We start from the raw sequence: 144179 nt of genomic DNA, 5'->3' as shown, positions 1-144179 counted from the left end.
GGAGAAAATGACTAGCACATACCATGAATCAGAGGGGCTCATTTAGGAATGAAGAAACTATTACTCATCCTGCTCTGGCATGAATGAGCATCTGGCAGCATATTCTGAAATTCTGTGAAGACAACAGGAGGCAAAAGAAAAAAAATCTAGCTCCAGTGCACCTCTTGTCAGCTCAGCAGGCAGCATATGAGGATTGGAAGGAGGTAGCACAAAGACAGATCTGCTGAGCTGAGCCTTTCTCCGCCTGCTTTCTGTTTCCACCCGTCTACTCTTTCCAGCTTCTTTTTAGTCCGAGCTGGGGAGCCCAACAGAATACAGGAAGACAAATTCACCCGGTTAACTCTGCACGGGGTCGGTCCTGGAAGTCGCGTTCCAGAAATCCGCAGACTGCGGCGGTTGGAGGAGACAACGCTCCTGGTTTGCGCTGTGGCCCCATCGCTCTGTAGCTGGTGGAGTCCTGAGATCAATCAGATTTGCTTATGAGTGTGCGTAGACCCCTTATGGTATAGAAAATGTACAGGAGAGTGAACGTGCTGTATTCCCAGGAGCAGACACGGAACAGTAAGCATCAGAATAATGAAGTGCTAATTAACATTTTTTTTTGAGGTGTAACCCATATCTAGGTCAGGAGCCGATGAAAAATCGAGCAAAGGGGGCTGTAAAGCATGGCGGAGGAAATAAAGACTCATTTTATCTTTTAACGTTTGCATCCCGTGGTTGTTTACAACTGCTGCCTCGTCTCCTCTGCTTCCTTATCTGCGTGCAGAGGCGAAACGCAGACTGAGCAAACCATTGCAGAGGGCACGCCACTGTCTCCTACGGATGAGTATCCAGAGTCGCCGTGAGCACTGGCGGAAGGCGAGGTTACCTGGGGGCCCAGGACACTGTCCCACCTTGCTGTCCCGCAGGGGCTCCGCCTTGCTCTCTGCAGCCCCCACCTTTACTGGAGCTCAGAAGGTGCCGCGTTGCTCCTCCGGGATTTTTCAGCTCACCCTAAAGTGCAGGGTTGGGGCCGTGTTAGCAGCGTATGTGTATTTTAGTTCTTTTGAAAGGCGGCAGAGCTGGAAGCGCGGTGCGCGGGGCGGGCGGGCGCTGGAATGTTCCCGGGCTGCAGGGACTTGTCCTCGCCGCAGGAATGCTCGCAAGACGCGGCACGCTGCCCTGGCCGCCGTCTGCATTCATTCGCCCTCCAGGTGTAGGCAGCTGCTGATGCCGCTCTCGAAGTTTAATGTGACATTTTTCTCATTATTATTATTTCTCGCTGGCCTTCTTTTCTCTCTGCTGTATTTTTTTTCTTTTTTTTTTTTCCGGCTACTTCCCTACAGCCGCTTGCCTATATCATAACTGCCAGGCTTCCTGCAACCGGCATTCCTACAGGCAAAAGCATTTTGTCAAAACAACCCTGTATTTGTATTTTTTCTTGTTTCCTCATTGTGGCAAACCCTTCTTTTACAAAGGAGTCCTTTTCTCCTGTTCTGTTCCCCTAGGTATTCTGTTGAATTGATTTCTCCTCTCATTTTACAGATGAGATATTCCAGGAACAATCGAACTAATATTAGTTCTGTCAAACTTAATCTAGGATACATTAATCTAGGATATAGGGGGGAATCGGCTCCAGAAAACCTTGACTTTCTTTTTTATTGGAGAGCTAATAAAGTAGAAGGATGAAGACTGGCTACTGGAATTTAAGCAGCCAAGAAGAGGAAAGATATTTTATTCAATAGTTGGGATAAAACTTAATTTCCCAGAGATTTCAAGGAGTACAATCAAAGAGGGGAGACAAAAGGAGACTAACTGATTTTCTTTTTATTTTTCAGAAGTAAATTAACAGGTTTGGGGATTTTTTTAGGCTGTCTCTGTACTTGCCACAGGCACATATATATTTCCTCTTCTAAACACGGGCATTAAGTCAGGAAAAGTCTGATCCCTCAAAACACACGAAGTTAAAGCCCTTCCCCGAGGTGGCCGCGGTGGCCCGGCAGCGCTGGGCAGCGCCGGCACTGCTTGTGCTCAGCCGAGACAGAGACGCTTCCGAAGGGCCCTCGGTGGGAGGGTTTCACGTGTCTACCTTAGGATGAGATGAGTCACACCTCGCAAGTGCTGGTTTCTCTCCCTTATCTCTCAAGGCAGCCTAAGGTGACTAGTTTAGATCCAGACGTTTAGACAGATGAATCACATCCTCAAGGCCATGGAGGACAAAATGAAAATTTGCAAGCCTAGGCCCAAATCTTTCTAGTCATCTTGAATAATTTTACTGTTTTACTAAATAGAATGATCAAATGTCTTTAAATAGCTTCATGCTTTGCTGGTAGAAAATGAAGATAAATAAATTATCTTCCAGAACAAAAACACCTTACGTTTTTTTTTTTTCCTGAGACAGCATAGGCAACGGTGCTCCTTTCAGTATGTGCTTTCTTTATTGGCCCCTTTCTTTTCCAAAGAAACGCATAATTTACCTGTGTGTGCAGCCTCCAGAGCTCCTCATGCCTTCCTCTGAGTAGAAATTTCAAAGAGATTACCAGATCAGGCTCACTTTTAAACCATCTGGTTTCTGTACTTCACGTCAAGGTTTCCAAACTGCGTTGATGTTTCCCAACCCTTCAGTGGGTTGTTTCAAGTTCTTCTGTCCTTTGAGGTGCATGTGTTCAAGTGTGAAGTTCGTGCCCAGAAAACTCTTCTCCCTGTATAAGTAGGTAATATAATGATGGTGGAAAGCTTCGTTCTTCGGGAGACCGGCTTAAGTGTGTTGTCCCATGGGAAGTAAAATGCACAGTGATAGACTGCTCCTTCCACATCCCTTCTTAAAAGTAATTCGTGGCGGTGACAGGTCATTTAGAAACAGGGTAAGGAGACTGGAAAATGAGGGTATGGAAAATGATACTTTGTGAACTGGGCAGGATTGATTTAGCGCTTATCATTTCCTCTTTGTTTATTTCTTTGCTTGATGCCTGTTACTGAATCACCCTGTAAACGCCGCGTGATCTCTCTGAGCAGGGACTATCCATTTTATTTTCGTGGGGCATTTTGCACAGAAAGGTCTTAGCTCTCTGACTGAGTGCTGCAAGGGCTGCCATAATAAGAAGTTAATATTACTAGAAGCAAGACGTATTTCTTGTGCATCCCCTTTGCAGAAAGGTATAAACCAAATATTGACTTCAAAGGATACATCTTAGTTCTAAATGTAATGCCCCAAAATGTTTTACAGTCAATTATTTGTAATTAGAATTAAAAGAGAAACCCCCTTCCCCAAGCAACCTATAATTACGACTGATCCTTTCATGAAGTATAAATCCAGTAATTAAGTAGTTTCAAAAGTTTTTGTTCACTGGGCAATTAAAAAGAAAAATGTTGGGTGTTGAGGCAGAGAACAATGCCACTGTGTATTTGGGGTCTTAAGTTATCAATGGAACTTTTAGCAGAAAGATTTTTCTATTGATCCTCCTGGTTTTAGGAGGTAATCCTTCAGTGTGCAATCATTACCAGTTCTTAACGACTTCTCTCATAAGCCACCACTGAAACGGCGATCAATAGGAGCAAACTGGCGGTCAGAGTTGTCCTGGCACCTCGCTGCCGAGCAGCCCCTGGCACTCTCCCTCCCCCAAACAGCCGCCTGTCACCAGCCCCCCACCCGCCTCCGGGGTGTCTCTTCAGCAGAGGACGGGGGAGTGAAACCTGTGTCGTCGCTGCAGGATTAAGTCTAAGGAAGTACACCAACACTTTCACTGATGGAAAGTTTAACTAAATTTGGTCGTGGTTACCAATGGCGTATTGGTGATTCCGTGGTTCGCAGTGCAGCTTATTCAGCAGACAAGACAGCTTGCTGAACCCGCGTCCTTGTTCTCATCTTCATGATATTTAAATAGTAATTGTTCAAAATACAGTCTGGGGTGGTTTCTGGTAGTCATGTTGGGCGTATTGGTGCTTCCTTCTTGTGTTGGTCTATAGAATCCCATTTTCGGTTCATTCATTACTGTCTTTGATATGTTGATCATTTGCACAAAGGGTATGGGAAGAAAGTATTGGTATGAGTCCCAGAAAAATAAATACTTTATTTTTTTTTTCAGAGAATTTTCTGTTTCTCAACTGCTTAATGGAATTTGAAAATATGGACAGAAAAATAGATATTTTTTTACAGACTTTTTAAGAAAATATGTAACTGTTCTCCAAGATATCTCTTGGCTGTACAACAATTTAGAACTCCAGTAAAATTATTATCTTGCTGTTTAATGCTGAAAAGGCAGAGCTTGTAATAGGATTTGTAGACCCCATCTCAGCTTCTCTTTGCATCCCACCGGGGAAAAAAACAAGCAGAGATTGTGAAAGCATCAGGATGAAGTAGGTTTAAATAGTCTGTGGCAACTTTTTGGTTGTGCTGTTATTGTCAGAGAGCAGCAAGGTGGCTGAAACAGTGGAGGAAGTAACAAAGAAAATTAATTTAAGATTGGTAAAGATAATACCAAATACACAGCTGTAAAACGTCAATAAGATCTTGGACAAGTTTATCTGGTTGTTGATAGCGATAGATGTCAACGTATCTGGCAGTTTAAAAACATGAAACATTAATTACTAATAATAACTTGCTGAGGAAAGAAGCTAAGGCATGGCGAGAGCGTAGGAATGTCTGTTATGTCTCTGGCCGAGACTGTTTAGCTACTGGAAAAGGTGGTTGCTAGACAGGGCTGTTACGAAGTCTAGCATTATATATGAAAAAAATTACAAACGGTTACCTTAAAAGTAAATTACTGGATGAATTCTAGGATAAGCAATAGAGAAATGATTTATGGGAATGATCTGATAGGGAATTGAGGGACATCAGTGGACAGCCACGTAAAATAAATATGTTGAAGCACTAAAACCTCAGATTAGCACAGAATTTATATTTTCAACAAGAAATGAGCTGGAATATAACTGAACTAGTGCATGTGCAATAAAATAAGAACTGGAAGTAGTTAATTATTATGGGAAAAATAGCGGGTGGGTGATATATTTTTGTGTTTTCCAATATGAAATTTTTAAATAGAAATATAATGGAAATAAAAGAAAAATAGGTAATTTGAGTTTGTAAATGATCTTTCTCTGTTGTTATTTAATGCCATGATTTATGTTTTCCCTTCAGGATGATTATGCTTTAGCGAGGGCTATGTGCTAAGCCAAGTTACTGAAGTAGGACGTTCCAAGCTTAATATATGCTGTATTTCCATTAGACAATTTCAGTCCCTCTCCTTGCCCTCTTTCCAGTAAGCACATAACAAAACCCAAGAGGTACCTGTAATCCAGACTCCCACAAGGTATTATATTCACGTTTGGACACATCGTTAGGATGGAGTCAGAATGGAAACCGTAGGTCTTAATCCTCTCTCCCAGCTTGTGAAGTTAGGAGGAGGAACAGAGTTATCAAAACGTATATATTTTGAAATTGGGACTTAAATTTATTGACTGCATTGCAGAAGGGAGGCCTGTTTCTTTCCAGATATTTATTGGTCTTTGGTAATACCTTATGTGTGAAATCCCTTGGCAGCTGCATTAAGAGAAGGTGTGAGGTGGATCCATAAGGTTCACAGATTTTTCCCATCTATGCTATAGGTATTTTTTGTTTGGCTTCATGGTTCGTAATGCCTTCTTGCCAATCTGCTGCTCTGTCGGTGCTGTACCCTGCATATGTTCATGGTGGTGCGGTGAGTGGAAGTGCCACTCACGAGGAACGAACCAGAGAAGGCTCAGCTGTGTTTCAGCATTGGGGTTGTAGAAATGTACCCAGAGAAGTGAAGGCAATTCCCACAGAAATGTTGAAAACCAAATGCCGTTTAACATCCAGTAGTAACCTGCTTCCACCGAGAGGCAGGGCACTGCCCCAACTGCAGAAGGAACCCAGCAGCTTCACAGTCCTTCTCAGGGTCCTTCTTCATCGGTGCCATTTTCAAAGATGGTGACAGATGCCACGTCCGAAAAAATGCACGAATGAAGTGAGGAAGAACAGAGCCGTGTGGTGTTTGCATTTTAACCGCCTGATGGAAACACCTAACTTTGACTTTTTACTTGGTTCAATCACAGATCAAGTCTGATAAGCCAAATTTAGGGATACGCAAGTGTGTGGCCATGGAGGAGGAGCTGTAATTTTTCTCCCCTGAGATCATGCTCGTGCACTTTTCTGCAGGCACAACAGTAAAAAAAAAAACAAACTGATTTTTTTTTCCCTTGCGGTTTCAGTGTCGTTCAAGGTGTTAGTTTTAGATGCCCCTTCAACCAGAAAGAGTCATACAGAGTTACCTCAACGGTAACTGTGTATTTTTTCCAGAACAGGGAATATCTGTGTGCCTCCAACAGGTACAGCACATTACCCTTCTCCAAGTGTGAGGACAGCATTAGGATCACTTGGAATCTTATTTTCAGGGGTACTGAACAGTCCGAGATTCCAACAGCTTCAAATGGAGTTGCACACTCTCAGCATATTTGAAAATTAGGACCTACTTGCTTTTCCTCCTGGTAGGCACACTGCTGTTCAAAATAAAGATGTCTGGTGCTTCCTGACCCTGTTCTTGCTAGAACTTTTCTGAAGGTGCTTGACTCTGAGTTGGAGGGAAGTCTTTGACACCTTTTGGAGCCCGAGAGAAGCTTTGTGCTGTTGAGTGTTGAGAACGCAGAGATCTTGTGTAAAATCTTAGTCTTTTCACCTTTTCCCTATTTGGTCATGCAGTCTTCTCATCTGGTTTTTGACTTTCCGCCCTCCCCCACTGCCTCTCCCCTTCCCTGGCGAAGGTAACCACACATTTTGATGGAGGTTTAATCTCCTTTCTTCCTTCCTTTGCAAACCCACCTCCTCCCTTGCCCAAGGCAATCTGTCAGCTCAAAAGCATCACAAATCAACTTGACAGTGGAGATCTCCCCTTGAGCAACAGCGCTGGGAGTTACACTCCTGCCGATTCTCAGATAGAGAGGGTGGGGTGCATTTTCCACATAAAACCCAGTCACAGCTAAATGGAAGTAAATTTCCATTCCCCGTTCCCTTTGTTTCAAACTTCTGCTTTCAACAAAGCGGATCCACAACCTCAGGAGGATACACGGGACAGTACGTAAAGGCAGCCGGGTTGGGAGAACTGCAGTGGCAGTCCTTGTGCCTGTTGACTGCCGTTGACATCTGCTTATGCGTTTGTCACTGCCTCCTCCAGTGCCGTTGACCTGAGGATCTCAGGCCACTTCAAAAAGTTGAACTGAACTGCACAAATCATCCATTACTAGAGCAGCTCTTGTGCTGATATGGAAGCTGAGGGTGAAAGAAAGTGAAAAAGATGTTCAAGATGAGCTGGAGAAGTCACACACGTACCGCTGAGTCCCATCAGTACCACAAACCAGCCAAACTCTCTCTGGTTGCCGTTGGACCTAAATCAGCTGGACTGACCTTAGGCAAAGAGCTTGTCCTTTTTTCAAGGAAAAAAACTATGTCCTTCATTTTATATGTATAATGTTACTACTGTTGCAAAGGGAAAAAGGGAGAAACTAGCCCTAGCTTGTGTTGCTTTTCCAGGGCTTCTTCAGGGTGGTGGGAGAGACTGCTCGTGCATTCTCATGAGAACAGACTAGATTACACCATGAAAATGTAAGCATCAGCTTCCTGTCCTTAAAAGGCTGACTTTTTATCTGTAAGTCGATTAGTGTCTTTGCAGACACATTAGCTACTTCGCTAAAGTCAGGAAAAACCTCTTATTTCGTATGAGGACATACACATGGTTGGTTTTTCAAAAATGTATCACCACCAGTGCACGGCTGCAGAAGAAGTTGCTCCCGTCTGTATCAACAGAATAACTCACTCGGAGCAAGAGAGAGAGTAAGAAAGGAAAAGAGGCCACTCTTGATCAGCTTCTCATGATAAACTGTTTTCTGTGAATCTTTGAACATCCAATAGTCTGACCAGACATTGCAAAATCTACTGCTGATTCAATGATTTTTGGAGGCAGAGTTATTTCAAGTGCGTAACCTCTCTGCGATTCGGGGAAGCGAAGCTGCACCTATTATCTAGATTTAGCCAGAAGTTGAGCACTTACCATGTTTGATTTATTAGTTTTATAAAATGCAAGGTCTTTAATGTTTAGTGCTTGGAGCACATTGTAATTTTAGCTGCCTTATTGCAGTTGTTGACCAATGCGTGAATTATCTTCAAAGGCTTTGAGTTCCTCTTAGCAAGCTTTCCCACTCCAACTACCAAGTCAAAGGAAGCCGGGAAGGTCTGTTCTTTCAAGGAAAGAAGCAAAATGTCATAGGTGGAATGTGTGTGAATGTTCTGGAAACACAATCAGCAGAAGCCCTGGAGAAAACGCCAGGATTATTTGCTAGCTCAGAAGCTATGGTCAGTGCTACTCACAATACACGATCTTAACGCCTGTTGAATAGCTTCTTATAGAAATGAGTTATTAGTCTCAAAATCCTGGACAAGAAGTTGCTGTAAGAGTACCGCCCAGCTAGCCTCTTTGCTAAATTCAGTGGACAGAGCAGGCTGAACGTGCATCTGAACGCCAGCGTCTCCCCGAGCCCCGTCTGAACCGGCAGCACGGCAGAAGGGTGTTTGCGCTCCCGTCCCTGCTTAGCCCCTGCTCTAACGCGCTTTGCCTTCAGGAACTGTCACAACGAAAACTATTCCCACCAGAATTAAATGCATTTAAACTCATTTTTGGAAGTTGTCTGGGCACAGCCTACTGTAGAAATGAGATGGCACAGAACTGATTAAATAATGTTTATGCAAATACAAATGTTGTCAGGGCGTTGTTTTCTTATTCTTCAAGATCCAGCTTGTCAGAGGCTTTTGACTAAGCGTCAGGTTTATTGAGCTCCGCTGAGCTAGTAGGAGCTTGATTTAGGGTGGGCAATTGCCAGTACCCTGCAGAAACTCTTCTCCGGTGCAGCTTCTTCCCATCTCCGACCTCAGCGATCTGTGGGGCCTCCGGACTCTCCACCCATATATCTGCTGCCGACTTCTCATCGGTGCTCTGCTGACATCCCCGACTAACCCTTCTCACCTCCTCTTGCTCCTTAAAAGTCCCATGTTGTTCAGACACGGTGTCGAATATATAGTAACAGCTGCCCTGCTTTGATTTTACAGCATTTTGGTCCATCCAGTGCTCAAGTAGGTAGTTTACGTGTTAGAGGAATATTGGCATTGTTAAAGCCGCGATATTAGGAAATTACTGACAGGTGCTAAGAAGGCAGATGTTTGCAACAGCCTTGGGATATACAGATTCCCGCAGAGGGGAATTCAGAGGCTTTTAGATAAACTGGGCGATATGAGGAATAGTTTCCAAAGATATTAAAGTGACTTCCTAATCAGGTGAAAGATCTTGGGTTGAATCTTAGTAGAAATACCGATAAATCCTACAAGAAGTCCTCTCTCAAACTACAGTGCCTTTTCCTGATCTGTGTTATTTTCCACACGGTACATTCTAGACTCCTGGGCAGATGACTCCCGAGTTCACAAATAGCATGAAAAGTCATTGGTGTCATTAGTCATCAGAGGAAATATTTGCGTAACTGCTCAGATTTGAGCATGTATTTGCCTGCGTTTTTATGATGCTTTGTCTGAATATTCTTTTAAACAACAGTTCATTTGTGCAAGTGCTCCAGGAGAGCGTACAAGAGACATTATGACTCGTGGGTGCTATTGAAACTAATTCCAAGCCTTCATTTGAACAAATGTTTGCGAATTCTTTTCTTCAGTATTTACACAGTTCTGACCTAAGCTTCATTAGCTCAGCAGATTCATTTCTCTGCTCCGGTACCTTGCTGGCCAGCTGGAACCACGGAGTATTTCCATGTGGCATTTTCAAGGGGAACCCTGGGGAAAATCAGCTACTCGCTGCTGAGAAATAGAGAGCGGTTAAGTACGTGGCTGGTGGTGGTGTCTCTGCTGATGAGCCCCATCTGAAAGGATGACTTCCCGTGGTACTGCTGCCAAGAGCAGTTTTGTTCCCTTTTAAAATGCAGTTTGAAGTTACAAAACTAAGGCAACTTTTGTAGGTATATATAGATTTTATTGCACATACAGTCTATTACCTGTAGCATAACAGTCTTGGAGTGACAGCAGTGTGATCAGACAGACACTGAAAATGTCAAAATGACAAATGTGTTTTTCTGTGCAACTTGGAAGGACAGAAAGCGGCTGTTGCACCTCAGCGGGTCATTAGTGCGCACCCTCCGGACCCAGCGAGTTTAGGTGAATTAAATAGAAATGAGTTCTTCACCCTTTGTTGTGTATGTATCAGATTTAGATATTCCCGATGCTAGCTGGAAAACACAAATAGGTAATCATCCATGGAGCTGCTTTTTGCCATTTTAAAATGGCTTTAGGTGCTCGCCGGGGATAGCCGCTTGTAACGCAGAATGGCCCGGGGCTTGAGGCTGGTCTCACCGCAGTGGCACTGGCGAAAGTCCATTGTCTTCTCCAGTGTTAATATTGGGTTTGGTTCTACCATGCTGTGAATGAGATCGGGATATATGCCTGATGCTGGACTAGATAATGATACGCAATGGAGACTGAACTGTCCTCAGGCTCGGATGGATGGGCTCAGCCGCCCAACTCCCAGCATGTTCCTTCGCTAAATTCCTTTACCCAAGTGGATCTTCTATAAGTCACTCTGGTGATGGAGAAGTGGGGTTGATCTGTTCAGTCTTTGAATGTTTTTACAGCTATGGGTAGTACTTCTGTGATGTCAGTAGAATGTTTTCACACAATTTTTCTATGAAATGAAAACATGTATTTCAGGTGAATATTTGAATTGGTCTAGAACTGGATAAATCAGAAAAGGGGAATGTTGTTTGTGGAATTTGTATTTGTCTTTTTCCTGAATACTTATATACAAATATATCCCAGCACGTTTCCTGTGTTATTTTGTCCAGTTTAAACTTCTCGGATTCAGCAGTATCTCAGCAGCGTGGCTTTCATTCTCATGTCTTCTCGTCCCACTAAATAGATGGTTCAGTTTTAAGCTTCAGGCTTTGGCCATTCTCTGCCTTCTAGAAGCACACTTTAATCTCCTGAAAAACATGAGCCTGATAGCTCCTGGGTGCTTTAATTAGGTGAAATGAAAGACGTTCATTTCCATAAATAGAAGAGTTTCCAAGAACAGCCCAGGGCTCCAGCCCAGCCGCCCCCCGGCGCACGGCGAGAACCACCTCAGCCCGATCGGTGCTCGCGGAGGGGAGCGGGGGGGGGCTTCAGCCTTGTCCCCAGAGAGACTGGAGCACCCTTTCAGTATGATAAAGACCAGGGAGGATGGAAAGCACTTCTTTCATCTACCCAGCTGCCGGGGATGGGAGAGCTTCCCCAGCCTCCCTTCGGCCAGGTCACGATTTTGAGTCACGACAGACACCTAGTGGCCAGGGAGCTGGAATTTCCCCAAGCTTTGTTCCTTGGGGAGATTCTCTCCTTGCACTATCTTCCTGTCCTTTTTCTGCATATTTATTTATTTGTTTATTTTAAGGAAGAAGAAAGCAAGATCTTAATGCTGATACTTATCTCTGTGCTGCATTTCCTTTGGTCCTGATTTGCCTCGAGCTGTTCTTCAGCTTTATCGTGGGAACACCACACTGACAATTCAAGGCTATTTTCATAGGAATATAGATTCCCTTCTGGAGACTTGACATATCTCAGCGTTGCCACTGAAATCAGTTTATGCACACTAACAATTTTATCTGTGCTGAGGAAGTGAGGTTAAAAATTGCTGAAACCAAAACTGCTAAAAGAGGGGGACCCCCAAAGATGAATGGGATAAGTTGTGAGACAGCACAAATGGTGAGATAATACTGGAGAGTGCTCATAAAGAATTGTCCCAGTAGCACCAGCATAAAGCAAGGCAGGAAGCTTCTTGCTCAGTTCGGTTGCATCTGGTTTTGTCCTATCCAGCACACCTACCCCCAAGAATGGGCACCAAAATGTACGTGTTCTCACAAGTGGAAAAATGTGATTTTCACATTGATTGCTGTAAGCTCTAAAGTCCTTATGTGGTGGTGGGATTTTATTTTGGCAGCCAGCACGGGATCCTTGGCTACTTTCAAGTAGCAAAATTGAACCGTGCCGTCTCTGCTACCTGTGCAACCATCCCGCTGTCTTTGGCAGCAGTGGAGGACACATTGGCTCTGCAGAATCCAGAATCCTTTGTTAATAGTGCTGAAGGCAACAACTGAATTTGGCAAAGGGTGCTCCATCATCAAAATGCAGATCAAAATCCCAAACACTTTTACCCCTGTGCCGTAGAATGTTCTTCTAAGCTGGCAGCCAATTTGAATTGTAAAAGCTCCCTGATTTGGCGGTACTCACGGAGGTTGTCTCAAGGAAAGGGAGAAGAGCATTAATAGGATGAATTGAGCCCAGTGATGTGAAATCAGGGCTACAATTAAAGCATTGTGGCAGCATGAACTTAACACAGTATCAAACCAGTTGGTAGAGCAATTCCAGAAAATTTATTTTGTGGCCAGTGGTTATTTCTTTGTGCTAATGAAATGGGCATCTTTCTTCAGTGAATTGAATCCCAACTAATTGAGTAGTCATCAGCACAGGCCCCAAGTTCAGATAAATGTTGCCTTCCTAATGCTTTGTAGAAATGCAGAATCCATTAACTATCTTCAAATGAGATTATTTTTTTTTAATTAGTGGGATCTTAGCAAACCATTACAGACAGCATTCGTGCTGTCGCACAGAACTTTCCTTTTTGCTTAACACTGGGAGGGGAAAATGATTTTAAATTAATTCAAGTGCTGATAGAGTTTACAGTTTGTTTTTGAATTCCAAAAATAAATATAATTTTCTGATAGGTGAGTGAGCCTGTATTTGTGCCATTCATAATTTTCTGTCTCGTGTCTTTGGAAGGCAACAAGTTACCCTGCCGCTGTCTATTGATTCATCTCAATGAGCTGTAAGTGCTGGGAAACTTTTTTATTGCAAATCTGCCTTTGCTTTCGCTTGCTGCCTTTACCTAAAAGCCGACATGGCACCATTCAGCAGTAATAAATTTCCTCCTGAAAAACACCCATTTTCCGCAATTCTTGAAGCTCCTGAGCTTGGTGATCCCCATTAGCGCTTCTTCCAGGTAACATCAAATTGCGGTGCTCGGAGTACTGCCAGCAAAGGGGCGTCAGCCCCTGCCCTCCCTCGGCACCCCGGCCTTTGCATCCCATCCCCCCCTCCGCGACCACCGGGAGAGATACTTGAATTTATCTCTATGGCAACCTAGGAGCGCTCACAAGGTAGCCAAAAAATAGGGGAGTGGGGAGGGGCAGGATGGAATCAGTGGATGAGAAATAAACAAAACAATGTGCTGATGCGTTGTAGAAGAATGGATTTATGGGTTATGACATTCCTAAAATATCTTTATTTAATAATGAAAACTTCATTATCCAGCCCTGTGCCGAAGTGTTGCCATGGGCCCGCTGCAACTCCCTGGAAAGATCTTTCATCTTGACAGAAGTTCTAAATTACAGCATTAGTGCTGTAACGGAGAGGAAGTTATGGCCTATTTTGTCTGTCCAGGGAAATGAGACACACATTACTATGGAGCGGGTTATTGAAATCTAATCACTGAGAATATTAAAAATGGGGTGGAAAAAAAAATTTCTGTGTGAGCACTGGGGATAAATTAAGTGATAAACCTTGAGTGTTTACCGGAGTTTCATTATTTTATTAAAAAGTAATTCATCTTTATTACAGTTGAGGCTATTATGTTTCACATCATTAAGAAAGCAATGCATGGAGACCCTGCAGCTAATTTTCAGTCCAACTATCCGAACACATCATGTTTTTATTTTTATCACAGGTATTGCAACATCCTCTGCGGCTGCATGTGCTGACCTCCAGAAACGTTTGATCCGTGATGTTTCAGAGACGACGAGGGAACACCAGCCTGTGCTCGCCGACTAATCCTCCGCCCTGCGTGCGCTCGGGCTCCTGGTTCGGCTTCAGTCCTGGCGTCCAGGTAAGAAGTCTGTTTTGTGGATTAGAGCCGTGACCCTGGGCCTGGGTGTGCGATCTCAGCAGAGCTGTCCTCTCTAACCGCTTTAACCCAGTGACTGACTGAGAAAAATCCCGCTGTGTTCATAAGCAGTGCGGACTCGGGCAGCGTGGCTGAGAAAGTCCATTTCTGTTCTGAGTTACTGTGGGTTTGTGTGTGTCCGTCTTCTGACACAGGCGGGGTTTTGCTTTGCGTTTTGGGTTAAGGCAGAGCCGAACCCATCAGTTCCATACTGGTCCCACGCGAACGTGTGCTCCTTTGTATTGAGCTGTACGAAAACTTCCCCAGATGTGTGTTTGTGGGTGTGCAGAACCTCCTGGAACCAGAGAAGCTTCGCCTGGCTTCCTCCAGCCAGGAGAGCTTCACTTGGTCCCTGTAGCTCGTGGGCAGTCATACTCGCAAAGGTTACTCCCCGTTGCAGAGTTGGATGAATACTTCTGTGAACGCTCATTTTAGCCTTTAAGCTGTTTGGCCGGGGCAGTGGCACTGTTCAAGTCCACGTGCCAAGAATATCACAGCAAAGGTGTGTTTACTGGCAAAAGCCTTTTCTAAAAGGGCAAATTTTAGCTAAACACTAGAACACGTTCATAGAAAATGAATCTGGAATTTATAATTGTAAATATTGCCACCAAAATCTCAGCATTTGAGTGATGCTCACGGGCTCTGGATACACATCACCGAGAAACCCGGGTTCAGTACACACGTCTGTACGTATACGCGGCGTAAGGGGCAGCGCATGAACCGCACACACTCAGAGCTCGTTGCTCAGCCCAGTAATTCAAAGTCATTTTCTGACACAGGCGCTACACAGGCTGATGAAAAGCATCTTTTTTTTGTCCAGCGCTTGTTTCTGAAGTGCATTTCCCTGCCCGGGGGCCACCTCTGCTGCCCAGCAGTTCCCACGGCCCCCCGGCCGCCTGCTCCGGACCCCGCTGCGGGCGCTGGACCCCGCTGCAGGCTCGGGGCTCCCTCGGTTTCGCTCTGCATTCCCCCAGGCGCTGAGAGCGAGGGAAGGTGTGAATCCAGGGAGGCGGCTGCCGCAGAGCGCAGGGGATAGGTGAGAGCGGAGCACCCTCTCTCGCACGGCGCTGGTAGGAGAGTGCCGAGGACTGTCTGACGGGACGACCCTGTCTCCAGCATCCCCCTCTCCCCACTGCCTCTGCCCAGGGGGATCAAGGAAACACCTTTAATTTGGTCTGTCAGATCAGCCTGTGGCCCTGCTATGACTTTTATTAATGTGCAGTAAGTCCTGAGCGCTCGTGCGATTTGCATTTCCAGCAGCTGGTGAAGGTCTTGGGGTTCAGATAGATTTCTGCTCCACCCGTGGAGGGTGGCTGTTGGGATGCCAACACACAAATACCATTGGCTTTATGAGAAAACAAAAAAATACTGCTATAATTCAGGAGGTCATGTAGCTACGGGATGTCAAAACTGAGAGGAAAAATGGCCATGTATCAATCCTCAGCGTCTGAAAGCGAAGCAGGCAAAAGTTTTCCTTGCCTGAGACACCAGTAAAAATAGTAACTTAAAGTTGCATGTATAGGAAGAGAGGACATACACTGTCCTTACATAGAGTGATAATGTAAAAGTAAACCCATTGGCTCTGGGGTTTGTGTACACTCATGTAAGCGAACTTCAGCCAATTTAGTTTAAACTTTCCAGGTAAAACTACTTGTGTAAATGGCTGATATTAATTTAACTTAAACATACTAATATAAATATTAATGCATTAAATATTGTAATATATTAACTTTACACCTAAGCAGACTCCTTCTTAACATAAAACAAATAATTTTAATCCACTTTGAGAATGCCCAAGCTGAGAACTTAAGCTCTATTACACCACAGTAGCGGGACGGAAGCAAATCCCCATATTGACAAAACCCCAGAATAATTCCATTGACTTTCTTCACTTCTAATAAGTTATCCCCATTCACGGCAGCCCTGCTTAGGAGAAAATTTAGGCTGATGTCATCTGGCCACGCAAAACCAGCGGCAGTGGCGGCGGTTTGCGAAACCTGTGGGTGGGGAGGAGGTTTGGTGAGCAGGGCTCCCCTGGGACCTCTGCCCGCACCCGACCCGCGTCCCGGACTGGGTGTCCCGGTTTGAGGACCACGACATCGGGCCCGGCGGTTGGTTTGCGAAGGGACGGGGTGGGATGCGCTGCCAGCGGGAGGAGCTGTGCCGGCAGCACGGGGAGAAATCGCGCAGAGGAGCATCGCCCGCAGGGATGCTCTCCTGGGGTTTCCATTGGGCTTATTCAACCTGCGCAAAAAAGAAAAGTCTCATTCCGAGGTAAATGCAAGAACCAAACGTATCCTGTAATTGGGTTTTCTGAAGGAAAGCACACCTGAGAGCGTGTGTGTGTGTGTGTCACAAAGAAATCCGGGTTCAGTGCCAGACCGGAGCCGCTCTCTGCTATCGCTTATGGGGGAACGTGGACATGGGGGACAGACCTCTGGGACAGGAGGAGGAGCGAACCCTGCGGCTCCTCGGGCCGACGGGCAGTTGCCTGTGTGAGCACCAGTGGCCCAAAGACCCGCGGGGGTCTCAGCGTGCAAAATGACTCTGTGTCCGGGCCCGTGTCAGTCCAACCCCGCGTGGCAGCGAAATTGTGCGGTGCGCCCTATAGAAACGGTCCGTATATAAGATGCGGAGTGGAGGCGGTCGTGTAGACACTCATGCGAGTGTGCGTGTGTTGTCCGAGCGCATTCCTGAGGACGGGATCTGCAGGTTAAGGTTGCTGCTGTTACCCTCAAGTAATACAAGTGGCACCAGGGGATCAGCCTGAGAATTATCTGCACATTTTATGCAGACCAAGAGGAAGTAATTGCTGGGAATGCCTCGCTCAGGATTTTGAAACAGATAACAGTATCACTACAATAAAATACAAACGCAGTAAAGAGACCAGACTGCTCCCGGGTCTGGTTAATCAATGGACTGTGAAGAGACTGAGGTGATAAACTGACTATGCTCAGGGCTAATTTTATGCAATATCATATGTTCATGGGATTAGTCTATTTAAAAATAATTTTAATCAAACTTTTTTAAATGCAAAGCCGTTCTGCACTACTCATTTTCGATGTATGCCTTAGAACAGATGAGGAAGGCAGAAACATATCCTTATTATACATGTATAATTTAAACAATATCATCAACTGAGTATTGATTGCTGACTAATGTGCTTATTAATTAATAGATGTCTTCATGTTAAATACATTTCTCAGAGCTGTTCTGGGACCATTTAATAAGATAAATGGGGAGTTGTAGTACAGTACTTTGTCATTAAATGTGTAAGTCACATCAGAAAGAATGTAAAGCCGTGCTGGAACGAGCCACGCAAGGGCTGCCAGAGCAGGGGGTGCTGCAGGGGGCGACCCCGTGTTTCAGACACCAACTTCTGCCTCTTGGTTCCGCTTATCAAAAAAAAAAAGCCCCCTCTAGTTTCTAAATCAGACCAAGACCAAGCAAGCCTCCCGGGGAGAAGGGAGCCGCCAAGGGCCCTGCTGCGCTGCTCTAGTTTGTTGAAACACTACACTTAGAAATGCCACTACAAAACCAGCACAAAGGAAGAGATGAAGTGAAGTCCTAGAAGAGATGTTTGCCATGGATCAGCGGTTTGTTCCTGCAGTCGCGAGGATGCAAAGGAACCAGCCATAACATCGGTGATCGTCGTGAGCCCGTCGTTCTTGACCCACAGCTCGTGTAAGCTGTGCAGCAGCCTGTGAATCTCCTCTCCCCTCGCTGCCCCTGCCCCTGCTCAGCCCGCAATTACCCTCTATTCTCCCTGCGGTCAGCCGCGCTCTGGTGTTACTGTCTTCCTGGGTTTGTTTGCTCCTTAAGGGCAGGTTACAGCCCTTTGGCTGGCGCCCAAATATCTGCAGTTCCCTTCTTGTGTAGATTATTTCCTGTCTTCCATTATTCCTACCAAAGTTGTTAAAACTTACTACTGCCATTTCCTGGCTTTGGCAGGGGGCGGAACCGCCACATCAGTTTTGAGCCAAACACCTGTTTGTTCAGCGCTTCACCATCCTGTGCGCGTCACGTTCACCAAAGTGCCGCGCGTTACATACGAAGCAGCGCTGAAGATTATGGATGATAGCTTCTACATCTCACATGTACGCCGTATCCAATTTTCTTTACTCCTTCTACTCTCCTGTGTGCTGAGCAGACTTTTTAACTGACTGTTTGATTGATGGATATTCAAAAGGCACCTTTATGAGCCCTATAAATAATCCCTTAAAGGTTTTTCTTTTCTTCTTCCCCCCAAAGGTGCCACTTAACCAGTTCCCCAAGCGCTGGTCCGTGCCGCCCCTTTCAGCTTGCTCGCTGTTTGGGCAGTGTCGGCCGTGCTCTGAACACTGCCGGCCCTCGGCCGTGGCTGCGGGGGCGGCTGCCGAACCGCCCTGCGGGATCGCTTTCTTTGCTGGCCATCGCTTTCTGGTTTGTTCCCAAAAGCCTAACTTGGCTTTTTTTCATCGGCGGTTGTTGGCACATAATGTAGGTACTTTGTGTGTGTGTGTGTGGGGGGGAGGTGAAGACAAATTTCCTACTCTGAAACTTGCTATAAATTATAATTGAAGTGAAAAGTGAATTGTGAGCAGCAGGTGGGCAGTCTGGTCAATGAGCTTTTTGTGTATGCAGAAAACCATCCAGAGACGTTTCCAACATCCGACGCCAGCCATGCCTCTGATCAAGGAAGTGCCACATTTTGCTAAACCAAAAGTGTTCTCATGTTGCAGTAAGTGATGCACCGCAAGAGCCCTCCCCAAACGCGAGGTCTCTCTGGGTTTTAGACAGCAGCAAAGTCAAGAGGAACCTGCAACAGCTTTTGTGCCTCCTTGCAGGCAGGGTGCGAGCCCGCCTTTTACAGCTCTGTGTGCTACATCCAGGGACAAACGTCTCGGCTCTGCCCGAGGCCACACGCAGGGAGCTGCAGGGAAGGGACCGGGGACGAGCGAGCCCCGGGGCTGTCCCCGCTCCTGCCCTGTGCCGCTCTGCGGCTCGGTGCAGCCGACACTCGCAATCACTCCAGTTTCCTTTTCGAACTCCAAGACTGTCATTCTAGCTGACACAGTGTGAAGCTTCATTTTGTTTCAATTATTGCATGATTTGCGGTGGGATCAGTTTAAGAGGCACTTCCCTCCCTGTGTTTTTATACCCACCGAATTCATTGTTTGCAAGAAAAACTGTCGGGACAACAGAAGAAGCGGAATGCTGTCCTCTGAGCATTGTATCCGGTCATGCGTTTTACAAGTATCTTACAACCTCTCTTCCATCATGGCTTTGATTAATATCTGGCTTTTAAAAAATACGGGCTCTTTTCATAAGAGCCACTTTGTATGTCTGTTATTTGCCAGCTGACAATGGGAACTGGATCAAACTGGGCAGGTGGGAAACGGCAAGATGAATAAGAGACAGAGCAGGTACACATTAAATGTGACATCAGATATAACTGCTGTTGGGTAATTGCGCGGAGCTACAGCCGCACTCCTGATAGTCATTTACATGGATGCTTCCTTACGCCGCCCGGCCGGCGCAAACAGGCCCTGGAAACCAGTGCCAGCGATTCCTGCGGCGGCGCTAAGGGTGGTGTAAAGGGACTTTGCACCAGTGAGAATCGGTCTGAACATATTTAAAATAAATAGACGTGCACATAAAAAAATAACCCCTATTATTACACAAGGATGCAGTGGGAGTACCAGGGGAATGGCTAAAGTAACAAAACTTGACACCAGCGATAATAAAAGAGGGAACTAAAGCAAAGAGATCCCCCCAGCCTGCTGGGTTTCGAGTGCTTAATCAAAACTGACTTCTGCTACTGCAGCTGCAAAAGAAATGTTTCGAGCCTCCCATTAATTTCCATACAATAACCCTCTAATGGGGGAGTTGCCGGGGAGAGGAGGGCGATCAATCTGCTGTAATGACACACTGGAGACTAAGGGAAAATGCAAACTTGGAGCAATTTCATGGCAGGTGCAACCTTGGAAAGTACGGCCATTTTTCTAAGTTAATTTGTTCCCCTGATATGTTTGAAATCCATATTTGTACTTTAAAGGTCTAAAATGCAAGATGATTAAAAAATATAACCAGATTTTTGTAAGCTTTTCAACTGTATCAGGTGATATATTAATGCCCCTCCTTGGCGCTAGGACAGCTGGATATCTTTTATCATTTGCTGCCAAAAAAAGGAATGGGATTGTTTATTCTAGCGTTCACTTTCTGTCTTTAGCCTTCCCGTTTACCTCCCCAGCCTGATGCTCATTTGTCTCCTGGCTGAACTGATCCCTAATACTGTAGGAAGTAATAATAGTAATAATAATGGTAACTAATAGCAGTAATAATTATTATTCTTGTTATTTTTAGTAATAACAGTACTATATAATGATAATGATTATTGCAGCTGAGAGTTTTAAAACGTGTAAATGAGTTAACTCAATTTCTGATACACTTTGGGTGTCTGCATCTTTTGGACGTTTCTGAAGATTCCAGCAATAAATTGTAACCGGATCAAACATCCTCACGCAGGAACAGCCTCTGAGGCACAGAACCCATTTCATTTCAGGTCTTGTCCTCAGTTACTCTTTTGGTAAAATCCATCTTGTTTGGAAGTGCCTTGCTCTTACGTAGTGGGGTGGAGGAGCTTTTGGGGTGAAGGAGAGCGTCAGCCGTTCGGGGTCGGGGTCGCCTTTGCCCGGCAGTGCCTGGTGGGAGCGTTGGGAGGACGGGGTTAGAGCGGAGCCCGTGCCAGCGCCGGAGTCACCCGCCAGGGAAGGGGTGGTGGTGGGGACTCGCTCCTCCAGCGCACGGTGAGTGATGAGCACCCTCCTGTGGGCTCCGTGCGCTCGGAATTCCCTGCTGCGCCTTTCCCACCTGTTTTTGACAGCTGCTGAGTTTGGGAAGAGGCACTCTCCCTTCTCCTCCTGCGTGTCCAGCGCAGAGGCAGCCGGGCTCTGGCACGGCGCAAAGGCAGCTCCCGGCGGGTGACACGGAGCTGCCGGGCTGTGCCCTGGGACCCGGCTCTGCCGCAGCCCCGCAGTCCGGTGGCAGCGTCGCAGGGTCAGCCTCCCGCACCGCTGCTCAAACCTGCAGCCCAGTCCTCTTGCCACCTCGGGGTCTGGGCTTCTGAGAGCCAACCTCATTTATGCTGATTGTCGCTTTTCCTTTCTCAGCACTTAGGAACTACAGCCAGAATCTTACAAGTATTGAATTTTCAAGCGCTGGAAAGTGCCGGGGCTTTGCATGAGAATTGGGTACCTGCTCTGCTCAGATGCTTTTGTACTTTCCACTAGGTACCTACCTCCATCTTTACATTTGTGCCTTTGTGATACGGCCCTTTGCAGCTAAAGTTAAGGTGTATGCTTTTTTGCATGAAAAGATGCTTATTATTCTACTGTAATGCTGCATTTATGTGATGCTTGTGGCATCTGGCGAAGCTTGCTGTGACTACTCTTATGTTCTGGTCTAGATACCATTTTAAATACATACTCTTCCCCACCTGCCCCAGATTAAAAATTCTGTTTCAGCTACGCCTACAAACTTCACACTGGCTGAAGCGCCTTGGTTTTTTCCTGCTACCCTACTTGGCTCCCATTAGCATGCTTAAGTAGATAAACAAAATAATTGATCGTGTAAACGATATTGTGGGATTTGGAAAGGTTCAATTGTGTCTTCCTAAGTTTGATCTCAAGTCAATGTAATGAAGTATCTGCCTAATTCTCAGTACATCATCAAAATCAATTTATTGGAATCAAATGCTACAAAGACGGTAGCCAGAATGATTTGGAGTATGAAAGAGCAGCTACAAGAGGACGGACTAAATACACTAGAGCTGAAATGTGGTGACAAACTCCTTTTCTGAGTTATTTCTCTGATGATTACGTATATAACACGAGGGCTATATGTTTTATTCCTAGGGCTTTTAAAAGCTTGGTTCTGACTTCCTTACTCTCATAGAGGAGTTCAGAAACAAGGCTGACTTCAACAGAGCCGTCATTTTTGGCTCAGTCTGGCTGTGCTTTCTCTTGAACATTGATGTCGAAATCTCTGATGCTGAAGAGCCCTTTGCTCCTCTGTCAGGTCCAAAAGGTAAAGTAAGAGTGAGACAGGCGGGTTTTAAAGCTCTGTTAATGCAATGAAAGCAGATGCTGTGAAACCTAATGTCTGAATAGTAAAAGTCAGAAAAAAATAACTTGGAAAGAAGACACACTGTTTAAATAAGGAGAACAGACCTCTGGAGTAAATTCCTAATGGAACAGAGCAGATTCACCATCACTTGCAACCTTTATATGCATGTCATTCGCCTTTCTAGGTAATTTAACTGTGGTTTGAGAGGGGGCATGGCATGGGATGTGTTGGTCTGTTATTCATGTGATCAAATTAGGACCTCAGCTCCTTACTGAAATAAGGCAGGATGTGGGTACCTAACTTGCTTGCCCCTTTTGAAAAACCTATTGGAGATTATAGGTTTTGAAACCCCTATTAAGTGATAAAGTTTGGTTGCTGTCCTTCTTACTTCGTCCAAAGTACCGGTTCCATCAAACTACATTGATTTTCTCCTGCAGAATACAGATATTTCCACATAAGACGTGTTCACTGTCAATATCTGACAGGCCAATGCAGGGAACAATTTGCATTACGAGCAGAGAGCTTGGGTTTGAACAGTACTGGAGGGTTATGCGACACTTCCAGATCAGCTCAAAATTTTTCCTTCCGCTGGTCCGTTTTCTCATGCTCTCTAGGGATTTAGGGTGCAGATTTTTGCTCCTTGCCGTTATGTATTTATGACTCTCTAGAGCTGGTGGTCTACAAAGGAAGGCACCTTCCTGCTGAAATCACAAAGTGTCTAAAACTTCTTGGACCTCTTCAGTGGAGACCAAATAAGTAAGAGCTGGCTCTGAAATCCAGACTCCCCGAGCTCATGGGGAGTACACACCACTCATGAGACAGCACAATATCTTCTCTTTTACTGGTAGGTTTTCATACTCATCTCCCATAAGATGACAAACCCTCTCACCGTCCATCCGAAGGTAGGGACGTGTAAAGGGCAACTCAGTTTCGCAGGCCATAAAGTTATACGTCCACTTCTTGCATTTCTTCCCTTTTTGTTTGTGATTTCAGAAAAATTTCTAAGCCTGCAATCTATATTTTGCCTCTGAACATCCATAATGCAAAGCTGGATTTTCTCCACTTGTTCACTGAGAAAAGCATCAGCAAAAGAGCCGGCCGGGTTTGCAGCGTGGCTTTCTGGAGGTGGGTGGCAGACGGGCAATTTGGGCTCTCTTCCCAGCGCTCTTCCCAGCAAGAGCCGCCTCGGGACTCCTCTTCCCATCCCTGCCATCAGTTCCGTACCACTGTTCAATAACTTCCTAAGTCATCTAGCAGCAATCATGTTACTGTTTTTAAAGCACTATTTTTGTACATAGGAAGTGGTGGCTTTGAGAAAATCCAGATACTTATTACTTCCTTTCTGCAGTCGGGTCTGTAGTTTTCCCTTTGAACGGCTCCCAGTTCCTCTTCTGAGAATGGCTCCGTGCATAAACCAGCTCTAGATTAAACACAGGAAAATACTGTGACATTTAGAAAAGATGTAAATAGAATAACTCATTTTGCATCTAGACAAGAATCTCAGGTCTAACATATACATGTGATTCTGTGGCTGGCTCGTATCATTACTCTTCACCTCTGCTCATAAACCTCCACCTAGAAAATAAAGTAATTTAATTAGGAATGTGGAATTAGCCTATTGCAGTCACACTCGGTTAAGCCGAATCAGTTTGTAAATTCCATTGTCATTGGGGCTGAAAAAAAATATACGTTACATTAGCAGCCTAATCTTACGCGCATATTAGGAGAGGGATTGCAGGTGAAGGCGTCGGTGGCCCCCAGTGCCCGGAGTGGCCGAGAGCGGCAGCGAGCTGCCCTGTCCTCCTGCCTGCGCGGAGCGTGCGTGGGGCGGTGGGGGGGACATCCCGGGGGGAGCAAACCCCCAGGAGGAGGACACAGCCCCTGATGCTGTGGGTTGGCATTCCTGACCGGCTGCCTCAGGAGGCAGGAGGGTGACAGAGAGGAAGATGAGGAGTCTCTGCACCAGTGGCCCCATGTCTCACGAGCTGGCTGTGATGGAGGGCGGAGAGTGGAGCGCCACGTACCCAGGCGCCGATAGGGTTTTGCACCAGAGGGACATCCATGTTGCAGGATGTTTGCACACCTTCTGCGGGCTCCTTCGGTCTATGCGGAGGTGGGACAGAGGATCCTGCTCTGACCAGTGTGCTTTCCATGTCAGAAACATGTGGCCAGTTGTGAGCTCCCACCATGAGGTTCTGCCGGAGGGATGTGAGCACCGCCTGCCTCTCTCTGAAAAGATAAGGTGATGGTAGTTACAATCCAGGCAATAACTTTAAGGAAAAACTGAAACACTTCCATTTTCTAGTCCTGCGGGGAGATGTCTATTAACACGTTTGTGATTATGCATACTTTCATGACTAATTAGACGTGTGCACACACATAGGAGTTTAGGAAAAGGAAAATTGTAGCACATCTGTACATTGCTGGTGAAAAGCTGATGTTGTTGTGATTCCTTACCACTCTCTCGCGATACTTGCAAAGGCAAAAGGCATCTGATGCTGCCTTCCAAACCAGACTGCCGCAGCGTGCAGGAAGGTTCTGCAATGTCTTCCTCGGAGCATGATGGGGAGGGATAACCTTTTTCTAAACACCATGAAAGCACAAGGATTGTAAAGATGGCAAGCTCAATGGGTCAAAAGTCTTATCTGAAATGACAGCCCCTCCCGATTTCTGTAGGCAACTTGTACGTGACTCCAATCATTTTAATCTCTTTTATTTCCTTCTGTACAGGCTCATAATAATTTCATTAATTTGTTTGAAAATACAGAGCAAGAAGGCAACATCATGGTCTGGGAAAAGTAAAGGAGAAGGGATATTCACAGCAATGGTTGGAATATCTCTTCTGTGTCTGTTGCCATCCAAGTGCAGGAGGGTACCGGGTTATCGGAAGAAAAAGCGCTTCCCCGTCTGTGCTGGTGACCATCACCATGAGCTCGCTGCGATTCCGGGGTGCATCAGACCCACCCGGACCGTGTATTACACCAAATATGGAACACAAATGTTAGTGTGTAGAGTTTGGCAGGACACTCCCTGCATCATCCACCATATCTTCCTCTTTATTTGCTCCTCTGCCACCCAGCCACTTCCATCCACATCCACCACAACCTTTTGGGTTTTCGTTTGGAGCCTTCCACATCTCCCTGCGCGTCCATAGGACCTCCCCTGTGGTGCGTCCGTTATGGCAGCTAGAGCACCGATGCTAAAGGACAACAGCCGGGTCATCCTTTCCCTTAACGTGTTTCTATATGATAAAGAAAGAAAAAGGAAAATCCTAAGGACACTTGTATCTTTACAAAACAATATCCAAATAAAGCCATCTTGGTTTGAAGTTCACAAATATTTTCGAAGGCAAATGGGATAGGAAGAGTTTAGCCTGCAAACACGTATTTGTCATGCAGTCTGACTAGTGCTTCTCAACATGCTTTGATCCTCTTCTTTTTTTTGGCCCAGGCATTAGATAATGCTTTAGAAGCCATTAGAAAAATTGTGACAATTGAAATGCTTTGAAAAATGACAGTTTGATAGTCTAATAATAGCCCCTACACTGATCCGGAGAAGGTTTTCTTTTCTTTTTTGTATTCATTATGTACAGTACATTTCAAAATGTCCTCTTCTCCCCAACAAATAATTTAACCCTTTCACGACCTGCAGTCCTGGAAATGGTGAACACGTAGATGCTAATATATGCATATATAACACATACATATATTTAAAGAGGTATGTACCCTGTAAAGAGCTGGTGAAAGGTGCTGTGATGTTGCGAGGGGAAGAAACGGAGAAGACAGTAACATCTTTGGTCGTGTTGTTCGAGCAGGCTGACCGTGCAGAGTGCTGCTGGTAATGAGGGTCACCATTACTGCGCGGTCTCCAGGAAGACCTTCTGCAGGGAGAAAATACATCTGGGAGGGTGAGGTGGATGGGAGCTCACATTTCATTGCAAGATCTTGTGTTTGCAAGATCTTATTTGGCAGCGATAAATGAGCAACTTTCGAGCCTCAGAAGTGATTAATTTCTCACTGGAGCTGTCTCCGAGGCTGTCACAGCCTGACAATCCTGACATAAGTGTCATTTATAATGTCACAAGTCTATTACACATACATGTCATTACACAATTACTCTGAGGATGAAGAAAGGTTCGCTGGGGGAAGAGCGTCTGATATTAAGTCAATTATATATCTTAATGTTATTGTTCGGTTGTCCCCCCTCATACAATTACATTGTGTCTCATTTGTTCATTTTGTGCAAATTAGCAATTATTTATTGCAGTGATACTACCAGGCAACCCAGGTAGGGTTGGTGTTATTAAAACTCTGGCACAACCTCGTGCGTGTTGCCGTGATTGATATCAGCGTGAGGATCGTGGTGCTTTGATAATTAGCCCTCTTGAAATGAGGGCTCCATACTCGGTCTCCCCTCCACTTTTTTTCTGCGTCTGTCTGAAAGGCACCAACATATGGGTGAGGCGATAAATCCTCCATGTGGTTTTGATAAAGATGGCTTGTTTTAATGAGGGTGACTTTTTGTGCTGCTTAACAAAAGAGGCTCTTTCTTGTTAGAAGGACAGAGGAGTTCAGCAAATTCCCCTGTGCTGCACCTCAATTATTCCTTAAAATTGGCATAAACGTAGCCTTCATTTAGTTCTAACGGGCTTTCATCCTCCTTGGCCCCGACACAAACAAGACTTACGCTGGGGCTCGGTGCCCTGACGGGAGGGGAATGCATTATGCATAAGAAGGTGCGGAGCCGGAGTGCCGGGCTGACTCGGAGGAGGAAGAGCTCTGTGGGGTAGAGCTGCGCCGCCCCCTCTCCCCGGGCACCTACGGCACCTGAGCTGTCGCTTTGATTAGAGGTCACCCGAATCCATCTCAGTTTCTTCAGCTGGAAGTGAACCTGCCCGTTAGGACATAGGCACAGCCGTGGTTCTGAGGGCACGGAGCGCTTTTGTGCCGGCCTCAGCAGAGTGGAACGCTCTTGTACCGCACTCTGAGCTGCCTTCCAGACGTGTAAATACAGCAAAAGGCCAGGAATTTCCATGATAATCCTCCAGATTTCTACCAAGACAACTGAGATGAGAATCAGGCCTTTTAAATTGCTCCCTTTGCCTGTTTGCTATTCTGGGAAGCTATTGTTCTCAAAGGGACATCTTTAAAGCAAAAGCTGGTAGAATAATTTATTTGCGAATAATTTATTCAGTGATTGATGGGAAAAGCTGCTGAATAAATAATTCACTGAATGCTAATGGAACATCAGAGATGGTCAAATAATGAAAATGTTTATTTGCAAATAATTTATTCAAAGAAGAATGCTGAAATGTATCAGCTCAATTATTCTTGGTGAACAATCCAGCCATTCCTACCCAGCCCACTGCGACATGTCCTACAGAGATGCTTTTTTCAACTGAATGAAAACTCCAGGTAGCTAACCCATGTCCGCTCCAAGTGAGGAACTCTCATCTTCTGCTCTCCAGCAAGAGCGGTCACGAGAAGTTTGGATAAGAAAGTCCTCAAACTTGAGCTCAAACTGAAGGTCGAGCCCTAACTCTAACTGGGATGGCAGTTTCATATCGTCAGCCTCTTTCTCCCCTTATTTATTGTTATTGTTAGCAGCAGCTTTATCGTCTGAAATCTTCTGTATAAGTCTAAGCTTTGCCCTTTTTTTTCTGAACGGTGAAGGCTGTGTCCCTCTGTCCGCTCTCTGGGACGAGCAGTGCCGTTGCTCCTGAGGAGCGTGGTACCCGTGCTGGGGCGGCTGTGGCAGAGGAGGTGACAGCCCTGGAGCACTGGGCAGCCCCAGGTTGTCCCTCTGAGAATTCAAATCATCAGAAGCTGCTATGGAAAGAATTGGAAGGAGGCGACGCATAGTTTATAACAATGTGGACTTGGGGAGAGAGTCCTGAGGTTTCACAGCACCGTGTGGGTGATAAGGAAATATGGCATCAGTGCCACCCGTTGCGCATCCTTCTCTAGTCTGCATCACTGGGCTCTTTGAGACCTCCCAAGACTTCCCAGTGATGAACTGGTCATGTAGCACAGACTTCACCTGCAGGAGACTGGGGAGATTTTTTAAAGATGTGCTCTGAAGACTTCAATTCTAACTCTGCACTGACTATAGCAAAAATAAACATATTAACCGAAGCCAAACTCCCCAGCAGAACTTCTGTCACTAATCTCTCCTGTTTGGCAGATGTTTAGAGCGCGCGAGCTCGGGGTCCCCAGGCGGAGGACCCCGCGTGGGGCAGGTACTGCAGGCGTCGGCGTCCTCAGCTGTTCCATTTGCCAGAGGAGATCGTTACTGCCCGTGTGCAGCTGCACAATGGGTCTCAGGTGCTCCTGCAAAATTGAAGTGATTTTGTGCTGATACTGGAGCTAATACCAGAAAAATCTAAATTACATTTAAAAAGGAATCTACCCTTTTATCTTTTAACCTTAGGCCTCTCCCTCTCATGCAGAAAAATCAATCTTGACTAATCTACTGACCTAGTAAAGGTAAAAAGAGGAACCCGTATAAACCCGTACTTTATCTTCTTTAAAATATTTTTATAGAGAAGCTTAACAAAACATCCAAAACTTCCTCACAGGGAGAAAACCGCATGGTCCTGAAAGGATCCGCCATTGCTCTTGAGGGAGAGTTTTGGGAAGACCCGGCAGGTAGATCCTCCGTGGGTGTTTAAGAAAACTCTGCAGCCACAGCTCCACCCAACAGCTCTCCCGACTCTCCTCTCCCAGAGCGGACCCCCGAAGTGGTGCTGAAGGCACAGCTGCCGCAGGTTACCAAATGGGCATCACCTGGGTCCTGGGCGGAGGAGAACCCAGCGGCCCAGGCTGCTCCTCTGCGTGCTGGAGGGGCTGGTGTTCGCTGCAGGAAAGGCTGTTACTGGCACTTTATTTTTTTTATGATTTATCTGTTTGAACTATAGATAAATAGTTCCTGCACTCATGGCAGGAAAAACTCGTGCAGTAGAAACTCTGTAATCAGCAGTGTGGGCTTCATCAGAGGCCGCGGGGATGCGGCTGCATCAGAAAAGATGACAAAGTCTGCAGAGCGGTGCAAAGGTGAGCTTTGCTGAGAGTCCTGTCTTCCAGAAATCCCCTGTTTTCCTGACGCGTTTTTTTGTATTTCTTCTATCTCTTTTCCTCTGGTTTTGTGAGCGTTAGGCAGGGTTTATAACCAGGAAAATTCACGACCCTTAAGTGTAACTCCTTGGCACTCTGCTCTCCTGCCCTTTCTGGATTTAGAGGGGAGGTCAGCAACAATTTGACTTTTTTGGCTTTGTTTTTTATTTTTAAAGCTTTTCTTAACTTCTAATCAGATGTAGAGTCAGGCCTTGGGCCAAGACGTGGCTTGGTGTGTCTCTTGCCCAAAGTGTTCTGCTTGTGCCTGGCTTCCGTAGCTCCGAACCGGCCCCTCGATTTACATTAACCGCACAGTGCTGCGATCTCAGGTGCAGATCAGGTCATCTCGCCCATCCCTCACTCCTTTATCATCTTGTTTTCTCCATTTCCTCCTGTGATATATTGAAGTAAGCGACATTTTCAAGAGCAGGGACACTAAATCATGTATGCTCTTTGTATGCATAATCTGGAGTATCTGGTCCAGAATGCTAACGAGGGTCTGCTGGCAAAAGGCAATTGCGAGAGAGACCTTGGAGTCTGCTGGGACATACTGAGCAAGAGGCAGGAGAAGTCCTGCCATTTTCTCTTAGTAATGGTAGTCCATTTGCTCCTCCAGATAACTTAATTCCCTCTCCACGCAGCCAGGTTAACCAGCTGGAGATCAGGGGTTCGCAGAGTTGAGGGGCTGCAAAACTCTTAGTGGAGATGAGTGAAGCTCTGAGTGGCTTCTGGGCAAAGTACGGTAGGGCAGGGAGTAATAAAAAATAAAATAAATTAAAAAAAAAAAAACACAACCAAACCAGAATGGTGTGGAGATGTTTAATTTGCATAAGGCTCTGATCAAAAATCCCAGTGGCTGAACTGTAGAGACTTTGGATCTCACGGCGCTCCTCTTGGAGCCGAACTGGCGAGTCCTCGCTGCCCGTCACAGCTCTCTCTGTGCCGCTGGGGAAGGGCTGTGTCTGCGCCTGGGCTCGACGGCTCCCCTGAGAACCTGTAGCAAACTTAATTTTGGGCCACATTTCCATCATCTTTGCGCTACCCTACCTAGATCTAAAAATAACGTAGCTGTGCTAAGAATCCGCTATTATATTTTCTTTGTGATTACACCCATCCGCATCAGAACCGGTTCAGGGTTGTTTTGTTCTCCAAATTTCTGGCTGTATTAGCTCTGTCGGAACCCCTGATGTATCACCTTGCGGGGAGCCTAAATGCTTGTCAGTGCCTTACTTTGCATTTTTGTTCTGGGTTCAAAGCTGAAAGCACAGCTGAACTGAAATCTTTTCTCTGGATGCTGATAGAAATGTGAGAGAAATCTCATTTTTAAAAAGTGTGAAAGGACCGTAAAAATAAGTCTTTCACTAAGCTGATCAACTCAGCCTCTTTATACCAAAAAGGTTTCAGAATGAGAAGCTGATAATACCGGCTTTGGTTTGCGGGAAATGAGTTAGAAAGATGGTATATGAAGGAACTATTTCATTTAGGTGTTTCACCGGTATATAACGAGCTACTATAGTGATATTGCAGCAAGCTAAAATATTATTTAAAAGTTAATTCATATTTTTAGCACATAATTTCTAATTAACTTGCTGTAGTTATCTTGTTAAACGTCAATTAAATCTCGGAGCATTTCTCAAAGGTTTCCTGTATTCATAAAATGTAATTATACAGCTATTGCTCGTGTAGCCCTTATTACTCGTATAATCTACAGCTAAATATATCTTTTACATACTAATTATACATCACTAAGCGCTATATTGATAATCAGTAATTGATTTAGCCCAATGAATTGTCATGTTACCTCTTCAAATGTCAACTCTAAGTGTTTTGAATTAAAAGTTCTGGCCGCAACTTTTGGTGTAGTCGGGGTTTGTTGCCGCGCTCGTAGGTGGGCAGTGGGGGTGTTCTGCCCGAGCTGCGGTTTGGGGGGGCAGTGCCCGCCTGCCCGTGCCCCCGATTGTCACCGGGGGGGTCCCCTCGAGGGAGGTCTCCGGTGCCGTGGGGTGCGGTGCGGTGCCGGCTCGGACGGCGCAGGGCGGCCGTGCAGGTGTGTCGGGCAAACGTTGCGTCCTGCGAAACGCGCGGTGTCTCGGGAAGTCTAGGATGGCTCTGCTGACAAGAAATGAGGACAAAATGGGCTGAAAAGTCATTTGTCACCAAAAAAAAAAAAAAGGAAAGAGGCACGAGAAGACTTTAATAATTTATCCCCAAACTTCCTAAAGGGGAAGATAGTCAAACTTCTTTTGAAAGAAAAACCTCCCAGAGAGTGCAGTGAAGGATTGCCATCCTTTTTTTGCACTGATACCAGAATGAAAGGCAAAGGTTGGAGTACCCGTTGCTGCGTACAGTTTCTCCTTCTCCCCAGTTCTGTTTTCATACCAGCTTGTGTCCGCAGGGCGGCGTGGAGCGGCGCTCCCTTGGGATTGGGAGGCACGGTGGGTCGCCTTGTCGCACCTTCCAAAGCACCATTGACCTCCCTCTTCTGAGGCAGGATTAATTACACCGAAACAATTAGCAGAAAATACCTGAAACCCCAATTAACTGTGATCTATAACTGTGATGGTCCAGATGGAAAAAGGGAGTGAAAAAAAGAGGGGAAAAAACCTAAACCAAAACAAAAAGAGAGAAGCTGGGAAGGCCTTAATTAGATTTGCACAGTTACTGCCCAGCAGTAACTTGGAGTAAACGTCATTCCCAGTCTCCCCAGCCTGTCCCCAGTCTCAGCTAGCCTCTGCTCCTCCTGCCCTCCCCCTCGCTGTCTGAATAATATTTCCTGGTACATCAATGTTTTTCAGAGTTTGGATGTTCCCTGTCCCTTGCCAGATTCACTTGTGTCTGTGTTGATATTGATGTTATTCAAACAATGATGGTCTCCGTCCCTTGTCGGTTTATATTGCATCTTTCATGAAGCACAGTCTTAGCAAACGAGCGTCATCCTCTGCTTTTTTTTCCCCTGTTTGTGCTTTTTTTTTTTTCCTTTTGCTAGAAGTGGTATTTAAATTCAACCATGCCTTGTTTTTTTTTTTTTTTTCTTCGCACTTGTGTTTCCTAAGGCAACAAAGTTTATGGATCTGGGAAATAGAATCAATATGAAGTTGGATTGTCCTTATGAGATCCTCTTAATATCTCAGGAGGGAAGGCTTTGTACATCAGGATTAAGAAAAGGGAAAATTACTGAGGGCAGGATTCTTCGGAGGGCTGTTTGTGTGCACATCATGGACAAATATTGAATTGTGGAAAACATAATCCCGGGAATCCAGGGGTTTGTGTAGCTTTAATTGAAACCGTTTGTGACCTTCATTCACTCTGATCTAAATTAATCTTTTTATCTTCCTTGGGTTCTACTGCACACTGAATTCATAAAATACACAAAAATTCAGTGTTCTTAGGAGGAAATTCGTATCTACTGCTGGGGGAGAGATGGCGATTCAAATAACGGCACTAGGTGATGTAAAAGTGAACCGATTATTCCGAACGCTAAAGCTTTCCAAAAAGCTGTATGGCCACTGCCAGGTCTTTTACATTCTGTATGAAGATACTCCAGAAGTAGATGAAAGACGTTCTTAATTCTGAGTAACTTTTTTTTATTGATATATTGAAGACACAATTTTCCAGCGTGCTCCCAGCCTTCCCCGTCCGGGGAACGCGCTTGCCTCAGACGGGCTCACGATTATTCCACGATGCTCTTGGTCTCGTAACTGAGCTCTCTTCATTAGAAATAAAACTTAATTGGATTAGGGCAGTTACCCGTGCAGGAGCAATTGGAAGTGGCAGAAATATTCTTTCCGAGAAGACAGTTTTGCTCGTTCTCCGGGAGGGAGGAGCTTTCCCTGCCCGGTGCTCGCCGCTGCCGCAGCCCGGCCGCTTTCTTCCTCTGATTTTTCTGTTGATTCTCCTCTGTTTCCTGCTCTCTCTGCATTCCGGTGGCCTCCTAGTTTTGAACTTGATGGTTGTTTTTCTTTCCCCCCTGGCAAACTGCTTCATCAACTGAATTGGTATTGCTTTTACGCTGTAATTTTCGTTGTGTCAGTGGGTGCCATCACCTCCCCTGTCAGTTTGTGTGGCATCAGTGGGGCAGACGGGCTCGCGGCAGCGGCGCCGCTCGCTTTCCTCATCAGTTTGTATCACTTCCTTATGAATATTGATCCATCGTGAGCAGCAGTTCCCCCATTTTCTGTCCAACTATTCCATAGCCTGATCCTTAATATTAAGTATTTACAGCATTTTCAGTGAAATTAGTTCCGATTCACGGCAGCCACGGCGAGCGCTGTTTGTGTGACGCAGGAACATCCTGAGTCAACGTAAGTCCTCATCTTTAGGATTAGCGTTCTGTAGAAGACGGTTCTCATCTCCTTTTGAAATACGCCGCTATTCCTGCAGAAGGCTTTTCACCAGGGCCCCGTTAGCTCCTTCGGTGCGGCAGAAATCGGCAGTACAGACGGGTGGAAGAAGAGACAAGGATGTTTGGGGGGACCTATGTAGATTGAGATGAAGTGATGGGGAATCTGGAGACAAGGAGTCGGAATAGGAAGAGCAGAAAGAAGGGACACTACTGAAGATGACAAAGATCAAGTATCTAAGATTAGAGCTCAAGGAGTTCTCTCTCTGTAGCATGTGGTTGAACTTTACCCAATTTGCAGTCTTGGCATTTTCCTTTTTTTTTTTTTTTATTTTTTATATGCTCATATATTTACAAAGCTCTAGGAAAAAAAAAGAGAATGGAAGTTATACAGATTCAGTGTGCATAACAAAAATGCGATACGGCGTATTCCCTCTGAGTATTTTCAGAATAAAAAGGCAGAGAGAAATCAGATAAATGCATCAATAGGATTCAGCTGTCTGCCAACGCATGTTTTAAATATCAAATTAGAATACAATGGTATGCATAGTTTCCATATCAAATTATGACATTATTGGCAGAGACTAGAAGGTGACACAACTCGGAGCTTTCCTACATCCCTGGGTAACAGATGAAAGAGTCTTAAATGGAATACAAAGCAATTTTGTAATCAAATGCAGGCTCATACGGACATTCATGTGGTTCAGGCAAGGGAAATCCAAATGGGGGGAAGTGAATGGGTTTTAGTATACTTTTTTATGCTGGGGAGAATTGCCAGACTGGGGGCTACGGGGATAGAAATCTGCTTACCCAAATAACATCGGTGGCAGTAACCAACCACTCCACCCCCCACCCCCCCACTGGCACTGTTGGCAAAATGGTTCTGCGGGAAGTGCTGTAGTTGGCTGGGAGAGACGAAACTGGGAATCGCAGAGAATTTCCAGCAGGCCAGGGAATTCTGCTCTCTGGAGTCACATCTCTGGGAAAAACGCGAGGTCGCTCTCCTCCCAGAGGTGTAAGGAGAACGTGAGCCATCGTGCAGCTGGCTGAGCTGTACGGTGTTCGGGAAGTATTTGAGGGGCACTGGAGTTCTCGGGTTCTAGAATAAAATTAACCGCTAATGAGGTATCACTAATGTGCTTTGGAGGCCTCTGGTGTTCCCCTGCAGCGTGCGGGAGCATCCCTGAGCGCTGAAGGAGTTGAGCTCTGCTGTAGGATATCGTCTCTGTTGATAGTCACTTTCCTGTCACTTGAAACTGGACAGAAGAGCAATATTTATAGCGGTAAATAAAAAATGTCAGCATCGACAGAGTGGTTCCTCCGGGTGGCGGTGGCCGGCTCAGATCCCCGTGGACCGGCCGGTAGAAGGAGGCGTTGCTGGGCGCGCTGGGCTGGCCCTGCCACTGCCGCTGCTGTACCTCCTGCGTGGGCGGAGGGAGGCAGTTCAGCCTCAGGATGTTGACTGGTTGCGTTCTGACAGCTCTTAAACCCAAATTTCATTTCAGTAATTGTGCAAAAAATAATGTACTTGTCTCTCATAGGATACTCCCACCAGACAACAGCGTGTAAATGAGTGTCAGGGTAGATTATGTATTTACTATATCACAAACTGTTGACTTTTTAAGTAATAAGGCAATAATGAAAGCAAGAACATCTGGAAGCGTGCTGTCAAACAGCTATTCTTTAAATATTGATGATCGGGTTTTGTAACCATCGCAGTGAAAACACGCAGATGGAGTTCGGAGGTTCAGCTGGGCTGCTTGGCTTAGGCAGTGGGGCAAAATCATAAGCAATGAGAGGAAAGAAAGAGACTGCGGTAATCCCAGTTGGATGCGCCTCTTCTCACGAGTGTGGTAACGTCTTCCCATTTCTCCTGGTAATGTTCTCTCATGGAAGACATGTAGCGGCTGGCACAGCGGTGTAATGGAGACCGCTGAGAGAAATCTCGCTGTGTTGCGCGCTGCGGGAGGTAAAGGTGGGCAGGTTGGACGGGGACTTCTGAGTGCGATGAGACCTCTTGTGGAGGAGGGGATTTCCGCGGTGTTCCCTGCACGCGGCAGTGCTTTGGGTACAGTTCAAGGTTGTGGCTCCCCCAGACACGAGGAGAAAGAGAAAGAAAGAGGATTTTTTATTTTTTTTTTCAAGCCTAAGATATATTGCTCTGATATTTCTTTTTGCTTTTGCTTCTATTCCCTCTTGGCAGTTCCATCTCTCCATATAGCTATAGGCTGTCTGTCAGTGGCTCTCTCACACACACACACACACACTATTTGTTAACTACAACTATTTGAGGAGAAACAGTGAGGTTCTGTGCTGAAGAAGAGTTTTTCAGATAACTGCCTGAGGCACCAGACACTTTAGAATCAAAATCTGGAAAGTAGAGTCATTATTTCTGTTGTTTTAGTGCCCACTTTTATTCTCTTTCTTATTGACAAATGTTCCTTAACCCATATTGCTGTGGGTGATGTTTTTCACATTTGCACTATACAGAGCTGTTTTTTAAAAAAAAAAAAAAAAAGACAAAAAAAAAAAAAAGACTTTATTCTTTGCAATGTCTCCTATGTCATACTTCTGGTTTATGGACATAGACTCTGAGGTCTGTAACTTTCCACATGAGATGTGAATGGAAAGTGTCTGGAACAAATGGGAGCAGAAGGGAGAAGTCCCCTTCAGCTCCCTGTGGTGACGTGCCAAACAAATCCCGGCGTTCCAAACTGCCTTGTTCGGGAAGGTACAGAGCCATCTTCCTCGCTGGCTTGTATGGCTGATGCGAGTTGTCCGAGTGACTGATGTGGCCTCTGCAACAGCTGAAACCGATGGCTCTTCCAGGAGATGAACGCTTCCCAGGACGGAAAGCAGATCTGGGTCTTTGTTATTCACATAAAGCCCCACTGGAAAAAATAAAAAACAACCAACAAAACACACCAGGGAGCTGAGAGTTTGGCTGAGGGACAACTCTAAATTGCAGATTTGGTGTCTGTGTCCTCGTGGTGAGCCGCAGACAACTGCTCGTGCTGGCACCATGATACTCAGGACCTCCTTCGGTGACTGGTTCCAGCGCAGCTTATCTTTAGACCTCATAATATGCTGTGACACAAAGATACCAACATTAATATTGTTCAGTGCCATGGAGACGCCCTGCAGGTTAGATCTAAGGCTGCTGAATGACAGCTACTAAGTGTGTGTGGTCGTACGGACCATCAGAAGAGATGACTAGCGCCGTCTGGACTTTGGGAGGTCAGTGACCAAGAACGTGCTCTGTCTCTGTCTTTGCTCCTAAGCTCTGTTTTGTTCCCTGCAAGGTCAACGTGATGGGGTATGAGTGCGGTGGAAGGTGCAGCACTCAAACCCCATTTCAGATGCAGAAATATCTGCTTCATTCCTGGTAATGGTGTGAGTTTAGTGCAGTCATGTCTCGGGGCTCAGGTCAGGACCTTGTAGGCTGTTAAAGCGAAGCACTAAACTTCTGGTGCTGAGAGGTTACGTTTTAGTATGTAGACAACAGGTAGCGAGTAAATAAAGTGTCATAAAAATAAGGAGAAAAGGTAGAGAGGAGAAGATGACAGAGCTGTGGTTGCACAAGTCATTTGTCCCAATGACCTCTGGGGGTCTGAGGTGTCTCCAAGACATTAATTCATTGGCATAATGGTAAAAAAAAAAAAAGAAAAAAGAAAAAAGATTGGATGTGAGATTCAGAGGAGTATAAAATATTTTTTCCAGCAGCAGAATAAGAGGAGAAATCATAACCTGATCCTCCCCTTCTCAGCAGCTTGAAGCCTTGATGCTTTTGTGAGCCTCACAAATCAAAAGGACAGTTTGTCTGAGTTCATGGTGAGGTTTTTGTGTGTGCTGTGATGAGGACAGTGATGGAGAACACTCTTGGGACCAGCTCTTCTCAGTTGAAGAGTCTCTGAGAAAGTCCTGAGGAAGGCAAGGTTTTCAGGGAGAGATGGCATTTTTTTATTAGCTGTACTAGAAACGCGCAGACGAGTTTTTTGGTTAGACAGCCCTCTTAAGGCATCTTTCACTAGTTGCAGGAGTGCCAGCTGTTATGTCTCTTGCTACTGTGGGCCAGAAAAAATGGGTCCTAAGTGTGAAGAGCAGTAGTCTGGGGTGGTTTCTTGTCGCTACTCCGTGAATTCAAGAGCTGACAGCACCGAGCCATTGCCCCGCTGTCCCCGCGCGTGGGGCCTCTGCCTCCTTTTGGGAATGTCTGGCCTGACATTAAGATGCGGGTGTTCAGCAACTGTTGTGAAGGACATGGAGTGCACAAGGACTGCAGCCCCCACCCCTGTGATGAGGAGTAGAGGTCTCTACTGCCGATGGTCGTTAGAGAAATTAGGGAGGCGGTGGTCTGAATCACTCGGGGGTGCAGCGAGCGAGGCGCTTCTTCGACCTGACCGGGTGGATACGGGAAACATCGCAGGGAAAAGGTCTTGTGGAGAGACCTCTTGGGAAGATCAGTGCTCTTCCCCTGGGAGACACAATTTCCCTCGTTATTTTTATCTTTTTTTATTTTTCATTTCATTCTTTATTGGTAGAATTGATAGATAATTGATAAGTTGGAGTCATACCCACTTGTTTCCTCAGTAAGTCCTTAAACCTGGGTTATGTTCTGTTGCAGGTATGCTATGGCTCAAAGAGAGTTTAAGAGCTGAATATAATTTACTGAGGGTCAAAAAAACCCTTCGCAGTTTTATAAAAATGCGAAACTGTAATCTGATAACAGAAATACTTCTAAGTTGTGAAGTCATTCCTTTCGTTTGATAACATTCAGATCAGTCTATCTACAAATAATATTCACTGCAGCATTTCAGTAACATTTTTAAACGCGTTTGATTAACCTGCCTTTGGACTGCAGAGCTGAATGTCTGGTCTGACAGATGAACTGCATTGGAAAATTAAGGATATAAACTTGTTTACCAAGATTGGGTGGAATCTTTACAGTTCTCTCTGCAGTCTTTCCAAATGCGATTTAGCCTATATAATGACGGTGAAGACCTTTATCCAATTTCTCGGCATGTCAGATAGCAAGAGGTCTCGACGCAGGGCTCAGCCGTGCACAGCCCAAACTGGCTGATGCTGAACTCCCCTTATTTTTTTTCCCTCTCCTGACAATAGCCATAAATAACAACGCGGCTGCACAGAAACCCTTCGAACAGCTGAGCAGAGGCAGCCTGCCGGCGGCTCTGCGGGAGCGTCCGTCTGTCCGGGAGCGCGGGGCGCCGCGCTAGAGGGGGCTCTCAGCCCGTCGCCGCATCCTGCCGGCTTCGGCGATGCTCACGTGCTCGTGTTCTAACACTGCCATCAAGCTCTTCCGTTAAAATTTTAGGTTAAAACATCTTAGTTTCTTCTTGTCTTTACGTAGCCACTGAGGGAAAAAGCAGATAAAACTGTCTGTAAACGGGTTCCTGCGTTTTCTTAGGGTGGGTTTCCCACGTGCTTACTGTGTGGCTCAGCGCACGCTGCACGTGCCCATCTCTGGGCTGAGCCAAACCCTTCCCGTGGTTCTGAAGAGACTGGTTTTGCTGTGGGAAGTGAGGTCACTGCAGTCATTTAGTTGCAATACTCATTAAAACTAACGAAGATGCTTACTGGCAGCCTTTCATCATTTGTTGTCCTAAAACAGTTCCCAGATCTGAAAACTTAAGTAAATGCAAATTATCTGATGCATCCTAGGATTTGCAATCAGGAACAGGTTCTGCTGCAACGGTGCATAGGTCAGCACTATGTCGAAGTCAAACAGGAGCAGAACCACCGTGGCTGCCGCCCGCCCGGGCAGGGTGTTGGTGGGTTTCTGCGGGGCGCTGCGGGCAGAGTGCAACACTGCATCGCTCGCGCTGTGCCATCGCTCTCCCTCGTCCCCAGAGCCCTGTTGGGTCACCAGGCTGCACCAGTGGCACTTGAGAAATTCGTTCACTTTGTACTTAGCCCTGCTTTTCAGTCTGGGGGGTAGAGCAGTTTGTGGCAGGTGTGTGAGCCAGAGACCTGGATACGAGGTTTTCCATAGTGTGGGTGAGTTTTTTTGTAATCAGAGAGTCACAGAATGGTTTGGGTTGGAAGGGACCTTACAGACCATCCAGTCCCCCCCACCCCCTGCCCCGGGCAGGGCCACCTCCCCCCAGCCCAGGTTGCCCCAAGCCCCGTCCAACCCGGCCTTGAGCACCTCCAGGGATGGGGCAGCCACAGCTCCTCGGGGCACCCCGCGCCGGGGGTCACCGCCCTCGCAGGAGAGAATTTCCTCCTAATATCTCATCTAAATAATAACTTACTCTTCTGTATGGAAAAGAAATAGAGATGTTTGCTACTTCTGTCGGACTGAGCTCCTCGGGCAGCGGGGTGCTCCCCCCACACCGCTCCCGGCCTCGCCGGCTTTCTCGCCGGTTCACCAAAACCGCTGTGAGATCCTCAAAAAGAGGATCTGCTTTAAGTGCAGACAGGGCTGCTTCAAAAGCTTGCTGCATCGGTACTGCCTCGTGTTTACATGTTTCGAGGAGCGTTCCCCCTTTGACAGCACATCACAAGGCGGCAGATCAAAAAGGTCCAGCCACTTCTCCCATTGTTTTTCAACCCGCTTTGCGCAGTGTGAGTCACAACGCCCCCGAGGAGCGGGAGGGGGGCGGCACTGCCTTTCATCCGGTGATGCCAACCCCCAACACGATCGATCGGCTCCACAGAAATTTTTTCAGGCATGTAGAAGGGGCAGGTGGAGCAGGAACGCAGATTGCTGGCAAAGCCTATGGGCCAAATGGAAATGGGAGTGGAGGGGAGAGGCCCCCGTGATTCTGTCCCACAGCTGCGCAGTGACCCCCCCGTGTCACGGGGACCAGAACTGACTTCCTTTGGTGTAGGACAAGAAAGAGTTTTAATTGTTAGCTTATAATAAACTGCGTATAAGGTGTAAATATTGCATCAAAAGTTTCCAAAATCATAGGAGCAAACTTACCTACTTATTTTTATCATATGCGAGGATGAGCTGTTTTTTTCCAATTGGATAGCTGCTGTAATAGAAATATTATACCGACAGCCAAGCTTACTCCCAAACCTAATGCATTTTCAACTTTTTTATGCTGATTTCAGGTAGTACGGCTCCTGTGATTTGCATCCAGATATCAGGAAGCGATGCGTTATGAGAACACCTCATCTGCCGCCAGGGATGAAGCCGCAGAAATCACTTACACCAACAGGCTTACAGGTAGAAGCGTTTTTATTTTTAAAGATTGCTATAGAAATAGCAATTTTCTTCTTTATCCCATGAATTAAGAACACTGGGAATTTCCAACACTTCTGTTGGACCTGCTGGTAAACAGGGGGATGGTCCAACTACAGACACGGAATCACAGAGTGGTGATGAGTTGTTCGTTCTTTTCTTCACCATCCCCAGGAACATAAGAAAGTCTCTTTGCCGCCAATGAATGAAGTCAGAGCACCGTAAAATCAACCCAAATGGGAATTTCATATTGGCATTGGAATGCGACAGATACCTGTGCATTGTAGATTTACATTAAACGAACTGCTACAGGTAGAGCAGTGGCTTCTTGGAGGAGTTGGTCTTCCAAGAGACTTAAATGTTTATTGTATTCTGTTTTCATTTGTATGCAGCCTCATGGACTTTGAGCAGATTGGTTGTGAAATTTTCATCAGTTGTTCATTACTGGCCTGTCAATTTATAGTTCTGGCCGTGTCTTTCACAAACGCTTCCGCAAGTAGTCAGTTTGAAGAAAATCAAGGGCAGGACTGGACTGTGGGTTCACAGTCCTCTCGGTGATGCTCCCAGGCCAACACTTTGGGTTCGTTAGTAGGAGAGATACGTCAGATGCCTGTGCTGTTGCCGAGTTGTTGCTTCTTGTTCTTGCGTAAATGGAAAATACACGGTTTTCAGAGCTGTCAGTCTGGGATCTACAATAAGCAGTAAAAATAAACTTAAAAAGTAAAGCTCAAGCAATTGGAAAAGATGGTGCTTTGATACTGTCTTCTCAAGCCAACTTGCAGCCTAAGCAAAATTATACACAGCTTTTGCCAAGCTTAAGATTTCGAAAATGCTTTGATTTCCCCTCCTTCTCCCTGCATTGTTTGGCACTTTGCTTTCAGTGTGCAACCACAGCAGGCGTCACAGATGTAACATGCGTGTAAGAACAGGGGATTTTAAATGGTAACATGACAGTCATCACTAGGGTTTCAAGGAAAAGGGAAGTGGAAGGGGGGGGAAATAATCCAGTACTGCAGTAGGCTGAAGGCTTGACAAAGTCAGAGGTGCTTTGCAAGCAGTGTTATTCATCAGTGGTATTGCTGAGTCAGAGAAGAAAGATCTACATAAAAAGAGCTGCTTTTGGATCACGTCTTAATGCAGAAATTTCCCACTAGATTTTTTTTTTCTTGGTGCTCAAGGAACACACTGGTGAAGCTACAGCCGGTCACATAGGAAACATAACGATGAAATTATTTCGGTTATGAAGTCTTCACAGTAGTAACTTGTTTTTGCATAGAGGGTCCTCAGTGCCCAACGGGGATTTCCCGTACGATAAAAATAAACAATAATCTGCCCCCGATTTTTCAGCATGGGTAGGATGCAGAATTAGTAATGTGTGAGCTCCAGGTAGCTGGCTGATGTGACTTCTTTTAATGACTTTCTTCCTGGCTTTTTCTTTTGACTGTTCAGGGGCCTTTAGGAGAGGGCACAGAGCGGCTGCCCCAGAGCCAATACCCTCTGTGTCGAGTAACGGTCCTGAGATGCGGTAGTGTCATCTCAGAGCATCCTGCGACAAACCACACAGCTTTGTGCGGCTGCGCAGTCTTCCATGTACACGGGGTGCGGCTGTCCTGGCCAGAGCACTTCCGAACAGCGTAGATAAACGTGCACGTGGGTAACCAGGCTGCACGTGGGGAAGGTCTTATCCCCGCGTACGCTCCCGTGGCACGGGCTGGCCCCGAGGGCGGAGGTCCCCGGGCAGAGCTCTGGGCACGGCTGCCCACGCAGCCCAAGCGCAACGCCGGCTTTTCCCTTCCACCTTCCCGTTCAGCCGCGCTTACATTGCTGGGTTCTGGAGCGCCTCTTGGAAACGTTTGTTATCCCACTTCTTTACCAGAGGAAATGATAGAAAAATGCCATACTACCAGATTAATCCTCCTTGGCAGGCAGCAAAAGCGTTCTTCTTTTTTTTCTGAATGACTCAGCAGAGACGAGCTCTCATTTTTAAGGGTGGCATGAAGAAATCGTTCCGGTGCAGGATCCAGCACTCGCATCCTTTTATTTGATAAAATTCTTCACTTGGTGACATATTCAGTCTTGACTTTATGCTATACTGGGGATGACAAATGAAGGATCAGAGATGAGAATTAAATGATTAGGAGTTGTGAAACTCATTTTGTTTTGCTGTTTCATTGTGTTACAAGAAAACAATCACCCTTCCTGTATTTGCCTTTTTTCTTTGGTTGGGTTTTTTTTTTTTTTTTCTGTCACAGATTAGTCTGGTGCTTGTACTGGAAAGAAAACAGGGGAAAAAGTTGTACCTTTTGTCTTCCTATTTCTGTTACAATTAATCTGATTTGTGTTCAGGCAATAGCCATTCCCACTTGCAGTATATACAATTCACCAACCTTGCAACTACGGTTCCTTCTACATAAATCAATCTCTGTTTAATTTTATCCTGTACTGAATTTGACCAAACCCTCAGGAATTGGTTGTAAGAACTATACAAGTTCAGCTTTTTATTTTGATCAATTCGGAGGGCTGTAGGCAGGTATTCTGTAATGTAATCATTGCTCATGGAAAGCTGAAGTGTAGTACAATAATTTTTATGTTGAAAATCAGACAACAAATTTTTAGTCATCGGTGCTGTCTGCATTGTTCCCAATTCTTGAAATAACAAGTAACTTGTAAGTTAAAAGCATTGAGTATGAAAGTTTTCAAGACTGCAAACAAGACTCTTATTTTTAAAAAATATTATTTTCAAAATTGTTTGGCATTTAACTTCCATATGGCCATAGTGCAATATGGCTCCATTATATATGGACATCTAATAACAACTTTAATTAGTCTTTAACAAGGAAGATGTTTTTTCTACATGTATAGATGTAAGATCCTGCACTGGTCCTCCAGCCACATTAGAATGAAAATAAGGGAGTTCATCAACCCAACCAGCTTAGAGAAAAGCACCGGAGATCTTCCAAAACGGGTTGTAGGCTTTGAAGGATTCTCTGTCAGACATCCTTCAGCGCTGTGCGGGTGGGACAAATGTCTGAGGGCGCAAACGTCTTTCACCCCAAGTCTTGCAAAAAGCTGTCACTGTAAAGCCATAACACCCGCCCGGAGGAGTGACGCCGGCGGAGGTGTGAGCAGCTCTGGGGTGGGGGGACCATCTGCGACCAGTTTGTTCCCCACAGCTCTGCGTTGCTCCTGGGCTGCTTTTCTGCCTGCCCTGAGCATGGGCTTAGGGAAATGGCAGAGGGAGAGCAAGCGTGGACAGAGCGCGTGAGCAGAGGGGACCTTCCCTCAGTAACCCTGACGGGTCGTTTGGGTCTGCACCTTATCTGCCGTGTGCCATGTCCCTGGAGCTGCGCAGCTCTCGGGGCACTGTCGAGACCTTTTCCTGTGAAATGTGCCCTGAACCCTTCCAACACCTTTGCTAAAATTGCCTCCTTTCACCCAGGTCTGTCAGGAAGCACTTTCACGTCCTCAGGGAACATGTCCAAGTGGAGCTGTGCTGAGGCTCGCTGCTGGAGGGGCTCTTTGGTGCCTGGGGCAGGAGGTGAGAACCTGGGGGAGGCACAACCGGCCTCAACTTCATCAGGAAACGCAGAACTATTTGCTTACCGTTTTTGAAGAGTTTTGCGTCTCTTGATGAAGTTGAGGCTGGGATTTTGTTTTCTCCTACCTGATAGTAAATGAGTCCAAAAAAGATTTCTGTCGTGTTACAATAGAAAATGAGACAGATTGCACCATTGCTTCAGCTTTCATTTTAATACCTGCCAATACCATTTTGCAAATCCTGGAGTGCAATATTACAAAAAAAAAAAAAAAAAAAAGTGTAGCGAACATGAGGTTAAAAAAAATGTCTTTAGTGTGTAAAATATGAAGCTGGATGACACATAGGCAGCTGCAGATGCACTAATTTGATTTCATGCCTTAGAATCAACTGTTCTCCTGCACTGAAAGGCACATTTACATCCATCTGTCAAAGTCAGTTCCTTGTCTTTTCAGAGTTCCTCCGCTCTTGTTTCATCCCATGCTCTGTTCATGGGGGCGAGTTTGGAGCAGACTCTTCCAGCCCACCCATGTTTTTCAGGAACTTACAGCAAAAATCTATTTTTTTTCCTTTTTTTTGTTTTCACCCCTTTATTTTCTTTCCTCTTCTGAGTCTTACGGAGGTATTATTACAGGATTATTAGACACAGAATGTAGGATCTGAATGTTTAAGCTTTAATCCTCGTAAGCCAAAGCCCCGGCTACAAAGCTGGGTTCGTGACATTAAAAATCATTGCTATCTGGCAGCGGGGAGTTCGGCGCCGGTGCTGCGGTGGCGAGCGGTGTCGCCTGCGCTGGGCGAGCGCGGGGCGTTGGCGGGTGCCGGTGATGGCCGCAGGGGAGAGGAGGGGATGGCCGAGGGAAGGTGGGCTCGGCAGAAGGGCTGAGGATCAGCTGAAGGGCTCGTGCCTGACTGGCGCAGTCCTGTGTGACCTTGTGCTCAGCTTAGAGCTGCGTTTCCAGGTGGTGACCCCATCTCCTGGAAAGCGGGCACCAGCGTCCTGCCAGCAGAGGGGTCCTCCATAACTGGTCTGAACAGCAGCAGGCTGGAGCTCCAGTTATAGACTGCAAAAAACCAAAACCAAACCCACCACCCAAAAAACACCATCCCAAAAAAGGGGAGTAAACCCACTTCTGCAGTGTGTATTTGTCTTGCTTGTGGGAACATCTGGCACGAGCGCTGAGCCCGTTCCTATAGGCGCTGTGCGCATAGGTGCCCCGCCGGCGCTGGGCACGTACGGCACCGGCTCGGCTGCTGCCTTCGGCTGCTGCTGCAGTGTCTGTGATAAAGATTAATGTCCGCGGGGGCAGGCGTTTCTGTTGTTTTTAATTTGCCTTACTGCATAGAACGTAGGGTAACTGAAATCAAATTTAGATCTTGTCCTGCATCGTAGGTACGAGCAAAATCAATACCTTTCATATTCTCACCACAGCATGAAATTCCGAAGATGGAAATTAAAGGTGTCTGATAAGCTGCTAAGTCAGCTGAGGCTCTCCTCTCTTCTTTAACTTAGTTTGTAGTGAGCGACTCATCAAGTTTATCAAAAGCAAAAATTGTTTTATGATTTAATTTGCCCATTTAGATACAGTTGCTATCAAGAATCCATTACCCTTCAGATATTCACTTACAGTATTTTGCTAATGGTGGTCGGACCCGTCATTCACATTAGACTAAAATATGCTTTAAAACAAACCGTCTATGGAAAGAATGTGTGAGGAGAAAATATTAGTGAGCCGTTAAGACTGTGGTGCTGATTTTTTGCCGCTGTGAGATGCAATGAGTTCTCTGATGCTTTTTACTGGTTGTGGGGAAGAATCAGCTCTTGGTGGTAGAACCTGTAACAAATTCTTGGCAAAGAGAAAGAGAAAAACAGAGGTCAGTGCTGAAGCTGCATGAAGCTTATTAATTTTTGCTTCATGAATTTTCATAGTGCTAAATTGACTTTAAAGTGAAGAGGCAATTGTCATGTCTTTACCCAATGTATAATTAAGCAAACTTACTGCTGAAAGATACAACAAAGATAAAATGCTCAGAGCTGGATTGTGGGACTCTCACTTTTGTTGGCAAAGACCTGGTTACGCTCCTGGGACGTTTCAAACCAACAGCTGCTGTATAAAATGGGACTTACAAAATTACTTGGGTTCCAGCATGGCTCTATATTATCATCCTTAGCAATTTTTTAATTATTTTTTTTTTTTAAGCAGTGGCCAGGGCAAGAACTGGGAGTGTTTTCTTTTCCCTTGAGGTATCAGGACTGGTGAGATAACGACTGGAGTCGGGCAGTAGCTTATTGCTGTGTAAGAGGAACCAGGTATTTAGTGCCATTGTCATAGATCAGTAACCTTGAAACATCTCGATTTTTCCAATGCAGCTAAAACAATATGCTTGAAAAAGCTCGGGTTTCTGTTATTCAGGGGTTTGTTAAGAACAAAAGCGTGTGTTACATTTTAGATGATCTGTTCTGATGTGTGAGTAAGACTCCTACGCTCTTATGAAGAGAGATGGTATAAAGTACTTGTCAGAGCAGGGCAAGAATTATGGCTCTGGGAATACTTGGCCCTTGGAGGGCTTTTGCTGGGGCAGAGCTGCAGAATAAGGCGTTTTGGTCGGGGCGGGGGGAAGCTAGCCTGGCTCTTTGTGATGGAATGCGTCTGGGCTCTGAGCCCTCGATGATGGAGAGAGCATTTTGCTGGTGAGAGCTGCACGCTCAGATGGTCCCCGCAACAGGATTTTTCTGTTTGTTTTCATTGTACTGCCAGATGAAATATAAGAGAGACCGTCTCCTCATTCTCTCTTAATTTCATGTCTTCCAGTCTGAAAATTAAAACTGCTTTCTCGGTGGGACCTTTACCTTTTACATCACATAGCTTCATCCTCCCCCGCCTGCTTCCCACCACTTAATGGGCTGTAGGCAGCCAAACCACGAGACTGCGAGAGGAGCGAAATGATAATTCATTCGGGATGGAAGCAGGAGGCAAAATGTAATCCATCATATCTGCTCTATCTCATTATGGAGGTGAGATACAAGAGAGGGCAAGCTGTTAATAAACTGGTGGATGAAGTTATTTTACCAATCTGTTTCAGCAAGCGGGGATAGACAGGGGTAGAAGTGCATTATTCACACCTTTTCCTAATCCTTTTGTTCCTTATTCTGTAGAAATGCCTTCGCAAAGCCTCTAAAGCCGTCTGGCTCAGGGAGCCAACGTCCAGCCCCTCACACCTCGTACTCTCCTGTTCTCCCGCATTTGGGTAAAGAACCCTCCCCGGAGCTGCAGGAGGGCACCGCGGCAGCGCTTTGTCGCCTGCCCCGGCTGGAGGGCTGGCAGGGTTCCCCATGGCTCCTGCAGAGCCCTTCTTTGTCACGGCAGTAGCAGATTTCCTCACCCCTCGAAGCAAAGCTGCCCCCCAAGGGGTTGTGCCACCTCCTCCCCCGAGCTGTGGGTCCCCGCTCGCCGCCCCCACCGCTCGCTGCCCTCCCTCTGCGCTGGGGAGAGCGGGCTGAAGGCAGCGCAGGGGGCTAAATCCTGCTCTGCTGAGAACTATTTTGGGCAAGGCTGTATATTCCTGACCTCCCTGCCCCTCGTGTGGTGCAGCACGGGTGTCCGGCAGCGCCGGGGGCCGGAGTGCGCACGGACACAGAGCTGTCCCGGTGTCAGTACTGGTGGTGCGATGGGAGCCGGGATCTGGAGGGCTGGAGTGTCACACCGCGTCAAACACTTCTGCCTTTTCTTCGTATGCAAATGTTTCGGTAGAGGTTGAGTCTGGTCAAGTTTGAAAGCTGCCTCTTAGGGAACAATAGAGGCATGTGGATAACGCACTCCAGCAGTCCCGTGGAGTTACTTCTTTTGCCCTTTCTTTCTCTACCCACAAAATTATACTTTCTCTTCTGCTGCGTTTCATCTTTTAAGGTCTCCCTGGCAAGGATGAGACCTTATTTTGGAGCCTTTCTCTGGGCGGGTTTGTAGCGTGGCTGTGCTAACGAGGTTCCAGTTTCAGGGCAGTGAGCTGGGCTGCTGCGCGTTGTTGTGATTGTGGTTCATGTGCATTACAGTCTGCAGAAGTAAAATTTCACAAGAAAAATGTTTCCATGCAGCCAAAACTTATGTAAGATGGTTAATGAAAAGGAAGGATACCTAACCCCAGGAACATGTTAAGAATGTTTTTCTGTTTTCCCAAGAAGAACCATGATCCCCAAACAAACCCCAAGATGCTGTATGTGCAGGTGTCCATCCTTTCTTCACTTTTTAGTTACTCGGTTGGGGTTTTCCACAAGATTGTCAACGTTTTGTTCCTCGCAATGCAGGACGAAAAGCTTTACTGAGAGTTCCTGAGTTGAGCTGGGAGGTGTGGGGATGCTGTGGGTCTGGGCAGCCTCAGGCAAGCGGCGTTCCTCGTGGGGCTCGGGCTGTTCCGTGTCCGGCTCGGGCTATCTGCGGCACCTCCTGGCTGTCGGAGGTGTGCTGAGCCACGTAATTCAGATCAATAGGTGCTCTGAGTTACAAGGTGAAAGGTGTAAATTATTCTATGCGTAAATATGGTCGAAGGGCAGGAGCTGTAACAAATGACGCAGATCTATCCATTTGTATTATGTTCTACTATTGAAAGTGCTCAGTATTTCTCCTATCTCCCCTACTACAGCTAGGTCCTTAAATCTATGATTACTGGTGTTAATTCCTTGCATCTTCTTCGGATCTGGCCTAAATGTAGGGTTCGGCCCTTCGCTGACAAAGCTCCTTGGTGCCCTGGCTGTTATTTTCCACCTTTACTGTACTTAATGTCTGTAATTATTGTTACTACAGGCTCAGCGTGTGGGTGAACTTTAATGAAGCTGCCACCAACTCCCTCGCCACGAAAGCACTATTCCTTTCTCCTCTCCACCTTCCTTCTCGGCTGTCACTGCTCTGGCAAACAGTAGTAGTAATAATAACAACAGAAGAACTGGTAGAAGATAAATGAGGTTCCTGAGTTGAAAAGACTGACTTCCTCTGGTTGCACCAGGGAGGAGTAGATTGAGACATAACCTCATTAGCATTTCTGTATGATCACAATAGGGCTGCAGGGGTTGAGACTAAATGTTTTCCAATTCAAAGGAGAGGAGAGGAAATTTACAGATGATGACTTTATTAAATTTAAATTACTATAAAAATATCTAGGCAAGGCTTTAGTGATGACATGAAAACCTCTTTCAGATTTTCCTTCCCATTACACAGGATTTCAAGCGAGATCTACGAGAAGGGATCGCATAGTTTCCCTCCCTTCATACTCAGATGGGATTTTACACAAGTTTTAATTGAATTTGTAAACATTTAAAATTCTGGATTTTTGCATGTGCAGCAACGAAAGAGAAAAATAGCTCTGAAAATAGCCAGTAAAGGACTTCCCAGGAAGCTTTGCTAACGTTGGCTCCCTGCACTCAAAATGTCCTAATGTGTAAGCTCAAGGCAACAGAAATCTAGAACTGAAACAAAAGTAAGCAAATGCACAAAGTAATTAGTTTTGTTCTGTCGTTGCTGTCATCCTGAGTGAGCCATCAACGGCCTAGAGCTCTTCTTGAGAGTAGATTGTTGGTACTTCAGTATCTTTCACTCACGGTAAATGGCCCAAAGTATTATCAGAAATTCCAGTCTCGCTTTCGTTCTTCGAATAGAGATAATGGCCATATCCTAAAACATGCTTCTGCAGAAAGCACCAATTATTCCTTCTTTGTCACAAGCCTCACCAGGGTTTGCTGACTGATAACATCTCTTCTCCTTGGAAATTTTCCTTTCCAAAACAGGGCTCAAATACTTGAGAGCCGATTTGAGGAAGATGTCAGTGCCATGCTGAGCTAAATTCTGAATAAAGGATTTAATTTCCTAGAATGCGGTCTGGCATCTTGCAGAAGCTCAGGGCTCGTTCTGAAAAGGAGGACCAGGAATGTGATGTGATGTACGTATTTGCCAGAAACAGCTGGACCTGCACGGAACTCCGGTGCGCGGCGGGGAGAAGAGCACTTGTGACGGAGCCGGGCCGTGGTGAGCAAACCCGGCAGTATCGCTAATGAGAGAAGCAGGAGTGCACATATTTGACAGGCAGTGTTTCAGAGCTCCTGGGAGCCCGTGCATCTCCTGAGCAATGCAAGCAATCTTACTCAAATTTCAAGTTCTTGATGACATGAAGAAGGCATATGCTACCAAAAAATTATGATAAATGCGTGTTATCATCATTTAAGCTATCCATCAGTAAGCACTTTCCTGAATAAGCTGGAGGAAGCACTTGAAGCGCGTTCCAAATCTGTGGGGTCTGTGGTCCTGAAGGGGCAGATTGCACATCTTGCCGTGGACAGACGTTAATGAAGATAATTGAAGATGTTATTAGGAGAATGTGTTTGTTATCAGAGGTTGCTTATGGCATTATTACTCAGAGCTACACTTCATTAATATCCATTTTTCATGGCTTTGCTTTGCCATTCATTAATTGCATGACCTTGTGTCACTGGAGGAAATGTCAGTGATAGAGTAAAGAATGTACTTAGTCCCGTGCCACCCTCACTTCCCGCGGCTTGTCAGTCTCCAGTGGAAACCTCTGTTTTCAAAGCTGTTATAGCTCAGCCATGAAAGTGAAGACAAACGTCGCTGGGTCAGGAGCTGGGCATGCAAATGCTAAATCAGTGGCTTTGCAGCTGTAATTGAATAACTTACTGCCCCACCTGTAAAAGCATCTCGCAAATAAACAAGTAAATATCAATTCATAGAGAGGCACATGGTAATCCTTCAGTTTTCCTTTGTAAAGTAAAAGTTGCTTTAAATTTGCTACTACCTATTTTACAAGAAAATGTTTTCCTGTCTTGTTACTGGAAATGCTTAATGATAATAATCTTAATGCTTAATAATAATAATCTTTCATTAGAATCACTGTCAAATTTTTCCACGCAATCACATCTTCTTACTGGAAGTTTTATTTTGATAACTATAGCTCAGTCACAAATTCTGAAACTGTAACATTCGGGGAAATTTCAAAATTAATTTGAAAATGCTGATTATCTTGAACTTTGGCACCCACAAATGGTGGAAAAGCACTTTTCAGAACAAAGAAGTCTGCATGTATGTGGTGATTGCAATGAAGTGTGTACATGGAGCATATAACACTCAGGAAACTGGAAAAACCTTCACTGGGCGTGATTAAGAATCTGGAATTGGAAAACCAAAATTCAAGACTTCTCTGTTGTACTAATTGCCAACTCAGTATAATTAAGGAGCAGAGTTTTCATAAGAAAACAAAGCAATTAAATGCCAAAGTAATCATCACACAAGGAATAGCGAAGCGAGTCTGTGCCACAGTGAACCCGTCTGTTCAGCCACGACGTCTGGAGGTGGGCAGGGGCAGCGGGCAGGCTGCACCGCCAGCTGACGAAAGGCATGGCCTTAAGTCATTAGTAAGATGATTATTTGGCAGGCTTGTGCTAATTTTTATAGTATCGACAGTTTGATTAATATGTTAATGATCTTAATTTCCATATTGAGTTTTGTCACTTTAATTTGTCTAACAGGCCGACAGGAAGAATATCGGCACTGTGAAATCTATATAAGAAGTAAAAGGCAGAAATTCCAAACTAATGATGACATATTGGGTTGTTTTTTTTTTTCATTTTTGCTCAGGCCGCTCCGTGCAGCGGGCGTAGCGTAAAGCTGCCATCGGCGCAAAGAGGGACGTACAGCGCTTACTCCCCTCTGCCGTGTGTTTCTGCTCAGGATCGTTTGTTCTTTGGAGAGCTGAGTTCCGAGAGCGTCTCTGGTGAAGGGAGACTGTCTCTTTATTAATGCACTGTAATGTCAAGTATATTAGCATCAAGTTCTCACTCAACTGTAAGTGTTACTTAGGGATATTAATCAACTGCTGCTTTATTTTAACGTGCTAATTTGGGATTAATGAACATAAAGGCTTGAATTACAGAGAGATCTTTGATTTGTAGCTTCCGTTGTACCTTCCCTTCCATTTTCTTTTGCCATAGAGCTCCAGCCAGATTACAGCTCCAGACTGAGCAGTATTGGTTACTTTTCTCTGGAGACGTCTCTGTTCCTCTTGTCCGTCCCATTAGAGGCGGTACAGAGGACATGTCCCCAGGTGGTGGCGATGGCCCTTGGCCACGTCTCGGTTTCTGCACAGAGCGGAGTGCTGTGGCTGCTGCTGGAGGGAGTTTGGCGCTCACAACGGAAAAGCCTTTTTAGGGGGAGCTTTCAGACCCGAGCAAAGCCGTGACGGCAAACAGAGACGTCCCTGCTGAGGAAGAGAACCGGGAAAAAGGCAGTTTTCAGGCAGCAGTGTGGGACGGCTGTGCAGGCCCTGCCAGCCCGCTGCGGCGCCCACCATGGCTCCGGCCTCCCCAAGGGGCGAGATCGAGTCTTCAGAGGCTGCCAGCCCTGGGATCTTCGCTGTTCGTTAAATTTGGTTGCTTACATGAATAAACGCCAAAGGGCGCTACTTGTACACGAAGCAGGCGGTTAGCGGGAGAAAGCAAGTGGTGTTGGCGGTATGAACTCTTGGTGAGAATGTCATCAAGAAAGTCCGTCTCTCAACCAAAGGCGTCCAGAAATGCGCTTTCCAGGGGTTCAAATACTGTAGAAATGCAGCAGAAACAGACCTGCAGACGTTATGGCACTCGGCCGCTGCAGGGGTGCGTGGCACAGGGCAGAGGAGCGCAACGTGGGGTTAAGAGGGTTTTTCCTGCCGAGAGGGAGGTTCGGGGTAATACCTGAGACGTAACCTGTGCTCACCCTGCGGAAAGACTTTGTGAGGTTCTGGGGCAGGAGGCTGGGTTGGAGCTGTGTGTGTGTAAGCTTCAAAGGACACATGGTTTTCCCGGGATTCCAAAGCGCCGTGTCCTTGGGACAGACGGTCCCTTCTGGCTCTCGGTCAGCACAGTCTGCTCCTGATGGAAGTTCAGCCCGTGTCTGGGTCAGGCCTGGTGAAAAGCTGAATAGCGTTGCTTCCCAGTGGGAAATCTTTTGTCCTTTGTATCGAAAGCTTTCTTTTCAGTAGTCTTGATTATTTCTTTTCTTAATGTGGTTTTTGGTCTTAACAGAAAGTCTCATCACTGATTGCCTAAAAATATAACTTAAAAAATAGACTGTTTTAAAGTGTTTTGACCAAAAAAAAAACCAAACCCAAAACCAACCTTAACTCTTTCATTGAATTGTTGAGGTCTTCAATGGCAAATGAAGAAGGAACATTTTCTAGTAAATGGTGATGAGGATGGCAGAGTCTCCCCTTTCCAGCCGCGTACCAATGCTGCAATAACAGCTTCACTTCCAGCTCCGCTCCGAGCTACTGGCAGGGAGAAAATGTTCACTCTTGGGGTCCCTCTCCCCAGGCAACCTGTGCTGTCTGAGCAACTTGAGGTCTTACGGAGAGAACATTAATAAGTAACTCTGAGTTCGCATCCTTTCTCTGATAAACTAGTACAGAATGTGCCTGCAAGCACCAACTCAGCACCTCAGAGTGAAGTGGTGGGGTAGATAATTGGTTTGAATTCATAAAAACAGGTACTGAGGTGAAGTGCCTTGTTGCAAGCAGCACACCCAGGCCTGTCTCCTCCTGTGCCCCGTCCTGACCACCAGCTCAACTCCTCCTGCAGCGGCCTCGAGCTCAGGCGTTGTTCGAGGGGAGACTTCAGATGGAGATGAAGGGATTTCTGAGATTTTTTTTTTCTTTCTAATTATGGCATATTTCATTTATTCATTATTCAACGTGATCTGATGAATAACTGTACCTGCCCTTTCGTAATGCCTTTTATTATCATTAGTGTTTATGCTTTGTGTAACTAAGAAAATAATTAAGCATACTGGTTTTTATTTGCAGCAGAGTTTGCCAAGATTGTAGCGAGATGTGTACAGTATATCATAATTTTATGGCGTCTCTGTAGCCATACAAAAGCGGTAGAAGAAAAATGCCATATAAACAACTACTCAGACAGAGTTTGAATGATCCAGTAATTTTGATTTATACTTTGCATTTCATGGAACTGTATTAGCAGTTAAAGTCTATGGTTAAACGATTCCCAGCACAAAATGCATCAGAAATACAAAGGAAAGCTTACAGTGTAAGATTTAGTGCTGGGGACTTTGTTTAAATTCAGAGTCTGCGTGTAAGTTATAGTCCTTGTTGTCACTTTTAACTAACAATCCCAACCAATACAGCATAGCTGGGTAATTTGTCCAGTATTTCTTTGAGATGGTAAGCTGCAGTTTAATTCTCATCTCTCTTCAAAGGCAAAGCAAGCTCATCTCTCAGACATAAGGTAATAGTGTGACCTAACGCTTACTTCAAAATAAACCTGGCTGCCACCTCATCATTATGCATCACACCAAGTCAAGAGGCAACACTATGGGATTTCTATATATAGCAAGAACATACGGCAGTAGATAGTGAAAAACGACACAACTGCCAATGGGATTCAATAGCTAAAATGACTTGAAGAGGACAAATGGGGTTTATCCTTTCCTGGAGCAGCTGCTTTTTCTACTTAAAACTTTGAAATTTTTGCTTCATGTGTTTCACGCTGTTGGCCAGCTTCCTCAGCCTGCGCTTCACACAGAGGAAAACAATACCCTGGCGTAAAGGACAATGGCCCAGTCTGGAGTGGACAGAAATTAGACTCTCTCTGTGGCAATTAATGGAACAATGCAGACTGGCCGTGGAAGTAAACATTATTACTCTTATTCTTGTAACAACAAGCAAAAAATAATTTTCCCAGGAGGAGGATGTGGTACAAGGTACAATTGCTCCAAGATCAGCTCTATTTAGAGGAGAACGATTGTTCAGATGTTTTGGTTATGTGTCTATGTAGGACTCCTGTTAAGGACAGCATTAGCTGCATGTCCTGTATTAGTTTGCTTACACATAGGACTTCAAGTGCTTTAAACCTCTAAGCTTGAGCTGCCACGATGCAACAGTAAATTACTTTCTTGAAATCATCGATCGAAATATAATCGCTTTTGCCCCAGTAGATCCTAAAGCACTTTGCAACCTGTACATCATCACTGTCTATGAAAAACAAAGCCAACCATCTTTCAAGCAGAATATACCATCTGTTTAAGAGGACATAACAGCACTATTAAACAGTTCTGAGCCAGAAAAGGCAATGGAGTCGGCATTCATTTGGAAATACAGCGGATGTCGGGGTAGATGTAACGTCGTTGCCCATGCTGGAGCGCAGCCAGGACGCAAGGACGTGGACCCACCGCAATGGAAACGATTCGTGCTGCTGTGACTCGCGGAGCAGAGCTTTGCCCGACGATGCTCTGAGCACCAGCTTTGCTGGAGTGCTGCCTCTCTGGTCCAGCAGTCCCCAGCCAAGCACTAATTGCCACAGAAGCCCGTAATGGCTTTGAAGAAAAGTGAAGTGGCAATCGTCAGCAGATCCGGGTCCCTAATGGTGTATTGACATAGTCAACCATAAGGTCTCAAATGGAGATAGTTAGGTCTGTTGTGTCCATGATCTCCGAATAATGCTGTTTCTATCACCTTTATTTCCATGGAGATCGTAAGGGCTCTTCAGGGACAGTTACGATTGCATTGGAAGGACTGTATTGATTCCAAACAGCTGTCCAATTAAACAAAACAAATCATGCCAATCCATCCAAGGGGATCGATCGGCGGGGATTTGTTCTGCTGTCTTTTAGGTGCAAGCATCCAGTTTTTCAGAGAAACCATGTAGAGGGGAAGAGGAGTTCAGCAGCTCCAGAATTGAAACAGCCGTAATTTAAGTCAAGTTAAAACTCCCCCCGTCAGTAGGTCTCCTGGATAGGAACAATTCCCTTGTACGTGTGCTCTGCCCCTGGGAGAGGAGATGGCATGCATCGGGAAACTGTCTCCTAGTCAAAAACCCAGTAGATGAGGAAGATGCCTAAGCTTAAGGGATCTAAGCTACAGCACTTATAAGGTACTGAAGCATCTCAGAAAAGTGTCATTTATTGATGTCTTGCAAGGAAAATGTTGATTCCTTTTTGTAAATTGCATTTTCCATCAAAACTCACTGAGACTGAAAAATTACTTGTGACTGACAGGCTTTATGTGTTCCAGTTTGATGTGAACGTTTTGGCCGGTAGAGCTAGAGAATAATTACATAGACTAACGCGTTGGGTGGGTGACAGACAACATCTTCATCTTACAGGAGAAGTTGCTTTAAGGATACTTTTCCTCCTGACTCTCATCTCTTCCGTTCCATAATGGGATGTTTACCGCCTCTCCTGTCCCTGCTCCTGGGCGCTTGCTTTAGGGCTGGACACGGCAACTTCTCCAGCGCAGGAGCGGTGGGAAGTGGCCTCGGAAACTCCAGCTCCCTCGCCAGTCCTGACCTGGACTTTGGAGCCCTGTTTAATGCATCACTCCATCTCCTTAAATGCCACAGCGCAGCACCGGTGCTGAACAACTGACAGAACCCACACGGCGCTGCCGCTCGGAGGGACCCGCCGGGGAAGGAGGGAGCTGCCTGGGCTCAGCCCTCTGGAGCTCGGCAGCGGTGTCAGATACTCCGGTTTCCTCTGTGTGACTGTCATCTCCGCTAACGGCAGTGTGTTTAGAGTGACAGTGATGCTCTCGGATGCTCCCAGGCTCTGCCGTCTTCCTTTTCGTCGCAGCTGCTGAAAGGCTGGAAACCACCCGGCTCTTCCCCAGCCCCGGAAAACGTCTTCTCATCTCTCACCGGAGCAGAGCCCTCGGGGACATCCCTGGCCCTGCATGGTCCTCCTGGACCGGGGTTATTCCTGATTCTACTCCAGCTGGCGCCGGGCAAATCTGGAGCGAGTCCTTGGCGTGGCTGTAGGGCAAGGGACAGCAAAAGCAGTTTTACACCTTCCAGGGTCTGGCCCCGCGGTCCTCCCGCCTCCCACTCTGGGAATGTGCGTTGGTGATTCCCAAAATTTTTGAAACGCATCCCAGAGCTAACTTGTTGCAAAGGAAGAATGGCAAGTGGGGCCCTGAAGGGAATAAAGACCAAAATATCTAACTTTAATATGCAGATGGCAGAGTTAATCCACTAGATTAGTGTAGCAGAAGAGAATAATGTCTAACATTAAGGGAGTTATTTCTTAGCCTGATTAATATTGCCATGAAAACATATGGGTTGGAAGAGACATGCTCTAATGACTTGCTGATCCTTGTTTTGCACGGTTCCGTAGGAATTGCAGACACACACAAATTATAGAGTCAACGTATTACTGGGTAACAACAACAAAAAAACAACAAAAACCAAAAACAGAAATGGCAATTTCCTTAGGTGGAGGTAGGTTTACACGTGTCACGCTACAGCTGGCATCTCTGTTGAATACAATGACTTTGATGGCAGTTATCTGCTAAAATTATTGGGTGGGTGGCGAGAGAATAGAGTTCAAAACTTAGTGGTCTGTGTGAGGGCACCACTGCAAGATCGAACAGACCCCGCAGCACGGCGCAGGAGATGCCCGTGGAAGGACGTGTTTCCTAACAGAGCATGGAGCAAATCCTGCTTCGGGTGCTGCGTCTGGCAGCTGTGAGCCATTAATACCTCTGAAAACCATGGCCATTTTCCTGGTTCGTGTTTCTTTGGTGCTCTCCATGGATTCTGTGTTTGGGGCTGACACACACCTATTCACCCCACTGGTCTGCCCGCTCCAGCGGGACTGCTTCGGGTAGTTCGTGCCGGTCTGTGATAAAAAGATCGGCTTCAGTGCGTTCTGGGAAACTCTGGAAGACTTTCAGCAGAAAATAAGGTCGGCTGAGAAATGGCAATAGATTCACGAGCTAGAAATAATTAAGGTAAATCCTGGAGCATTTCGGTTCCCCTTCTTCACTATGTTTTCAAACAGAATATTCTGCATGATGAATTGTGAAAATGCAGCACATGCTGCGAGGTTTTAACTGTCTCCTCAGATCATAAAGGGAAAGAAAAGGAATTCTGCTATTGTTGATGGTTTAGGAGAAAGCTAAATACAGCAGAGGAAGAAAAAGGCTATACCTTAAAAATTAATTGTTCAAGTACCAGGTCATTGTAGAGTAATGCACCGTGAAATTATGTTATTCTCCAGGAGAATTTCCATAAAGTTTAACACTCCATGACACATTCTTTTTCTATTGAAGTTAGTTAAAAATAGTACATAAAAGTCCTCAGTGTGCGGAGAGAGCGTAAGTCTCGCTTGAAACACAGCAGCAGCAGCAGCAGCAGCAGGCCCGCGCCGGGAGGGGATGGAGCCGGCTGCGCCACCACGCGGACCGCGGCACGAGCCATAGAGCCCTGCCCGAGCGAGGGAGAGTGCTGAAGGAGCCATTAGTCTGGTGTATTTTTACTGTTACTCACATTGGGATAATGAGATTATTGGAATATTTTTTTTTTTCTAATGAGAATGAGACGGAATACCTTGGTCGCTAAATGATTTAGTCACAGAGGAAAGCCATTAGTCTCTACTTGATTGCTGTCAAATGGTGGAAAATTGGAACATTATACTGATATTTCTTGTGATGGGCCATATTTTTCCTGCTTGTTCGGTGTCAAATGAGATGGTAGAAGTACTTGTCGAAAATGTGTGGTTCTTTGTAAGCTTTACCATAAGGAAAACAGATACAGGTCTAGGGTCGGCGGGTGGAAGCTCCCTCGGGAGGCGAGCGGAGAGCTGCCGGCCTCCCGCCGCGAGCGTGGCGCAGGGGATGTGCTCGTCCGGAGCGCGCGCTGGATGGGAGCACCGGGGCGGTTTCTGCGGGCTGGACCTGATCCGAATCTGTGGCAATATTGACTTCTGAAGGGCATTTCTAAAAAAGCGCTTGTTTATTTTGCCAAGCAGCACACCAGGCAAGCATCTGTTTGTTTACATGTTTTATTTGTGTGACAAGTGCAGCCTCCTGGAGATGTGGAGGCCATTTGAATCATATCTGAAGTGACGATTTTTCTTAAAAAATTCTTCTGGACCAGCTCCGTAGGCACTAAGTGATGCTCCCTTGAATAAATATTAACTCGCAAGCTTTTATTGGCACACATGCCAAAACCCTCAAGGTTTTCAGCCAGTAGAAAGGAAAGATGACTAGGCAAGAGGTTCTGATGGCCACAAGCAAGAAGGACCTTGGCTGAATGGTCAGCCTTCTCCTGGTAGAGGAATAAAACTTAAACAGCGAAAGAAATAGCCTTGCTTTGTATAGTTAACATGTGGAATTTTTGCCTTTTTTAAGAAAGTCTTAAATGACCGTGAAGTAAAATGTTAAAAGTGCCTGAAGTGATTGATGGGCTTTTTTTAGGAGTTAGGCTTTCAAAATGATGGTGGTGCTCCTGGAAATACTGCCTTTGCAGCTACGAACAGGAGCAGAGTGCTTCCGAGTGCTACATCCCTCCTTTTTATTTCTTTTTTTACTCCCTTAAGCTCTGCAGATGCAGCAGTTTTCTGGCAGGAGATGATGGGCCAGAACTGCTAACCAGCTTCTAAATGTTTTCCACATGGTGCTGCTGAAGAAACGGTGGAACAGACTTGGTGGGCACCAGGGTTTGATCCAAAATCTGGTGGTGGCTGCAGACAGAGCCCTGTCTGGTCCACGGACATGATGGGGATTGTCTGTGTTGCAGCCCATGAGCAGAGCGATGGTGGGGCAGGACGGGCTGGTGGGGCAGGACGGGCTGGTGGGGCTGGGCGATGGTGGGGCAGGACGGGCTGTGGCTGCTGCCCCAGACGGGGCCCGGCGGGTGGCATCACCTCCGCTGGAACGCAGCGGGGGCGGAAGGGCGCGGGGCGCTGCGCAGCCAGCAGCGGCGATGCAGACAGGCGGGCGACTCTCCGCATTCTCCATTTCACTCTCCAGACAGTCTAGCTCCAGACTGTTTAGCAGGATTGAAACCCCTGACTGTTTCAGACTTCCTTATTTACCTTTGTTGCCTCTCTCCCTCCTTTCCCCTGCAGTAAATGTCTGTGTTATTTATTCAAGGCTGCACCCCACTGCCCCTAAATCACCCAACTCTCGTGTCGCACAACAACAAAGCAGAGCTGCTTGCAAAGACAATTTCCAGCTCGAGAGGACCATATGCTACAACAGCTGAATTTTAAATGAGGGGATTTTTTTTTTTTTTTCCCTTTTCCCCCAAACCTCTGTTGCCACCCTGTGCTAATCTTTCACCCTGGCAGGGAGTCGTCGCGCAGAGCTAGTGGTGAGGCTGGAAGGGAAGGCAGGGCGCTGCTTCACAGCACCTTGGGCTGGTTCCCCGTAGCGCTCACCTCTTCCAAGCAGGGATCCTTTAGCCATGGTTTACTATCGACTGATGGGAAAGAATTTGGGTTTAAGTCACTTTTTTTTTTCCTCTCATATTATAGCATTGTTAGTGGATCTTCTATGAGCTGTGAAGAGTCTTAGTGCCGGGACTGGGGATGCTGGGAGGAAAAGCAGTAATAGGGAGGGTGAAACAGCGTGACAAAACACTTCTGGTCCATTTTGGAATTAATGGTTTTCAGAAGCTATCAATTACATCCCTTAACTGGGGAGCACAGATTATAAAGAGGAATATAATTAGTGGCAAATGCTGTGAGATATATAAAGACAAATAGGGGAGTGGGATGAATGGGAGCTCATAAATTTTATTGAGAACCACATTTCGATGTAATCATTTATTGCTGGGGGTCCCTTGAAGTGATTCCAAAATGCAGGTTGTGCACACTGGAGCAGGAGGGAGAGGTCACTCCCATTACTAAATCAAATGTAAGAGATTATTGATTCACAAAGAAAAACTGGTGGGTTTTAAAAGCGGAAATAAATGGACTCAGTGCAGCGTTCCCTCTTTGCTATCAAGTGGCTCTTTATAGGTTTGCACTTGGTCCCCTGTGGTGCCCCGTTGGTATGATTAAATAGCTTTGTCCCTTGGAGACCGCTTTCTGCGTTGCCCTGGGCGAGGTTGAGGGCCTGGGTGGAGGTTTGGTAGCAGGCAAGTGGGGACCTGCCGTAGCTTGTAAATTATGAAAATAAGCAAACCTTCGGATTTCCTTTCACTTGTGGATCTCAAAATGTTGTCAGAATAAGGTGTGTAAGTTTTCCTTGCTGGTTTGCTGGTGGGGGAGTGAAGGTGTAGTAGGATGTTCAGAGAGCATTATGTTCACGTAGATCTGGAGGTCTCCAGCAAGGTCCTGTCCCCTCGTGCTGGCATTGCCGCCTCTGCGTTACTGGGACTTTGCTGGGTCACTGATGGAGACACAGTATCACTCCCAAACTGGCTTTTTTCCAAGCAATATACCTAATCATTATTAATGACAAAAGGGTGACCTATAGGCTTCCAAATATAATCCATTTTTAAATCTCCTATTTTCCCCCCAATCCTTCAATCTAATTAGGCTCACATCAGTATATTATTACAGAATGTAATCATTCCTTTCTTCTAATAACATTCATGGATAATTTTATTTCTCATTTTCAGCCTCCTACTCCTGTGGTGTAATTAGTGTCTCTGGCACCTCGTGACGCTCAGAATGAGTTGCAGCTGCTAATTGCTAATTGAAAAATTAGAAACTCAGTTAGAAAAAGGATCTAATTAAAATGAAATTAGATAAAATCCCTTCAAACTAGTTTCTTCCTCTTTGCTTTTTCCCCCAGTTTTGCGATCACAGAGCCATTAGCACTTGCCAATTACATTTAAATGTTAAACACAAATACATTTTTATTTGACTTCTTACAATAACCTTTTATTAGTGAGAGAAACGCGCATTTATCAGAGCGGCTGTGAATCTCTCCCACCCCAAATTTCAGCAAATCGCCGTCTGCTCTTTGCCGCCCTGCAGCGGGTCGTGGCCTGGCCATAGCCTCCCCGTCACCCAGCGCAACAGGACCGACCTGGTCCTGCGGGGAAACCCCGCCAGAAACTCCTGTACCTGCAAAAGACCTTTTACCAGATGCCGGCCTGTGCTTTGGGAGGTGCCCCGTGGCACCCGACATCTTCCCGATGTTCAGCTAGGAGGAAACAGGTTCCTGCTGCTGTTCCGGTCCCGCTTTGCCTTTCTGCTCTCGTGCGCCCACGCGTCCCCCCTGTCCCGCCGGGCTCGCGGGGACGGGGATGCTGCGGCTCGGAGCCAGCCCCAGCCGGGGAGGTGAAGTGGTGGAAAGGAGCACCCTAACCTGGAGCGGTTATTGCTGTGGCAGGTGCAAAAAAATAAAGATTTGACAGTAAAATGTGGCCAGACCTACTCGCAATGGAGAGAAATATTTTGTGGGCTGGAACGTGGCCCAGAGAGGCGACTGGTAGCAGCCCGTCACTGCCTCCCGTCCTGACCGCTGTGACACCGTCGGGCTGTGACGGAGCCAAAGGGGGTTTTTCACAGTCGAGTGGCTCATATCATCCTCCTCCTCTGCAGCAGGGAGGTGAAACTCTTCCCGATACACGTAGACTCAAACCAGGACATCTCTCTGCTATTTACTGTGCACTTTTATAACCGCGGTCCTCTTGTGTGCCCGGCCGGGGGTCTGTGTAATATTGATAGTGGCAGCGGAGAGATGGAAACGTATGAACTGCCTTATTCTAACTGTGGGGGAGGTGCCTCTGACTGGCCTCTGACATTGACTCAGAGAGGACTACACGGCGATCATAATTATTAATGCTAATGGGACTATTCACACGCTTAGAGTTACGCACGCACATAAATCTTTCCATGGTCTGAGCGATGTGATGTATACAGAAGAGCGGGTCTGTAGGTAGAGGTGAGATCTTTTATTGGCCTAACGAGTGGTCAGGAAAAACTGGCAAGTGCTTGTGTGCAGGAGCCCTTTGCAGTGTGCGCAGCGCTCGGCACTCATTATATGTGTGTTCCTCTGGGAATCGCCGGCATCAAAACCTTGGCGAGTGTTTTAACTCAGTCTCTACGGACACCAGTATTGGGACTCCAGTGCAACGCGGATTCGGTGTGCAGTGAGTGCGGCGCTAGCGCTAAGTGAAGTCCAAGTGCTGCTTGGGCTTCATGTGGGATCTAAGTTGTATTCAAATCCACATGATTTTAGGTGGGGACCAAACCCAGCCACCCAGCAGCGCCCTACACAGGTCCTCCCAGCATGCGGCGCCTGCGTCGGGCACCGTCTGCGTCAGTGCAGCCCCACCAAGGAAGAATTTCACAGAAGAATTCAAAGAAGAATTGCAGCCTTCTGGCGGCTGCCGTGCTGCTGAAAATAAAAGTATTCTCCTGTTGGTTTTTTGTGTTTTCCGTGGGCTGTGCAGGGTTCCTCCCCCCCTCTCTGTGCCCCGTGGGGCTGTGCGAGTCCTTCGTGGCCGCGTGAGCCCCGGGGACTGTTGGGCGCTGCCGGGGCATCAGCCCGCGGAGGGTTTGGGTGCCGCTTGGCTGACTCCACCGTGGATGTCGGGCTGTGTGCTACCCTTGCCTGGCTTCTCCTACGGGCCTCTTTCTTTCTCCTCGCTTGTAAGATTGCAAACTCCCGTTGTGTTCTGGAGCTCTCCCGCTGCAGCCGGCTGTGCGGTGCCTGCTGTGGGGCCGAGCGCGTGTCCGTGCTCTGATGTTTCCCCGGGAATTTTAACAAACGGCCTGGAAAATGTAACGGAGATGCAGAAATCAATAATTTAAGGGCAGGAAACACAGAAATCATGAACCAAAGGAGACTATGAAGATGCTGTGCTAATTATCGCTGTGTCAAAAACTCCACAGGACGTGGTTATAGAGTTCACAGTGAAAAGGAAGAAGAGGAAGAGTTAATCGAGTCCAGAACAGGGTTACTGATGGCAAATCTTTCTAGCTGTGGGCTAGTAAACTTCATCTAGATAGATGCTGTAACGCTCTCATCTGGGAATCCTGCCCTTGACATAATTAATGCACAGACATGGTTGTCTTCTGTGCCAGTGTTCTCCATCTGTCGGTGCGGAAGAGCGCTCGCTCGCGGCGAGGAGCGGGCCAGGAGGATAACAAGGTGTTCTCGCCGCGGTGGGAAGCGGAGGGGATTTTGGAGCACCAAGCCGAACTGGGAAACCTGACGGGAGAGGATTTGCATTTTTGCTTCCTCCCCTCCTACGTTGGTCGTTTCTCTGAGAGTTAACACTAAATAAGCGTGTGGTCGTCGGGTGCTTTCAGGCCCCGACTGAGCCGGGCTGCGTGGGGATAGCGAGTGCCCGGGGACTGCGTTTTACACCGTGTAAACCCTCTTCTGTGAGGTGGTAAAACGTGGCAGATGGGCAGGTCCAGGCACCAGAGAGCAAGTTATTGGTGTAAACTGGACAGGAACAACATATCTTTGTAGCAGAAGGGAATTTTGGTCTGCCTGATGCTGCGCGTCCATCTGCCTCCCCGGGACACGCTCCTCCTGGTGCGCACGGCATCCGGGAGGGTTCAGGAAATTCTCTCTTTGGGTCTTCTGAGTCCGTGGGTGCTGCAAACGAGGAGACCAAAATGTTGGATTTTATTAGTGTGTTTCTAAGGCAGCGATTTCTATCCGCCAGCGCGGCCCGGGCTTCACCCAGCTGAGCTCAGGCAGAGCTCCCCTCGCCCCCAGCCCCTCGCGCCTCTCCTCTTCCCTCTGCTGAGGGATAACTGGTACCGAACAGGTATTTTGTGAAGCCAACAAGCAAACACCAGCTCTCTCACCCTTAACAAGACGCAAACCGATACGGATTACACAGGGAGGTCACTGGTGGGAGACCAGAATGGTGCCGTCAGTCTCTGTTGTATCCCTGACAGTGGTATAACATAAACGTACAGCACGCACGTTTGATAGATGGTTCCGTTCTCAATTCAAATGCCCTGTAAGAAGCTTTCAATCCCCAATATTTTTGCAACTAAGACAAAGAGCAAAAATAGCCGCTGTATACACAGGCGAGTAGACGTCGTTCTGTGTAGTACTTTCAGGGCTTCACCAAATGTACTCAGTGGGTGTTACGTGATGTGAGAGGCGCTGTCTGCGGGCGGCGGATCGCGGCAGAGGAGGCCACGAAGGGCGCAGATCTCGAAGGAGCGTGGCCCTAAGCTACTTCATACTGGCGATCCTCCGTCTCGGTGCAGTGGGTCATTCTGCTAATTACAGACCTTGTCTCCCGTGTCAGTACGGCTTAGCGGGGAGAGGAACAGCACTCGTACTGTGCTTCCCAGGGCTTTTTCAATTTATTTTCTAAATATGGAAAAAAAAAAAGTCTTGGAGAGCTGTTTCAAGGTTACAGAGGACTTTGGGATGAAATGACAGAGAGGCAGAACCAGAACAACATCTGGATTTTTATTGCCTTTGCATGCAGTTCTCATTTTACAGCTGACATTTTATATACCTTGTAGTATTTTACTACTTATTATATAACTAACTATTATATGCTAATCATATAATCTGTCATATATGTACTATTTGATTTAATTGTTCTGTTATTGATCTGCATCATTTCCAGAGGCGTGAGCATAAATAACATCCCAGTCGTGGTTTGGGGGATATAAGGACAGTACTTTGAAACAACAGTTACACAGGCTTAGATATATATGATCACTCAGAAGGTACCTCCTTTGAATTGGAATTCAAACCTATGGTGTACCTGATGCATATTTTATTTTCATCAAAGGGGGTTTACTTGTGTTTGGCCTAAATTTAGTGTAAAAGTGGCTCCTTTGCCCTCAGTGGGAAAGTTCTCACTGACTTTAGCAGATCCAGAGCTTGTAGCAAAAAAGAAAGCAAAGTGGGTAAAGTGTCTACTAAACTCAAGAAAAATTAAAATAATAAAATATAAAAGGGTAGAAGAAAGAAAAGGAGTTTTTCCAGCCAGTAGATTTTGCTTTGTCAAGCTTTACCTGCCCGAACATTCAGGCTAAACAATCACAAAACAGAGTTAAGCATCAAACAATTTGCAGACAGAAAGCTTTGCAGGGTAGCTGATTCCTGGCTTTTGCAGAAAACGATCGGCTATGCCAAATATTTGTAGCCACCCGTGATCTGTGTTAGTCCCCTGTTCTGATCACCCAGAACAAAGTAAGCAAAGCAGTCAGTTACAGGAAGAACTGTGCAAACAATGGAATTCTTCTTTACCATTAAAAAAAAATACAGATATATAGGCACACTTATTCTACTGATTTTATTTTTTTATGTGTATATATATAAACACATATAGAACACTGTTGTCACATTCAATTTGCAGTGCACTGGAGCTCTGTAATGGTGAATGGCAGTAAAAAGGAAAGAGGCAAGAAAGGTTGAAGAGATGTATATAATCATGCTGAAAAAGACTTTTCTAAAGCCCTGAGGCTTCTGCGATGGGATCAACAAATGAAACGTGGTTGTGTATGTAGAGAGGAAGGAGTGAGGAGGGAAGAGCATGATTAAAAAGGACAGATCTTTTGTTAGAGGTTACTGATCCACTGGAAAAAAAAGATTAGTTGGGAAAAAATGTGCCCGGAAGGGTTGAGTATACGAGCAGTGCCCTCCACCCCAATGCCAGCCACTGTTCTTTTCAGTTAATTTTTTGAATTTAATATTCAGGTGTTTCCAGTTGACTCTCATGGATCTGAACATGCATTTTTGGGTATATAACCACGTACAACCGTTCCTGGAAACTGCTGTGCGTTAATTCCCGTGGTCGCTTGCGCATGTGTGTGCTGACTTTCAGCAAGCTGTGGATGCTCAGGGTATATATAGATAATATTTCCTGCACATATATATGTTGTGTAAACATTTCTAGGTATACTCATATATATACAAAGCGAATTCTTTTTTCTTAAGAGGTGAGACAAGATTGATTCAAGCCGTATTCTTCCCTTACTGAAAAAGACTGTGTCCATTCTGCACTTATATAGATATATAGCCAGTATGTAAAATGGCTCTGTCCTGACTAATTCTGAAAGCTGATAAACACTTCTCGGCTTGTCTTTCAGTACAGGGGAGTCTGTGTGTGTGTGTATGAATAATCAAAGTCTGCTTGAAGACATGTCGACTTTCCCAGTTACTGTGGCCAAATAGTCCTTATTTGGCACTGATGGCAAAGGAAACATGTCTGATAATTGATGATATTCAGCATCCCAAGCCAGGGGCTGCATCCCAGCCTCAATAAGGAAAGCATGCGGTAATGATCTCAATTAAGCAGGGGGAACCAGGTAGAACTGGCAAAATGAGGTTCCAGGCAGAAAGTCAGAGTGATGAAGTCAAATGCTGACAAAATATGTACAAATTGCAAAGCTAATAATGAAAATTCATGCTCAAGCTGTCAGGAGGACACCAGCCATCCTACATTACCCCAGGAGTGCAAAATGAGCTGCTAAGGAGGTCGCGCTGCTCTATAGCAGTTGTCTGTTATCGCGTGTCTCGGCTCAATTCTCCAGATGCAGAAATACTTCCCAAGTTCAAATGAGTTCTCAACTTTTGAATTTGCCCTTAGGCCTGTACTGAGTGAAAGCTGAAATTGTGATGGCACGACAGGGCTGTGTGTGCCTTGGATTTGCAATCCTGACATACTCTTGTTCTATTAAGAAATACAGCCCTGAACAGATCAGCGTCTCCGGAAGAACTCGGGCTTTTCGCTGTGCAAACAGTTCAAACCCAATCTATTATCTGTAAGCTTCAGAGGCACCGTGTGCACGGGGAGGCTGAAGGATGTAGGAGGGCGAAGACAAACACAGAAAAGGTATTTCGGGCATTCGAATCTCAGTTTCAGCAGGTGTAACTCATAAGCGTTTGAAAACGGCGCGGGGAATTGGAATGGTCCCCTGGCGTGGAAAGCATCGCTCTCCAAGGGCGGCAGTAAAGCCAGGGTAACCCTAAACCGTCCTGCCCTTTTGTAGCTCTTCCTATGCAACAGCTCTCTCTTCTCCTTCCTTCTGTCCCACCGGAGCCGCCTTGGTTAATCCCGACTCGGCAGAGGCTGGTGGCATCTCCTGCGGTTGTCAGCTCTGGGGCGGTGTTTGGTACAGGAGCAGTGTTTAGCATCAGAAGAGAGAAACTGGTACTTCATCTGTGGGCAGTTGTCAGTGGCAAAACAGACACGCGACTTACCCTGAGAAACGTAACGGTGGGCAAACAGTTAAAAAAGGCTATTTTTGGCAGTCGAACGAAGAGCAATCATGCAGGTTTGGTTTGGGGTTGATTTTTTTTTTTCTGTTTAAGCTGTAAAGCAGGTTGTATTGGGAATTGTGCTGCTTCTGACTATTAAGCTCAGCTACAATGACAATAGAAGAGTAAATGTCCCAGCAAATTGTTATCTCAACAAGAGTGCCACAAGGTGACATTTTCACAGGGCCAATATTTTGATAAAATATGACCTTTTAACATTATGACAGTGTTATTAACAGCTAGTTACTAAGGTACACATATAAACAAGAGCTGAAATGTTTCTCTCAGAGACAGTTTTAGAAGTTGCCAGGCAAATCTTACTTGTAGATTTGATGGTGACTTCCATAAAGTCAAGTCAGGATCAGAGAGCGCTGACTCCCAAGGTCCGTAAGGAAAAAGGATTAACATTGATTTTGAGTGCATTGGCTTTTTCTACTCGTGCTAGGTCTCCTTAACAGCGTCTCTGTCTTAAAGATATTACTTATCTAAGCTGGTCAGGGTCAGCACTACTTTCAAAGTAATTGATATGAATAATAAAATAATGGGGCACGGCACAGGAAAGCAACCAACTTCCAGCACCTGGTTTTCTCTTTATTTTAACATTTTTTAAATTAATACAGCTGAAAAACAATGGAGAAAGTAATGCGTCTACTGGCGGCATAAGATCTGAATAGGGGTAATTCATCTTTTCTTTCAATTTTATGTGTAAAACTATAGCTAGTCCTGTTACTGACAATCAAAGAAAAAACCAAAGGTGATTTAGCCACTCGGATGTGTGACAGCTCTTACTGGGAACAGGAGGGAGTGACTGGAGTCGCTGGTGCGGAGGCAGGAACGCTCTGCAGGGAGCACAATTGTTCTGGTTAAAGCAGCAGCCACACACTCCGCCTTCGGTTTTCAGTCCATCCCCGTCCCCTGTCCGTCTGGCCCGGTACGAGTTGAACATTGTGCAAAGGGCGTCTGTCTTAGTGCAGGGTTTCCTGGCACAGGGGATTTCGGTCTTTGCACAGGGCTTGGGGAGGGGAGGTGGGGTTCACAGCACTGGTATGCACTAGGCTAATTTAATGATAGTCAGAGCGTTCTTTAATATTCATTTAATGTAATAATTCTTTTCACATGAGAGTCCATAAGTGTTTTACAAATATTTGGTAACTTAATTTCACGGTGTGCCACGGTGGAAGTTGACGAGGATCATTTCAACTATCATCAAAGTACAGCCTGTCCTCGGAAGGTGTTTATTAAGGGCGTAGAGCAACTCTGTGCTGCTGAAAAGCAGAAAGGGAAGACACCACCTCGTTCAGCTGTGTTGGAGAGTGAAATCAAGTAAATTGTTGTCATGACCCTCAGAGAAATCATAGATTTGTATTGAATGTGGATGTTGGTAGCTTTGGTGAGCAGTTCGCAGTGCGCATTCAAACCATCCCTGCCTTTCTCTACCTTTCTTTTTCATTTTGGGGCTGTTCTTTCTCTAACAGTGGAATCTCACGTTACTCGACACTTGAACGGTGATTCATGTAGATGTGTCCGTTGCTTATTAGTACAGCTACAGAAAAGCTGTCCCGCTCTTTGGGCAGAGCTACTTATTTTTTTCCTTTGGAGTCTTCCACGTCCTTTACGGCACTGACGCTGTCGAGTAGGTGCTGTTCCTCCGGCGCGCTCTGCGGAATCAAGCCTTAGGTGACGTCTGTGCCGGCGTGATACAGCACGGCTGTGCAGAGGGAAGGTTGGGAGCCTTGTTCAAAGCACACCAGAGGAATTATAAGATCCTAGGCTGGCTTCCAGCTTTAACATAAAAATATCAATTTATCCTCATTTTCCCTAGGCTAGCTCAAAACTTGTAGCTTTAATAAACACAGGAGCGGTGCTGTTTTGTCTTTAGGCACTTAACATTAGATTCGGGTAGCTCTGTTCAAGCAAGAGCGCCTCGAACGCTGTACCAGCCAAGACGTACATTGCAAAACAGCATTTTGTTTATGGTGACCGGTATGCACCGCATCCTTCAGCGCGTTAACTCTCCGGTTAGACTGAAAACAATGTTGTGTTGTTACCTTGTTATCAACCACGTTGGATAATAACACAAGATTACAGTGACGGAAGAGGTATTGGGCACAGACGGAAGACGGGCAGATGCGTGAGGAGTCTGTGCGGGAGAGGCAGCTGCAGAAACCAGCCAAGAGAACAGAATAGCAAAAGTTATTTTGGTGGCCCAAGTCCCCTATTTTGATCATTTTGGCAGCTGTTCCTCTTCACTGGAAGCTGGCTGCTTCTATTTCACTAAGTTTTAATAAATTGTAATTGGACAAACCTGATTTAACTTTGAAGTCAGCCCCTCTTCGAGCAGGTGGTTGGACTAGATAATCCCCAGAGGTCCCTTCCAATCTAATTTTTTTTATGATTCCATGAAACACATGATGTTGTTTGTGACTGACTTCTCAACTGTGCGTGAACACACTCATGGATATGTATTTCTTTTTTCTTGAATATTTCTACCTGAGACTTAAAGTGGCTTTCTGCAAATGTTTGCGCAAGTGAATCCCGTCCCAATACCCACTTATGGGAACGAGGAACAAAAGGGGAAAGGGCAGCGGCAATGCAAAGTTAATTTAAACATGCAGACTAATATTTACAGAGCAGCTGTTGCAGTATTTACCCAGCTTTACTAATTACGGGCCAGAACGTTCCCCCGTCATGGTGGTGAATGGCTCCTGCAGCCGCACTGGAGGGCCGGAGGGGTGGGGAGGTGCAGCACCGTCTGCCCGCGGGGTCCCGCGCCCCCGTGCCACCGAGGCGCCGCGGGGCTGGGAGTGACGTCTCCCCGAGCGGCTGTCACTGCTCCGCACAAGAGGACTCCCGCGCGCCCCTCTGGAGGATGCAGCCCTTCACGCCTTTGCGGGGATTTCCTCAAACAGTGACTCGGAGAGGAAAGTACAAAATTCTGAGAACTTCAGCGCTTGGGACGTGTTGAGAATCTGTCCCTAATTATCGGATACGAACAGCTGGACATGGTGGTGGGGTCTGGGCTGGGAGCCCCAGTGGCTGTGGGAGAGGCGGGTTCGCTCCCCCCTTACATCCTTGCCGGCTGCGTGCCAGGAGGGGGTGGGAGTCTGACCCTCAGGTGGAAATCCCCGTCCTCGAAGGCGAAAGCGGCAGAGCCTCGAGACTGAGCGTGCGGTGCCCACCCGGGACCCCGCACCGCGGCCATTTGACCCGGTAGGCTCCGAATGGATGTGTACGCGGATTTCTGCGCCCGGAGCATTGCACAGGACTTTTACACTCATGAATAAATAAATAATAAATAGCAGAGGCAGATGGGAGAACTCGCAGCACATCTCCCGCTTGATGCTCAAGAAAAAAATTAAAATATCAGAAGATAAAGACGGCAAGGGACCCCTGCAGGGAAAGCCTCTTTGTCTAATGACCTTTCTGGGTCTATGATAGCAAATACAATAGCCCAACCTCATAAATCATAGTTCAGGAAAACATCCGGAGGGCACGCTTTGACACTGTTTGCATATTCAAATGTCACCCCACTCATGAAAGAAAGACAAAATGTTTTTTTCTCTCAAAAATGTCAGCACAGGCTGGATTAGAAAAGATAATTCAGAAGTACTTCCAGAGAATAATTACCACTGTCACCTACCTGCAATGTAGTTAATGAATGGGAAGAGGGTTTTTTATTAGAAAAAAAATTATGATTATTAGAGTAATTAATCAGCTGTGTGATGACAGCTTCCCTGAGAAAATAATCTCCAAAGGCCAAGTAGCTACAGCGGGGCATTTTGTTGATAAAGCACGAGAGGCGCAAAACATTCTTCTGCCATTAGATGTGAAAGCGCTTATACGGGTGGAATTACATTATGTCCTACATACCTATGGATCTACTGCATTATGTGAGCTAAAAGATTCATTAGCTCATTGGTTAAATGCAAGAAAATTTCATAACCTTCTGGTCTCCCCCGCATAAATAACACTTTCTTTTCTCCGTCCTCTTCGTTGAATCTCTCTAAGCCTCAGCTCAGGAAAGCAATTAGGGATCTATTTACGTCTGCAGATCTGGGCGCATCACTTGGCTCCCCCATTAGCACAAGGGGGTTTCTCCGCGCTGGAACGCGAAGGCGTAAAGGGACAAACTGACGGTAAATAGAATCCAGCTGCGGGCGCAGCCAGCGTAGGAGCTTTCCGAGGACACGGAGATGTCCAAACCTCAGGAAGGCCAAACCTTCTCGGCTTCTCGCTCTGAGACGTGAAGGCAGCAAGCAGAAAAGAAAAAAATAGAAAAACGGAGAAGAATTTGGCAAAACTGCTGCGGTTCAGCAGAGGGAAATGTTAGCTGCTGGCGGATTGCACTCGGGTTCGGGGGCAGAGGCTGAGCTCAAATGCAGCAGCTCCCCCCAGGTCCTGTCTCTCGCAAGGACATGCACAGCGGTGACAGTCCCCAGAGCCGTCCCCTCTCCCCGTCCCCCCTGGCAGAGGTCTTGTCCCAGGGCCAGCAGCCAGAGGAGACTTTTTTCCTCCTCGGAGCTGGATGGAAATAGAAGGGGGCCTCCAAGGCAGGAGCTGACTGGAGTTCCCTGGGCAGGGCGCTCCGAGCTCAGAGACTGCTTTTTACATCAGCATCTGAAGTAAACGCCTGGAGCACAGGTGCCGTGAGGAGTTTGGTTGAGTACTTGTGCATTTGCGTTACGAGCGATACTCTCCCTCCTTTCCTACGGGTACAATTTCTGCATAGCACAGTTTTCGTCTCTGGGCATCTCATTTACCCCCAGGTCCCACCGTGCCCTGAAGGATCAGCTCCTTCCCCCAGGACCCTGCTGCTGATTGTCCTCCTCCCTGCCCTGTGGCACCCCCGTCCCCGTCTCAGCTCGGCTCTGCTCCCTCCCGGCGCTGAGCTCCAGCCCGGTCCCACTGCCTGCGCCCACCCCGCTGCCAGTCCCCGCAAAGCGCGGCGCCCCCCCGGGGGTGCGTGTGCACCTGGGGGCTGATGGTGGGGCAGGGGGCACGGTATGCAGTCACTAGGTAAAATTCAGTGCAGGGCTCGCTTAAATTCCCCTTCACCTTGTGGCAACATCGCTTAATTTCGAGATCGTTGGGTTTCCCTGCTCGTGGGAGCGATAAGGGTTCCTCCGGGAGGCGGATGCCGCGAGGCTCTGTGCTGCCCCTCTCCGTGCCGCCAGTGGAGCCGCTGCTCAGGTGCCGCCTCTGCTCTTCTCCGGTTTCTCTTTGCTCTCCGAAGATATTCTGAGTGGTACCTTCCTCGTGCAATTGTCAGCAAAGCGAGGAAAACCACCCCCGACTCCGAGTGCGGCAGTGCCGTTCTGGGGCTCTGTTTGGATCATGGATATTTCTTCCAACTAAAACAAGTGCGTGTTCACAGCAGACTAAATACTGCAGAGGATAATGTATGAACAAATGCCAAAGGCAACAGCTCAGAGATATATTATTTACATATTTATTAGAAATTCAGTACTGCTTGTGAGAGCAAACCACTTCTGACTTCAATTCCAATAAGTAAACAACCCAATGGGCAAATAAAAGAAAGGAGAAACATGCACTGCCACAGTTTACACAAGCTAATACAGTAAAACAAAATATTCTCAACATGAAGCTATTTTGCAACATATGAAAAAAAAAATCCTACCTTTATTCTCCTTCTTGGTTAAGCACTCAGAAAGTAATAGTTGCAAAATAATTTAATTATATGTGATACCAGTTGCCTCACAGACTAACAGAAAGATAATTAATTCTTGTTTATCTAAACTACATTGTAGTTCAGTTTAAACTGCCCTGCAGCAATCAGCATCACTTCTGCTTTATCTGAACTTTCGCTGGCCTTTCTTTCACCATTTCTTTTTATTCTCTGTGTAGTTTAAGGGTGAAAACCCAACGATAGCTGCTAGCTGATATCCCAGAAGGAGCTCTGCAACCGGGGGAGTGACAAACCCACGCGTAAGCCCTGCACGAAGGCTCAGCAGATGGGGTCTTGTGCCCGGGTCTGTCGTGGACTCTGGAACCCCCCTCGAGAAACGTTTTGGAAGCAGTGTAGAGACCTGGGGAACTGGGAGAGTTTTAAAAAAAGAAATCCAAATAGCCGTGAGATGTCTGGCTGCACGAGCGCACCCTTTAATTCATCCACGGGGCACAGTCGTGACCTGGCTCAGCTCTGCCTGTCGGGCGCCCATAAAAGCGGTACTTGCGAAGGCGATGCTGCATGCGCGAGGCTGGGCGCGCTGCCGCGTGCGGAACGGAACGGTCCGGACCTGCCCCGGGTCCGGGGCCAGGCTCAGGACCAGGCAGGAGAGGGCAGAGGGGTCTCCAGCTGGGGAGGTGAAGGGCTCGGCTGGCATCAGTCCTGGGGACGGGTGATGCTTAGGCTGCAGGATGTCTCTGCCTCTTTGAAAACGGAATCAAGTTGCTTAGCTCTGGTAATGGGGAGTAAAGATGTCCCTGAAGGCCTTTACTCCATCGCCCCTGTCAGCAGTTTTGACCTCTAGGTAGAGATTTTTTTAATGTAGACATACATTTATAGGAAAAAAAAAAAAGTTCTTTTTCGGCACAATGGGAAATTTTATGGAAAATAGCCTTGCTTGCCTAAAATTTCAGAATTTTGAAAGCTCTATTTTTTTTTTTTCCCTATTTAAGTTGTTAAACTCTTTCCCTCCATAAAATAAAAGCTGAAAAACTGAAGCTATTCTGATTTCATCAGTTCTTGCAGGTGATAAAAAAGCAAATTCATCAACTGACCCATAACCTGTTCAGGAAACAGTTCATATCTTGTATCTCTTGTTGAGAAAGAATATTTGATGTTAACAGCGATTCAGGACACGGTGAGGAAATACATAGGCTTTCAGCGTCTTTTCCAAATGCTTGCTTGAAATATCCAGGTAGATGGGGCTTATGAAATGATCAGGAAGAGGAACAAAGGGTTTGTAAAGGTTACAATAAATGTAAAAATGTTTGGAAGTGTTAGCGGTGCTAAAACCCGTTATTTAAATTCATCAGATGTCACTTTGAAGGAAGCTTTCGGAAACACTCTTTGTATGTGTTCTCGTAAGGGAAACTCGTAAGTAATTGTCAAATAAAGAGCACCCCGGGCTGTAACCCCTCCTAAATGTCAGCCCTTCCAGACTAATAACGCCCTGCGGTGTTTCAAAACAGAGAGCGTAATGCAGTAATAATATGGGACTCCCACCAGTGTGGAAACCCACAGCACTGCTCCCGAAGCAGCCGTGCAGCCCCCGCGCTCGGCAGCCAAAGGCATCAGAGCTTCCAGAGAAAGAGCTCCCGAGCTTTTCTTCTGGCAGCCGGGCGCGGGCAGAGAAGTCATTGAAGCTAATTTAAAAGAGGCACTCGGTGTCAGTACAGGGCTCTGCTGGGACTCCGGCTAACGACCTTTCGGGTATTGGGAAAAATGATTAACAGATGTGTCTTCCCATTTCCCAATATATCTCTTTTGAATTGCAAAGCGGCCTCCTGCTTATTTTGAAGTACAATATGTCTAACCTTCCAGGCACAGCTTATTGCTAATTTCCTATGCCACTATGAATCTATGATTTATTTAACAAATTTCCACCCAGCAAATAAAACAACATTTGTTCTACCTGGAGGGTAGTTTCCAAATATCACAGCACAGCCAGGCATGGCTGCAACAGTTGGCACAAGAACAGTGGTCAGAATGATGAACGGAGTGTCTCGCTTCAGATAGGAGAAAGTCAAATCACACGAGTAACTCCACAAAATAGAGCACTGCGTCTTCAGCTGTGATTCCCCTGGGCAGACACAATCATCATGAAGCCATCACATTTTCAACTGTATTTGTATCATTTACATATATTGACTTAGAGTGTAATACCAGATGTTTTCCGTACCAAAGTGCTCGCAAAGAGCGAGCTCTAATGACTCGATGCTGAGTAAAGGCTGAACAGGTTTGAACACAACAAAATGATCATGAGCTTTCATCTAAGCCTCAAATTAGAAAAAAACCCTGATATAACTGTATTTTTCTCACCTAAGTTTGAAAAGTGCTGTTGCTTTGGAAGGGTTATTTATTTACTCCCTCTCTCCAATGCAGAATATAAATGCCCAAATCCATAGTTGTTATGGACTTTCAGGTTTTCCTCTTAAAATACTGAATGCAAAGTTCTCCTGAGCTGCGGCCAGTTTGTGCTCTGGGGGCAGCACTTGCACCAGCGCTGGAACCGGGGTGGGACCCTCTAAGAGATGATGCTCCCACAGATTTTGCAATGGCAGGAGGTGTGTGTAGGGGTGGGAGCGGTGTATTATTGCTACTACTGCTACGAACAACTTAGTAAAAAATTCCATGTCGTGATTCAGTAATTAAAAATGTGAATTTATTGAGTCATACATTTGACTAACAGGTATAAATTAGGACCTAATTTAGACCCGGGGTAGAGCTTGGCCTATACGAGACAGCGCCAGAGAGCAGGCTGCCGTCCAGGTGGTGGCTATCGCCAATTCTTTACAGCGTTTTCAAGGTGTGTTTAGAGTGCAGCGTGTGCGTTACCTGCAGACGGGGTGCGCGGCAGCCTGCGCAGCCGCAGCCCCTCCTGTCTTTTCTCTTGGATGAGAAATAGGAATCTCCAGGGATGAAAGCGATGAGGAAGGGCAGAACATGACTTTCTTTTCCAGTTAAGTTCAGTTGCTGCATTTTGAGATGTCACAGTGGGTAATAAAATATATTCCCCGTATTCAGAGCTGAAGAAAGAAGTTTCCCCAAAATAAACGCAACTGAGAGGAATTTTCTTTGGTTTTTATTTACTTTGGGTTATTAAAGTGGCAAGTCTGTGCTATCCATGCAGCGCAGGGGATTATAAGGCTCCGAGGATGGAGCTCAGACCCCAGTGGGTGCTTAACTTCCACAACACAACAAATGCATTTCTCTCCCTCCACGTCTCTTGTGTTTGCTTGGCGGCCGGCAGAACGCGGGGAGTCGTGGTTGGGACTTCTGAAGGACGTCTGAGGAACTGAGGGATCATAAAGGAGCCGGGCAAGAAAATAGTCAGGCATTGCTGTTTACAGGATTGTGGTTCGTGTTTTTTTTTTTTTTTTCCTTTGCGTCATATTTTAAATTTATAAAATATTTAGCTTGAGCAAATGTAGTCAAATCATAATAGACTTCTTAAGCTTGCAGGGAGAAGAGGTTGATTGTTTGCTCTCTCCTGTGTAAACAACAGACACAAAAAGTAAGAAAACATATATCCTCCTCTGCTCTTCCTTCCGTCCTCTCCACAGTCAGCATACAAAGCTTTTTAATAGAATAGATTGGAGGAAGCTTGTGATGGGAGAACACAATGAAACCGCAGTCAAAATCCATCCCTTTAGTGGAGCTGCGGCGGCACCTTCCTGCGGTGGGCCGTCCCGTGGGCCTGCGGTGGGCCTGCGGTGGGCCTGCGGTGGGCCTGCGGTGGGCCTGCGGTGGGCCTGTGGTGGGCCTGCGGTGGGCCTGCGGTGGGCCTGCGGTGGGCCGCTGCCTGCGGAACGCGCCCTCTCTGTCTTCCTCCTGCGGCTGAAATGACTTCCCAGAGCTTCGGCTCTTTGCCCGCGCTTCACCATCAGCTCTCTCCCTGGTTACGCAGCCTGTAACGGGTGAGGCAAGTCCAGTCACTCATGTCCGTGGTAGCGGGCATTTGTTACGGTTCGGTTGTGCGCGCAGGAGGATTATGCACCGTGTTTGTAAGAGGGTGGCAGCGTGACTCGTCAGTCTCGAGAATGAAATGCACCTTTTGTGGGGTAAACCTTGCGTCAGCCTTACGGAAACTTTTCCTTCCTGAGCTGGGCCTCGGCGTGCAGGAGAGGTGCGGGGCAGAGGGGAGGTGCTGGAAGGACGGCCGGAGGAAGGACGGATGGAGGACGTGGGCTTCGTTAGCGGCACTTTGCTTTCTCCGCGGAGATGTCCTGAAGAGGAGGGTTCGTCGCCCGCCGTGCCTTGGGACGTGGACCCGTCTTTCCGAAACCAGAAGCGAAACACCCCATCCAGCGCTAAACAGCTGCTAAAAAGCTTCTCGACGTTGACGTCTTCCTCGTGCTGTCGCTCTCCGGCTGCCCTAAACTTGAAGCGGCGTCAGTGAGCTCCGCTCCCGGAGCGCGGCAGCCCCGCGTGGCTCCCCGAGACGTGACTGCATCTCGAACCAAGTGATCCCGAACCAGCAGCTCGGTGGCTGTTTTCAGAAAACTTGTCTGGTTTGTAACAGACACTCACACAGTGACACACGTCACAGCACAAGCACAGCTTTCTGTTTATAAAATAGTCAATGACATTTGTGAAGAGTTATTTTTTTTTTCCCAAGGACACCTTTCATTTCAGTCTCGGAGGGAGCTGGGAATAAATTGTTCCTTACCATCAGCAGCTGACCTCTCTGCTTGTTTAAAATGTGGGCGTCTTCTGAACAAAAAAACACCATTTGCTAAATGAAGCAAAACACCATAATAGGTTTAATGATGTAGATTTATCTCCTAACAGTTGTTTTGAGATCACAACAAATCATTAAAATCATTAACTCTCCGAGCTAAATTAGATTACAGATCTTGGAGAATGTCTGGCCACTGCATTTGCAAAACAGTGCCTCTTCCTGCCTGCGCGAATCATTAATTCTGCTCAGATTCCTCTGCAAACAATGAACCGATTCAACATATTCCAAGTCAGATTAAACAAAAAAAGCCAACATCTTTGTGTGTGTCTGCATGTTTTGTTTCTTATTCCAGACTATTTCCATCACCGGAAAATATTTTCCTGGTGTGGCCAGAACAGGCTGCGTCTCTCTGTGGGGACCGTTGTCCCTGGTGCGGTGTTTGTGTTGCTCGGCTGCACTTATCTATCCGAAAGCCAGGGAATTTGCTCCCAGGACTCCGCAGTGTAATTAAGATACACTTAAAGCGACAACAAGCCTTGCATAGAAGCCCATTTATATGGCACCTATCAATGGCAGTGTTACTGCCGGGAAGCGTGGCTTCCAGCATAAGATGAGTGAGTGGATGCGGAGGGGTTGGGAAGCCCGTGGCTGACGCTGGCGGGAGAGCTGATGGTTCAGCACCATCTCTTCCTGCAGGAGCCACACCGCAGCAGAAGAAACCCCGTGTCGGACGCTATCCTCTCTGGACTCTTCATAGTTTCCTTCTGCGGGCCCTGTGCCCCCGGGTCGCTGCTGATACAGGCGGTGCTCTGCCGTACTGCCGCCACAGGGAAGGAGTGGCGTTGGTTGGGAAGAGGAGGTGTACCGCATCCAGCCGACACAGGAGAAGCGTGGCTGGGATTTTCGTCTCATGATTTCATCTTTCTGTTTATTTAAGTTTTCTCTCTGCTCCCGCTTCTATCATGGATTCAGCTGTAAAAGGCAATGTTTGCATTTCAGAAGGAATGGCTGGGAACTAGGCGCGCTGGTGCTAGTGTCTCACTGCCCTCGTGCACGTACTGAGAAGGTTACTCTGAACATTTGGGCCACGTCAGGCTGTGTTCGTAGAGAATATAATGAAAAGAAAATTTTGTCCCAGATAGCTTAGAATCTACATCAGGGATTCTGTTTGTAGCTGCAAAACTGCCCGTCCCCTCGCCCAGCGGGCTCCCGTGCCTCCAGCCGGGATCGTGTCTGCAGTCTGTCCAAAAGCTCCAGGGGAAACGAGGGTGTTTTGGGACGGGGGAGGCGGCGCGGAGCGGCCTGTCCTGGCTCTGGCGGAGGTTTCTCCATCCAGAGACCATCTTTCCTCATTTGTCTGTGAGCTTCCTTCGGCGTCCTAGAGATGGTGTGGGAAGCTGAGCATTCATTTCTGTCTTCCTGGAGCCGGTTTTAGTATCTTTATCCTTTTTCTCACATTTTAACTGATTGTGTTTATGCTGCGTGCACCTTAATGCTTATTTTCTCCTTTCCCCCCCTCCTCTGCAGTTCCCCTTCCCCCCGCTGCCTTCTGAGGCAGTTTAATCTTTGATTCTGTATAACCCTTGGCAGATTTCACCCTTATTGCCACCGTGTTTCACTGCAAAGAGTTTCACACTTATTAGAAAGGGTATAATTTGGGAAATGTGGGGAAAAAAAAGACAAAAACAAACCAAAGAGAAGAAGGGTGTATTCTTTCTAGTGGAGTAGAAGGGGAATTTATTTAAAGGGAAATGAACTTTCCCAAGTGCTGAGCGAGCTCGGGTAGCCAGGAGAGCCTAGATCAGAAGGTGATCTGATGGCGGGGGAGGTAAATCAGGGAGATGGGGAGTTGGAGGGTTTGAAAAGGCCTTTGCTGTGCCCAGGAGCCCAGGCTGGTGAAGGATGAAGGATTTGGGATGATGGTGGGAGCAGTGACGCAGAGAGCGGCAGCTACAGAGGGACCTGACTGGGGACCACACCAGCGTGCCTGGGTCAGGAGAGCATCACTAGCAGCCCAGCCCGTGTTCGGAGCAAAACCTGGGGGCTCCAAAAGGTCATAATAAAAAGCCTTTGAAATAGCTGAGAGGTTTGGAAGGGGATTAAATGGGAGCATAATTTTCCTCCATCTATCTGCCCCGTGAGGTGCTGCCATTCCCGTAAGAACTGAGCACTCCCCAAATCTCCTTTTGGCACCAGTTTTATGCCAACACTTTAACCACAGACCATGCATCTGTCGCGCCACCACAGCAATTGTTTCTCTTTTCTTTTCTGGTCGCAGAGTAGGGCAATGAGTGTGATCTGAATTTCAGAAGAGCCAAAAGCTCCGGTGGCGCTTGTGCCAGCCTGACCTGTCTGATGGTCCCCGGCCACCGTCCCTCAAACAGGGGCTTAGGTTGCTCAGATGAGCCATTGACCGCCTGCCTTTGTGGAGTGTCCAGGGGCTTTCAGTTCACTGGTCTGAAGGGACACGGAGCTTTCCTTGTAGCATTGTTGCGCTGGAGATGACACAGGGATGTTACCCTGGTGGATGGGCAGAGGGTGAGGAGCCTCCCAAAACCGCCTCTCGGAGGTGGACACCCTGAGGGCAGGTTCAGCCGCTGGTCCAGGAGGGAGCAGAGCTGACGTTCCATCGGAGCCGTCGCATTATTTGTGACTCCGTAAACTGACCGAATTGTGCAGCTCCACTGCAGGAGGGTTTCTGTGTCTCTCTGTTTTGCATTTGAGCCAAATGCCAAAATACCAGGAGAAAGTTGCCTCCAGCATTTTTTCGGAGTTAGAGGGGGAGCATTCTAGCTCTTGACATCTTGGCAGGGGTTCTCAAAGCCCATATGTCAGATTCAGAGAAACAGTTCACATTAATTTTAAATGGAAATCTTAGACCTTTGCTAGGCAACTACATCTCTCATTGCAATTCTACCCACAATTTACTCCAAATAGGCTCGACAATAGCACACTAAAATCTGAGTGCTTCAGCAAAACAGAATCACACCCTTTTGAGCGAACATCCATCCTCATTCCATTTGTCTTGTGGCAATTAAAATAAGCGTGAAATGTGCTTGGGCATGCTCTTGGTCTCATGCCCATCTTAAATATTAACTCCAAGTCTTCGTTGCTATTATTTGGTAATAATGTTTATTATTGATAGGGCTGTAGTACCTGGGGGCCAATCTTTCATTATGCAGTATAAGCATACATCAGAAACAGTTCTTCCCTCAAAGCATTACTGATCTAATTGAAGGCTAACATAGGTTAATAGACAGCTTAAAAATGTATATTTCATATATAAAATAGCCTAGCACTGTGCTTCAATCCCTCCTGTTTTGCATCACCGTAAAAAAGCCGTAGCTCTCAGTCTCTTGCTGAATGTGTCGGGCTCTGGCTTTTATTTCCCCTCTTGTCATGGTTTCCATTTTGCTTGATAGGAAACCATGTTAGGAAAACCGGAGGGGCAGGAGGGTTTGGAAGGCTGTGCTGCTGCGGTACATCTGGCTGCTGGCGGCTCTGCCAGCTCCCATTCCTCTCCTCCGGTGCCTCTGAGGCAACGGCCGATTGATCACCTTAAGATGTAATAACTTCTTTAAAATCAGGCGCTGGCTGCTCTGCCGCCTGCTTTCCACCCAGCCTGTGCCTCCCCAAATCCGTACGGCTGTCACTGGGCACAGGCGGGAGCTGACTAATTACGAGGCAAATTTGTGTGGTTTTTTAAGTTGCCAAAGCACGTGAAATTGTCCCCTGTAAGATTCTGCAAAATCTAAAGTTATTGTCTTTCCTTCTGTTCCAGGGGCTGGCCTGTGCCACGCGGCGGCAGCGGGGCAGCTCAGCGCGGGACTGCGAGTAAGTGAAAAGCATTTTACTAGCAGTTGGCACCGGGTGCATTCCAGACACATTCTTTTCCCGGTGCAATGTTTGCTTTCCGGGCGCAGACCCTCTTCCAGCATCTCTCTACATCAAATGCCTCGCACTGAGCTGGTGACGTTCCCGTGCCGCCGGCGTCTGCCTGCCGGCAAAGCTCCCTTCCCCTAAATCCTTACCCTCCTGCAGGATGGTAAGGGACGAGGACCAGGAAATTGGCCCTTTCGTGGGAAGCAGTCATTCTTTTTAATCGTTGTGTTTGGCACCTGGCTACTGCAGTGACGGGTGGATTATAAATGCTTAGAAGATAATTAAATTTCATGTTGAAAAGAATAGTTGGATGTAAAACCGTGATAGCAAGAGTAGTGTAAGTGTGGAAATCAAAGTTTCCATATGTTCCTTTCTTCCACTATTGCCTCCACAAAACATAATGGCAGATCAGCATGTCACAACACAAAATCCGGAGTGTCTGTACTGCCGTGTAGAGCCCAGCAGCTTCCATTCACACAAACCAGTGAGAAATAAGTTTTTTTTCTCCCTGCTTCCTCCTGCCTTTGTGTGAGTTTGCACGTTTGCATCTTTCATCTGGCGCACGAAGAGCAAACTCCTTCCTCCCCGCTACGGGTTCAGCCTGTTTGGGTGGACGGATTTGGGGAGCAGAGAAGTGGATTTTTGGCCCCACACCAGCGGTAGAGAATGGCTCATGTTTCAGTTGTGCTTTAAAAGCCGTATTTGCTCTTGTAGCGTTGCCGCGCGTGCCAGGGGCCCCCCTGTCATACGTCCTCTGTCTGCGCTCCGAGTTGGCTTGTACTCAATAAGATAAAAATGAATATGGAAGTGGGGTCGAAGGGGGCGTGTGGAGGAAGATATGCAGAAGCCGAGCAGAAAGGAGGACAGGAGAGAGCGGTGCTGAGAGCTCCTCAGAGGGACAAGTGTAAAAGCAATCAACAAAAAGGCTTTCCTTTTTTTTTTTAACTGAAGGCATTAACGCTTTTAAAAAGTGGAAAGTAGTCATTATTTTAATACATGTGCACTTGCTGTGGACTCAGATAGCCCTGCTAAATTGGGAGATACGGCATGGCTATTCAGAGCAATTTAACTTTTACAGACTCTGTTTGAAATTCTGGGCTTTTTAAAGCGTGTGGTAAAGTTCCCTTTTGCTTCACTGAGGCCAGATATCACTGTCTGCTTTTATCCTTTTTACAGAATTTTAGCATAAGGGTTTGAGACAATTGTGAAGTCATCCACAGAGTTACTTTCGAGCGTTTTTCCCCACAGCAGTGTCCGGTAACGGGGCTGCAGTGGGGAACTTATGTTTAAACAATGGAGACGTTTTGCCACCCCTTGAGATGCATTTTTGCAATTCCGTATTTACTGCCAGTAATTTTGATCCATATTCATCCTGGTTCCCCAGTGATTCGCAGTGGTCTCGCAGAAATGTGGCACGCTTAGCTGTTTTGAAATGCCACGAAAAGCAAGAAGGTCACTTAGCTTCTATTGCCATTTTCTTATTTTTGCCAGAAAAAGGTTCTCTCTACCCTTTGACCGTGCTAAGCTGTGCAGATGGATGCTGCAGTATTTAGGGGCTGCGATTCGTACTCTCCACAACGATGCAATCTGGTGTAGGGAAAGTTGTCCTTTTGCCCTCCGGCGAGTACTTGGGTTCGGCAGTACGAGCAGCAGAAAGCCGCCGGAGCAGCTGTCAGACTGACAAATGAAGTCTGCCCGTGATGCAGACTGGTTATGGTAATAGATAGGAACGTCAGGTTATCTTTCGCCGCTACCTTGAATCATGAACTGGCATGAAACAAAGCTTACTGGAAAATGCACATTTTCTGCCGTTTGTGAAAATTAACTCCCCTAATTAACTTACACATATAAATGTACTTTGAATGAAGACATTAGGTTGATTATCTAGAAAATTGCTACCTTGGTAGACTCCCTAATGCCACCTCTAAATATGCCAAGAATTAAATTGCTCTTGTGGCATTGTTGTGTCACTGCAATTGAATGCTCACTGATGGAAGACGCCGCTTCCTTTTTTTGGCTAAATTTAACCTTTAATTTTGGAGAGTGGCAGCAACTGAGCCTAACTGAGCTTGCTCTAACCTTTGAGAGAAAGACTATCTCTGAAAATCTCTTCCCAGGTCATGCTTTTTAAAAAAATTAATAAACCCCAGCAACTTAATACCGCCCAGTATTTTGGGTGTTCGGGAGATTAGATTTAGATTCTTGACAAAGACAGGCATGTTTGCGGTTATATCTTGGAGCAGCTCAAATGAGACATTTCGGATGCGGGCTATCAAGAGGATGAAAACACGCAGAAGACATTTCAAGAGCAAAGTTCTGGCTGTCACTGCAACCTGAGGAGCAGCCGCGTGCCTCCAGTGTGCATTCTGTGCCGGTGCCCTTGTATTAAAATGGAAACATTTTCAAAAAATAAATGGCCCATCGGAGCCAACAAGGGCCAGGCAAGAGCAGTTGGGAGTACTGCTTTCAGAACCGGCAATGGACCATGTCTTGACCGTGCCGGCGCTCGCAGGCGGCAGCGTAGGGCTGAGGTTACAGACGCCACTTTTTAGCCCCATGCAGCGCCAGGGCCGAGCTTCCACTCTCGGCTATTAAGAAATTACAACCAGACTTTGGCTCTGTTATGAAATTAGTCATTTTTAGAGCAGTGAGAGTAGAGAAATGATAGTAGTGACAGTTCCAAACTCATTCATAGACTTTCCTTGGTTTCAGACGGTTTTGACGGTTCATTCTGCATCCTGGGGGAAGGCATATGTGTGTGTGCTGCAGACAGTGAAACAGAACCCAGTCCTGATGGCACAGCACCGCTCTTCCTCATTCGGGGACTGGTGCTTTCCTTTGTCCACGCACGATTTCTGTAGCTGCATTCTGTTCTTTGAAGAAAGAAAATTTTATGCTCTATCTTTAGAATGAAAAAAGAATCTTGTTCAAATGTTCTTAAGTGGTGTGCCGTGTGAGATCGTGTCAGCTGTAACGCATCGTGATGTCGAGGACCCTGGGACTGAGAAATTTCAGAAATATGTAACTTATAATAGCCTGCTTTTCGATTTTGCTTCAGAGCGAAGAAGCTACGTGACACTGCCTGAAACAATGGCCTTGAACACCAAACACCCCCCACCCCCTGAGATATTCATGATTTTCAATTTGGAGTAAAATTATTTCAGAGTGTGGCGCGTGCTCATATGCTGTCAGCTTCAGATGGTACAAGCAAATATATATATTTTATGCAAATACAACTTTGTGAGGAGAAAAGCTTTATACCCTGCATCACGGACCAAAGGAAAACCGGCAGAAAATTTACGTTGGAGTCTTCTGGTCGCACTTTGCAAATGATACTGTGGCTAAAAGGCCAGAGCTGAACAGAACTAAATTAAACAGAAAGCCAAATTTAGGCTTTAATTTACACAAGCTTGATCTGTGATTGTGGGAAAAGTGGGGAGAGAGAGAGGGCTATAGGACAGGTCCAGTTCTGATCCTTTTAAAATGAAGACTTGATTAACAGCACAATTTCTTTTGACTTTAATGAATGCAGGGATTGCAAACTGTTTACAAAAGGGCTTTAACTTCATTTAGCTTCCAGTAGAGAATGTCTGTCTGTCCTCATAAAAATAAAAGAATTCCAGGCGTATCTGATTTCTAAGCCAGAGCTGTCATCATTTAATATGTCATCATGTGCTTCCAGTACAGAATAGATGAGGTCTCTTAATTTATTGGATACTCAAGCCTGTATTAATTGCTATCTGTTAAGAATTACAGTATTTCAACCCATCCATTAACAAACTTCAAGATGTTTTTTTATTATTATTATTATTATTTGGCAATTAGCTGCTGCAATTATCTTGCTGAACGCTGTTTAAATGGGTTGACGGTGCTTCTAGATTTTTCTGCTTTTTGCACGTTCAGGAAGTCAAAATGAAGGATCCTTCACAAACCCTCTTCTTGTTTCTCGTGCGTTGGCAGCTGTCCTGTGGTCAGAGGGGGGACGTTTCCCGTAGGTTGCTCTGGTCGCTGGTACTCATCGTCGAGTTCTGACTGCACGTAGTTACCCATTACACACTCTTGGCACTTGCTGCGCTCTTTTTTTTTTTTTCTATTAAATAGGAACCCAAACAGTTCCTCTGTGGTTTAGCATTATTGTTGGTGCAAGATGCCTTTGTGTTAAACTCATTAAGAGAAGATCTGCTGTCAGAGAGATCTTAATCTGTATAGACAAGCCTGACAAAGCAAGCATTATCCTCCTACTCCCCTCTTCTTACCAGGAAGCAGAAAAATCAAGCGGTGTGGCCAATTCCACTGGCGCGTTGTGCTGCGTGTGTGAGATCTCTGCGGTGAACGCCGGATGAGCAACTATGGAGAGACCTGCTTGGCCCGTGCCCTTCTTTGAGTTCGTTTTCAGAGGACCCTAAACGCAGCCAACAGAGGCAAGTTCCTCTCCCAGCAGCAAACACCAGATCCTGCCCCGGGCTCTGGACTCTGTTGCTGATTCTTCATATTCCGCAGCAGCTCCTGCTGCCTTCCCACCGCTTCCCCCTTCTCGTGCCAACAGAGCATCTCTCTTCTGACATATCCATACCATCTGAAGCAGGAGACACAGAGTGCTGGCCTGTAAACGAGCCAGAACTTAATGTTTTAACCCTGCCTTTTATAATGCCAATACGCCAAAAATGGATTTTCGTTGCTTGAGAAGCTCAGTCATAACAATACTTCAATGCTTTAATTTGAAGCCCTTAACTTTTTTTTTTTTTTTTTTTTTTTGGTCCTTCTGTTGAGTCTGAGACATAACAAGTTGTTATTTGTCTGGATATCAGAAGACTGGTTAAATACTATCAGTTGCCTTAGGGCTGTGGAGTATTTCATCACAGACAGATAAGACCCAATGTCACAGTTCTCCAAATGTCAGAAAATTAATTATGGAGTCTTGCCAGCCCCTTTACTCTCCTCCCCATTCTGCTTAATGTCATGTTTAGAGACTTAATTTAGAAAACTATCTCATTAGCTCCAACGGACCAGTAAGAAAAACATTTCTCACTAGACTTACAGGGCTCTGCCCAGTTTATTCTTTGCTGAGTGTGAAGTGGGCTGATACACAGAGAGAAAAACCTCTTACTGCTTCCAGTAGTAGTGGAACTTGGCCCTACTGTCTTTCTGCAGTTTCAGTGAGATCAGACTGGATGTCCTAGACCCACAATCCTTTTAAAGTGTATTATGAAATATTCAGTTCATAATTCGCTAACCTCTTAAGAGCCGGCGAGGCCCATCAGGGAGCCTGGCTCTGAAGGCCGCGTCCGAGAGAGCTGTCCCTGAGCTTCACCCGGGCCCTGGCAAATGAAGGGGCTCTTGCTGCTTCCCAAAACCCGAGAAGAATGAAGTCCCTAACCACTGCTATACTAACATGTGGTTTCCCAAGAGATTTCACCCGTTTCTTTGTCCCTACCCAGACCGAGCAGGAATTCCTAGCAAGAGGTGGGGGGGAAATCTTTTCATCCCTTTACCTCCTCAGCATGGTGAAGATACACCCTCACCTAAACACATGAATCTCCTACTATTTTTCTATTTTTTGTGTTCTCTATTGGTTGAATTTCCGACTCTGTCTTGTCAATGCAGTTCCAAGTGCTGCAGCACATCTGCCTGCTCTCCATGTTTTCAATCCTCCCTGATATTCATTCTTTATCACTAAATATTCTGCTATCAAGACTACACGCACTTGATCTCACTCCAGGATTTAAGAGTGCTGGTACACAGAGTTCCTTTGTATGAGATGAGACACTTAACCTTTCCAAAGAGAAGAGCTGTTTTTAATCATTACTTCTGATTTGCACATACAGAGCATGAAGCCTAAAATCTATAAACATCTCAGGCTTTTTGTGGAGTGTCTTTTCCTCTCGAGCACTGCATTTACAGGCCATTTGTTTCCATTCAAAGTTTGAAACTGTGATTTTGCTGCAACCCTTCGACAGCTGAACTGCACCAGCAGAAGTGCTCAATCCATCATCAGAGCTGTGAAACATGCTTCAAAATAAATAAATAATGGCAAAACGGTTCAGTTCGGATAGGATGCATGGAGAAGGGGGCAGAGCAATTTGTTTAATGGATTTTATTGATTTAAAGATTAAAATACTCAGAGGGTTAGATACAGCGAGACCCTATTTTTCCACTGGAAAATCACAATCACTTACAGTGTCTTTGTGTAAATTCAGAAATTAAATGGAGCTAAATCTATGGCACTGTCAGCTGAAAATTGGTCGGTCCTTGAGGGATAGATGGAGCACAGAGGGACTGTATCTTGCTGAGTAGTTTCTGGGCTCTGTCGTCTCTTACTGTCTTCATGTTCTCTGTCATCTGTGCTCTGGGTGCATTTTTAAAAAATACATGGTCAGATTTCCCCGTGCAGGATTAGTGTTTTGGCCACCGTATCTTCTCTAGAGCCTGATTTTCCCCCGTGCTCGGGCCTTTCTGCGCAGCCTTGGCGCGGTCTCTCCCGGCTGCGAAGGGGAGACGACAGCGCAGGCGGGTTCCAGCGGTGGCAGCTGCCCCAGCCCAGCCCCGGTGGTGGCATTCGGCGGCATGTGAGGGACTCGCTCAGGTTAGAGCAGCAGTTAAGTGGCTTTAATTTGCTGCAGTGGCTCATGTATCCTGAGCACACACTTTGCATTTAAACTCTGTTTGTGCAGCGTGAGTGCTTGTATGTGCCAAGTAGGAGCTGATGGACTTCGCAAGTCAGTGCCTAAATACAAATAAAAAGTCCTTTCATACGCTCCCTGGAACAGTTACGGCTCAGAACATCCTTCTAAGGCTCCTGCTAGTTGAGAGCCCTTGTCCCAGACCTGCTGTACTCACACCATAGAAAATACCTTGCAATCCAGTTTTCCAAGATCTGGGTCGCCTTTCAGTGTTTTATTTCTGAGAGTGCGTGTGCCAGGATTTCCCCAAGATGAAGACGAAGGTCAGATCTTCTGACGAACCCAGATGCCCCTTCAGACGCAAAACCAAATGTTAGTTTTTCCAAATGCAGGAGCATCCGACTGTAAACAATCTTCTGTGTTAATTCGGAAGTCTGAGCCTAACTGTAGGCACTGGGGGTTTTGGTGTGATTGCCTGAGCAATTCCTCCTTGTGTCAGAGGAGATGGTGGGAGGACTGAAAATTGCACTCTACATGGGCATCCAAATTTAGCTGTCACATCTAATATTTGTGGATCAGACCCTTCTGTGCTTCTTTTTTTCTTCTGGAAAATGGGGATAATTACGCTAGCACTGTGACATTTACGGCTGAAAAGCAGCGCACATGTGTAAAATGTAGAGAAGGGTTATTATGTGTCTTATTTACACAGGAGAGGATTCCCAAAAGAGAAGAAAAAAACACATGAATACATTGCCTGGATTTCTAACGAGCTGATTTCACTTACTGCGTTCCAACTGAATATTAGTAACAAGATGAGATTCTGCAATAAATATGCTCTGCCTGAAAAAGTTAAGGATCCAAGGTACCAAAGCAATTGATTTATTTCCTTTTTTTCAGAGCTCTTTGCACCAGTTCTTCCTTCTTACGTCATGCGCGATCACACAGCCCCTTCCTCTGCCCTGCAGACAATGTGATCCTGGAAGAGACAGTGTAGGTAATAAATTAGAGGAAGAGCTGCATCTATCTTCTTAATGATGTCGTATTCTCTGTGTGGTCATCAAAAGCTCCTTCCACCTGTTCCCACCTGCTTTGTTCTGTGCTTTTTGTACCCAGCACGTCCACCTTCCCGACCTCAGAGTCAGTCCAGCTACAATGGATGATAGATCATAGTTGTATTTTTTTAAAAGGAGAGATTTCTTAGTATTTCAGTGGACAGGTGGATCCCACCTCTGTTACTCAATAAGATCCAAAATATTTTAAAGTAAATGAGTGCTGGAGGAACACATCAGTGGCACAGACATACAATAACTTGGTATGGCAGTGCAGTTAAAGGAATTGCAGAAGCTCGGGAGATTCTGGTGATGGGTCACAGCTTCCAACCACAGCATTGCACAAGTGGCGATTTGTTACAGAGACAGCCGGGAGATGCGAGTAACACCAGAGAAGGTCAAGGAGTTTGTGCTGGGTGTGCCGAACGACAGGACAGCGTCACCAGTCCCATTTGGGAAATCCCTTGAGTCTTCGTCAGATCTCCAGTAATTGCTTAATTTGAATTCTGGAACAGGGATAATTGATGGATAGCTCGTGAAAGCCAGTCTCGCTTCATCCGCCAACACCATGTAGCCACTGGCAGCGTAGAACCCTTCTCAGTATCTTTTCCATGTGCACCACTAAGCAGTTACAGGAGAAGTATTATCAGGAATTGATTCTTCATCGCCCCCACTTAAGATTGTCTTCTCAGCTGACACTCCAAAACAGGCGGCTATTAGTGTGCATAGGGATAGCAGTGTTTTTCCGTGCACGCTGTCCAAGAAAATTATGTTGCTTGAAGAGTCCTAAAGAGCCCTCAGGTGCCAGACCAGTTGCTTTGTACTTATTCTTGCCCTATTTTTGCTGGGATAGTCGTGCATTTTTGTCATATTGCAGCTTTTTGCAAGGTGAGACTATTTGGCAGTGTGGATGACAACTTCATATTTAACTCAGGGGCAGCTTTATCACTTTCTCCTCTGTAAGCGGCAAAGAAAGAAAAAGGCAAGGATTATCTTTTTATAAAGCTGCCATGAGATATTGGTAAAAAGCTACCAGTTCTGCAGTGCTTGGAGCCGGCGGGTTCAGGTAAGTTCGGCTGATGGCCGCTGAATATCCCAAAGTGTTTTGTTTGAGGGAGCTGGAACAGAGCACGCAGACACGAAGAGCAGTTTTATTGCTTTGGAGTTGTAGCCAGCGCGCGGGTAGCCAGCACTTTACCCGACAGAGTTTGCAGTCAAATACATTTTTGGTCTTGGGTTTATCTTCTGTAGGAGTAAGGTCTTACAAATGTAAACCTGCATCTCCAAATTGGCCTGCATGGTGTTGTTTTTAAATGGAGACACTTTAAGCTGGTAGTCGGGAGAGGTGAGTTTTGGATCTGTCCTTGCCATCGACTCAGAGAAGTTGCCTCCCCTCTGTCTGTGCGCTAAGCTGTGAAATTCAACTCTTTGGGCTCCCAAAGTCTGAACTATGTCATTGAGAGCTCTCATCTGACAGGCGAGAATTTGTCCCAAACCTTTCAGGGGAAGGAAGAGGAAGGGTGTACCATGATTCCAGTTTGGTTCATATCTCACCCAGGCATTGCTCAAACTGCAACCACAGCTTATTTGCCTGTACAAATATATAGGAACACAATACGGATCCTACAGCTCAAACTGCCATAATGCTCTGTAGTCACTCACTGCTCTACAGTGGTGCTCCGGAGCGAGTTCGTGGGGTCGAGTATCGGAGAAAACACACTCTGCATTGCTCTGCATCTCATGCAGCTTTGTGCATCATTGCGAGCTGAGAACAAAGCGGATCTCAGCTGCTGCTACACCAAAATGGCAGAAACGTACACTTATTTGCGCAGAGGTAAATGATTTCGCAAAGTCCGAGGCAGCAGGGAACGTGCCCGTGTCTCTGGTGCAATGTGCAAAGATTAAGCCTTGATAAGCTGTGGGACTTCCATTCTCAGAGCAGGTTCGTTACTGGCAATGAGTTCCCACTAATGTACTGCAACACCACATCAGGAGAGAAAATGAAACGTCTCAATACTGAAGACGTAAATGACAGTCTCTTGTAACCTGATTAAGAAACAAGAGGTGCTTAATTCAGCTGCACCAGGTTATAAATAGGACCGGGACTACGCCCCTGACAACCATTCAGGCATGAAGATATTTCAGATCAAAACCTCTGGGTCTTCCGAGCCACATGTACTGAAACAATGATTATTGAATCCTCCAGATGTCTTTCTTGTACTTTTTAATGTACCTCCTCTACTTTTCTTTCACTGAACTAGATATGTATTTAAACATCTAATTTACATAGTGCATTAAATATTTAAGATTTGCTCTAATGGTCTTTTGTTTTCCCTGCCAAAAAAAAATCTAAGAAATGATTGTTTTGCCTCCACAACACTGAATACAGAAGATCACTTTAAGTGATCTGTTGCGCACAACCTTGCAATTATGTGAGGACTCGAACAATGCATGTGAGAAAAGGGACTGGGCCAGGCAGGTTCACTTGTCTTAGTTATACTTGAGTACAACAGCTGAAATCAGTGGAGTATCCATTTTGTTCAGCAGGTGTAAGCCAGAAGAACCTGCCTTGTTTCCACACTCGTACAGTTCATTGCGTTATGGTCTACATTTTCGCATCTTATTAGTAATTCATAACCCGCTGGAGGTGGCACAGGGTAACTGCCAGCACTGAGACTAAATTCTGATAGCTCCGATGGTCTGCAAAGCCGTCTTGCAGACATCACGCAGAAGCTCTCCCCACACTCACGTTTCCAAATGAAAACCCCATTTCCAAACAGGAAAATACCTCGAAGCCAAAACCACTGGCGGGGCAGCGGCAGGTTTTCGCCCGCTCTGTCCTTACACCACCTCGTCCCTCTTTCGCAGTTGCTGCCCCGTGAGCCGCCGCCGGAGCCGCCCCGTGCCCTGTGCGCCGCGGGAACCCACCGCCCTCGAGGAACAAAGGTATTTCCCGGGAGCTGCCGGAGTACAATTTTCCTTAATTAAAATGGAAAAAGCCATCATGGAAGCGGAGCAGAAGGTGTGAGGCAGGGAGGGAGGATGGATAAATATGTCAGGACCTCTTGAAACAGCTATCCAGGGCTGAGCAGAAACCGCTGCTGAGTAGCTGGTGTTTGGGGTTGGAAAGTGAGGCTAATTCAGTGTAATGAGAGGTGAACGGTACTCAAGACGCTTCCACTGCCACCGGAGACCCCTTACAAACGATTTTGCTCTTTCAGTCATTAATTTTTTATGAAGTTTAATAGGCCTGCAGCCTAGAGACCTGCCTGGGTGTTGATTAGCTTCATATTTTCTCTCATTAATGTAGAATCTGATTAGCCCCCGTTACAAGCATTTCATCTGATTTGGCAGACGGGATTGTTCTGATATTAGGAATTACAAGTTTACTTCGTTGGAAGAAATAAAGCCTTTGCCCACTCAGAGCCCCACATCTCCCCTGGCCTCTTTAAAAAGAACCTCGTAGCCAGAGGGCTGTTGCCTGCTTAAAACTGGGGGTGGCACCCCTGCCTGTGCCCCTGCCTGCACCCCTGCCTGCCCTCCTGCCTGCCCTCCTGCCTGCACCCCTGCCTGCCCACAGTGCTGGCTTTGCTCTGGGCAGGGGCTGAGCCCGGGCCAGCGGAGGGCTGCGGAGCCGCGGTGCTCCTCGCTCGGCTGCAGCCGGGGCTGGGGGCGCTGGGGGCGCTGGGGGCGCTGGGGGCTGGGCTGCCGCGGGGGTCAGAAGCCCAAACACACCATCCGTGTGCCCGAAGGTCGGCTCGGGCCGGGAGCGTCTCGGTGAGGAAACGCCTGTGAAGCTTTTGCTCCGAAGGACTGGACTGAATCAGTTCTTTGAGCAACCGGAAAGCTAAACCTGGTCTCCTTCAGCTTTCTGACCTCACAGCTCTCTGTTTCTTGATGCTCTGTGGTGGAGACGCACAAGGAGCACGGTCTTTAAATCCCTTCAACACTGCTAGTAAATGAAAATAAAAATAGTGTTGGTGCAGACTACGTGCTTAAGGGCAGCTAAGGCTCACTGCATAATCAGTTGGGACGGAGTTAAAGCAGCATTGCTCTTGACGCCCCGGCTGCGGCTCGGAGACTCGCCGGCAGTGCGATCGCTTTGCAGAGCCACAGAGTACTTTTAATTCGAAGGGAAGCTGAGCCAAATCGGGTGGTTTGATGGGCAGTCTGGGCTGGGATCACACGGACTGGGCTTTGAACTCGGGGCTCGTCTCAGCGGACCTGGAAGTCTGGAGATGCCGTGGATGCTCCTCCAGGACCCCGCGGGGACCCGGCGGGCAGCCACAATGCTTTGGTGTCTTTCAAAGGGGCAGAGGGAGGCCCCGAGGAGGAAGGTGGACCTCTGCAGCAAGCACAGCTTGTTGTGATCAGTTAACGAGTCATTGATGTTGCCAAAGCTGTGGGGAGAACGGCTTCTTATGGGGAGAACTCTTATTATCCCTATTTCTGCCTTGGTGACGGCGAAGGACTATGGCAATGTCTGTATGAACAGGAGATTCATCCTGACGTGCGGCTTTTTGCTCAGCCCCGCTTTTGTGCTCCCTTCGTGAAAAGTAAAAGAAGTTTTATGAATGACCTGAGCAATTCCAGCTAATGGCTAGAGCCGAAAAACACCCATTGATAATCCCAGGTGAATAATATCTCAACAGACTAAAGGAGTCTTTTACCTGTCTGACACTATTATAGATGTCGTTAGTTAACAAGGATAGTCAGGGGTTTCAGAACAGGCATTAAGTGAGATTGCTTGGGTCATTATTAATTATGCAGATTCTCCATCTTCTTCTGCCAGAACACAGGAGTTAAATAAACACAAATGGATCAAACTGCTGTGCAATAGAAACTTTATGTTAATATAGCAAAATGCACGGCGGGAGGTGGCAGTTACATTAATCTCTGGTGGATGGAAGTGTGCAGGGACTTAAAGAAACATTTGTTCCTGTTCACCAGGTAGTGAAATGGGAAGCGTTATTTATAGCACCCCAGCAGCCAGTGGTCCCAGTGTGTTGGGCACGAGATGCACTCGTGGTAAAGGATGGTGCTTGGCCTGGAGAGTCTACACTCTGATTTGGCAAATAATGCAAGAGGAAGGGCCGGGGAGGGGTGGGAGACCCCGTGTCACGCAGCAGGGCAGTAGCGGGCGTTCTGTTTCCACTGCTTTTGTTTAAAAATCGGAGTTTAGACCGCTGCCCTCATTTCACCCGGGAACACAGATTTCCGGGGAATGCAAAGGCACTCGGTGAGAGGGACCCCCCAAATGGCCAAGAGTTTCGTGGTAGAGACCCCTCTGGATCCGGGAGCCCTTCGTTCAGGTGTCTGCTCAGCGGGGGTTGGGGCGAGGGGGCGAGCTGCCGGTGCTCTTGCCCAGCAAAGCCCCCTAAACACTGACTTGTTGGCTTTTTGGAAAAAGGCTGTTTCTGCCTGACTTGAAACTCTATCCTAGTTGTAAGAAGGAAGGTGGTCAACAGTTTTCTGACAGCGGATTGTTCCGTACATAGCACGAAAGGAAAAGGAAGCCAAAAAGACAGTCCAGCGGCAGCAGCGGTGGCTTTCCGAGCAACTGTTATCAAAGAGGAAAGCGAGGAACAAAGAGACTGGACGCTACTTCCTTAAAACTGAGCTGCTTTCTCTGCAGCTTTATATAAGACGGTGAGCACGGCTCTACCCTATTTATCTATTTCAGCTTGTGGCAACACGCACTTTGCCTCTGCTGCCAAGCGCGCTGGGTGTCAAATCAGTACAGATGTGCATAATTCAAGCTGGCACAGAAACTGATGGGTTTTGCGTTGGACATGTTTATTTTCTTCTTGCAAGGCTTAAGCATGTCATTTGCTGTCACACATGCCCTTGTGAAATCTTGGCAAGAAATCAATTTGATTTTCAATGTCAAGCAGCTTTCTTTAATGTCTCTAGATAAGGTTTGTGTGTATTCTGTGCTGGAGGAGTTATGTGTGTACCACCTGGGGTCAACAGCAGAAAGCTCTCTGAGATCATCATGCACAAAATTCCAAGCAAATCTCTGCAGAGCCGTTGCTTCTTTTCCATCTCTTCCAGAAAGGGACATTCTCATCCCACCTTCCAAAAATACATGAAGGACACGACGTAACGTGTACCGCCCGCGCCCCTCCGGCGCAGGGCACCCCACATTCTGTGTGTTGTCCTTTTTGCATGAGTCGAGGCTGTGCTTTTCACAAAATCCCTTGTGCTCTCAGCTGTCTAGGGCAGGGGTTGCTGGTTTACTTCTCAAACTGGGCAGTACTGGACCCCGCCGCCACTTGTGTGCTAAACCTGGAAGAGCTACGCAGCCTCGCTAGTCTCAAGGGTCACGTTTCTTGGGACTTACGGACGGGTGAATCATCAGACGGGATCCTTTGACTTTTGAGGGACATTTGATGCAATAAACAGTTAAGTGGGATATGTTTATGTCTTTTGTTGCCATTAGCTCTGTGAAGATGCATAACTTTCCTTCAGTAGCATGTGTGCAGCACCCAGAATACAGTGCTGAGACAGACTCTTGCAGAGCGCCAAAACGCGCGTGTGTGAAGTGACCGGAGCAAAAGAAACGCGCCCAAGCAAGAGCAGATACAGACAAACTGCGTAGCGTACTGTCATCTGCCTGTCAGTTGGAACTGTAGGGAAATATGCAAAAAATCTCCCAAAACAGAAGGCGTCTACATTCCAGCGTCATCACAGTAAATGTGAGTTTACAAATGCCGTTACTGTGTTTTCTGTTGACATCCGACTGGTGTTTTCAGCTGCGTCTCTTCAAAGGGCTTTAACCCCTGTTCAGCCCACGTTGTGCTGTGTGATCTCGTTAGATCGCCCAGGCTTAGCGGCGTCAGGGGAGGCGACTGTTTGCATTGAAGATCTCCGAGGTACGCTGTCGTCATTCCTACCCTTCAGAAAACGACTCCCCTCTGAGTTGGTGCTTTATTCTGTTCAAAGAGATACTCTGCCTTTTGATGCAGACAAATAGCTAGGATGTGTGTCCCATGACTTTATACAGGCAGCAGCTCGTGGCCATTTTGGAAGCCGGTTCTGTCGTCCCGAGTAGTCTCTAATAAGGGCAAGTATATTCTTCTCCCTTCCAAAATGTGCAGTAGCTTGCCTTTTGTGCTTGCTTCTTTGCACCTTATGTCGGTGCTAGGTTTTTGCTCGTTCTACCGCTTTCACTCTGGTGAGTGAAGTAATTCCTCTATGAATTTGTTATGCTTTAGGATTAATAGAGAGTAAATGAATGCAGTGCAGAACAAATGCAAAATTGTCTTTAGAAGAGAGTGAATCCGTTCCGCCGCACGATGTACCATTTTTTTCTGATTCTATTTCATTTCACCCTTTCCTTCCACAAAGTAGTTAAAAGCTGTTGCTATTTATAAATTGACTGCACATATATTCAGCGTCAGACTGTAACGCTTGATACAGGCTCCCCTGGGAGGCCGAGCAGGGAGGTCGCCCCTCTCCCTCGAACACGGTCTCTCACCAGAGGCTTGACGCAGAACAGCAAAGCTGCCTTGGAAACTGTCTGAAGCATAAGCAGATGGCACCAAAATCTGATAGCGCTTCGCGAGTGTGAAATTCATTAACTCCCCTCCCCACTCCCCAAATTAATATTTTTTAAGCCAAGTATTACAGAATTTCTGGTCTAAGTTTTGTGTGCAAATAGTTTTGCTCTGGAGAGCTGCTTCTCAGCCTGAAAAGCCGCCTAATGAGTCTAATGACTGCAGGGACACCGTCTCTCTAAATAGTTTTAAGCGGTAGTAACTGTCACCAGCTCTTGCAGAGAAACCCCAAATCTACGGACTCACCAGGTCTTGGCAACCGAGGGAGAGAAAAGGCTTTGAAGTTCAAATGCGGTACAGTTTTTCCCTGGGTCTGTCATTGCCATATGTATTATAAGCAGTTCTGAATGTTTGTCTAAGTTACATCGGAGTGTTTTATTCCTGATCAGTTTGGTTTTGACAGGTGAGTGCCGATGAAAGCTAATGCGGTCTCTGTGTCCTACTCCTTTCATATTAAAGCGGTTCGAGGGGGCTGCGGTCCGGATCGCGGGACCCATGCCCTCCGCACGAGCAAATAAGCTCCTCAGCGCTGGATGATACCCTCTGCCAGGTCTCCTTTGGGACAGGGGATGTGGCAGAGCTGGGGTGTGTGTGTCTGCCAGGGTACAGCCAGATACGCACCCAACATGGGCTACCCAGCGAGTCATCCCCCCCCTTTGTTTTAATGCCGCGGGACTGACAGAAGTTCCTGCTCCACTGGAACGCCCCCAGCGCCGTGAGGTTCCCCGTCCCTCGCCTGCCTTGTGAACGCGCAAGACCCTCCTCTGCCGGCTCTCTCCCGGGTCCCCACGCCAGGCAGGGCTGGAGCCGGCTCTGCCTGCGCCCGACGGGCCATCGGCACCTCTGCGGCTCCGCAGGACCCCCGGAATGACTGCTATTGCTTGGTGCAGAACCCCTTGTGTTACCCAGAAGCTGCCCTCCTGCTGCCTTGCTCACAGGAGATGGACGGGTTATCACAACCTTCATAAGCGCGGAATATTATAAGCTGAGGGGAGTTGTACAACTAATGTAAAAAAAAAAAACAAAGTGCAACAAAATGTGATTTATAGTACAGGAAGACTGTTGATGTAGGTACCAGGAAAGCCAGCAAGTTCCTCGGTATCTTGGCTTAGCTTCTTTCATCAGAAAAATAAGAACAGCAAAGTGGCTTTTGCATGTTTTTATTTCCCAGCGGGTAACCTCATTCTTGTCGAAGAATGTCCAGGATTCCCTTTCTTTCTACTTGTAATGCTCAAGTTATAAATATCAACAGCAGCTGAAGAGGAATTATGAAATCCAAGAAAAACTTGCTCTGTTAGGAAGCTACAAACTTTCCTGCATTGTTATGACCAAATCCTAGAGACGTTTCTTCTGTCCCAGAGAGGACAGATTCATTCATTGTCAGGGGCGAGACGGGGAGAGAGAGGGCTTTGAATAAAGACGTGTGAGATCGGTTTATTCACACATGGCTCTGCCCTTGTTCCCCCAGAGCTCCCGCTGACATTAGCAGGAGTTTTGCATGAATAAGGGTGGAATAAAAAAAATCAGGATTTGCCTCCTGCTATTTTATTCCACGCATTCAGACCCAAGTGAAGGTACACGGGAGCAAATGAGATTCTCACCACTGATTTCAGTGGCTTTGGATCTTTTCTTCAGGTATGAATTTTTGTATTCCTGACAGGTGCAGAAGAAGTACCAGAGTTTGTTTATTCTTGTTACAACTAAACCTTGCGAGCAACCAAACTTTCAAATAATTAAATCTGCAGTCCCCTAACGATCTCGTGTTGGCTTTGCAATTCCTGTTTAACAAAGGTCTGTCAAGTCACAAGTTTGTGATGAAGATGAACTGCAGCGTGGGGAGAGAGCTGCTTTGGATCCGCCATCCTCCTCGGGGACCGTGTGGCTGCGCACAAATCCCCCCTGTACCACTACTGTTAAATAATAACAAAGTAATGTTCAGGGCATCTGCTGGAGTTTGTGTGAGGGTGTACAATTAACGAGTCTCCCATGGATTCAGTGATTATTGAGCATTAATTATTGACAATTACACAAAGCTTTTAAAAGGAGAAACAAAAAGTTGCCGAAGATCGGGGCTGTCGGTGTCCCATCAGCCGTGGATTTGGCCTTTTCTGGACAGCCCCGGACTCTCCGTCCCTGTGCAGGGATCTGTGGGGTTTGGTGGTTATCCTTTTGAATTAATAACAATACTTTTCAACACATGGAGCTGCTTACCTGGAAAGGTCTGACTCGGGAAAATACTTGTCACCTCTCTTCGTACAAATGCTTCATTCTTCTCCTGCCTCGGGGCTTTTCCTCAGTTACTGTGAAGGACCTGAAACGTGTTCCTCTTCTCAGGGGATATCGCCAGCACCGACCACGGGACTGCGCGGGCCAAAGCTGCGCGGTGAACCGGCTGAGGGGACAAAGCCGGGAGGGGGAACTGGTGGTGGCATCTCAGCCTTGCTGAAACGCTGGCAAACCCAGCTGTCAGCGTAGTCCCAACGAAGTCGCAGCAAATACCGTGTGCTAAACCAGAGCAGAACCGAGGGGACAGCGCTAGGACGTTGGGGCCTGTCCTTAGTGCCACGTAGTCTGGACTGAGCACCCGGAGGCGAGCGCCGGGGGGACGCTGGCTCTGGAGGGGGCTGGGCTGTGCCCCGTTTCACCAGTTCTGGTTGTACGCTGGACTCTAGACCTGCAGAGTGCTGTCCTTCAGCGTGTGAGAAGAAACGACGTTCAGGTGTTGACATTCCCCTCCAACCTCATTTTATTTTGCAATTAATTTCCAGGTGGGGTGGTAATTTCTACTGCACTCTTAATGATCAGAAATATTTGGCAGATTAACATCATTTAGCTTTCATCTTCTCAAGGGAGATAAGAGAAAGGATTAAAGAGAAGGAAATTTCTTGCTAAATGCTGTTAAGACAGTGAGCACAGAGTCTAGAGACGTGAAATCAAATGAGTGAAAACAAAGGAAAAGTTCAGGAGCCCCTTGGCACTGCCGGTGGGATTTACCCTTTATTTACTGCTGACAGTCCATCTGCCAGCTCCCGAGCACGACTGAGCGGGAGACTACACCTGTCAACACGTCTGTGACGCAGAGATGGAGCAGATGTTGGAATTTGCACCACTGAAGCTAAAATTTATCATATCTAACATAAAACTGCTAATGGAGGTGAAAATGGCCACTCTTCAGTTCAGCGCTTGATCCTCTCCTTTCTTCCCTCTTTCCTCTCTACTTTCCTGAGTGCACATTCCCTGCTCGGCTTCGGCAGAGAGGAGTAAGTCACAGAAGAAATTTAATTTCACTAGTATTCAATCAAACCAGAATAATGTGTTTAATATCTCTGCAGCATCAGGGAGGTGGAAGATTCATGCACTCGGAGGAGGCGAGGGAAAGAGATGCATTAAAGCCAGTGCCTCGGTTCACTGCAGTATAAATTCACCCTCACACACATGAAATACATTAAGGAGAGCTGCAATACAAATCAGCAAAGCGCGAGGAAGTCCCAAGTCAAAGGAAGAACAATATCGTGTGCTATTATGTTATTACCACTATATATTCCGGTACGTGTTATTAATGACAAATAAAATGCAAGTGCTAAACACGAGGGTAGAGCAAGGAAATACGGGCTGAAATTAAGTCAAGAATATTGAGGTTTAATATCAGAGATGGCTTCTGGGCAGTGACGTCTGTTAGGCTGCATCTCGCTCTCCCACGAGGAGAGGTCCGGCGGGAGCAGATGGAGCGCAGCGCTGAGACCCACAGGCTGTGGGGACCAGTGCTGCTCGGGCGGAGAGGCATTGGCTAACAACGGTGCTTTCCCCTTAGCGTATTCCATCTCCAGGGCACTTAACACACATTAATCGGCTAATCTCCGCAGTTTCCCGAGGACGCGGCGGAGCAGTGCCGTTATGCCCACCCCGCTGCATCCCTGGCTGCCGGTCGCCCGCCCGGACCTGCCCAGACCGTCGGAGCCGCTCTCTCCCAGGCCCGGCCGCGGGGCCGGTGTTCCTGCCGGGTAAAGATGGCGACGTCAGCTGTTAGAAGCCAAAATTGGAGGTGAAACTGTGCTCACTTTACACACACACAACCACGATTGCTCCGACTCCCAAAGAGACTTGAGCAGAGTGTTTTAATGGCAGATGTAACTTGAATTTGCATGAACTCTTTGGGAATCCATATCATTTAAGAGCGGATGTCAATGGAATTGAGTGCAGCCATTGGATAATAGCCCCTCGCCGCTAGAAAAACTGCAAGCAAAGCCGAGGCATTTGGTTTTTGTTATAAAACAGAAGCTATTGATCCTGTAGCAGCAATCCGCTCCATAGGCAGTATTCCTATTACATCAAATGACTGATGTGGTTTTAATCACTTTGTCTGATAGTGTCTGGTGCAAGAAAAAATATATTCTTGACTTTACTCTTCCATATGGATTGCGGAGTCCTGATGGGCTTTTCAAGAGTCTGAGGCTAAACAACTGCTGAGCGGGAACCAGCTTACCTATAACCTGCGGTCTGCTGTTAAGTACAGGCACACACCCATCGCTCTCCTAAAGTTAAACTGAGTAGAAGGTATGAGGATATATATTGATATTTAAAGTAGAATACTTTCCCTGTCAGACAAAAACGTGTATTTATGTGTGAGTGTTCCTTTACTAGGGACGTTTTAAAAAATTATTACGAATTTCAGATTCGCAAGTTACATGCGTTTAAAAGCTATCTATCACTGTGAACAGATTCAATAGCCATCACTTTAACTGGCTTTCACAAATTCCATTTTTACAACATCAAATGATGTGCTCAATAGTAAAATTATTTTTATCAGTTTTAATCTGTCATTTCAAGACAGTTACTGATTTGCCGTATCAATAAGATCAGCATCATTGAAGTTAACTGAGATTTACATTTCTAACTTAATTATGAGCTTACTCGATTTTATTCGAAGCCTCAGTTAAAAAATAAATAACTTTGGATAGCACATCTCACCACCAGCATCTCAGTGATGCTGCTAAAAGTCATAGTCCACTCCAGCACCTAAGCTCAAGGAAGCAAAGGGTTTGGTGCTGTGCAGAGGTACCTGCTCTGTCCCATCCCGTCAGTGGACAGCAGTGATTGCAGCTCTCCAGCGGGGCACCGCTGCTGGGCACTCTGGTTGTGTCCAGAAAGGACTAAATCACAAATTTGGTTTGTCAGTTGTTTAAATATTTTAAAGGATTTTACCCCAACTCTTTCCCTCTGGGTCAAAGCAGGATTGCTCCCACTGTTGGCGTGTTGATGAATTTAGCGAATACAGTCTAAGCCAGGTCCTGATCGCGTGTCAGTTCTTAACACGTGCTCAACATCTGCTCTGTCCCTCCTGCCGCAGCCTCGTCCTCCTCTGCCATATGGAAAAGCTACATCGACATGCCCCTGTTCATTTAAATAAAACTTCTTATTTTCTTCAGCAGTGACAGGCTAGAAATATGGCCATTGTCTCTTTGCCCCAAAGACAAGGAGGAACAGTAGAAATTTTTCCTGGTATGTCTAATAATTAGCAGTTATTCATTCATCACTACCAGTGACAACAATATGAGCCCTTGCCCTTATCCTGAGTAGCTCCTGGTTCTGTTGGTCAGCCTTGTGTGTGGTGCGAGAGATGAGCGGTCTTTATCTGAGGATTAATTTGCACCACGAGCTGCAGAATTTCATGATAACCACGAGATGATTCCTTCCGGCTCTGGGACATCGGGTCAGAGCCCTCGGCTCCGGCAAACCCGGCTGGGTGACACAGGTCTTTTATGCATGAGAAAAGGCTGCTGGCATTGTGTTTTCTATACGGTGAACGGCTCAACAAAAAATAATGGGGTTGGGGGGGAGGGGGACTTGGTTCTGGATGTGTTCGGTATTTGGGATGAAATAATGTCTAAATAAAGTCAAAGGCACAGCTTCCGATCATTTTTAGAGGACAGGCTTTTACTCTGCCCTAGATTTCACTCTTCAGCACATATGGATCTTCACGATTTGTACTCCCAAATCTACAAGGGAAAGCCACGGCAGCGTGGTGCCACCCTGCAAATCCCCCGCTGCCTTCTGGGTCTCGGGCCGTTGTTTTGTGCCGGGACTGGAATTCCTCCATCCTCGGTGCTCTTACATGACTGCCTGTTACAGGCAGTTGTAGTGTGGCCTTTCTGCCCGTTTTGTTGGCCACTGAACAAAAAATATAAAGAAAGCACAGCTCCAGATCTAGCGCTTGACTAGTGAGCGTTCGCACTTGAATGCTGTGTGTGTGCATATGGAAATGATCTCATTTAACCATTTAAAAGGCTGTTCTGATTCTTGGCCTGTGCTGGGAAAAGGAAAGTGAGAATGATGATTGAAAAAGACAACCACAACAAGTGAACTGTGACTGTGGCTTGCTTCTTGATTGGAAGTATTTAGAAGGTGATGCTGGAACATGAAAATCAATTAACTCAAGAAGAAATCATGTTCCCTCCTTCCATGTTTCCTGGCATCCTGGTAGGCTTAACATCTGGGTGTCCTCAAGACATTTGATGCATTTCATTCATCATACATGACATTTGCATAATGCGAACATCATACTTTATGCAGATGCATCCTTGAATATTTCACAAATTATGATTGCTATTTAAACTTCCCATAAATAAAACCCACAGGGACTTGCCCACTTCTGAATGTGTGAAAATGCAAGGTCCAAAGTGACTCGTTACTTGCACTGGCACACTATAAATTCCCTTCATATCACAAGTAAATACAGTGTCTTTCATTTTATTTTCTTTCTAAAGCCATTAAAATTCTATTAGCTGTTTGTGAATATTATTTCATGCCATCTGCATTTACTCCTAAGTTGTGATAGCGACAGCTGCAATAATTTGTATGCGTTTTCTGTGTACAGTTAGTTATTGAGTAACAGAACCTTCCTCCTGCATCGCTATAGAAGATATAGCCAAATACAGAGATGGTTTGTTTGTAAATCTAAATCCCCAAAGTATTATTTTATTTATTAGGACAACAGAAGGGAAAATGGGGGACGAGACCAGGGAAAATGTTTGATGTTATGTGACAAACAGTCGTGTTTCTCCTTTTCACTTATTTATTTGTCCCTCAGTCACAGTTTGGGGTTGAAATGAAAGTGGACAGTGTAAGAACAGACACATTTTATTCTGTCGTGTTTTCACTTGTGAAAGGCTGAAAGCTTCCGTCAGGTAATAGATACATATTTTTAATCGACTACCATTTACATATTGTAGAGCTGCTGAATGGGAACTTGAACAACGATGTCCCCATCCCTGGAGGTGCTCAGGGCCGGGTTGGACGGGGCCTTGGGCAACCTGGGCTGGGGGGAGGTGTCCCTGCCCGGGGCAGGGGGGTGGAACTTGATGGTCTTCAAGGTCCTTTCCAACCTAAACCATTCTATGATTCTATGAGATGCGATCCCCATGTCAGCATCTGCTGTGAAGTGACCTCAGTTTCCGTTAGCTGAGGATGGAGCCAGTAATTCTAAGCCAAAGGAAATGTCTGAACACTACAGAGCAATAAACTTGGATAGCAACAGGTCAGCTGAGAGCGCGGGGGTCTGCTGTGGGTGACTGAACATCCAAACACTCTTTTACTCGATATTTATTTCCCTGAGCGTTCCCGGTGGGAAGTTCACCACCGCGCAGATGGCAGCGTAAGTCCATGCATCATTTCAGCCATCCGTGAGCTCTGCTTTGGGACCTTCCTTGGGAGTCCTGTGAAAAATAACCCGAGGGTGAGTTTCCTCCAAAGAGAGGTGGTTGTGCCCAGAGCCGGGCAGGGGCTTCGTTTTGTGAGCGCAGAGCTAGGCGAGTGCCAACGCGTTTTTGCAGTTTGATGCATGTGCTTGAGAAAGAGTGTCCCTCTCTTTTATGCTCGTATAAAGTCTGGCTTGAAAATACACAGGTGATAAATGCTTCAATATTTAACCATGATTTACCTGTGGTGAGTGAAGGAAAAATTATGCAAATAGGGCCTGAATCAGAGCAATGAGCCCCTTTATATTCTCCAGAAAATGTCAAGATATAATGTTTTATGAATCGCTCGCTTTCCTTTGAAAATAAAACACTTCTCCTTTTAGATGTTCAAGATTATGCCTGAGCATAAATTACAGAGGAACCGTTTCCAGATTAATATGGTCCCCCAATGGCACGAATTCATAAAGAAATGGGATCTGTATTTAGAAAAACCTCCCAATCTCCTGACTTGCTCTGGATCCCAGTCCCCGACTCACCCCAGTGCTCCTGGGACAGGACCTGCTCCGTCAGAGGCAGAGGTGGGACTAATGGAAGGAGAGAAAATAAAACCGCATGCATCCGTTTTCAAATGGCATTACAATCAAGACAAGAAAAGCTCTTAAAACATAGCGAAGTCCCTGGAGTGGAAGTCCTATTCATTTGTACGTAGATAAAACCGATCTTTCCAAAGGTGAAAAGGCAATGTCACGCAGAATTTCCACTTCTCTCATCTCCAGTATTTGTTCTGGTCCTCTGTGGCCCTCGGAGGGGCTCAAACATCTGAGAAAAACAAATTTCAGTGCATCACTTTGAATAATCCTGACTGAGTCATCAATTCAAATACCTAATTCCTATTAGCACTTTTCATCATCTTTCCTGAAAAGCTTTGATGAGGTTATGGCCATTTTCACCAAGAGGACAAGCGAGTTTCTGTCACACGCGATGATTCAGTGTTCTTCCCTCTGATAAACTGATTGCTTCTCACACGGAGCATTAAGAATTGCTGTTTAAGGACCAGGAAAATGAAAGAAACCCCAGCAAAATCAGGACCTCTGCTGTAATGAGCTGCTCAGCATCAGGAAGCCGGTCTCCCTGGTGTTTTACACTACATTAAAAAAAGATCTTTAAGGAAGACATGCAAGTGCAGAAATGCAGGAGACAGCCTTCCCCAGCTGCCGGGGCTGCCTGCAGACGGGCGATGGCCTGGGAAAGCACCAGCTCCGTTTTCTGGTGTCCTTTTCTCAGGAAGAGATGTTGTAAGGTGGGGGCGGGCAGCTCTGCACCACTCCTCCACAACTCTCGCGCTTGGCCAAAAGTTGCTCTTAGCCTTAACCCATATTTATGAGTTTGAAAGCCGACTATTTGGGCTTCACTATAACAGCTTTTAAAGGCTACGTACAGATAAAAATCAATGGGAAATCCACACAGCAGATGCTAAGTGACTGCAAAAATGAAGTCGTTGATTGCAACCCAGAGACCTCTGGGGCAAAAATAACTCTGTAGCTCCTTCCAGACAGGCCTTGGTAAATCAAATGGCAGAGAGAGATCGAGACCGCTTTGCTAGTGTCCCCTTGCAGGAGTTATCCGTAAAAACACAGTCTAATTTTAATTTCTTATTGTAATACCAGAGAAAGTACATTCAGGGAAAGAAAACACCTTCTGCAAGGTAGATGCCCGTCTGGATCCCATGCAGTCCTCCAAAATGAAATTACTCTCTAGAGCTGAGATCCCCCAAACAGGCAAAGAAATGTCTATAAATCTTGGAAACTGCTGTTCTTTAGCTTACGGGTTCATTAATGGAGTGATGGGCCCTGGAAGAGAAATTGCCTTTTGTGTGATTGCCATTAGCAGGTTTGTTGACAATGAGCCTTCTGACCTTACTGGGCAGCCAGGCAGCACGCTGCCGGGGCGCGCACGGAGAGGGATCATTGCCGCGATGCCTTTTGGTCTAAGCCAGAATAAAAAAAAGGAAGTCCATTTAGTAGCCTTGAAGGTCAGTAGCTTTTGCTGTCTGCGTGTCTCTTAGAGAGATTCTGTCGCTGAAATGAAACGGTATTCCGTTCCCTCTGTGATAAGAAGGAGTGGTGCAGAGGCGCCGGTATTGTCCACCTTTGATGGCTCCTGTGCAGGTGGGGTGAGTTCAGAGGCAAAGATCAGAGGCTGGAGAAGGGCTTCTGGTACATGTGAGCAGGGGTGGGAGGGGGGTGGGAACTGCGGAGGAGCTGAAAACTGAGGAGGGATTTCTGATGGTTTTGCTGGGATCTGGACACCTCCTTCCCAGCAGCGCCATTTTAGCCATATTTCCCCGTTGTCGGGAGAGGAGAATGTGTGAGTGGGAGGTTTGCACCTGTCCAAAGACGGCAGATGGAAGTCAATAAAACAATCTTGAGAGACGAGAGCTCCTACTCCGAGCTCTCGGAGCTACATGACTTGCTGCAACCTCTTCCTATTACATTGGCTTTCCTCCCTGCCACAAACTGTTTGGTTCACAAAACTAAAATTACTGGAAGATACTGCAGAGAAATGAAGGTCTAATAATCTCCAATTTATTCTCAGTCCCGCTGGCAGTTTAGCCTTTATGACACAGAGTATTTTTAATTAGTTTTTGAGTTTCCTCTTTGGAAGACCACAGGCTCCAGATGGTAGCTGATCTCATCACCTCTCTGTTATAGGGGGTTTGGCCTATTTTTCTTATCTTCAGCTCTCCCGTGTTGCAATACAAGCAGGGTGAAACAGCAAATTGGGAGGAAAGGACTAACAAGAAGTATAAAACCTCTAGCAGTTGAAATGGCAACAGGCTCTCAACTCTCCCAAAGAGCCTGGATTGGGAAGAGAGTACTTTAATCAAGCGGAAAAAAAAACCAAACCCCAAAACAAAGCAAAGCAAACCACCAAAGAAAGCAACTTAAATGGCTGGATATTACAAAATTTCTGCCTATCAGCTCTGTGGAGTTCTGGAGCACCATGGAGCTGGAGTTTCACCAGTTTCAGAGAGGTAGCGCATCTCCTGGTGTAGGCTGGTACCTGATGTCTGAAAGCTGTGAACTTAAAGATCCTCCGTGTGGGGCAGTGGCAGAGACCCGGGAGGAGACTGCTGCTCCTCGGGGCAGCTCCTTTCCGGCGGCATGGTCGTGCTCTCTGGCAGCATGGTTGTGCTCTCTGGCAGCATGGTCGTGCTCTCCGGCGGCATGGTCGTGCTCTCTGGCAGCATGGTCGTGCTCTCTGACAGCATGGTCGTGCTCTCCAGCGGCATTGCCTTTGCTCCCGTCAGAGCAGCCCCGCACAGAGGTGCTCAGTCTCTGCTGCGTAGTCAATCTCTGGTCTGGTTAGTTTGTCATTGACAACTCAAATACCTGTCGCTGTCATCCCTCTGAAGCTTAAATGCTGAAAGCTGGGCTAAAACTTTCCGAATTTACTCTCTCGATGTTGTGAGAGAAGGGGTGAGAACAACTCTGCGCCACTGCTTGGTCCGGAAAGGGGGAAGAGCAAAGCGTTAGGTGGTAGAAGCTTCGGATGAACATCTTTGACAGTGGGAATGACGTAGAAAAAGATGGAAAAATAGCGTAATCGTGTTTATGCTTTCTGTCTGTTACTTTCTGAAGCATTGGAAAAGCTTTCATCAGCTTTGTGTCACGTCCCGCACCGCTGTGCTCCCTCCCTGCCTGCACGCGGGGTGAGCGGGGGATCCCTCCGGCCGCGGGGTTACCGGTGGTGGATGGAGAAAGCCTCCTCCGCTGCCCCAGCTCTGCCAGCGCTGCACTCTGCGGCGATGCCTCGCAGAGACGGGGTTCAAATCTCACACAGCTGAAGGGACAACTACTCGGAATCCCTATCAGGTCCCCTCAGCCCCGGCACACTGAGGGTTTTATGGTGTGGTCTTCTGCTCTGGCTGGAGCCCTGGCACAGCTCTGTGGGTTTGTGTTGTCGCTGAAACGTCTTCTGCTCTTATGCACTCTCCCCCCGTACAGGGAAGGTGATTCGGTGTGAGGGTGAACACAAGCACAGCCCATCCTGAGCTGCGGGTGCTGACCCTCTACTTGAGCTCCAGCTTTTTTTCCCAGTGCTTACCAGGAATTCCTTGTCTTGGGAGCCCTGCCTAGGGAACATCTAATGTGAGAAAAACTAATTTCACATAAACAAGGACTGGAAGAGGAGGAGTCCTTATTGCTACAACTAGAGTATAGGGCCATTGACTTTAAAACACTGCGGAGCCGCAGAAACCCCTGTGTGTTTCTCATCTACAGAAGAGAAGGACTGAGGCTGAATTAACGTGGATCACACAAATACATCATCGCCCTGAGTAAGCACTGTCATCCACTCCCGGGAGCATCCTTTCCAATGACAGATTCATGGTCCTCAGAGAAATTAGACTCAGTTGTGGATGGAATCTAATTTCATCCCTTGTCATTAAGCATCTGCAGTCCAGATTTGCCGTCCTACCCAGCCCCTTGTTAGGGGTGGGAGAACGACGCTGCTGAAGAACAGTTGATCATTCTGGGGAATTCCCTCTTGATTTTCCATGAGAAGCAGGAAAGTAGGGCTGATCTTGAGTGCATGAGTATCTCTGTTTGCTGCAGGGACAATACTCCTTTTAGGGTGCGCTGAGCTCTGGAGAGCTTGGCCAGAGCCTCCCCAGCCCGGGGGTGTCCGCAGGTTTAGGTGTTACGCTTCTCATGTAGGTACCTGCCGGGGCAGCAGCGTCTGCTCGACAGCGCTCGATGGCACATGTGTCAGCATCGCTCGGGGGGTGATAACAGCTATCAGCTCGTACCAGCTTGCGCCGATATCATCTGAAGCGAATCTGTCATTCCCTGGCACACTTGCCAGGATCAGCGCGGGTAGGAACATAGTGCTGTTTTCACGGTAAAATAGATATGGCTATCTTCAGGGTGCTTTTTTGACCTAGGGTTAGTTTACATTCAAAGGTAAACCTCTCGGCGACAAAGACAAGGCCACAGCGCTTAGTGCTCAGAAATGATGGCTCGGTCCTGCTTTCTGCGTGGGGCCGTGGGCCAAGTCCCCGCAGGACTCGGTGTCTCAAGCGGAGCATGTCCCCAGCACCTCCCCTGGGGCCAGGCAAAGTACTGAGCCATCCTTCCCCAAGCTCCCAGCTCCGGGCTAACCCGTACGGAGCCAACCGAGCATCTTTTCGTCCACAGTGCAGACTCTAAGACCTCTTCCTGCAATGGAGAGGTTTAGAGCTTGCTGCCTAACTCATTGACAAATTACTATACCAGCAGGGAATATGCCATCGGTGAAGAAATCCAACAATGAACTCTTCTCAATAGGTGAAATTCTTCTTGCCCTTTCTTGCTATTGGTGGTTCTAAAAAAAGCCTGAGACCAGAGCACGCTCCCAGCACAGCGCCTTCTATGAAGCAAGTCTGAGCTCATTTAATGTGTAAATGACAGTGAATCAGGAACTTCCCGCTGTTCCCAACGATAACACTTCCTGTAATTTGCATGATAAAATTCTGCTGATTTCAGATAGCGTTTCTCAGGACGGATTATTTGACACCCAGACTGTATGTTAGGGAATAAATTATTTTGCTGTGTTTCTAACTGATCACAGTCGTGAATTCTGATTTGCTGACATTGAGTCCCAAACAAAAGCGCAGAACCTTGTCTAATAGCGCTATGAAAAAGGATATTCAGGAAATATTAACAAGTTTCATATGGTAATTTATGTAAATATAAACCATAACTCAGTTGAAAAGATTCAGTTGAACCTATAGAAGGAGCCTGAAAGCCAAGGTTTTCATGATTAAACATAAATTGATACTTAGTCTTTACAACCCAAATGTTGTGCTTTCTGGTAGCGAGCAAAGAAGGGGAAACCAGAAGCTTCGCTTTAAAAAAGTGAAGCGTTTCCCAGTTTTGAGTTTAGGATCTTCAGTGGGGCACTTTTCCGGGATTATGAAGAGACACTTTCATCTCTGTAGAATGAACACTACAGCACCGCGTTAAGGTCCAGAGTGTCGCTCCCCGTATGTGGTTGTACAATACGCTGTAGGGACGCGTCACATTTCTCCCTTCCATGCAGGGCCAAGGCTTGGCGTGGCAGGAACGGGACGTGAGCCTTCCCTGGGTGAGCCGGTCTGGGCTCAATCCACGCGGACTCCGAGATGGAAGCCCACCAGCCGACAAGGGAACTTCTTTTGGGGGCCCGCACCGTCTCCTTCACTGAGAGCGAGGGTGAGCACTCAGTCTGCTCCTCGCGTGTGCGAGATCTGCCGGTCAGCTCTGCCCACCCCGCCGGGCACCTGCGGTCCTCACCAGCTGGTGCTGCAGAACGGAGTGAAGGCATTGGGCTTCGTTTGGTTCTGGGCGCCTTCATTAGGGTCATTTCCAACCTCCTCGGAGGCAGCTCTTCCGTGTCCGGTCTCAGTTTTGCAAGGACCATGTGTTTTAATTAAAGACTTGTAGTTAGTCTGCCCATAACCTGTCAGAGCTCTCATGCTGAGGTATATTAATGTATTGAACCTCTACTTTGCGACTTCCATTTATAGGTGTGCTTTCAAAACAAATCTGCACTGGTGTGTGAAGGGACATAACTATAACAGTCCTTGGCACTTCTTGTTGCTAGAATAACCGTATTGTGCATTTATCAGGTGTCTTTCCCCTGAGGCTGTCCAAAGGGCATCAGTGAGATGTGTGTGTACTCAGCACCTTGCAAGATTGAGCCTCTAGCACACAATCAATATTTATAAATTATGCTTCGACCTTAAAGCAGCATGGGACTTTCTGGGGGCGCTACGCTTTGCTTGGTTTCCAGTGGAAGCAAAATGCTGAAGACCTGAATCTGAGTTAGAGTGAAAGCCAAATTTTCAACACTCAAAATTCAAAGACACGCTCTTCTAAGTAGCTCGGCTTCCATTTTGGCACCAAAACGAGTGTTTAGATTGTCAGAATTGCTTAGCACATTGGGTCCAAGGCTTAACTGAAAATGTGCTTTCAGTTATAGGTGATCTTTGGCCACTGGGGCTGCCAGCTCCTTCTACAACTGAATCACGTAGAGATACTTTAGCACTGCAGAATTAGGGCAATAATCTCAAGAAAGGGGGCACAGGACCTTCACGATAAACATAGCGTGCTGTCCTTCTGAGATACTGGCTCATTCCTGCCTGTGGAAAAAAGGCCGTTTACTGAGGCACGAAGAGGGTTCACATCCTGCTTTGCCCCGGCCGCTCTCCGCCGAAGCCCCGACGCGCGGCGGGGCTCGTGGGGTTCGCAGCGCTGAGGAGCCCGCAGCCCGCCGCGGTGCGGGGAGGACACAATGGAAAATGTCTTTCAGCAGGAAGGTTTCTAATGAGATAAATACTTGGAATATTGAATGTTAGAAACAATATTTTGACCCACCCTAGTCCCTGACCTTGGATTAGGTCAGATCTCGGGTGAAGCTGCAGCCGCGTTGCTGTCCCCTGCTGTGGCCTCTGAGCACGATGCACAGCCCACCGCCGCTATGCCCCTTTGTCTCCGCTGCTCCCCATTTCCCGGAGGCGGAGAATCTCTTTCACGCGAAGGGCAATATCGTAAAGCCGAGTGGAAGTGGCCTGAGCGCTGGACCCCCCGTCAGCGCTGCAGCCGCAGCGGGGCTGCTTCTCCGCTGCTCGGGGCACGCTGCGGCGGGAGGGATGCTCAGCCCCGGCCGCCTCCGCCTCGGCCGGGCGTAAATCAGCGCCGGTCCCCAAAAAGGCCACCCGTGCCCTCCGCGGCTCTGGAGGCAGCAGCCCGCCCCATCCCTGCCCCGCTCCGCACCCCGCGCCCCCGCTGCGCGGCCGGTCGTTATGCGTTAACTAAAGATGGAGACCCAGAGAGTTGAGTGTTATTGTGAGTCACTGGTTCAGCTGGGTTCTTTATTATTATTAATGATGAAATACTGAGGCTGGGCTGCTAATGAGTCTAAGCTCCCTCCTGTGTGTTTATTTTTCTTCCCCCTTCAAACTGTCATTTCTGAGTAAATTACTTTTCCCTGCGTCTTTGTCAGGCAACACTGTACCAGTACATCCACCCCCATCTCACCCTCTGCTCTAATTTCAGGCTTATTCAGTTTCTCTCAATGCAGTTTACTAAGCAAAGTACGGCATATCCTCCCATCTGTCTTACTTAAGTGGCACGATGCGCCTCAACAGCAGATAGAGACATCATTTTTATTACGCTCAGTTCTGGTTCTTGTTTTTTCTCTGAATTATTTACTAAGCCATTACCAGAAAGGGGGGAGAGGTACGGGGCTAGAGGAAAAAAGTAGCATTTTTAAAGTGGTGGGGGGAGGAAGAGCAAACAATTTTTCAAGCATCACTCAAAAACTCTGCTGTGATTTTCTCGCCTTTGTTCCATCTCGTGCTAAACATGTTTGTGTCAGGCAAACAACCCACGTTAGATGGAATTTCACACCATTCAAAGCATCAGTGTCTCCAGCCTTAATGTGTATTATGTTCAAACATGCAACGTAATCCATCAAAAACCCCTGCAGACCTTGTGCTTTCCTCCAGATTTATCCGCGTGAAGCCTCCCTCTCCGTGTACGCACGTAGCCAACCTTCTGTCGGAGGGTTTTTTATTTATTTGGAAACAGCGGACCAGATTCTCAGTCAGTGTACGCTATCGCAGCTCCACTGGCTTCTCGCCCGCGGATTTATGCCGGCAGAGGGGACCTGCTCGTCGCTGGCTGGAGTCCGCGGTTGCGGCGTTAACGGGGGGGTTTGTCTCGGGGGCTGTTCCAAACTGACCGAACCCGTCACAGCCTCCAGCGCGGCCCGGTGTAGTCGGGAGAGCCGCGCTGCGCCGCCGGCCTGCTGCCCAGCCTCACCTGCAGGGCAGGTTGCATTTTGCCAGGAGGAAGATATTTGGAAATCAAGCCCGAGGTCGGCACCCCGAGGGAAGGCGACTCCCGGAGGGGCCGGACCCGGGGACGGCCGCGCTGCTGGGGGGGTTCTGCCCGCGGTGGCAGGGGGCACAGCGAGCCGCCACGGGAAAGCTCTTCTTCCCTTTGCACAAGTTAATCAAACAGGGCTGGAAACAATACAATCAAACCCACCCCGATAGGGAAGAAAATCAGCATTTGATTTGAAACAGGAGAGGAGCAGTTAATCCTCTGAAAAGAATACTGAAATAAATGGCATAAGATTAACATGGGTATATTTACATCGATTTAGAAAACATTAATTAACTGTTAAGTTTTAACTTAAAGAGCAACGCTGGTGAAAAACACACCCGTCTTCAGTGAGAAGGTTTTCCTTTCAAAGCGATCTCCAGTGAATTTTGAACCCCTTTACGCAGAGGGACTCTGTCTGAGATTTCTGATAGAAATAGCAGGAAATATTGTGGCACGTTTAATTCAGGTTTTCTCTGGAGACTTCATATTTTCCTTCAAACTTATTTTTTTTCCTCAAGCCAGCCTTCCCATCTCAGTTCATTTTTGCGCAGTGCACATCTTCATCTATCATCACTCAGTGCTTACCATTTTAGTGTATAAACATGGCAATTTCTGCAAATCAGAAAGCAAACGCATTAACATCTGAAGTGGAACAGAAATTTGGAGTTTGTGATCGTTAAAGAGTTTGGAAATATACGAAAGAATAACTTCCCTTTCCCTTAGTCCAAAGCTGCCAAATGAAATACTCCGATCAAGTGCTGCAGACGGACGGTGGCGGGTTTGCATGCCTCTCCCGGACCGCACAACAATAACGACCATTGAGTTGTCTATTTTACACACGGCTCCTACCTACCGGGCCAATACGCAACAGCTTTTTCTAACCGCTTTGGGCAGAGGGAAGGAGGCAGAACGGGGTGAGCGCCGCCGGTGTGCGCGTGGCCCCGCTGGCGCAGCGCAGGTTTTTGCACCACCAACCACGTCCTGATGGAGACGCACTTCGCTGGAGGATGTCCTGGAATGGCCCCTTCCGAAGAGGGAGCCTGGTCACACAGCTCACCGCGCTCGTATTTTGCATAGGTGGATGCACATATGCTTAATTGGTCTCCACATGTCAGTAGCAGTTTGCATAACCCTTCGTTAGTCTTTCGGCGAGGCTGCCGGTTCCCCTGAATGGGGAGGGAGCAGGAGGGGCGTCGGGGGGAGGAGAGCCTTTGTTGGCCTCGCTGCGTGGGGGAAGGATCGCGCTTTGTGCGCAGGGGCCAGCTGTCTTCTCCCCTCTTTTCTTACATCCTGGCAGCAACTTCCTTCGCGCCTTTATGTGGGCTCTTGCCAGACCATCTCTGCGAGAGGGAGACGTGTTTGTCCTGGTGGTGCATATGCTCTCCCGTTTTCCCCGGGTGCTGCTGCAGCCTCACAGGCGCCCCGGGAGGGACCCCCCGGCTTGTACGGGGATGGGGCGTGAGCCGGGACTGCGCACCCACCGGGGCTAACGGGAGGGCGTGGGACCACAGGAGCTATGGATGGGAGACGGGGCCCGTTGTGGACCAGGGAAGGACCGATGGCTCCGCTCCGATGCGGTCGCATGAGAGCGGCAGATGTGCCCCATGTCCAACCGGTCTCATGTCTGCATTTGAACTGCCACTCGTGATTTTTAATAAGCTGTTAGACAAATCTCTGCCCAAAAGAAATAGATTAGATAGACTAGTCCTTGTTTTGGGGGAAAAAAACATGGACCACACTTTTAATAGTCCCATATTCTACAAACCACTTCCAGATGAGGACTCACCAAACAGGGCGCGTCCGCAACGTGGCACAGGAGATGCTCCAGACGTGTCGTGAATCCTCGGTACCTGCCCTTGGTTCAGTAGGTCAGGGGAGAGAACGTGGGACTTGGAACTGTGGCTGCAGTACGTTTCCGTTTCCAAGCTCAAAAACTTCAATTACATATTTTAATGTGTGTGATTTAGGAAAATATGGTCCATTCCATCTGCTTTGCATTAATTTGAATGACTGATTAAAAATACAGGTTGAAATATTACAGCTACTAATAATTTCTCCACATGGCTAGCTCTTAATGGATGGAGAGGAAATTAAGAATAAGGCTTTTTATCAATTTTCACAGGCAAGCTTTGCCATAATCCTTTTATTTCTTTGAGGAATGTATTTGTTTATAGTCACTTTATTTGTTTAACAATTTCCCTCTTTTTCTTAATCTTTGCTGTAATTATTTCATATTCTATAAATACTTAAACTATTTTTATTCTTTATTAAAATTATTATATTTCAATGTTTTTAAAAGCTCTCCATTTTCCAGTGAGCTTCAGCCCCTTTCCAAGCACCTGGTAACATACTGGTCATCGTTGTTGCCCAGAAGACTCAGCTGACATTCAAGCCCCAAGATAATAGATAATTTTCTCTCATTTTCCCCAGTGCATTGTTTCTCCTTGACCTGCTTTTATAGACTAGTTTGGCCATTGACTTCTTGGCCTCATCCTCTGAATTGAACACTGATAATGACAACATCATTCGAAGCAGCGCCTGAATATCAGTTCTGCTTAACATCACACGTTTATTACCAAAAAAAAAAAAAAAGAAGAAAAGAAAGTGGGGGGGGGGAGCAGTGACTCAGGTGTGAGTTGTAAGCTTCTCTAATTGACTGTTTGTTTATTTTTCAAAACTGCAGGTGCTTAAAGTTACTGTTATCAATTAATCACTATAATTTAAGGAGCCTGTGTGGTAATTGCCGTTGAGTCATGCCTGCAGGTGTGTCCAAAATCGCTGCAGTTGAGCTATAAAGTCAGGGAGTTGGGGCTCAGCGGGTGTTGCTCGTGGTGTTTGTGAATGTTTGTCTTTGTGCTGAGTAACCCAGCTCAGGGAGAGGGCTCCTCGCAGGACGCATCCTAAGGGAACTGGGTGCTCTGAAGGGTGACGAGGAGGAGCTGGGGTGTGAGTGAGCTGGCTCCAAACCTCGTGTGTTCTGCCTGTGTGCCAGCCAGCCATGACCCGTCTGGGATGGAGCTTTCAAGGGCTGAACGTGTACTCGGTGTTCGTGAATGAAGGTCTTCTGGTTACTTCCACTAGATTGCTGCAGCAGGTATGTGATTCTGCTTCTTTAATCTTCCCTGGTGCTTTTGGTGGTGGTGGAGAAGGCAGCTGAGAAGTGACATAGCTTTTACTCTACGCCAAAGTCAAGTGTCTCCATGAAATGTGATAATGTTGAATCTGAAACGACTTGGAGGGGTGTTGTGTCTCCAGGTGGCACAAGAGGGCTGGATGCCCTGTGTAGGCTTCCCAAAGGGCTCCCCGATGCTGGAGGCTCGTGGCAGAAAGGAAAAGCTGAGAATGGGAGCGAGTTCCCTTCCAGCCCTGCGCTGCTGACCCTGCGCAGCTGCTGCCGCAGTCTGTCAGACGTGGGGGTCTCAGGCCACTGCCCTGATGGATCACCCCGTAAACGGCTCTGCCCTCATCAGAAGGCTCTCCGGGCTGCTTTAGTGTTGCCTCAGGGAGATACCCATTCATATTGCTAGAGCACGGGAATTGTTGTGTGGGTGACAAAGACATTCAGAAATCATGATGTTGTATAAAATGCAATTGTCTTCTGTAATACATCATCAGTTTGGCTTTGAAAAGTTATCTATAGAGAGACAAATAGAAATAGGAAAGAGAAAAGAGCGTGGCATCCAAAACCAGCTGGGTGAATCAACAGATGTGATAAATGTAATTCTGCTGGAGATACAGATTAGGTCTCAGTAGGACAGCCTAACCCTTCATCTTTGGAGGTAAGAAAATATATAAGGTCCATCCAATGTTACACTTGCCATTAAAATTAGGGATTTCTCCTCGTGTATGTAATCCGAGCGTATCCTTTGCAATGCTGTGCAGCGCAGGGAGCTCCCCGCGGCAGAGCTCTGTGCTGGTACAGCCCCACACGCCGACTTGACTCCTACAAAATCTGTTGCTCCTGAATTTTGTGTAGAAGTTGAAAAGGCAGATCCTCATAATGTCTCTTTTCTGCTGCTGTTTTAGAAAATGTGTGTCTATGCAAATATTTCATAAGCAGTTTGGGATCTCTCCGGGTGAATGATGCTCTGTAAAATATGATTATCTTTTGTAATGTATCACTAGCTCACACTGCAGCATGATTTTTAACTTCCCTCCAGTTCTCTATCTAAGAAAATAAGCAGAATACTGAGTAGGGAAAGATAAGTTTCATTAACAACAACATTGACATCTCATATATATCTTATAATTGCTCCTCTAAAGGTGAAATCAATAGCTAAGCTTACACAAGGGCTGCGACATTTCTAAAAAATCCCACATACAATTTTTATTCAAGATGAATGTTTCTGAGAATTGGAGAGCTACTGTTTGCATGAGTGATCTGCCCGATTTGCTACATAGTGCTCATAAATCTGGGGAGGGAAAAAAAGTTATGTTTAACTCCTGTCCTACGAAAACGTGGGCATTAGATTAGCGAAAGAAGGCAAACATAACAGATGAAAGCTATTAGAGCTGGCTTCAGTTCTGCTGATTTCATTCGTTGAATATTTCCAGTCTACTAGCTCAGAGAATCCATCTATTTCTGACCTTAACCTTTCCACAATATTTATTATATTTGGGTGGGGAAAAGGAGAATACATTAAAAAAACCAGAACAAGGGAAGAAACAAGATCTCTACGTGCATGTTTAGTAAACAGTGAACTTGTTCTCATTTTAGATGACATATTCCAAATTTGTTAAGACAACAAAGCTTTAATGAGGTCAGTGTAAGCCTGTGACAAACAGCTCTGAGATGATTTGGAATCCACCAGAATTTGTTGTTGCAATACCCGCACTGCGCCTCCAACCTGGTAAGGAAATTCCTTGGAGGTGGCTGATGTGAAAGACATTAGAGCTTGTGACTCTCCAAAGTGTGATGGATGAAACCAGTAGACAAGACATCCTCTGCAACAGAGCTGCTCGGCTCCGTTTCCTAAAGGAGGAATGGGTTGGTGGACGCAGGCTGCGCGTGCATTAGAACAGCAGACCTGACTCGTAGCGGCTGTGGCGTGGGGCAGTGCGGGTATTCATCAAAGCTGCGGTGCTTGAACGTCTGTCACCTAAAACTCTGTACAGTCATTTAAAGTGTACGTGTAAAATGGTACCAAGTTATAATGGTGAGTGTAAATGGCAACACAAGGTCAGGGCAATGGAAGTCTGCAGTATAATTCGTTTTCAGGTGTATTTAAAGTTGGGTAGCTGTTTAATCTCCTCCTCCTCTGTAGAGAAGGAAGTGATGTGGTCTGTGAAGCAGAAGACTGGATAAAAAAGGTGGTTTCTGGTTACAGACTCGTGGTCTCTGGAGGTAGTGTAGAAACAGGTTCGGATCTGCTGACCCAGCTGCATTAGAGGTAACCTCTCTGTGTCAAGCCCACACTGTGAATTGTTCCGTTCGTATGTTTTTGTTGCTCGAAACCACTCATTTTAGCACTTGCATAAATACTGTTACTGCTATCAAAGACCTTGGGGCTTTTATTCCTATATATACTATTGCTGGTAAATGTCATCATTTCTTGCATTGTGCAAATGCTACAGTATGTTATGTTCCAATAATTCAAAAGCAAGGTTAGAATAAGATGACAAAAGGGATATGTTAAGTAACACTATTAAGTGAAAGCTAGAGTTACAATGAACAGGGGAACGACAACTGCTGATCGGGAAGATGGAGAGGCAGAGAGATGCCGGTGTTTGCATCTCACAGCAAGAATATTACATCTTCATGTTTTGCGATGGATCCTTTTGGATCGGTCTGTGTTTCTCCATCTCCTGCTGTGACAGACACAGTGTGTTACCCTATGAAAAAGCAAATGAAGCCACAGTTACTTTTCCAAAGCATCTGGTTTGGGTGTCACAGGTTTGATCTGCGTTGACACCAACTCTGGTTCAAGTGTGTAGTGACAGAGACTTTTAACACGGTTGGCTTCAAAACCCCTTCGACTCGCTCCACTCTCCTTTGGGAACTGCCGGGGTTGACTTTGGAGGAGAGAGGGTGTGACATTGACACTAAAGGAGGTCTGAGGTGGTCCGAACTTTATGCCGGGGAGATGGCACTGGCCTGGTCAGTGTTGAGATGATCATTTCTAAAGCAATACAGGTATTCCCTAATAAGCAAAAAGGATTATATCTTTGGGGGAGTGAAGCCATTTGACAGAAGGCAGTTATGGTATGTAGGAGCTCAAATTAGGCACCTCTATTACCTGCTTTGTAGTAATAGAAAGGCTGAATTCTGGGCAAGGAGACACGGACTGACTGACTCTGACTAAAGCTGTATCATCTCATCTGGCTCGCAACGGTTTCTTCTTGCGGATGGCTCTGTGTCAGCCTGATCAGAGCCTCACGGGAGGAGCATCTTGCATACTCTCGATGTTGAGACCTTCTCTGGTTGAGTGATGTCCCAGAGTCATTTGTCACTTGCACTGAAGAGTCTAGGAGAAGACTTTTGAATGGAACTGAAATGTCTGAGATAAAAACAACCAGGTTTATGTAGTCCCTTCATCTTTGGGGAAGGTAATCATGGAGAAGATTGGAAGGGAGTATGTCCTGTGCAGAGAGGGCATAGCACTTAGCAGACAGGACATATTTGTACAGCGAAATGACAGATGCCAGTCCAAGAATTAAACCAGTGATGGTGGTGTTCTTATACACGTTTCTCAACGTCTTGAAAAGTCAGAGTAGACTGACATTGGTGGTGATGGGGGAATATTGCCCATGTAACTGCAGCTCCCGGTGCTTCAGCCTGCTGTTAAGCTCATTTAGCCAAAGTCATGTAAGGCCCTTGCTCTCCTTCTTTAACCACATCTGCCGAATTAAATTCCATGCACTGACAGTGACGCTTTCAAAAGCGCCGAATCAATTCTTCAATCACTCCACATTCTTAGCTGTGATTAAAAACATGTGTCCCCTAATTAAGCTAACGAGAAATTGTTAATTGGCACAAAGCCCCCCTCTGAGTATGCTTGTTAATGTCACCATCACTTTGACAGAAGGAATGCAAATGAAGGGCAGCCGGTCCTACCAGGATTCGGCATCGGACCGGTGGGTGCGGGCTCTGTGTGCACGGCGGCGGCTGTGGGGCCGAGGGCAGGAGGGGCGCAACGGGGGCGCTGAGGGGGTGGTGGTCTCTTCTAGCGCTTTCTCATCAAAGGGGTACATCTGATCCGACTCGTGAGAGGGAGTTGAAAGAGTTAAGCATTGGGTCCCCGTTGTTCCAGCTTCACTTCTAATTTTAGAAAAAAGAAAGGTGGAGCCAGTGCCTACCAAGAGCCACTTGTGCTCCGAGAGGGACCATCTTGGCTTTTCTGAAGGAAAAGGTTAAGTTTTATTTTATTATCACTCGTGCTAGAGGCAGACCCCAAGATTTCTGTGGAGGTCAAAACCCCGTCACAGTGAGGGCTCCGCAAACGCCTGGGGACGGGCGTTCCCTGGAGGGGGAGTCTGCAGTCGGGGACCTCGCGGAAAGTTCAGCGGATGCTTTTCTTCAGCAGCGTTTTCCCCTGGAGAAGAGTGGGCCTTGTCACCAGTGTCTGGAAACCCTGTACTAAATTAGTTTTTTTGACATAAATGAAGCTTTTGAACCTGACAAGTTTAAAACGTTCAACATCTCTCTGGCTAGGATCTTCAGAGTCCTTTTAGAAATATTGTTGTTCTCGTGGATAACAGCAAACCTGCTGCGGGGGCGCGTGTGGCTTGGGCAGAGCACCGAGAACAGGACCGCGAAGGACTGTGGATGCTCCAAAGAGGTGAAAGCAAAGTCACTGAGAAACACCGCGGCACTGCCGCGCACACATCGCCCGCAGAGCCCGGCCCGGCCGCCTGCTCGGTCGGTAAAGGCTTTGGGTTCAGTGCAGGGTTTGTAGGAATCGGCATCGAGGAGTGAGAGTTGACGGTGTTTCTGGGCAGTGATAAATTCCCTCCGTGGGGAAGGCGGGAAGATGCTGCCTGTGTTGGTGATTTGTTGTTTTGAGTTTTTTTTTTTTTTTTTCCCTTTGTATGTTTTCATTATAGACTAAAGAGCTGTGTGTGTGTTATGGGAACAAGATGGGAGAGGCATCAGAAATAAACCTGTTGGGGTCAGCCCCGGGCTGGGCCAGCAGAGAAGCCCGGCTTTGGGGTCAGAGCCCGTTCCCTCCTCTCTCTTCCCATCTAGGCTGGGTGGTGCAGGATTAGTGCACAGCTGTCTGCATCTGGCCGGGTACGCTCAGTTTCCAACGATGCACTACCCCAGGCAAGGTCTGAAGTCCCATTTTCCTAGTTCTCCTCAGATCCCAGAGGGACATTCAAAGAGTTAATTGTGATGTTTGGATGCAGAACTCGGCTCGTTTCGGTGGATGAAGGAATCCCAGTCCTGGCACGGCACTCACTGCCATATGCAGCCGCGCCAGTGATATTTTCCTTCATCATTTTTCTTCTCTGCATGTTCATTTGAGGTATTCCTGTTCCAAGCTCATGTTCTGTCCAATACACTACCCAGGCTGTAGCAGCAGTAGTTGCCTCTGCTAAATGAATGTTTGCTAATAATGCCTTTCCATCTGGATGCTCATCATATCCGCTAAGCGTATTTGTCATTTCTTCCATCCCATTTCCATTATAACATAAATAACAGACAGATTGGAACCCACACTGTCCTGCAAATTGGCAGTTGCTATTTTGACCACACTGCCTTTTATTGTGATATAATAAAGTATGCTCTTTTAAGATCCTACCCTGCAATAGGTAAAGCCCAAACGACATATCAAGCGTGTGTCAATGGCAGTGAAATTTAAGCGCCTCACATCTTAGTCATGGGTCTGGTCTCTCAAGCTGCGGTGAGGGGAGGAAGAGATGAAACAAAGTGAAAGCAGGCTGCTTTCATCAATTGCCTGTGTCCTGGTGCTTCGGGTTGAAGTCTTCCTGAGAAAATCTATCACTTTCATGCCAGATGCAATCACCCATTTCTTTCCATGGCTGGATGCACAAACTTCAAAAGTCAAAACTTGCTGTCCTCTCAGATCTTTTGACGGCTGTGAGGTACCATTTTGATTACTTCTGCGCAGCTGAGCAGGGCGCACAGCCTGACGTACGGAGAGCGGTTTGAGTAAACACAGCCCCAGCGCTTGCGAGCTAATCCTATTTTTAGCACTTACGCTCTTTCTCATTCTAAGTATATGGAATATTGCAAATACTGTGAGATGGAAAATACTGTAATTCATGTGTCTTTCTATCCAGCTGATTCCCAGGGTCGCGTGAGCATGTCTGTACTTGGGAGATGTGCAGCCCGGGGGGAAAGGCATAGTCGGGCCATTAAAGTTATCTCTTGGAGCTCTATTTCTTTGCTCTGGTGACCGCTGTTTGCAGACCACTTGGCTTATAAACTCTTAGGGTCAGAACTCTCCCGGTTTGTGTTAATCACGTGGATGCCACAGGTCACTTGCAACACAAGGAAACGTCAACGGAGGAGGTGGACAGGGTACGAGGGAGAGCGTTGCACCTCTCCAGGACAAGGAAGCGAGGAGGAAACTGGGCGATGAAACTGTCTCAGGTCTTAGAGCTCCACTGGATATTGATCTCTACAGGCAATGGGAAATAGTGTTTCAGGTACTTTTAATACATTATCTAAACTACAGCTCTGAAAAGTACTGATCTGAGAGACCACGTCCTTGCTACACCTGCTGGCTGTACCCAGCTGGGAATGTATCTCAAACCCTGCACCGCTGACAGATTTGTCATAAAATCTAGTCTGTTCTGTCTGGGATGATAAGGATGCCACTCTATGGATCACTCAAGGAGAGGTGTCTCAAAGAGACAGAGAAAAGCTCATATTTCTGTTCACTGAGGTGTTGCTGACACAATTTAGCATGCGGTATCCAGCTCATTTAGAATTCAGTGCCGACTTCATCCGCATCATAAAGTGAATCCTGTTTTACAATTCCCTTGAACATTCTCTAAATGATGGCATCTGAAAACAAGCAGCACAGTTCATATGCTGGAGTTGCGCTTCTGAAATTAATTCCTAACAGTATAATCCAGGATATCAGTCAGACACACATTGAATAGAGGGATGGTGGTGATTGGGAACTGGAAATGAATCTTTTTAGTGCGAGGCTGCTGCCGGCTCGAGCCGAGACCCAGGTGCCTGTGCGGCTCATCCCTGACCTGCCTCGCCTCTGAACTCCCAAGGCTATCGGATACGGGATGGATATAAACACATGCAAGTGTTTATAAATAAAATGGAAGGGAAGTTTGGCCCTGGAAAACATCATATGAGTTAAGTCAGGGTTGGGGGTGTGTGTGTGTGTGTTTTCCCAGGGAACATCTACTTATAAAAAAATCAAAGCTTTTCTTAGGAACAAATTGGTTATAATGAAACCTAGGGTCTACGCTAGTATTCCTGGTTTAAAAAAAGATAAACAAAACATAAATAATTACGTATTGCTGAGAGCAGGACTTCAAAGTAGGTTCTCCCACAGCTCAGAGAATCTGTTTGTTGGGTAGTAGAAACTTTATCTACGTTTTTTCGTTTGGTTTTTTCTTTCTTTTTTTTTTTTTTTTTTTTTCCCCCCCTCCACTGTGGATTTTGTAACATTTCAGACAACTCTGAGCAGAATGGGGAAACAGGTGTGGTTATTTCCAAAACACTACAGCACAGGAAAACACATTCTGCCCAGCTCCTCTCAGGAGAGTTGTACCACAGATCACCTCGTGGACACGTGCTTTGTCGTACTGTTTCTTAGGGGGTTTTCTTACCAATTTTTTGCTTCTCTTATTGGGCATTTAAATTGCTCTGGCTGTGTGGAAGTCTGATTCCAGCTTGGGTGCCTGACTTGCTCTTGTAGTACTAATCTATGCCTAATTATCTTATACCTAATGCTGCCACTTCCTTGGCGTGTGATCTTGGCCTAAAAAGCAGATGCACGCACGCACGTGGAGACTCATGACATGTCCCATTTGTAAGTCGATTTGGAACTTCACGTATTTTAATAATTCAGAGACAAATGGGGTTTCAGTGTGACACAATCTCAGTCGCAAGAACACCAGCAGTTAGCCAGCCATTGCTCATCTGTGATTCAATAAATGATAGATAACTGCACGTTAACGTTGGGGCTCTGAAACAGGTGTTTACGAGCGCTGTAAGTACATATCTCTTCTAATGCGTTCTTTATAAATTATTTGCTGGGACTTTCAGCTCTGCTATGCTGCCGCTGAGGAGGGATGTGAAAAGCAGTCTTTATACAGAGATAAAGTGAAACACTTTCATGGTAATAGTTTGTTTTAAAATTAGTTTTACATCTCATCTATTATGAAACGCCAAGGTACACTTCTAGCTAGCGATGAGATCCAGGCAGGCAGGCGGGAGCAACAACAAAGACCTGCTTTCCATAATTTTCAATCAGAGTGTGCGAGTTTCTCATTTTCTGCTTTCAAGGCTGCCGGTGTGCCGCATCCCTGGCGGAGCAGCCGCGGCCGCACGACGCAGCGCATCTCCGCAGCGCTTCACAAAGGTAGAGCGGAGTTGTTTGGGGAGACTCTCCCTCTGCTTACTGTGCTAAAACTCCATCAAATATTTACAGGTGCTCTGCTGGGAGGAATCCCAGCAAGGCGAGGAAAACGCAGAATAACTGAGTCTTTGAGGCAAGAGCCCTCCTGTAAACAGGACCTGATCATAATGTTTGAATGAAGGTGGAGACACAATCAAAACATTAGGAGTGAAGTGAAATGGTACTGGAATAAGAGTGAACTTATATATGACTGATGTTATGGTGATTATTGTGCTCATTTTTTTCTCATTATTTGTTCTTATAATGGACAACTAGAAGGTAGAGTGCCCTTTCTTAGGCAGTATAATGATGGGATGTCCTCTTGAGGTTTTTGCATCCCTTCTTTTGAAGGTGCAGGTGTCACAGTAGCACCTCCAAGCAGCCAACAGAGCTTTGGAAGCTCTTCCTGTGCCATCTTTGAGGTTCTCTCATATTTTGCGATAGAGTACACTACAGATGCCTGTCTCCTCAGGACAGTGCCCAGCGTTGTAAAAAGGTGTGATGTCTGACCAGCAAAGCTGTACAAGAAGTCCTCAGTGCAGAGAGATCGGCAAGACTTTTCCCAGCAAGTCCCTTTCAGCTCGTTGAGGGTGGATGCGCTGAATTAGCACAAAGCAGAGCTTTGCTGGAATGGCTGCATTAAGCAAAGAGTGCTTCTGCAGGATAATGCTTTTTCTTTCTCTAAGGTTGCCTTCTCCTGGCACAGGGAGGACGAAAACTGCCATCCCGGGCAGCTCTGCCTGCCGTTACTACTCGCGTCTCTGCAATACAGAGCGAAGAGCCCTCTAACCTGGTGTGCGGGGCCCGGCCCGAGCTCTAAAGAGGCCGGTAAACCTTCTCATCGTCTCACCGGGAGTGTCTCTGCTGCCTCTGGCTCTTTCTCGATGCTCTCCAGTCCTCTCTGTGCGAGACGAGACGCTGCCTTTGATCAGGCAGGGGAGGAGCCCGCGGGAGCCGAGTCCCACCGCGCAGTGCTGCTCAGCCCCGTGAGCTGCCGCAGCCCGTTAGGGCCTTTCAAAGAGAAAACGATGCGATTTATTCTTCTGTGACCAATGGATTACATGCAATTATTCCAAAATTATATCTACACTTTCATCTACTTTGAAAAAAAAAAAAAATGGAACTGAAAAAAAAAAATAAAGAGGAGGCAGCCCAATAAGTAGTTCTGAAGTGAGAAGTGTCACTTGTTAATGTAACTTATTCCTGATGACATGTTTGTCCTCTTCTGAGGAACTCAGGAAGATTGTGGTGAAAAGTCAGGAAACTGAGTCAATATACTTTAAGTGCTAAGATCTCAAAGTAACCTTGATAAATAATTATGTGATTAGTTTTTATATCACAAAGATAATTTTGATACAACCATGAAAATAGTCTTAAAAGCTGAAAATCTGGGGGGGGGAATCTTTGCTTTGTATTTGGTGCTAGCGATGGCTGCTGCCATGGTGGGCAGCTTAGAGCGCTAAGGCCTTCTCCATCGTATCACTGCCCCACACCGGCACAATGATTTTGGTGAATAATTGGAATATTACTGGGATAAATATTTAGTACAGGTAACAAAAGTAGAAAAAAAAAAAAAACACCAAGAGAACTCGGTAATTGTATTTCACCTTCTTGGGTCATTCAAAGGAATACAAAGTGTACAGCACATGGATATAAAATACACCATGAAGGTCTTAACTTTGGGCTCCCTAATATCTTCTGTTCCTTTGGGAAAGACGGGTTTTCTCTCCAAGGCAATTTAGAAAAGAAACCTAACCTTGTATTTGCAGTAGCACGTGAGGGACCACCCTGAGCCTGTTTTGTCAAAGCTATCGCTGCCCTGAATGATTTATGCACGGAAGAGGTGGCTAAAGCCTGGGAAGGAGCCGGGGGCCCAGGGACTGGCCCGATGTCTCAGGCCATCAGCAGCAGAGCTGGGAAGGGGACTTGCGTCTGCTGTCTCATAGCTGGGGACCCTTCCTGGGAAACGCGAACAGAGCGTGTGGCCTAGGACTCCCCGGCCCTGTTGCTGCTGATTACCGTTATTGTGTTTTTTCCAAGAGGATGCAGATTCAAGTCCTTGTGCGTTACCATCTCCCGCGCCTTTGATAGGACTGCCGAGGCCTTCACCCGATCTTGCTGTTTCCCTCTTTGCTGTTTGCTACTCTGCATTATCAGCAAAACCAGCTTATTTTTCATAAAGACTCAATACTTTTGTGTGATTTGTTTGCAATCCACCTAAACCTTTCTGTTTGCCAAATACCCTATACTCTTAATCCAAGCATGAGCTGAGCATCCAAACGCGGTTTTTATGCAAAGTCTGTCTCTGATGGCCGCCAGCGGGACTGTCCTGGAGGATGAGCCAGTGCAGCGATCAGCACACGGCTTTGATTCTTGTCTGTGCGGGGACTGCAAATGAGGAGAGTGCGGGCTGATTTTCATGCAAACTATGAATCTTGTGTGATTAAGGACAAAAAGAAAAAAAGCCCAGACATCACTCCACTTTTATCCTCCCTCATCTGCGCAGACAAACTCCAAGCAGCATTATCTTTACAGTCTCAAAATATTTGAATACCTCTGACTTCTGTCATGCTTCCAAGCACTGGAACACTGAAATGCGCTGACAGGAGAAGCCCGGCTTTGTTCCACTTCTACCCCAATTTTTGGAAAAAACAAATGCTTCAGCTACCTTTTGAAAAAAACCTACAGGTTTCTCAAACACAAACCAAGGGAGTCATCTTTGGGCTGGGAGAGGCTTGCTGAAGTTACACTCTGATTATCACTTAACACTGCGAGTGCCATTATCAGCACTGAACATTAAGACTTTTGAATCTAATTCAACTTCTGTGTTTTCTTCTGAAATATTCTGTTGTCTCCATGCTAACCCTTCCTCTGAACTAACGCTTAAAACTTTTTCACTGCTATACTTTGTGCAAGCTCTGGGATTCCTTCTCTCCAGGCCATCGATGTCTCTGTGGCTAGCTGGAGTGCCGGGGGCCAGCGCGGCAAAACAAATACTGCGCGTCAGAACATCACTTCCCCTCTGGAGAGTCTGAATATTCACTTTAAAACATGAATTTATCCTTTTTTTTTTTCTCACTGTAGTGCTAAGCACTACAGTACCTGTTGTGGCTGAGTGATGAAATAGCTAGTGGTGCTGATGATATGAATTAGGATGATGAGCATATAGCAGTCCAGTGAACATCACACGCTATTCTTAATTCTGAAGCCGCCCTCATTTGTTCCTGTTGGGGATATAGTTTGTCTTCCGAGTGTTACAGGTAGAAGAGATGAAGGAAGAATTAATCCCTTTAGCATGAAAAAAGTAAATTGATGCATATTTGAAATGCCTTATGTCTCGCCTCTTAAACTAGTTATTCTAGATAATGTGGTCAGAGCCTTTTCAGACAAAGATCCCATAGGTAAACAACCAGTATCTAATATAATGATCAAAGTACTTTAGTTAATTTGTTTTTCATATTCAATTTGCCAGTAGATACACACTAGCGAGTGTGCCCCTCCTGCACTCACGTGGCTCAGAAGAAAGCAAACAGAGGGTGCGTAAACACAGGAGTGTCACAACGGGCATGGCTCGGGGAAAAAATGTAGTTAGGAGGAATTTCAAAGCACAAACAGTGGGTCCTGTAACTTTTGCCAAGGTAAATGAACAAATCTTGCCAATGTTAATGTGTCACGTTCTGCTATTCTCTGACTTCAACCCTTTAGCGAACAGTAATGCATCTTCCTTTATATATTTACAGGTGTATATATATATACTCATTCTTGAAAATAAAATCTAATTTCTTGGATACTGGAACTATCTATAAAGGTAGATGCATGTGCTTTTTTTTCTCTCCTTCCCTTTCATAGTCATAATGCATTTCCTGATTTCGTTGCTTTACCGCATCCTTTAGAATGACACATTTTATCAATTCTCTGGGTAGTATTGATGTTTTGCCCTTTTAAACATGTCATTTGATTTTCTGATGTTCCTCTCTTATTCTCCATCTGTTTTCTTGTAATGCTTTCATTTGGTGGCAATTTCTCATTGGGTCCCCAAAGGTTTATTCCAGGAGTTGCCTTGAGCTTTTTTTTTTTTTTTTTTTTTTTTTTTTTTTCCTCGTGTTTTGAAACGTTTGACGTGTGACTGAATTCTTCCAATGTGTGAGTGGTGGAGGCGCCGGTCCTGTTCTCGCTGCAATCGTACTGAAGTATTTCATCATGCGGAGCACATCTTCTTGCCTTCAGGATCCCTGTGGATTCAATCAGAGAACAATTTTTAAAAGCAAATGAAGAGAAAAAATTCACAGTGATGTTTTAGGTAGTGGACATGGTTTGTGTGGCCTTGGAGATGTTTCCCAAAAAAAGGGAATCCGGGGACATCGGAAAGCTTCCCCGTTCCTCCTCTGGCTCTGCTGCTGCGGCGGCCGTGTTTATGCCGCCCTGATGCCAGGCTGCTGATTGCGTCTCGGAGGCGGGAACGTCTGGGCAGTGTAAGTGCCGACCAGGCTTGGTCAGAAAATGAGTGGGGTTCCCTGTGAACCGCGATAGGACGGTGAGTCGGGATAAACACAGACCTGTGCCCCTGGCGGGGGTGGCTTAGGGGAAGGTGCGTGTCACATACAACGGGACCGAGCTCTTCTATAAAGCGATAATGCTCACAAAAGCACCTCCCTGGCACCAAAACCTACCAGCTATAGAGGTTGTTCACAATTGCTATCGTACACTTTCCTTAATTACTCTGCGTTAACACTGGGATGTGTAAAAGTATTTCATAGATTCACAATTCGGAGTCTCTCTGCTGCTGCGCTGCTCGGGAAAACGCTGTCCAAAAAAAGTTCTTTGTGGTCAGATTTCAAATGACGTGACATTTAAACTTCTTTTAAACTTCCAAGCAGTTTTTTGAAAACATTTTCCAAAATTTTTGTAAGTTATAGAGTGTTTTTGTTAGGGAAACACTGATAGGAAGCAAAGGTTTGAAGGGGATCAGGGGGAGGAAGCTTCTCCCACAGGAGCACTCCAGTATTTGGAGGGTTCTGGACTGGTTGAGAGCTGGAGAGGTGCCACGGCTTCCTGACCTTTGAGGAGAGGCATCTCAAGTCACAAAGGCCCCATCTCAAACACTAAAAAAGTAGCTCCTTTAGTTTTCTTACTTTAAGTGTGTCTAGGCTCATCTTTGAATTTAGACAAAGCTGATTTTTTTTTTTAATTTCCTTATCTTTGTTGTACCTGGCGTGGGTTCAGCCAAAGACCACAAACTTACTCTGTTGCAAAGAAAAATTTTTTTCTGAAATGAGTGGAAAATGCCTCCATGTGTGAAAAATCGGCATTTGGGTTCATCATGCCCATTATATACCGGTGAGTACAATAGGTTTGAGTGGAATTTTATTCTTGGACTTGTGAATGTAGCTTCCAACTGTTTGCTACTAAATAGCTCCTTTGGAAATAAATTCAAAATTATGTTCAGAGCATGTGAATATGAAAGCTCTATGTGGATGAGATATTTTCCAGTATTTAGGCTTAAACAGCCTAAGCTGATATTTTTCAGTAGTTTTTCTTGCACCGTAAGAAAATATTTAGATAAGTCCAATATATAACCTCCATATCATCTCAAATAGTCTTTCCAGGTCTATACCCATCAAGGATGACTTAAGGGACAAGTGATGTTCAGCTGCATTAACATAGCAGATGGAATATTATTCCAGCCTGGATGGCAGGAGAACATAGAGTTTACCTCCAGACTCAGCAGATGTCAATTTATATTAACAAGCAACAGTAACACACGATATATTTTATTTTCCTTGTAACCTGTCTTCATTACAAAACATCTGCATACATTATATCCTATTCCAGATGTTTAAAATTAATGCTGTAGCAAACAGCTCACACTTCGCCTTTCACTGATAATTTTTTTGTCAGCATAAAAATTAGATCTGATAAAAATGAAAACCCTCATGATGGCTTTCACTGTATTTGGGAGAAAGTCTATTACGCTATCAATTTCAGTACCACAGTGCGCTAAAAGGAGCAATAAGACAAGACGGCTTGTCACGTATTTATGCGCTTATGAACCTTTTGCTGTCCCTTTTGTTATCCCTTCCCTTGGCAGTGCTGTGAGACTCCGAACCTTGAATTAATGCAAAAAGGATGAGGATCTACTTTCTACTACATACGTCCCGGGTACTTGGCAGTTTGTAAATGTCACTATTGGAAACGGGGAAAAGAAGTTGTATAGTTGTAAGCCATCGAGCCTGTCATTGTCCCAGGCTTCCCGGGAAATGTATCGAACAGTAATGAGTAGCAGATAAAGGACATTAAGATTAAAAGACCTTATATTTTTCTATATCTTCACAACAATCTACAGATGACTTTCGTAAGGGTGCAATGCTAAATCTTTTGTACACAATAGGCTGTAAATCCTAAAGCTAGAGAGCTGCTGGTTGGCCTGAAAATAGCCTTTCATGTAAGTGTGCAGGGCCTGAATAACGGCTGAGAAATTATTCAGAGAATAATTACAGCAATTGATCTCGATGTTTTGTGGCATCTTTCAGTTTTTCTTCTTCAAAGCTCTTTCTGTGGCACGGTGTCTTATTGAACCTGCTGAAAGCGAAGCAGCTTACTGGTCATCATGAAAGATTAATAGTTCCCCTACTAATAGGGCATCTACAGAAACGTGTATATCCATATGCATGTGTTTATACACTCCCACGCACATATCTGTTCCGGCGTGTATATAGGTATATAAGGCACTATTGCAAATAGCCTGAAACAGGACAAAACTGCCATCGGTGAATGATGTCCAGCTGCTCAGGTGATCTTTGTGTACGAATTCGGTTCTGGTCCAGATGAATTTGGCTTTTCTTGACCGAAGGGAGCAGATGTGTGCCTTCCCCCAGAGGCAGAATGGCAGAGCGTTCTTGCGTAGGCCAGGAAAAGAAATATATCTTTGTTTAATTTAGTGTGACTTGATTGTTGACTCAATTGCAGGTCAGCAGCATACCCAGAAAAGTCATATAAATCTTTTTCTCTGCCATGTGGGGGAGAAAACAGATGGACACTAGAGTATATTAATGTTCATTCTCCTTGGGAATCAATAGGAATCTATATTTTATAAATGGGTCTACTAAACACAAGAGAAAATTCATGAAGCAGAGATAGAAAGAGGGAGAGAATGAAAAGCCAGCTAATTCCTTTCAAACAACTGATTATTATCAGCATCTTTGAGACATATGTCCATTGAAGGCCCCATACAGCAGAAGGCAATGCTTCTGCATTCGTTTTCACCAGGACTGATTGCATTAGCTATGCAGAGCCATCAGGGCTGATCCTGTTATTTCTGGAGTACCCTCGGCTCTAAATGACATTTATCACCTCTAGGTACAAAGCTTCTGTTTCTTATTCAGCACCTATTTAAAGCAATGGGAGTCTTCGCTGACTTCAGTAAGAGCTGGATCAGGTCTGTGATGTTAATAAGCAATTAAATGCAGCATAAATAGATGCACAGAAAAAGGAGTGTGGGATAGAAAAAAACACTTCAGAGAAGAGGACAGGGAGGAGGGCTTTACAGGTAGTTTTAATGGGAATGGGATTTGGAAGGTGTACAGGTGCTTTTTGGGGCTAAAGTGAAGCTCACAAGGAGAGAGGGGAAAAAATGCACAGGTTTATGGAAGAAAGAGGGATGATGGAAAAAATAGTAGAAGAATAAAAGGTGAAGGGGAGGGAAATAAGTTGAAACAAAAAATCAAATTGGGTGACAAATCAAGCTGAAAGAAGAGTGGAAACCCATCAGAAAGAATGCTTACAAATGTAGCTGTTGCCCTGTCTGGAGTCAAGGATCTGTTTTACTTACTGAGTCTGAAAACACACTTCTTTACCTTCTTGAAGGGCTTTTCCTCTTCTCTGCTGTTGCAGCCTTTCCACTGCCACCCGCCGAGGGTGCTGGAGGACTCCCTCCTGTGTGTAGAGATCCCTCCAGAAAGCAGTTGTGGTTTTTAGCTCTCTTCCCCAAGATGCACGCTCAGCCAAATCTCTCCCTCCCATTTCTTGGGGGGGATTAAAAAAAAAAAAAAGAAAGAATCATTGTGCATAAAACTGTAGCTCAATTTCCATAAAAAATAGAATTGGAGAACGATAGAAATAAGAAATATTAGCCTATAACACCACATGCTCCATCAAAAACCCAGCCTTGCAAAATGACAGCAGACATCAGTAATTGCCAAAACACCAGCTTTATTTATAGACGTGGGGGAGAGAAATGCACTACTACAAATTTCAATTATGGATAAACTATCCAGCTTACAGAGAGCGCTACTGTCTTTCATTTTCAGTGGCAGAAACTCCATAATGTTCATAGTCTTGGTGAGGTGCCTAAGATTATTAGAGAATAATGCACCGATATTGTATGCGGAGCCCATCTTCACAGTGCACTTGCCCATTGTTAGAGGGAAACAAAGTCCTCCGATATCTTTAGGCAGAGGCAATATGAACAGAGTCCAGCCCCTTGATGACTTTTCTTTTGCGTATTTTTGATATTTCTTGTTTCAGTAGACCTATATGTTCTCTGCTGCTGGCTCTCATACAAAACCAGAGGAGAAGTCTTCGATGTACCGTGGACAAGGTGGTTCTGAACCAGGTGGGCAGAGACCTGCTTGTCTCCTGGTGCATGTGCGTGACCCAGGGCATCGTAAAGACTCTAATTAAATCACTTAATTTCAATGAAGCAAGGTCTGCCTGAGGCCTGAGCTGACTTGGATTAAGATTTTTAAGGGCCGAAAGAATCGTGTTAGGAACACAATGTGCTGCTGCTGCTCTGCAGTCTTGGGCAGAGAGCATCTCTTCCATCAGCTTTCTCCACTTACTGGTTTTCACAGTTCAGCTCTGTGAAATAAGACTATGATCAAAATCCGCTCAACAAAACAATCGCTTTAAAAAAAGCTAAAGTGTAAGCATCGAGGTCTTTCTACAAGCTTGTTAAGACTCTGACAAGTTGCAGACCAAGAACCTGTGCTCCTGATTGCTAAATTGCTTGTGTACAGCTCGGCGCTCGCCAGCCTGTGCTTCGGTCTCGCCTGGGCAGGGCCCAACAGGGATGGCAAAGTGGAATGGGAATGCGCTGCTGGGACAGAAAGCTGTGTGCAAGGGGAGGTTTGGAGATGTGACACTGTCATCCTGCTTTAAAGGCAGGAGCTGCAGCTCCTCAAACCTTCCAGCTGGTTTCATGCGTCTGGCGGGGACGGGCAAGAGCCACCGTCTCGAAGAAACGCGGTAAATCCACAGCTGGCACAGCAATGGAAGGCTCCGTTTGACCTTCTCAACGGTTATTGGGCTGTGGATGTGTTTTATCGCCACAATACAGATTATTTTGTTTACAGCGTGATAGGAACATTTGCTAGGCTAAATTCTGCAGTGCGTTTGCAGTACTTCCGCTGTGGATCACTGAAACAATCCATTAGCACATATATGGTAATGGATGGGTTTAATCAAGGACTGAAAGTATTTATTTTACACTTTCTCCCAGTGTAGCCTATTTGGAATCCTGTTTAATTGCAAAGGCCAGGGTGGTCACAGGTATGTGAAAAATCCAAGGTACTCTCCTGCCTCTGCCACAAAGTTAGAAAGTTTGCCAAGACAAATGATGCCGTTCTCTCCGTGCATCGGTTTGTTTGTCTGTGTAATGGCAGTATTAAATCCACTATAGAGGACAATGACGAAGATGATTAAGGCAGAATTCCTGCCTGCACCGCAAAGGTGATGAAAGCGAAATGTTGCTATTCCTTTGTGGAAATACCGGGCAGCAGTGCAGCGCCTGCGTGCCTCGTGCTACCGCAGAAGCACAACGCGCTGTAGTGGTGCGATGGAGTTGCGCACCCAACTTGTGAAAGCAGCGGGGAGGCGAGAGGGAGCGGAAGGGAGCCCAGCGCTGAGCTGCTGCTGGAGCACAGCAAATTTTGGAAGCCTTGGTCTTCGTTAGAGGGTCTCATGGATGGAAACTGATTATCTCCGAGATACCGTTTAAGTCTCCTCTTAAAGTGATCCAAGTCTTTAATCATTGTCCTGAAGCTACAGAGCAGCTCCAGACACACACCAGCCTCGCTGAAAGACTTGTCAAGAATGAAACGGTAATTCACAAATTCACTAAAATTCCCTGCTCCACTGAGCAATGTGACAGCTCTGCCGACCGCAGTAACATTTCTATTCAAACTGACTTTGGTGCTGAAGCTATAAATATCCCTGCAATATTTCCTGCTTCAGAACATAAAGACAGCTTTACAGTGCTGATAAAATAGAAATTACTTTCTCTCTGAGGTCTAGCTGGAATTTTAATGTCTGTTTTGCAATAAAGCAGCTCCTACACAATTCGATTTGAGGGAAAGAAAACAAACGGTCTAATTTAGTTACAGTAATGACTCCTCTTGTGGTGTTGGCCACAGCCGAATCTGTGGTTGCAGGGCTGTTGACGTTTGTAGTGGTGAGCACAGTGATGATTTTTATAGTAATAGGATTTTTTTTTTATCCTTTACATATATATATATATATATATATATAGCACTGCTTAATTACAGGTATGGAAAAACAAGGACCCACGAAGAAAAAGGCCATTAAAGTTTACAACCTCTAATAGTATTTCTGTAAAAATTACTTGTCGCTGCTGTAAAGCTAGTGACCAAAGATGACACGGATTAAAAAGGGTTCCTCAATTGAAAAGAAAAATTGCAACTACTGGGCTCATCAATGTTGCCTTTAATTATTCCATAAATGTCACCCTGGCTCTTGTTAGCTCCTTCAAAGGAAAGGGCAAAAAAAAAATAAAAAAAGCTCATTTTCTCACGAGTTCCCCTTTGCGTTTGTAGGCTGCAGACAGCAGGGTGGGGAAGAGACCTGCAACAGCTACATGGGGAAGGGAGGAGAGAAAATAACGATTCTTCATTTGCGTTATGGCACCGGCAGATTGTCTTGAGCGCAGGTGTTAGTAAATAGTCCGATACACTGATGTCTGATGGTCTGACAGGCAGCAGGTGTTGTGGGGTGAGCCCCAAAGGCCCCGGGACGCGGCAGCGGGATGGGGACGCCGGTTCCTGAGCCTGCTCTGTCGTGGCGTGGAAGGACTCCGTCCTTCTGGGAACGTCTCTCTGCAGCACTGACAAAACCTCATTATCAGCAGCCATTAACGTGGCAAACAGTGACGCCCTCCGCTGTGGCTGTCAGCGGGTGGGTGGTTCCGGTGAAGTTTGGTTGCAAAGTCACAACGGGGTCGGGAAAACCCTGTCCCCTTTAACGCGATCCTAAATGGAATTGTTGATACTCAAAATAGCTGGCGTGTGGATGACTTTTGCACTCCCGTAATTTATCTGCAGAATCTGTCATGCTCAAAGCTGTCCCTGGCAGCGGCAAAGCTGCTGATGGAGCAGGTAGCCCACGTGCACCAATTGGTGGCACAGATGCCATCGAGCTGTGCCGGTCGGTGTCTCCAGCCCGGCATCGTGCGTGGGGGAGCTGGGATGGGGCTTTTGGGCCCACTTTTGACCTGCCCAAGGTTTGTGTCAGTGCGGCTCCTGTGCCTTGCTGCAGGCGTGCGCTGGTGCCGGAGGAGGAATTCCTGTGCCCGGGAGATGCCTTGACCGAGCACCGCCTGGTACCCGCCCGACGTCACCACCTGCCTCCGTGATGGTCACTTTGAGTTGTGGGGTGTGAAGATTTATTTGGGGCTGTTCTGTGTAGGCTGTCCAAGTAAACTAAAGTATTTGTGTGAGAAGCAAGTATGGGCGCACTGCGATGTCTAGAGGTAAAGCACAAATAAGCATTCTGATGCTCCTCAGTTTTCTGAACTGAAAGAGATTGATGTTTCTTCTCCAAAACTGGAATTTCAGCCTCTCCATGCTTTTCCTTTCTCATTTCTGTCTGTAAATTCAAACTCTTAGTAAATAACAGTAGGTAAAGAGCTTGTTACTTCTTCATTGTGTATATAATATATGTATATACTTCATTCATTATGTGAGGAGTCAGTTTAGTTGGTCTTTGGTCGGTGGGGTGGGCTTGTGAGAAGAAGCCATGCCTTTGGGGAAACAGGGCAGCTTTGGGTCCGTCACAAAGGCAAATGATGGTGAACGCTGTCTGTGCAGTTGGGAACCTGTGTGTACAAAGCCAGTCATCCCTGCGTGGGCAGCTAATTAAGTGTAAGCTCATTGTAAAGGGTAATGACAGAAATGCTGTGTGTCTAGAAACTCTCGCAGACTAAAAGTTTGGCTTCCTCCCTGCACGTACGAAGGTCTCATTTGGTGGAGGGAAGCCCCTACTTCCCCACGCATGGGAAACGCTTCAGAGACAATCTCCGTGGCTGGCTAATTGGCAGGACCAGCAGCCAGTGGAGGTGCTGGTGGTGCCCTCGTGGGCACCCGTGGGTCTGGCGGGGGTCGAGCTGCCCAGCTGAGGGTCCGTCAGTCTGGTGGACAGAGAAGGGTGCCCAACTCGAGCCCATCACCCACCAGTGCCGCTTCACAGGCGCCTTTTCCCGTCTTTTCGCCGTGCCTGGGCAGCACCTCTCCGAGTTGCGTATCTCCAGCTCTGTAGAAGTCGCCTGCCTTGAACATAACGGGATGCTTTTATGGCAGGAGCCACCCTGTAGCAGTTCTCTCCCAACTGCCGTGCCGAGGTGGCCCCTGCTTTGGTCTAAACGATGCTAGAAAAGACAGGAAGCAGTTGCAAGTAAGATGAGAATTTGGATGAAGTGGGAGAGGTGGGGCAGTGGGTCGAAGACACAAAGAGTACTGAGAAGAGAAAGTTTGTTTCTCCTTCTCTGCTGGGTTTATTTGTTTATTGTTTAGACCGCAAGCTCTCTTTGCATGCCTGTGAAATGCCTAGCATGCTTCCAGGGTTGTATAAATAAATAATAACTATTTAGAATCTTTTAAAAGACACATAAGTGTATTTCTTTTCATAAATGTAAGCTAAAGTTAATGGAAGTTCCAATGTTTTTATTTCAATGACAAAACAGCAGAAGAGCAGCTGTGTGGAACTCCAGCAAAATAAATTGCAGGTGTTATACACGATTTATTTTAAAGAATTAGAATCTATAGTGCTGGAGTGAATGCTGATTTATAGGTATTTAAAAAAAAAAAAGAAATCCCTGTATATTTTTCTTATTTCAAAAGGGAATGGGTAATGATAGCTTCCACTGCTTTAGAATAATATTACATCAGGCAGTCTCTACAGAATTGTATTTCTCATGCTAAAAGTCGTAGTATCACGTAGCAGGGAAAATTAATAAGATTTTACAAAAACATGTTGAACACACTTTTGTTACAGAATAGTCTTTACTGAAACCCAACACGTAATTGGTTGGGGAAAGAACAATATAAATCATGCACAATTCCACGCAGGCGGCTTTGTGTGTGTAAGTGGACTTGCTGATTGGTATGCCTCGTAGACATAACATAGGTAGATGGGTTTTGCTCTGGAACACTTTAAACAATCAAAACAAATATTAAACTCTGAAAGAAGCTTTTTTGTGTTGAAGAAGTAGCAAGAAAAATCTGGCATAGATGTTTTTTTATAGGGAGAAAACTTGTATTCTAGAGGATAAAGGCATTAACAGACTTCCTTGGACTAGCCACCCTGCTTTGACTCTCACAGGCCGTAGACTGCTTCCTATGGTCCGATGAATGTTATCTAAAACCAACCAGATGTCTGTAAATAAATTTACATTTTACTGGATGGGCACCTGAACCTCCACTGGAAAAAGTTTAAAAATCTGTAGATGAAGAACATTGCCGGTCAGCAGGATGACGTTCAAATGTCTGATGGAGAGGAGAAAACAGCCACCAAAAGTTGGCTTGCTTTTTCAAGGTCACCCCAAAATAATGCCAGAATCTGACCCTGCTCTGCTAAGTCCAAGTATACCCAAAAGTGACAGTCAACCTTAAAAAGGGGGGACAAATACAGTATACCTGTCTTTAAAATCTGTCCTGGTCATGTCTTGGCAAAGAGAGGCATCACTCAGAAGCTGGACTTGCAAGCAAAGGGTACCGTGGGCTACCCACGGAGCAGGGCCGAATCCTGGCTTTTCTGCCAGTTCTGCTTAATATGGATGTTCAAGGCTATCCAACCAAAATTGCATTTAGATTACTTTACATTATGCAGTAAGTGGCAAATCATCACTGCTTCCTTTGACATTCAGTGTAATAACATTAACCATGATGAATTTCCTTTTACTATTCATGTGGCCTCCATACATTATTTCAGCTGAATTCCATTGTAACGTAGCATTAATTAATGTCTGCTGCTTATCGAGTGTTACCCGTTTCTACCTTCCGTCCCACTCTTCAATTCTTGAAGAATTGCACATAGCAATGCTGCAAAGACTGCCACTGATGCCAGGTGATCTTCATAGGATGTAAGAAGTCAAATTACATCCCTGATGCCAGGTGTCCACCCCCCCAGACTTCTCTCGTACAAAATAGCTAGTATTTCCAAGGTTAGCGATAAACCAGTGTTTGCTACAGGAGATGAGGCCGTTCTCAAGAGCAGTCACAAGCAGGAGAGCAACTCTGTGCAGATGATACAGCAGGTTCCCTTATTAATTCCCTCTTCATCACCTTCCAAGTACAGCTCCATCTTTGTGCCCCCCTCTGAGCCGCCGGGTTATGGCGTGTGGCTGAGAAGCCACGAAAACCACTGTTCTGGTTGAAACGCAGCCCAAAGGCCAGGTCATACAGTTTCCCAGGCTCGGTTTTCAGATGAGTATACCCACGCAGAAATGCTGCACGGGGAACAGGAGAGCTCGTGTGAGGCTCTGCGATGGACGGGGGAATCTCTCTGCCCAGTGGGCTTTGGAGGCAATCACCAAAGCACAGATCATAAATTTCTTCCTGACAGTTTAAAGTCATTAAAATCAAAGTGCAGTTGATTAAAGTTCTCCTTTCCACCTGTAACATCTGCAAGAAGCCCTGTCCTCCTTGTAATGTGTTGAATTTAGCTTAATTTGCTGTATCTAATTAGTTCTTGGTCCTCTGACCCGTCCTACCACAAGATGTCATCCTTCCGACAGGTAGGGCCACGGCTCTTGTCACGGTGTCTGTCTTCTGCTCTGGGAATCCCAAGTCTGAACTTCGTATTTCTGCCACATCGTCCAGCCTTGAAGGACCTCTACAGTCATTCTAGAGTGATTTATGGTGGCAGCTGTGCTCCAGAAAAGAAAACCATTTCATCCCAATGACTCATTTCTTACAAGGCGTGAGAACTCAGGACGCGGGAGAAGGTTTTCTGTCCAGGGAAACAAACAGCAGATTCCTTACGGCAACCGGAGTGCAATAGTTAAACCATGCAAATGGCTCTAATAAGCATAATTTAAACCCATGGTTTTCTTTTTATGGCGGTTTCATATTCGGTGTTTTATATTCCAATTTTCCACCTTTTAGTCGTGCTTCTTTCTTTTCTGCTGCAAAGCCCTATCTCAAATGGGAGGGCAATTACTAGGCAAGCGTGTAGTTCTTTAATTGAAACACTTATAGGTGTACACTTAAAAACTATAAAGACTTTTATGGAATAGCAATGCCTTAATAGGCTCTTGTGTATGTACATTGTAATCTAACGCTGTACTCTTTCAGCATTGCTGGGGGAAGCTGTTAATTTATGGTTACAATGAACAATAAAGCAATAATAGTAATCTAAAGGTGCAATATCCCTTGTTTAGGGGGCATTTATGGTTATGTATTAAAACTATAAATATATCAAGACGCTGCGGAACTGGTCTATATAAAATGAAAGATAAGATCTCTCCCCTTTAAAATGTGCTTTTTTTCAACCAAAAAAAGCAGCCGCGTGCTTATGGTTAATATCAAACCCCGGTGCTCAGCGTGAACGGCCGGCAGAGGCTACCGCCGAGGCCCCGTGAGCATCCAACCGACCACCTCCCCTCTCCCCCGGTTTAATTTGTTACCATGTGTGCAAGGCAGGAAAGCGAGAGGTAATCTTATTTGAGTGAGTAGCATCATTCGTACGTGTTGATAGCTACCTAAACATGCCTCCGGAACTGGGATACGTCTAGCACGTTCAAGATCGTTAGCTGCTTGCTTTCTGTAATGATTCCTTTATTTTCCCTGCGTCAGTCACATCCGAAGTCTAAATCTGGTCTTCATTCGTTCCTGTGTTGCTGTTCGTGTTTCTTTGGGATTAAAAGCCCCGTTGCTGTTAGGATTAAATCGGGCACAGTCCCCGTGCTGTGGGTCTCGGCAGACTGCAGCCACGGACCTCATCCACAAGAGGGAACGAGTTGTGGGTTTCGGTTTGGTTGTTGCTGGAGAGCAGAGGAACGCCCTGCGGTACATAAATAAGTGGAAATCACTATGGTCGGTACGAACTGGAATGATCGTTACAGGCGCCATGTGTCTTTGAGGGGAGCCCCGTGGAGTTTAGTTCTCTTATCCCATTAAAATCCATGAGAACTGGGCATCTTCCTCCCTTGCCGTTCCTTGGGGCTCCCTGCCGCAGGATCCGGTATCGGACAGTTTATGAGCATCGACTGCAGAGAGTTTTCCCTGTAGGGATTTACCTGCGCAGGTATTAAACCCCTTCCTCTTTGGTTCCTTTGAACCGGGGCTGGAACGGAGCCAAAGTCAGTGCAGAGGGCTACCGCAGGCTGAACTGGTCCGGTTTTGCTGTCTCCTGCGGTGGCACTGGGGGAGACGGAGCAGCTCACGCCGTCCGGCGTCACGCAGCTGACCGGTGGCAGCGGGGCGCGCCAGCGCGGCAGTGTCCCTGGAGCTGCCCTGACCTGCCTCGGAAGCGGGAAGCCAGAAACGTTTCCTAGGACACTGGTTGACAGACTTAGTAAAAACACTTCTGTTTAAACAAGTCGGAATAAGGAAAGGTGACAGGAAGGGATAATTACCTTGTCTGAGCCAGGTCTCTGGGTAGACACAGTGACATTTCAGAAATCCAAGTGGCTTTGTTGTGTTATGATTGGGAAAAGAATGGAGGGCAGAGCCCCTGACATGACAGACGCAAACAGTTTCTCGGCAGAGTCCGTTTCTCTGTCGGACGGAGCGCTCGCCCTGTGCCTTGCCGTGCGTCAGCCGCGGCGCTGGTGGTGGCGGCGCTGGCGGTGTCGGTGCTGCTGCCCCGTCCATCGGGTGCCCCGTGGCCGAGAGGGCTCTGCCTGCGGACACAGGAGGGATTTCTAGTTCCTGGTTCTGCTCTGTGCGCTGCGGCTTTGTCCCCTGAGGGGCCAGTCTGCAGCGCGGTGGGTGACCCGCTGTGAATAAGTGTTTAGGAGTGCTGATCCTTACCTAAACTGCCCCAAACCCTGCTCGGCAGGGATGGACGGAGGAGCAGCTGGGGTGGGTATTGCGTGAACAACAAGATGTCCTGGCTTCTGGAAAGAAAAGAACAGGAGAGAGGGAAGAGGGGAACAAAACAAACGCCACTAGAAGATGGACACTTTATGTCATTTGTTAGCGGCCAACATGAGTTTAATCTTTTTCAGCCCATTGAAAAGAGTCGGCTAACATTTCTCAAAGTTAATTATTCAGTTTCTTCTGGAAAGATCACTCTCGGCTCATTCAGCAATTGAGCCGAATCAATATTTCTAAATCTATGTGGGGCTTTCTTTTCCAAAGAGTGTATGGAGGGAGGATGTGCGTGCTTGTTCTCTTTGTTCTACCACCTTTGTAGTTGAAGTTTGGGAGTCTGTCATTCGGACCTGGATGACGTGGGGGAGGAGGGGCGGCTCTGTCTCATGCCCGTTTAAGCAGAGCTGTGGGCCGGAGCCGCCAGCCGCCTTTCTTGCTGCGAACGGGCCCTCTTCTGTGTGTGCGGGGAGACCCCGGCAGCCCCCCGGGTCCGGGAACTCAACCTGAGCACCCCCATCCCCCCCGCTATGGTTTGGGGGCTCAATGTGTAGAGCCATAGGAAAGGGGATCTTGTGTTACCCAGTAGAGCAAAGAAAAACCGTTTTGTGCTGATCTCCAAGTCTATAGGGAGCGTTTGCAGGGAATAAGAGGAGCTTTAGGAATCATTCCTCCTATAAAGCTTAGTTGGGTTTGTTTGGTTTTTGTTTGGGGTTGGTGGGTTTTTTGGTAGGTGCATACCTGGAAGGAGTTACCTGGAGTAAATAATCTGCTTTCTGATCTTTGATGCAAGGAGTGTGGCTTAACGATCGTAGCTGGGAAAGAACTGGAAGCCAGAACTAACTGGTTTTAATTTGGAGCTTGCACGAGTTCCTCTGCGTTCTTCTCTTCTGCTTTCCCTGGTCGGGAGGGGTGAGGTCGAGGCACTTTCACTGT

The sequence above is a fragment of the Vanellus vanellus genome (genome assembly GCF_965231255.1).
Source record: "Vanellus vanellus genome assembly, chromosome: 23".
Classification (NCBI taxonomy): domain Eukaryota; kingdom Metazoa; phylum Chordata; class Aves; order Charadriiformes; family Charadriidae; genus Vanellus; species Vanellus vanellus.
The sequence above is the reverse complement of the archived record's forward strand: the minus strand, read 5'-3'. Positions refer to the sequence as shown.